A 103,532-nucleotide genomic window follows, 5' to 3' on the forward strand; every position below is an offset into this window, starting at 1 on the left:
AACACTGACCCGATTCCCCACCCTCTCAGGGTGACAGGCTTGTTCTGAGTTGAGACCTAAATGACTCTCTAGCCCTGAATGTCAGTAACAACCAGGATCTGTTTGTCTCGGGGTCATCTTGGTAAAGTTCCCGGAGCCAGGGCTGCCCTTGGTCTGTACGTCAGCTCCTCCCCATCCCTGCTTGGCCTCTGCTGTGTCTTCGAGAACATTTTCTGCCTGAGTTACAGGGTCACCTCTGACCATTTCTCTGCCCTCGACCTTCCTGAGTGTCTGTCCTGGCGTTTCTAGCCTGTGTCCTGCTGTCACATCCCACGCCCTCCAGCCCTTTGCTCCCTCAGCCGCCCCCCCCCCCCCACCATGGCCATGTCCCCTCCTCTCTGAGAGCAAACGGTTAATTGGAGCGATTCCTCTAGTTCTTTCTGATGCCCTTGGCCCCTGATTGGGTTAACTCTCCCTGATCGGGTGTTTGGCGTGTCTCCGCTCAGGCTGTGGACTTTCTTTTTCTGCCCCCCTTTCCTTCCTCTGTTTCTGGCACCCCACTTGCAGGTCACTCTGCCCCTTATCTGGGAGTGCCTCGTTTCTGGCCCCCCTGCTCTGAAGCAGTTCAGTCCCCGGGCTCCTCGGCGGCTGCCCTCCCTCCACCCTGGCCCAGGGCCCAGGGCCTCCCGGGGGACCTGCCCCAAGAGGGTGGAGCCAGAGGGGGTGCTACCTGGCCCCCCAGTCCCAGGGCCGGTGCTCAGGGCGACCAGGAGCAGAGGCCTCCCCGCCCTCTGTGCGCTGGTCTCTCTGGCCAAGGTGCTCCAGCTGCTGTGTCAGGGCCTGCGGTGACAGAGCCGGGGCGTGGCTCCCACGAAGGGGCTGAAGGGAGGCCGGCCGCTGACCACAGGGCCGAGTGGCCTCCCTGCGGCTTGTGGCTCTCACAGCACGGCCACTGGGTTCCAGAGGGACCTTCCCAGAGCCAGTGTTCCAGAAGGCCACTTGAGAGGTTCTAATAGTTTCCCTGAGGGGACTTCCCTGGTGGTGCAGCGGTTAAGACCTCATGCTCCCCAGGGAGATCAGCTCCGTGCTCTGCGACAACCTAGAGGGGTGGTGTAGGGAGGGTGGGAGGGAGGCTCAAGAGAGAGGGGATATGGGGATATACGTATGCTTATGGCTGATTCACTTTGTTGTACAACAGAAACTAACACAATATTGTGAAGCAGTTATACTCCAATAAAGATCTATAAAAAAAAATTAAAAAAAAGACTCCGTGCTCCCAATGCAGGGGGCCTGGGTTTGATCCCTGGTCAGGGAATTAGATCCCACATGCATGCCACAACTAAAAGTTTACATGCCTCAACTAAGGAGCCCACCTGCCACAACTAAGACCCAGCGCAACCAAAAAAAAAAAAAAAAATAGTTTCACTGATGTGTCATTCATCCTAACACACGATGAACTGCACACAATCACAGTGCACAATTTTAGAAGTTTGTGCAGACAATACACCCTGAAAGCATCACCCCAGGCAAGATGGCAAACATCACCCCCGCAAAGTTTCCTCCTGCCCCTCTTCATTCTCCCTATTCTCAGACAATCACTGACAGGCTGTAGATTCCTATAGATTCATTTCATGGATTTCTTATGGATTTCTATACTCTATACTTTCATATAATGGAAACACATAACGTTCTCTCTTTTTGTCTGACTTCCTGGCTCAGCATAAGTACTCTGAGGTCCATCCAAGTTGCTCATGACATTTTACGCTGGGTACCATCCCATTGTGTGGATGGAGATACCTCAGTGTGCTTGTACACTCACCCCCTGATGGACATTAGGGCTGTCTCCAGTTTGGGGGTATTACAAATAAAGCAGCTATGAAAATTTGTGTACAATGTTTGTATGGACTTATATGCACTTTTGTTTCCCTTGGTAAAAACCACTAAGAAAGTGACAAATTGTTTTCCAAAGTGGTTGTACCATTTTCATCCACTGGTAGCAGAGGAGTTTCAACTCCCACCAGCACTTGGTAGAGTCAGTCTTTTTAACTTTAGCCATTTTCATAGTGTGTAGTGGGGTCTCACTGCGGTTCTAATTTACATTTTCCTAATGACTAAAGATGTGGTGTATCTTTCACGGGCTCACTTATTTGTCATCTATGTATCTTCTTTGGTGAGGTATCTGTTCAAATGCTTTGACCATTTTTTTACAATTAAATTGTTTTCTTTTTATTGAATTTTGAAAAACATAACCCCACCAAGCTATTTCAATTTTCCTTGTTGGAAGATTTTATTTTATTTTATTTTAGTTCCTTTTTTTTTTTGGCCACACGGCACGTGGAATCTTAATTCCCCAACCAGGGATCCAACGCTCGCCCTCGGCAGTGAAAGCACAGAGTCCTAACCACTGGACCACCAGGGAATTCCCAAGGGAAGATTTTAAACTAACAGTTACATTTCTTTAATAGATATAGGGCTATTCAGGTTACCTTCTTCATTGGTGAGCTTTGGTAGTTTGTGTTTTTCAAGGAATTTGTCAAAGGTATTGGCATAGAGCTGTTCATAATATTACCTTATTATTCTTTTAATCACTATTGATTACTAATTATTCATGTTTTCTAAGTTATGCATTTAAGGCTATAAAGTTTGTCCTCTGAGACTGACTTGGGCTCTATTCCACAAGTTTTTGACCAATAGTGTTCTCTCATTATTTGTCATTTAAAATTTTTAATTTGCTCTTTTACTCAAGAGTTAGTTATCTGCAGACTCTTATTTTTTAAAATAAGACAAATCCATAATTATAGCTGGAGACTTCACCACCTCTCTCTCAATCGTTGATAGAAAATTAGACAGAAAATCACCCGGGATGTAAAAGACCTCAGCATCATCAACCAACAGGATCTAATCGGCATTGCTCGGACATTCCACCCACAACAGCAGGACACAACTTCTTTTCACAACACAGCGTACTAGCCACCCTACAATCACGATCATGGCAAGCCACCAGGAGTCACTTGGACACACATCCTGTTGAAACGCCTCAACAGATTTAAATGAGTTGAAATCACACAAATTATGTCTCTGACCACAGTGGACTCAAACTAGGAGTCTTCAACAGAAAGATAACAAGAAAATCCAAACACTTGGAAACTAAACAACACACTTCAAAATCATTAGTGAATCAAAAGAGGACATCTCAGGGGAAACTACAAAATAAGTTGAACTGAATAAAAATGAAAATACAACATATAAAAATGTGTGGGCAGCAACAAATAGGGTTTAGAGGGAAATTCATAGCATTAAATGTTTATATTAGAAAAGACTATATAAGAATGTATTTTTCATATGAAAAAAATGTAAGCTTCCACCTTATGAACTAGAAAAAGAAGAGCAAAAATAAACCGAAAGCAAGCAGAAGGAAAGGAAATTCTAAAGGCAGCAGAAATCAGTTAAAATATAAATGGACAAATAATAGAGAAAATCAATGAAACAAAAAGCATTTCTTTGAAAAGATCAATCAAATTGACAACTTCTAGAAAGACTGATAAATGGGGCCATCACTACAGATCTTGCAGACACCAAAAGGAAAGTAAGGGAATATTACAAACAACTATAAAACATAATTTGACAATTTAGATGAAATGGAACAAATCCTAGAAAAGCATAAACTACCACAACTTACCCAATTTGAAATGGATCATGGGAATAGCCCCATAACTATTATGGACATTGAACTCATAATTTTAAAAATCCCAAAGAAAGAACTCTCCAGCCCAGATGGTTTCATGGAGAATTCTACCAAACATTTAAAGAAAAATTTTACACAATCTCGTCCAGGAAATAGAAGAGGAGGAGATACTTCTAAATTCATTTTATGAAGCTAGTATTACCCAGATACCATAACCAAACAAAGACAATACAAAATAAGAAAACGAGAGACAAACACTTCTCGTGATATAGATGCAAAAAACCTACAGCTAACATTATACTTAACAATGAAAGACTGAATGCTTTCCCTGTAAATCAGAACAAGGCAAGGTTGTCCACTCTCACCACCTTTATGCAGTGTAGTACCGGAGGTTCTAGCCAGTGCATGAAGGCAAGAAAATAAAATAAAAGGCATCCATACATGAGAAGGAAGAAATAAAACTGCCCCTATTTCAGATGATATGACTATCTATGTAGGAAATCCCAAGGATGCTACAAAAGAAAAAAACAAAACAAAACAAAAAACCTCCTAGAACTAAATTTTTCTTTTTAGTGTAAAAAGAGAGTTGTTTTTTGTTTTTTTTTTAAGAATGCCATATTCTTAGAAACTAAAATGTGCACTCCCAAATAACAGCTGCTGAAGAGACAATCACAACAGAAATTATGAAAAATTTAGAATTGCCCAACAACGAAAATATGACACATCGAAAGTTGCAACACTGAAGGGAAGCTTATAGCCTTAAATGCATTTATCACAAAACTGTGTTAAAAAAAAAAAGTATCTAAGCATTCAACTTAAGCAATTAAACAAAGAACACAGTAAATCCCAGAGAGAGCAGAAGGAAGTACCAAAGATAAGAACAGAAACGAATGAAATAGAAATTGACTAACAAAAACTCAAAACTGGTACTTTAAAAAGATGTGTCAAATCATCACACCACTAACACGTCCAACAAGGACAATGAGAAAAGACACAAATCTGCAACGAGAGAAAACATACGAAAGAAATATTAGAGACTGAAATTATTAGTGAATCCTACAAACAACTTGATACCAGTACATTTGAAAGGGAAGAAGAAATGGGTAAGGCTCTAGAAAAACACAGAGGCTGAATGTACACTGGGACGATGGCTACTAGATATGCCAACAGAACTTGGCCGGCCCCAAACGGCCAGGACTTGGCCAACACCTGCCAGCTTCCCTAATTTCTGCCTCCGCTTCCAGCTCAGGACCAATCAGAGAAAGCCAAGTAGGCTCCCCTAAGCAACCACACAGGTTGCAGCACCTCCAGTTGGCCGCCCACAGCTTCCCCAAGCCCACTCGGGGTGCACCTGAGTCCCCCTTTCACTATGAAGCCGTCCCCTCCTTTGCCTGCCTTTGAGTCTCTGCCAACATACAAGTGACGGGGCTGTCTCCCTGCTAGAGCAAGCTGAGTACACAGCCCCGATTGTTCTCATTTGCGTGGTCTCCGGTTATAACCACAATATGTATTACCAAAATTCACACAGGCACACCAGATCTAGCTGGTTTCACAGGTGAATTTTTACTAAGCGTTCATGGAACAGAAAAATCGTTATCTTAAAAACTTCAAAGAAGGCTAGCATGATCTCAACTCCAAAATGAAAATGAAAAGACCAATCTAATTTCTGACCATAAATGCAGCAAGCCTAAAGAAACTGTTAATAAACTCAAGTCAGCTGTATATCAAAAATGTTAGACCTCTGATCATGCTGGGCTTAGAGCAGGATTTCAATGTCAGGAAACTGATGAATGTACTTCCCGATACAGATGAAAGGAGAAAAAAAATCCATGATCACCTCAATAGCTGCAGAAGGAGGACCTGAGACAATCTAATACTCATTTGTGATTTTTAAAAAATCGCCTAGCAACCTAGGAGTAGAAGAACAACTTCTTGATCTGATAAAGGGCATTGTCTTCAAAAGATATAGTAAAATTAAGACCCATCAATTATAGGAGGAGAGATAGACAATTGATTATATAACACATTTTGGAATTATGCATGGCAAGAGATTCTATAAAGAAATACACACACATGGGACTTCCCTGGCGGTCCAGTGGTTGAGACTTCGCGCTTCCACTGTGCCGACGTGGGTTCAATCCCTGGTAGGGGAACTGGGTTCCCGCAGGCCACATAGTGTGGCCAAAAAATACATATATACAAGAAATACACACACAAACATGCACACAACAGACCAGAGAAAACATTTGCAAAGTATACAATAAAAAGTTCCTAATATACTAATTGCTCTTACAAATTACTGTACTAAGAAAAAACCACCTGATAGGAAAATGGGCTAACATTGCAAACCCTTTCTGGGCTGTAGACCCTGCATTAATCAGGAATCTTTTGATTACATGGTACAGAAACCCAGTTCAAACCGACTTGCGCGTGAGGGAACGTATTGGCTCACCTGGGCTTCCGGCGTGGCTCAATCCAGGTGCTCCATCCATTTCTCTTTTCCTGTCTCAGTCCTGCTTTCCTCCACATGGCTTCATTCCCAAGCAGCCTCTCCTCAAATCCTGTCCACATTCTGCCAGCTTGGATTCCCCATGGAGAAGGGGACAGCGAAGACCCGGATGACCTCTCACTGCCCCCACCTCAGCCATTTGCCTGCCCGAATCAACCTCAGCTGCCAAGGACAGGATGGCCAGCCAAGCCTGGGTTTCCAGCTTCCCCCAGACTGAGTGGGGAGAGAATCCCCAAAGGGAAACCAAGATACTCTTACCAGAAAAGTGGGGAGAGACTAGAGACTGTTGTGTAGGCAAAAGAGAGTGGGCCCATCGCAACCCCGTTTAGAAATTAAAACAGCTCTGGATCCCCTTCTGCTCAGAGAATTTCTTCTTCCACCAAATGATTTGGAACATCTATTACGTGCTTTAAAACACAGAGTAGTGGGACTTCCCTGGTGGTCCAGTGGCTAAGACCCCATGCTCCCAATGCAGGGGGCCCGGGTTCGATCCCTGGTCAAGGAACTAGATCCCACATGTCGCAACTGAAGATCCTGCATGCCACAACTAAGACCCAGTGTAGCCAAATAAATTTAAAACAACAACAACAACAAAAAAACACACACAGAGTACTTGCCCTCCTGGAGCGTCCAGACCTGGATTCTAATTAACTAATTGCACAAACACCATGGAAGCAAAACAAGAAAGGAGTTCTGGGAGCCTGCCTGGGTCTGAGACCTGAAGAAAGGCGGGACGGAGGCAGGAGAGCTCCAGGTGGAGAACCGGCCGCTTGCCAAACCCCTGCGGTGGGCGGGAGCTCGGGGCCTGAGTCCCAGGATGGAAGCCTGTGGGTGGAGGGCGGAGGGCGGAGGGCGGAGGGCGGAGGGCGGAGGGCGGGCTGACAGGGCCTGGGCTATGAGGTCAGGAGCAGTTAGAGGGCCTTGATCAAGGCAATGACTGGGTCAGGTGTGGATATTAAAGGATTCCTTGGGCTGGCAGTTCATCAAACAATTAAACATAGAGTTACCGTATGACCTAGCAATTCTTCGCCTAGGTTTATTCCCAAGAGAAATGAAAATATGTGTCTACATGAAAAGCTGTACACGGGTGTTCACAGCAGCCTTACTCAGTCCCCAAAAGGTGGAAACAACCCAAATGTCCATCTGTGTATGAAGGGATAAACAAATTGTGATCCACCATTCAATGGGCTCCTACTCAGCCTTTAAAAGGAATGAGGGCCTCACACCTGCTACAACACGGATGCACCTTGAAGACATTAAGCTCAGTGAAAAGAGCCAGACACAGAAGGACAAATAATGCATGATTCCACTACCTGAGGTTCTCTAGAACAGGCAAACTCATAGAGACAGAAAGTGTATTAGCGCTTGTTTAGGGCTGGGGAGGGAGGGCTGGAGGGCTGGGGGCTAGAAGCCAGGAGGTTTTCTTTTTTTTTTTTTTTAAGTCTTTGGCTGCGCCTCGCGGCATGTGGGATCTTAGTTGCCCAACCAGGGATCAAACCCATGCCCCTTGCAGTGGAAGCGCAGAATCTTAACCACTGGACCACCAGGGAAGTCCCAGGAGGTTTCCTTTTGAAGTGATGAAATGTTCCAAAAATTAACTGTGGTCATGATTGCATGGCTATGAACATACTAAAAACCACTGAACTGTACATTTTTTTTTGGATTTTATTTTTTTTAATTAATTAATTTATTAATTTATTTATTTTTGGCCGCGTTGGGTCTTTGTTGCTGTGTGCGGGCTTTCTCTAGTTGTGGCAAGCGGGGGCTATTCTTCGTTGCGGTGCGCGGGCTTCTCACTGCAGTGGCTTCTCTTGTTGGGAGCATGGGCTCTAGGCGCGTGGTGTTCAGTAGTTGTGGCACTGAGGCTTCAGTAGTTGTGGCTCACGGGTTCTAGAGCGCAGGCTCAGTTGTTGTGGCGCGTGGGCTTAGTTGCTCCGCGGCATGTGGGATCTTCCCAGACCAGGGCTTGAACCCGTGTCCCCTGTATTGGCAGGCAGATTCTTAACCACTGCGCCACCAGGGAAGCCCTGCTCAGTTGTTTTAAATTATATGCACTGTGTCTGTGTCCCTGCTAGAAAGTCAGCCCCAAAGGGAGGAGGGCTGAGTGTTTTCTCTGGCCGCGTCCCTCCAACCATGAAGCCCGTCTGAGTCTGGCTCAGCTGAGCTCCCTGTGGTTTGCTAAATGAATGAATGAGTGAACAAATGAGTGAGCGAGTGAGAGAGGAAAGGGGTGGGAGAAGCAGCTGGGCCTGGGTGGGTCCACCAAGTAGGCCAGTTGCCAAAGGGAAAGCTGGACATTCCCCAAGTGGCCGCTGGTTGGCAGCCTGGTGACACTGACAGCCAGGAGGGCTGGGAGCCAGAGGTGCAGGCAGGCTGGGCTGGGTGAGGTGGTGACAGAAACGGGTGTGGCCCAGTGACAGGGATGCTGCCTGGCCGCCACCAGGCGGGGCTCCCCTATGCCAGGCTGCCTTCCAGGGTGAAAGGGAGCAACCAAAGGGTAAGTCGGCTGGAAAGTTTTCCAGGAACAAGAATGGTCTGGAAAGTACAAAACTCCAAAATGCCAGGGTCCAGATCCCATCTAAGCTACTTGCACAGGGTGGAACCCAGGGGCTTCAGAGAGAGGGCGGCCGGGCCCAGGTGGTAGAAGAACTCAGGCTTTGGGGCAACGTTTCCTGCATACCCGTGGCCTTCCCGGAACTCAGCCAGCCTTGGGGAAAGTGGTGTGACCCAGGTCCAGGGCCAGACGGTCCACCAGCATCGCCAGCACCCAGTGCAGGCTACTGGGCTGATGGGAGAGAGGATGCAGACACCAGAGCCTGACCCACGATGGGGGCGTGGCGGGCAGGCAGGGTGCAGGGGCAACCCAGGAGGGCTCCCGGCATGCTGTGATCGGACCTGGGATCGGGCCTGGAAGGGCCAGCTGGGTGACTGCGGGGAGAGCGCAGAGCCGTTCAGTGTGCTCTGAGAGCTCGCTGGGGAAGATGGAAGGGGGCGAGGCCAGACCCTGTGGCCAGTGTGTCCCACCAGGAGTGTCTGTTCTCATTCCTGCTGGGGACAGTAGGGATTCTGCAGCAGGGGCAGGACCCCAGCTGGTTGTGGGGCAGAGTGTAGAAAGAAGGCTCTGGCTGCCTTTGGTGAATAATTTTGGGGGTGTGATGGTGGGGTTCAGGTGGGACATGGGAAGGCTGGAAGGAGAGGGTGCTGCAGAGGGAAGCCGTTACCGCAGGCCCTGAGGGCACTGGACGCAGGGTGCAGTGGAAGGGTGCTGAGAGGGGTCTGGTCAAGTTTCCAGTGTGGCCCCCCCAGGTCTTTGCACCCTGCCCTTCAGCCTCCAGCCCCCATCTCCTGCCCTGCGGGCGACCAGGTCCTTCCTCACACAAGCCAACTGGGCCCAGCTTTATTTTCCAGACCCTATGAGGGTGACCAGGAAGCCCAGGACCCCTGTGGGGCTCCCTCTCTCCCAGCACCCAACACTGAGAGCCCCCAGTGAGGGGAATTGGAGGACCAGCCATCATTGCCCACACTGCCACCCAGGGCCACTGCAGGGGTCACGCCTGGCAGCAGTGATTAGTTCTCTAGGGACACCCTGCACCCTGGGGGGGACCACTTCCCACAACAGGTCCTGGTGTCCAGGCTCAGCCCCAGAACCCGTCACCCCTGGAGGCCTGGTCACTGTGGGCTCTGCAGGCCGTCCCCTCCAGGGGGTCCACTAGGCCCCGGTCAGGGTCAGGGTCAGGGTCAGGTTGGACCCTAAAGCATTTTGTCTTCCCATCCATTTATCCTTCCAGCCAGTTAGTTGAGTTTCCAGCGAGTCACAACCAGAAACATCTTCCCCGTTTCCAAGTATTAGAGTCGGCAGCAGCAGGAGCAGAGACAGGGCCGTGGGGCAGCGGTGAGCCTGCTTCAGGGCAACGCGCCACTTCCCCTCTGATGAGGACACACAGGGGAGCGTGCTCCCCAGGCGGTGTCTGCAAGACGCAGCGGAGGCTGAGGAAGGAGCAAGCCTGCTCGGCTGCTGTGCTCAGGCTCCCGCTTGGTGGAGCTCCTGTTCATCCGTGATTCCGCTGGTGCGGGCAGCGGTCGTGCCCCGGAATTAAACAGTGGTATGATGGGCACCACCTCCTGCATCTTAAGACTTAAAAAATTTTTCATTGCGGTAAAATACAGTAAGATATAACAAATAATATAAATAGATAGTAAATGTAATAAATTATATATAATAAAATTTACCACTTTAGGTGTACAGTTCAGTGGTATTAAGCATATTCATGTGGTTGTGCAGCCATCACCACCATCTCCAGATGACGCTTTTCATCTTCCTCAAGTGAAACTCTGTCCCCCTTAAACACTAACTCCCCATCAACCCCTTCCCCAGCCCCTGGAAACCTCCATTCCACTTTCTGTCTTTATGAATCCGACTACTCTGGGTCCCTCATACTAGTGGATCCTACAGGATTGTTCTTTAGTGACTGGCTGATTTCACTGAACATCATGTCCTCAAGGTTCATCCATGTTGCAGCAGGTATCAGAATTGCCTTTCTTTTTAAGACTGAATAATATTTCATTACCTGGATGGACCACATTTTGTTTATCCATTCATCCATCCATGGACACTTGGGTTGTTTCCACCTTTTGGCTGTTGTGAATAGAGGTGCTATGAACGTGAACGTACAAATATCTGTTCGAGCCCCTGTATTCAGTTCTTTTGGGAATATACCCAGGAGTGGACTTGCTGGATCACATGGTGATTCCATGTCTAACTTTTTGAGGCGCCTGTGTCTTAAGTCTTTAAGACTCTGGAATCCCCCACCTAACAGAGAGGCCTCATAGTACCTTGGTGTCTTGGTCTCAGGGTCAGCCCAGACCCTCATCTGCAGCGCTGGAGAGATCTGAGTGGTCTCCTCTCTCCTGAGTCCAGGATCGGTCTGGAGTGTCAGGGAGGGGTCACCCACCCTTGACCTTTTTAGGGGATAAAAGTGAAGCAATGTCATCACCGGCTACCCACCCCCACTCCCTGCGGGGGCTCCTCTAAGCTGCCCCAGGACCCTCCCCCGGCATCCACGCCCTCATGAAGTCCTCTCCCCTGAGTGCAGACTGGACTCAGTGACTTGCCTCTGACAAATAGAAGGTGACAAAGTGATGGAATGTCCCTTGTGAGATGGGAGATTAAAGACTGTGGCGGCCATCTTGCTCAGGCCCCAAGGAAGGAGCCACTGTGTCCAGCCAGCAGCCAGCAAGGACCTAAGGATGTGACAGCCATGGGGGCCTGGAAGCTCCCTCCCAGTGCTTTCTCCATCAGCTGCAGGTTCTCTTGCAAATACACCCCCTAGCCCTCCTCGTTTCCCCAGCCCCTGTCATCCCCAAACTCCCAGGAGCCATTCCAGCAGCATGTGAGGACATATTTCAGGCATCCTTGCCAGGATTTGGAAAACGCCCCATATCAATAACTCCCCCTTCCCCAGCCCAGTTCTACCCCCCACTCCAGATCCTCAATATCCACTTTCCCTTCTGCGGGGTCCTGCGGGTGCAAGCCTGCTTGGCCACAGCTCCCTGGAGAATAAGCCATCTCTGCCCATAGTCAGGTCACATGAGAGTCACCCGTCATGACTTGTCAGGGGCCTGGAGGGGAGGCGGGCAGATCTGGGAAAGGACATCTGCCTCAGGTGAGGTCTGCACAGCCCGGGCAGTGGGAGGCTGGTCTCCTCCAACCAGGTTTGTGGCCACTTCTGCTGCCAGCAGTTTCGGGGGGATCCGAGCTCTGGGGCTGGGGGCTTCCACCTGGATACCCCGTCTGGGTCATGGGGTCCACCCTCTACTGTGGACCTTGACATTGGCCCAGGAGATGGCGAAGCACAACCATCCTTTCCTTTTCCCCACCACCCCAGGATCAAGTCTCTGGCCCAACTTCCAGCAAACCTGCCCTCCAGCTTTAGGGGCTGTGACTCTACATGCTGCATGGTGGCTGTATGAGGGTCTTGGGGCTGCCACAGCGGGTACACAGCCAGGGTGGCTTAAACTACAGAGTTTTATCAACTCACAGTCCGGACGCTGGATGCCTGAGATCAAAGCGTCAGCAGGCTGGTTCCTGCTGAGGGCTCTCCTGGGTGTGTAGACGCCGCCTTCTCCCTGTGTCCTTACACGGTCGTCCCTCTGTGTGTGTCTGTGCCCTAATCTCCTCTTCTTATAAGGACACCAGTCAGATTGGATTAGCGCCCACTCTGATGGCCTCATTTTACCGTAATTACCTCTGTAAAAGCCCTATCTCTAAATACAGTCTCATCCCAAGGTGCTAGGGTTTAGGACTTCAACATACACATTTTAGGAGGGATGCAGTTCAGCTGGTAACAGGGGCCCCTGGATCTCACTGCAGCCCTGAATTGCTACTGGATGACCTGAACTTTCTTCAAGGCTTCAGGCTGGTCAGTGTCTGATCCTTACAATTTCCATTGCCCCCGTATCTCTCCAACGCTGGAAACAAAGCTTGCCTAGGCCAGTCCACTCCAGGCGAGCAGCTGTCACAACCCGATCACCAGCGGCCCTTGAGGGATGGGAATTGTGGATAAACCCCAGCTTCTTTGCCCCAGGGTTCCACCAATTCCCACTTCTCAGGGGTTGAATCCGTCACTCAGAGAAGCCATCAGATTTTTCTGCAGGAAGTCCGTGACACAGATGGGCAGGCGCAAGTGAGCTCTGGGGCCGGCTGGAGGAGTGGGTGACACAAGAACAGGGAAAAAAAAAAACAAAGAACAGGGCAAGCCAGTTGACGAAAGCCAGCCAGGCCAGCCTGTGGGCCATCTATGCATCACTGGGAGAAGACTCAGTTCTGGGGGCACGGGGGAGCCATCAAAGGTTGTAAGGACACGACATGGTGGGAAGAAGTGAGAACAACCCATATGTGCTTGTGCTTCTGGGCGAGTCCGACTCAAGCAAAATTCCAGTCTTAACTCCCTACATCCTGGCCCCCAGCCTTGAGGGAGCCCTCCCCGTCCTTCCCAGCCTCCTTGTCACAAACCCCCACCCCCTGGTCCCAACTGGCCTGGCTCATTCTGCAGGAGCCCCGGGGGCCGTGCCTCTTCCGCTCCCACCTCACCTGTGCTCCGCATCCCGCCCTGATGGCCCAGATGGGGGTCTGGGCTTGCCTGCCGCCATCATCCTGAGCTCCTGGGTCAGGGGCCGCCTGCCATGCTGCCCCTCTGTGCCCAAGCACCACCTGTCCACCTGTCCCCTGGCCTCCCCGGCAATGCTGCCCGGCCCCCAACCCCGCTGCTTTGTCGCTGACCCAAGCCTGGCCCCATCTAGGGCTGGTGGCCCTAGGGCCCCTTCCTGCTGCTGCCATCCCTCTAAGTGGCTTGATTTGATTGAGCCATGCTGGATGCCACCTAATGTGACTTTGCTCAGCCTAACAACATTGATGGTGGCTCAGGGCGAGAGGCAGCTGGCGAGACAAGAGGCCAGGACTCAGAGGGTGGGGGTCACTCGGGGAGAGAACGATGGCCATAGGGGGAGGAGGCTGCGCCCCTCAGTCCAGCCCTGCTTCGCGCGAGCCGGGACCAGGGCTCCTCCCCAGGACAAGCTCCAGGGGGCTGAAGGCCCCGGACCGGCCACTTCACCTCCAGAGCCTCGGGCTCCCCATCTATAAAATGGAAGTGGGGACCCCAGCCCTCCACAGAGACTGGTCTCCAGGCCCAGTGTCCCATTTGGTCAAGACGTGGGCTCTGGGCTTCCACCGCCCCCGCCCTCAGCTAAGGGTCCTGGGCAGGCTTGAGTTCTTCCATTTACCTTCTCTGAAAGGGGCCAGATGCCCCCTCCACTGGTTGGGAGAATTCAGAGGGCGTGTGGGTGGGGCTGGCCCGGAGCCTGATCTGCGGAGGAGCCGGGTACACACTGGCGGGTGAGCTGACGCTCCCAGGAGATGGGCAGTGAGTGGGGACAGGTCCTGGGTGCCCCAGAGGCTGTCTAGACCTGGGGATGGCTGTGGCTGGTCATGGGGGCCTGGCCTCTCCCTGTCCCCGGCTCCCCAACACCTTTGAGCATGCCACCTGCCCTCTGGGGGTGGGGTCTGGGCACGGCCCATATGCACAGTGGCCACCAGAGCCTCAGTTTATCTTGAAGACACAGATGGAGGCTGGAGGGGAGTTCGGTGGGGGGGGGTGGTCCCTGGCAGCAGGAGAGCGGCCATGGCGTCCAAGAGGCAGAGGAGGCCCGCATGGAGGCCAAAGAGAGGCAGTCTTAGCCGGATAGGGGGCTCGTGGTTGTGGGAGCGGATGCGTTTGGAGGGGGGCTCAGTAGTGACCAGCCAGGACCGTGGCAGTGGAGCCCAGGAAGGCTGCTGAGGCCTGAGAGCAGCAGGGCTAGCGAAGGCCACCTGCAGGAGTTTCTTTTGTAATAAAAATCAAGATCAGGGGAGGAGGAGTAGGCAGGTCAGGAAGGAAGGAAGGAAGGACAATGAACACCTGAGACGAGGCTCAAAGAGGAGGGACCTCGGCTCTGAGCTGCCCCAGCAGGAAGGGTCCACCCGGTTCCAGACACATTTCCACCAGCTGTGACCCAGCACCCTTTTGCTTTACTTTAAGAAAATACTGGGAGCTCCCTGGTGGCCTAGTAGTTAGGATACCGGGTTTTCACGCTGTGGCTTGGGTTCAATCCCTGGTCAGGGAACTGAGATGCCGAAAGGGTAGAGTCCTAACCACTAGACCACCAGGGAATTCCCACAGCAGAAACCCTTAAATCCTGCTGGTGGTACTAAAAAATCGGCATAATAATTTCAAATAGCAATGGGACAATATCTAGGGAAATAGCACTATGTCTATTTTAAAAATTGAATGTGTAGTTAAAAGCCTTCCTACAAAAAGACAGCTCCAGGCCCAGATGCTTCACCAGTGAATTCCACCAACATCTAAGGAAGTAATGACACCAATTCTATACAGACTTCCAGAAAACAGAAGAGGAAGGAGTACTTTCCAGCTCATTTTATGAGGCCAGTATCATCCTGATACCAAAGCCAGACAACTTTCTTATTACAAGAAAATAAAATTACACACTAAAATCCTTAAGAAACACAGATGCAAAAATCCTTAATAAAATGTTAGCAAATCTAACCCAGAAATATATAAAAAGGATAATATTTTTGAACAAGTGAAATGTATCTCAGGAATGCAAGGTTGGTAAACATTTGAAAATCAGTATAATTCAGCACAGCAATAGACTAAGAAAGACAAATCAAAAGATAATCTCATAAAAAAGAAAAGATATCTGATAAAATTCAACATCCATTCACGATTAAAAAAAAATAAAGACTCAGCAAACTAGGAGTGGATGGAAACATTCTCAAATTGATAAAGAGCAACTCTGAAAAACCTGTGAATAACATCATACTTACTGGTGGGAAATTGAATGCTTTTCCCCCAAAGATTGGGAATAAGGCAAGAATATGAGGTCTGGCCACTTATACTGAATGTTGTACTACAGGTCACGGCCCATACAATAAGTTACCGAAAAATAAATGAAAGGCACACAGATTATAAAGGAAGAAAACATCCTTTCTCACAGACTGCACAGTCATCTCCATAGAAAAACCCAAGGAATCCACACACACCAGTGGAACTAATAAGTGAGTTTAGCAAGGTCACAGGATACAAAATCAGCATACAAAAAATCAATTGTATTTCTATATACTAGCAATGAGCAACTGGAAATGGAAATTTTACAAAATCACCATTGACTATAGCATCAAAAATAATGAAATACTTCCCTAACAAAAAATATATATATAAGATCTGTGTACTGGAAATGACCAAACATTGCTGAGAGAAGTTAAAGAAGACCCAAATAAATGAAGAGATACACCTTGTTCATGGATGGGAAGATTCAGTGTTAAGATGTCCTTTCTCCCCAAATTAACGTATAGATTCAAATGAATCTCAATCAAAATCTTAGTAGGCTTTTTTGTAGCAACTGACAACCTGATTTTAATTTATTATTATTTTTTAATACTTATTTTTATTTATTTATTTATTTGACTATGCCGGGTCTTAGTTTCGGCACGCAGGATCTTTTAGTTGCAGCACGCGAACTCTTAGTTGAGGCATGTGGGATCTAGTTCCCTGACCAGGGATCGAACCCGGGCCCCCTGCATTGGGAGCACAGAGTCTTAGCCACGGGACCACCGGGGAAGTCCCGACAACCTGATTTTAATATTAAATGAAAATGCAATGAACCTGTATTACTAAAATATCTTTGAAAAAGAAAGTTGGAGAAGTCACAGTACGCAGTTTCAAGACATGCTACAAAGCTATGGAAACGAAGAGAGTGTAGTATTGACATAAACATGGACATACATATCAATGAAATAGAAAAGAGAGTCCAGAAAGAGACCCACAACAATGGTCAAGAAATTCTCCACAAAGATGCTGAGGTAACTCAGTGAAGAAAGGATACTCTTTTCAGTAAATGGTGTTGGATCAACTGGGTGTATCTGCCAAACAAATAAACAAACTCACATTGCGCCACACGCCAGATTAGCCCGTCGTAAATCATAGACCGAAGTGTAAGAGCTGAAACGACAAAACTTGAAGAGAAAACCTGGGAGAAAGTCTTAGCCACCTTGGATTAGGCAAAGATGTCGCAGATGGGGCACAAAAAGCACAAGTCCTGAAACAAAAATGTGATATTTGGATTTCATCAAAATTTAAAACTTCTGATCTCTGAAAAACTAATAAGAAAGTAGGAGAGTGACTTCCCTGGTGGTGCAGTGGTTAAGAATCTGCCTGCCAATGCAGGGGACACACGGGTTGGAGTCCTGGTCCAGGAAGATCCCACATGCCACGGAGCAACTAAGCTCGTGCACCACAACTACTGAGCCTGCGCTCTAGAGCCCATGAGCCACAACTACTGAGCCCACGTGCCACAACTGCTGAGCCCGCATGCCTAGAGCCCACGCTCCACAACAAGAGAAGCCACCGCAGTGAGAAGCCGGCGCACTGCAATGAGTAGCCCCCACTCGCCGCAACTAGAGAAAGCCCACGCACAGCAACGAAGACCCACTGCAGCCAAATATAAATAAGTAAATAAATTTATAAAATAAAAAAAAAAAGAAAGTAGGAGAGCAAGCCATTGAACGGGAGAAAATATTTACAAAACATGTATCTGGTGAAGGTCTTGTATTCGAATGTATAAGTAATTTTTTAAAAAGCCAATTTTTAATCAGCAATAGATTTGAACAGGTGATTCATAAAAGAAGACATACAGACAGCAAAGAATCACATGAAGAGATGTTGACCATCATTAGTTATTGGGGAAATGCAAACCAAAACCAAAATGAGATACCACTATATACGCAGTGGAATGGCTAAAAAATCAGAATCAACAACCCAAAATCCTGAAGATCCCGAGAGAGCCAAGGGGCCGGGGCGGGGAGGGGGGACGCAGGACGGTGCAGCCTCTCAGAACAAGAGCTTGGCAGTTTCTTATAAAGTTAGTCAAGGGCCTGGGAACCACAGTCCCCCTCCGAGGTGTTTCCTCAGGAGAAAGGAAAACACGTGTCCACACAAAGATCTGCACACAACCATTCAGAGCAGCAGAATTCACAATGCCAAAAACTGGGAACAACCCAAATGTCCACCAACTGGACGAATAACCAAACCTCGGGCCACCCATCCGGTGGAGCAGGACTCAGCAATAAACAGAAGGAACCATGATTACAAGCTGCATCATGGATGGATCTCAGAAGCTTTGCAATAAGTGAGAAGCCAGGTACAAAAGTCTACATAATCCATTTATATGTATTCTTGGAAAGGCAGATCTATAGGCAGAGAAATCAGGTGGGTGACGGCCAGGGGCCTGCGGCGGGAGGACAGGCTACAGGGGGTCCTGAGGGAATTTGGGGGCAACCAAAATGTTCTATATCTTGACTGTGGTGGTTACATGACTATATATTTGTCAAAACTCATTCAACTGTACATTTTTCAAGAGTATATCATGCCTCAATAAACCTGACTTTTAACACATGCTATGAAATTAATACATATGCGTGTTTGAAAATAAAATATGGTGTTAGTGAGTGTATGTACGGGAACTCTTAAACCCTGCTGGTGGGACCGTGAATGGGCTCATCATTTCCAAAAACAATTGGTCAATATCTAGTGAGGCTGAAGACGTGAAGATGTGCACCCCCTGACAGCACAGCAGTTCACAGCCCCCCACCCCTGGGAGAGACCCTGCCCCCTGCGTGCACCAAAGGCTTGTCCCGCAATGTTCCTTGCAGCTCTATTGCCATGGTCAAAAAAAGAAAGGAAAACAGGGACAGGGAGGAAGAAAGCCAAATGTCCTCCAACAGAAACATGAAGCAGGTGGGTTTTCCCTGGACGCTGGAATATCATGCAGTTAAATAATCAAGGAATCAGGGTGATAAGGGATAAATTTAGGAGTTTGGGATCAACAGTACTACATATAGAAAAGATACTATATATAAAAAAGATAAACAACGAGGACCTACTGTATAGCACAGGGAGCTATATTCAGTATCTTGTAATAACCTACAATGGAAAAGAATCTGAAAAAGAATACAGATATAGATATAACTGAATCACTTTGCTGTACACCTGAAACTAGCACAACATTGTAAACCAACTATACTTCAAAAAAAATATTTTTTTTAAATCAACAAACCAGAGCCACCTGGGTCAGCATAAACGCAGCCCGAAAGCATATTGCTGAGCAGAAGAGCAGATATATCAGACCTGGTGCTTTAAGAACATGCCATGGAATTGTAAATCAACTATATACTTCAATAAAAAAAGAAAAAATAAGAACATGCCATGGATATCATGAATCATTTCTATATTCGTGTAACAGAAGTATGAAAAAGTGAGAGAGAAATACCCAATTCAGGGCAGTGGGAGTTTTGGGGGGAGGGTTGGGCAAGGTCTGGGAACATCCGGGACTTTAAGAAGAAAATATCTACAGTAGCCACATTCTTCACTCACTCTATCTCCTCACCTGCTGTATTTTCTTCACAGCCCTTATCAGAACCTCACGTTGCAGTAGGAATACACCGATCTGTTGGGTTGTGTATCGTCTGCCTCCTTCTGCTAAGATGTCAGCTGCCCTCTGTCTCCCAGCATCCAGAACAGTGCCTGTCACATTGAAGGGGCTCAATCGATGTTTGAATCAGTCTTGATTTGCACTGTTCAGCATTATCCCGACTTCCTGGCACCCCAACCAGAGACGGGCCCTCCCACCTGCTTCTGACCCCTTCCGCCCCCCTTCAATCCAGAGGCATAATGATCTGCATTCACACCGTAATTGTGTAAATTTTGTTGGTGGAAGGGTCGGTGGGCAGCCTGGGGAAGGGGGGATGGGTGCTATTACTACATTTCCTTCTTTATACAGTCTCTTGGCATTTTTAGAGGGTGCCGCCCAACAGAAATATTACGCAGCACAACTGTGAACCAATGAGTCATTTCAAATATTTTGTGTCCACATTTAAAAAGGAAAGGGAGGACTTCTCTGGTGGAACAGTGGTTAAGAATCCACCTGCCAATGCAGGGGACACGAGTTTGAGCCCCGGCCCGGGAAGATCCCACATGCCGCAGAGCAGCTAAGCCCAGGCTCCACAACTACCGAGGCTGCACTCTAGAGCCCGCGAGCCACAACTACTGAGCCCATGTGCCACAACTACTGAAGCCCGTGTGCCTAGAGCCCGTGCTCCACAACAAGAGAAGCCACCGCAGTGAGAAGCCTGCACACCGCAACAAAGAGTAGCCCCTGCTCGCTGCAACTAGAGAAAGCCCGCGTGCAGCAATGAAGACCCAATGCCGCCAAAAATAAATAAATAAAATACATAAATTTTTTTTAAAAAGGAAAAGGAACAGGTGAAATTAACTTTAGTAATACCTTTTATTTAAACCAATTTGTCAGGAAGAGGATCCCTTCAACATGTGACCAGCACACACAATTCATGATACTTTATGTTCTGTTTTTGTACTAAGCCTTCAAAATCCAGTGTCTTCTTGACTGGCATGGCACCCCGCTCCATGCTGGGTGGCTCAACCTCGGAGCTTCTTAAGAAGAGCTGCGTGGGAAGTAAGAGTCCTCTGGTGTCTGGAAATGTCCTATTCTGCCCTAGCACCTGCAGCACGACTTGGAGGATGGTGGGCCTAGAGAGAGGATGTGAGGTGAGAAGTCCTGTCCCTGGGAACGTGGCTCGCTTGGCTGCTGGCGACAGGTCTTATGCCACGCTGAGCAGTGCCCTCTCCGGGAGACCTACGTTCACACTCTAGAAACTTTCCATATCTTCTCTTTATTTTGATGACTTTGAAACTTCATGATGATGCAACGTGGTGGAGTTTTTGAATCCGTTAGCTGGTTTGCTGTTTTTATTGTGCTGGTCACTTGGCGGCTTTTCCACTTCAGAGGTTCTGGGAAGAGCTTTGTATTATCTGTTCACAGTTGTCTCCTCCTCCTCTGATCTCATTTTGGAAACTCTGTCCCTCAAGTGCTAGACTTTCTGCACAGATCCTCCACCATCTCTTATCTTCTCTTTCCTAGTTTCTGTTTCTCAGATTTTTGTTCTTTCTTCTGTGAGATTTCCTCAACTCATTCTTTCAATCCTCCTATTAAATTTTTAAGTTTTTAGATTTTTTTTTTAATTTCACAAGGACTCTTTCTTGTTCTCTGCCTGTTTTCCAAAGTGCCCTGTCCTAGTCGCAGGGGTGCCTTGTCTTTTCCTATCTGAGGATGATCACCTAAAGTTTTCTTCTGGTCTCTGCATTAGCTCTTGTTTCATCCAGTGTCCTCTTTTCCATTGGTTCTCAGTCTCTCAAGAATGTCTGAGCGAGGCACCAGGATGCAGCTTAGTGCCCATTCGCTGGGGCTTTGGGTTGTTCCCTTTTCTGATTCCTATAGCCTGTGAATGGTTGAGTAAAGTCTGATAGATCCACACAATCGAATACTAAGTGCCCAAGTACCATGGTGTTGAGAAAACCTCTTATTAAGATGAGGAAATGCTTATGTTACCAGCTATGCTGGGAAAGCTGGATACAAAACTCTATCAAAAGCAACAGTAAGGGGGCTTCCCTGGTGGTGCAGTGGTTGAGAAATGCAGGGGACACGGGTTCGAGCCCTGGTCTGGGAAGATCCCACATGCCACGGAGCAACTGGGCCCGTGAGCCACAATTACTGAGCCTGTGCGTCTGGAGCCTGTGCTCCGCAACAAGAGAGGCCGCGATGGTGAGAGGCCCGCGCACCACGATGAAGAGTGGTCCCCACTTGCCGCAACTAGAGAAAGCCCTCGCACAGAAACGAAGACTCAACACAGTCATAAATAAATAAATAAATAAATAAAAGAACGTGAATTTCTTTTAAAAAAAAAAACATGTTGTTGCTTTCTATTAAAAAAAAAAAAAAAAAAAGCAACAGTAGGGGACTTCCCTGGTGGCACAGTGGTTAAGAATCTGCCTGCCGGGCTTCCCTGGTGGCGCAGTGGTTAAGAATCCACCTGCCAACGCAGGGGACACAGGTTCGAGCCTTGGTCCGGGAAGATCCCACAGGCTGCGGAGCAACTAAGCCCGTGTGCCACAACTACTGAGCCTGTGCTCTAGAGCCCGCAAGCCACAACTACTGCAGCCCGTGCGCCTAGAGCCCGTGCTCCGCAACAAGAGAAGCTACCGCAATGAGAAGCCCGTGTACCACAACAAAGAGTAGCCCCAGCTCTCAGCAACTAGAGAAAACCTGTATGCAGCAGCGAAGACCCAATGCAGCCACAAACTAAATAAATGAATAAAAAAAAAAAAAAAAGGAATCTGCCTGCCAGTGCAGGGCACACGGGTTCGAGCCCTGGTCCGGGAAGATCCCACATGCCGAGGAGCAAATAAGCCCATGCGCCACAACTACTGAGCCCGCGTGCCACAACTACTGAAGCCCTCGCACCTAGAGCCTGTGCTCCGCAACAAGAGAAGCCACCGCAATAAGAAGCCCGTGCACCACAACGAAGAGTAGCCCCCGCTCACCGCAACTTGAGAAAGCCTGCATGCAGCAACGAAGACCCAACGCAGCCAAAATTAATTAATTGATTATCTTAAAAAAGCAACGAAGACTCAACGCAGCCAAAACCAATTAATTAATTTAATTAATTTTAAAAATCAACAGTAAAGAGACCTGAAAGGAACCACCCTGCGACATTAACAGCAGCTCTGTCTGGGGGCACCATCTCTTTTCCCCCTGCATCCTTTCCTGCAGCTCCACATTTTCTGGGTCCTGATGCGCTGGGGGGGTCCCTCTGCCCTGGGTTTCTGCCCAGCACCACCCAGTCTGGCCACCTCTTTCTTGGCCACTTATCATCATCTCCCACCCAGAACTCGATGCTGGGGTGTCTTGTTCTCCCTGCCAGGCTTTGTGGGCAGTACCAGTTCATAACACTCAGCCAAATGCCTGAATTGAGGTCTGGTGGTGTACTCTCCAGAGCCCACAGCGCAGACAGACAGAACAGGACTCCTGTGGCTGTGGAGGGCAGCCCCCAAACCCAGCCTGCCCTGGCACACAGGAGCCAGCACACCTCCAGGGTGCCACCCCCATCGGGACCCTCAGGGACTCAGTGATGGACAGACCCCTTCCTCACTCCCCAGGCCTCCAATGCTCCGTGGGAAGGCCCAGCCCCCTTCATTCCCAGTTTCTGCTCTATTTATGTCTTATGAATTCAGTTATGTAAATAAAGGTGGCCCAGCCCAGGAAGGCACACCCTCCCCCTTCTCCTCCCTCTCCCTCCCTCTTCTGCTCCCCACTGTGTCCACACATTTCAGGTATGCCCCCCCCCCATTTCATACATTTATGAATAAACTCTACATTTATTCTTTCACATCTCTTCCTGCTAGAACCCAACTCGGGCCACCCAGCCCCTCCCCCAGACTGCTGGGCCTCCACCCAACCAGAATTTCCTCAGGAAAATAAGTTCCAGAGAGGGAAGGGCCTCTCTGAAGGTCACACAGCAGGGATGACCTCCCCAGCTCCTCAGATTTATCCCACCTCCAGGAAGAACCTGTAGCTTCTCCCCTGAGCCTCACAGCCGCCCAGAGTGGTGCCAGTGACCCTGCTCACAGGCAGGAACCCACCAAGATCACAAGCAAGATCCCAAGTTCACAGCTGTAGGGAGAGTAGGGGGCACCTACGCAGATCTCTGTTGCCCATACGAGTGCCCTGCCCCAAGAGAAGTGGGAGGAGAGCTGGAAGAGGGGTGCAAGGGAAGGGGAGAGGAGGATGGGGGGGTTGGGGTTTGGGGGCACCGATCTCGGAAAGCTCCCCTCCCCCAGCACCTGCATCCAGCACTTGCACATTCAGCCCTATGCAAGCAGAGCCAGACTTTCTGACCTTTGCTTCTGACCTTTGCCTTCTGGCCACTGCCTGAACCAAAACAGGCTGCTCTGGGGACAGGGTTCCAGGTGGGCTGGTAAGAATGGGGGTCTGGAGGGCACCCCCAGAAATGCCCCTCCTCCTGAGCCTTCAGACAGTGGCAGGGCAGGTGTGTGGAGGTCAGGTTACCAAGCACCAGCTACCTGTGGGTATGTCACAGGGTGCTGGGACCAGCTTCAGCTCTGCTCTGGGGACTGGAGGGAGGGGGGAGCCATGGGTAGGGGAGAACCACGGGTTCCAATGTCCCCCAAAACAGAAGTAGGGAGAAGGGCCCCAAAGACAAAGGACAGCATCTAACAAAAGAGCTGACCCAGTGGGCCAGGGAGGGCATCCCAGGGTGATGGTGGCCAGACAGTGGTTGACAGGGGAGAGGCAGCCCAGACAGATTCCAGAGAAATGCGAGAGAGAGAATCAGGATTTGGTGATGCACTGGAGACCTCAGGATCCCTGCCAGGAGTCCAGCAGGTGGGTGGGCAGAGGAAGTACATTCAGGAGACGGGAGTGGGTCAGGGGAGAGGGGTCCTGGTGGGGTCCTGGGCATCTGGCAGTGGGAACATTAGGAACTGTCCAAGGGAAAGTGGAGGGGAATGCAGAGAGAAGGAGGTGGGAACGCCAGCCTGGAAGCCAGAGCCATGGGAGAACTTTCCAGAAGGAGGGCATGACCATCAATGTCCCCAGATACTGAAAGGCCAGGAAAGATGAGGCCCCAAAGTGTCCATGGGGTTTGGTGACCCTGCGGTCACTGGGGGCTGACTGCTGGGGTGTGGGGGGGGGGCCCGGAGGGAGGGGTTGTGCTGTTGGATGAACTGTGCTGGAGGGTGCTTAAGGGAGATGGCACGGGACCCTTGGGCTTAAAGAGGCACCCCAGGGGCCGCCCTTCCCCACTCCAGTCCAGCCTGCTCTGGGCGCGGTGGGAGGGTCGCCTAGGAGCCACGGTGCGGGGTAAGTCGGGGGTCAGTCCTTCCGGCAATCAGTACCCGGGAAGGAAGCTGTGAGGGCCCGGGAACGCGGAGGAGACGAGAGGAAGGGGCGTGGAGTCACAGCCCCCACCCCCGGCCGCGCGCCCGCCACACACCGCACCTGTCTATCCACCGCTGCTGTCCCCGCGGGGAGCTGCCGTCTGCCGGTCCGGGTCGCCCGGGCGGGGGTCTGCCGAGTGAGCTCTGGGTTGGGGGTTCTGCGGGGCGGGGTCCGCGGGGAGGGCCCCGTGGGGTAGGAGTCCGCAAGGCAGGAGTCGGGCATAGGTGCGCGGGGAGGGGTCTGCGGGCAGGGGCTCCCGGGCCCGCAGTCGCTCCCCGAGGCGCGGCAGGAGGGCGGAGGCGCGGGCGGGGACCCTCGGGCAGCTCCCGCCCCCGCCTCCGCCCCCGCCCCCTCCTCCTCTCCCTCCGCCGCCGCCGCCGAGCGTAGCCGCCGGAAAGTTTGCTCGCGGCTGGCGCGGGGCGCGGGCGCGGAGCCGGCGCCGACCCTGATCTGGCAGCGCCGTGGAGACGAGCGGCGGCCGGCCCCTGACCCGTGCGCGCGGAGGACTGCGGGGATCGCGGAGCGGCCGGAGCGGCGCGCGGTGAGCACCTGGGCCAGGCTCGAGGACACGTTCCCGGCCAGGGGCCGAAGGCGGGAGCGCGGGACTGGCCGGCGCGGACCCCTATCTTAGGTGGGCGGTCTCGGGCCCCGGGTGCCGCCGTCCTCATCCCCGTCGGACACCCGGTTCCCAACCCCAGGATGCGCCCTTCCAGCTCGTACGGTCAACCTGGTTCCGCACTATCGAGAGGGTTGGGGGTCTCAGCGCTTCCCCCGTCCTCTCCTCCCTGGGGAGCGCGTCTCGGGGGGGGGGAAAAGGGTGGGGTGTCTGTGAGCGCCAGGCGCGCTGTCCTGCTGCCCCTCTCCGCTCCCGACTCCTCCCTCCAGCACCCCCGCTTCCCCGCCCCCACCCCGCCCCGCGCATACACAGAACCTCGGAGACCCCCAGAGGCGCGGGGGGCAGCCCTGCTTCCCTCCAGCGGGTCCCTGCTTCCCAAAGCTCCCCAGCAGTATCTTGGTTACCCGGGTTTCCCCGGAGGGGCCGAGGGGCGTCATCCGCGGAGCCTACACTTGTCACTTTGATCCGCAGGGAGGGCAGGTCACTGCCCTGCCTGCTCCTTCCTCTCCGGCGGCCCCCACTCACACTTCTGGGCCGCAGGATTTCTGCCCCCACCAGAAACGGACTGACTCCTGAGGTCTGGGCGCCCGCATCCTCCGAGGACCTGTCCGGGCTGTTTTCGGCCCTTCTGTGCTGGGGGATGAGGGTTGGTGGGGGAGTAGCACCCTGGCCCACATCCAGGCCCGCCCTACCCCCACGGAGTGGGAGGAGGACGCAGGAATCAGGCTTTGTCAACAACCTGTGGCCCCGATCCCGCCGTGGGGCCATGACCTTCCGCTACTTGCTCTGGTTTCACAAACACCCCCCACCCCCATACCCATCAGAGGCTGGCAGGCCTCAACCACACCCATTCAGATCCTGGGAGGAGCTGGGGTGACCAGCGCCCCACTCTCCTCCATGGAGATCCACCCATCCTGGGGGCCCCTCCCCCAGCTGCAGGTCTGGGAGTCCTGGGGCATCCCCAGGGGAAACTGGGGAAACAGCTGAGCTTTGAGCACCCAGGAGTGGTGCGTTCTACCAGGCGGGGAGACAGAACACGGGCCAGTCAGCCCGTGGTGGAAAGAGGGGGCTGGGAAAGAGAGGAGTGGGTGAGCTGGGGCCGGGGGAAAGCTGGCCCTCCTTCCCACTCCGCCAGAGTCTCTGATCCTGAGCTATCTGTGCTGGGCAGGTGCAGTCCAGGGCCAGAGAGGAAGCGAAGCCTCCCGGTCCATGAAGGGAGAAGGCTTGGTCCCTGGCCGGTAGTCCCCCGCCTCCACCGGCTCCAGTGCCGTGCCAGGAGGGTAATAAGGTGGAAAACAGCAGCCCTGACGCCAAGGCCAATGGGAGGCTTGGAGCGGCACCTCCGCGTCCCGGTCTCAGTCCTCATTCATTCAACAAATATTTATCCCTGGGGCTGGCAGGCTGCCTCTGGGGTTGCAGTGTCCCCCACGGAAGGGAGGGGGCCTGCACGTGATAATCTGTCCTTCCCTTCAAGTGGCAAATCTCATTGTCCTCCACGGTGTTGAGGAGGCAGCGACTTTTCAAGTAGGGAAACCGAGGCTCTGAGAAGTTAAATTATTTACCCTTGGTCCCGGGACCAGAACTGGGCCTTGCAATGTCACCCTCTCCTGTGGCGGCAGCCTCACACCTGGGTGCTCAGGGCAGGGACCTCAGAACCTCAGCCTTGCACAGCTGAAAGTCGTTCCACAGCCCCAGACGCTGCCCAGTCCTCATTCAGAGAAGTGTCTAGATATCTTGCCCGTACCCCCCCAACAGGCATGGGAGCCTCATCCACTTCTGCCCCTTCTTGTGTTTATATCAGAGACTTAGTGAGAGGTATCATCCTCTGCCTCTTGTATTGGTTGGGGGGGGAGGGTGCTGAGGCCCTGATCCCTAGGGACGTGGGGCCACAGGTGCTCTGAGCTGGGGTACCAGCCTGTGATCTGTAGGTGCTGAACTGTGTGGGGTGAATCTTCAAGGATTCCCAACCCCACATACCAGACCAGGGATGGGTGTAGGTGTTAGGGAAAGGCCTCCCTATTCCTCTGCTCTGGCTACCATTGGAGGGGCAGTGAAGAAGGGGCCCCAGGGCAGCCCATCCCTCTCTCCCCTCTACCCCAGGGCTCAGCTTCTCTCTGTGGTTCCCAGACTAACTGACCCCTAGCTGGAAGGCAGGCTGCCTGGGTGTGGCCCCGCTTACCCTGGGTTCTCCTAACAGCCCTAGGAGGTCAGCAAGGTGAATTCCCACTTTTCAGATGGGAAAGTTGAGGCACAGCCTGGCCACCACACCCCAGCTGGACTCTGAGGGGCTGACGCTTTGCCTTGGAGCTCCTCACTGGACTAGCCCCACAGCTTCATCCTCCCTTCACCACCGGCCGCAGGGCCTCTGGGCAGGGGGCAGTATCCTTCCTCCCCATGTTCCCTGCCTGCATCTCCACTGTCTACTCCACCCCAGCCATCCCTTGTCACTCTCCCCTTGCCCTGCCCCCAGAGCCTCTAGCCATTCAGGCTGCCTATGTCTCCCTGAGTCTTCCCAGCCACCTCCCCTCCTCCAGCAGCTGGGCACGGTGCTCCTCACCCACCTGGCTCCGTGGCCTCGGTGGGCAAGGGCAGGGCAGAAGACCGGGCTGTTTGATAAGAATCAGGAGATAAGGCCCCTTGGGCTGGGGACACCTGAATTGTCCCTTGTCCTCCACCTGCCTGGGGGCTACTCCCCTGAGAAGGCCCTCCGCTCTGGCTCCTCCACCGCAGCCCTAAGCCTTGGCTCCTCACCTGAACCAGGGCCTGGGGACCAGCGGCTACTGGGCCCTTCCTCACCAGGCCTGACCCGCGCTGTGGCCCAAGGGCCAGGGTGAGGAGCCCCACAGCAGGCTATGGTCCAGGTGCCCACCCCATGTGGTGGCATCTCAGGGTCCTGTTAGGGGTGAGGAGTGAATCACAGAGGAGCCCACGTGAGTTGGCCCCATGAGGCCCCATCTGGACTCTGATGGGAGGAGGCTGAGATTCAGGGTTGTTCAGGAGCCCTCCACCTTCAGTCACAGCCTGCATCCCTCCTGGACCCCACCTTCTCCCTGGCTTCTCCCAGGCACTGCCTTCGAGCCAGCCAGTTTCGTCCATCTGTCCATCCATCGGTCCATCACATGCTCACTCTGTGGCAGGATGCCATCCACAGCCCTAAGGGGGCTTGCATGAGTAGTTCCTAGGGGCCCCACCCCTAGGCCCCAAGGGAAGCCCCTCCTTACTGCCCTTGTGGAATCAGTGGATCAGAAGATGGACTCTGGAAGCAGTGACACGATGACTTACGGGGCTGCTGATGCCCCAAATGCAGGCTCCGGACAGGACCAGGCACCTCAGGTCCCCCCTGCAGGCACCACGAGGGCAGGGGTCCTGTGTCTGAGCCCCCGGCAGCTGGCAGTGCTAATCTCAAAGGAATGTGCTGCAGCTGCCTGCGTGCTGTGGCCCATGGGACCCAGGAAGCCCGGCTGGAGTCTTGGGCGGGGCCCAGGGGAGCACCTAGACACCCCAGTCCTGGGCAAGGGGGAATGGGTGTGACAGGGACCACCCTAAGCATATGCTTGGCACTCCTGGCCCCTGCCAAGTCTGGGAGCTGGCCCAGGGCCACCTCGATAACCATGCCCCTGGGGACCAAGTGATGGATGGTCCTGGTACCCTGCCCCAGCCTGCCATGCTGACTTTCCCAGGAGCTAAGAATAGGTGGGAAAAATAGCAAGGGCCGAAGGGAGGAGTTGGGCAGCTAGGGAGGCTGCTCCCTCCTCTGACATCTTTGGTACCAGGCAGGACTGGGGCCACTTAACCAACATGTAGGAGAGGGGCTCTGGGACTGTCTGAGCCTCCACACAGACAGCCACGGGCTGTGAGATGGAGCAGCCCCCAGGACCCTGGGAAGAACCCCCAGGCGCAGGGCCAGACCCCCAACCTGCCACTGGCAGAGTGACCACTTCTGGCATCCCCTCCCTCCCAGCTCCCACTTCGTCAGTAGGATTCGGAGACTCAGAGGGATGGTTTTAGGGGAGCAGGACACCCTGCTGGTCACAACGGAGACCAGCTGGGCCTCTTCACTCCTGGGTGTCCCTGCACAGACCCTGCTGCTCTGATACTCAGCAGCCCCCAGAGGAGAGTGCACCCACGAGGACCTCTTTGCCCCAGCTGTGCAACCCCAGACAGATGTGGGGGGCAGCTGCCCAGAGGCATGCCCCCCATCCTGCCACGCTGCCCCCACCTCCTCCTGCTTCTGCTGCTGGCCTGCCAGGTGAGCGCTGCTGCCAGTGCCCCCGTCCCACCAGCCTGCCTGCCCCTCATGCTGACGCCAGTCTGTCCCCTCTGTCTGTCCATCTGTACCCCCAGCCGCAGGCCCCCTCCGCTCAGGTGATGGACTTCCTGTTTGAGAAGTGGAAGCTCTATGGCGACCAGTGTCTCCACAACCTGAGCCTTCTGCCCCCCCCAACTGGTGAGCCCCGCCTTCGGCCTGAGTCCTGTCCCCCCAACCCCGCCCACCATTTACAGGTGAGGAAATTGAGCCATAGAGAAGCTGGTGACTAGCCCAGGGCCACAGACCAGGACATTTAAGAAATGGTAGAACTGCCCCAGAACTGGGGTGTTTCGTGACCCTCCCCTGCTGCTGGGCACCCTGCAGGCCCAGGGCCTGGACACCGTCTTTCCTCCCATGGAGCAAAGCCTCGTGGCCCAGGAGGCAGACAGTGTGTGGGGGAGGTGGACCGAGAGGGCCAGACAGAGGGCATCAGGCCTGGTGAGGGGGAAGGAGATGGGCCATTATTTGGAGGGCTCAGGCAGACTGGGGTACAGCGTTCTGGACAAGTTCTGAAGATCACTCAGGTGCAAAGAGAGAGATTGGGGCAGGAGGAGCTGCCTGGGAGGCCAAGCCATTGTTTGGGGGAGGGAGGGGGCTGGTGCTGGGCCCAGAAGGATGCCAAAAGAATTGGGGTTCAGCCTCCAGAGATGGAAGTGCTGCTAGAAGGGCACTAGGAAGACGGAAGACCCTGGGTGGAGATGTGGAGTATCTGAGGGGAGGTGGCCGGGCAGAGCTGGAGCTCAGGACCAGGCTGGACAGGGGCGTCAGGACAGGCAGGATGGTCAAGGAAACCTGGGAGGCTGCTTCCTGGGGCGCAGAGAGCGTGCAACAGGGGGCTATGCGGGCCAGGCCCTGCTGAGGAGCAACCCTGTCCCCGCCTCTGCAGAGCTGGTCTGTAATAGAACCTTTGACAAATATTCCTGCTGGCCGGACACCCCTCCCAACACCACAGCCAACATCTCCTGCCCCTGGTACCTGCCCTGGCACCATAAAGGTAACCACAGCAGGGATGTGGGGGGTTGGCAGAGGGGGCTCAGCCCAGGGGCGGGGCGCTGACCAGAGCCTGCCCCAGCAGTGCAGCACCGCCTTGTCTTCAAGAGATGTGGGCCTGATGGGCAGTGGGTACGTGGGCCGCGGGGGCAGCCATGGCGAAACGCCTCCCAGTGCCAGATGGACGACAAGGAGCTTGAGGTCCAGGTCAGCCCACGGCAGGTGCAGTGGGGGCTTGTGGGGAGGGGCGAGATGGCCCTCTCCAGCCCTGACTGGCCACTGCGATTTGCAGAAGGAGGTGGCCAAGATGTACAGCAGCTTCCAGGTGATGTACACCGTGGGCTACTCCCTGTCCCTGGGGGCCCTGCTCCTAGCCCTGGCCATCCTGCTAGGCCTCAGGTATGCCCACCGCCCTGCTCATGGGGGGCCCCAGTGGGCAGGGTGGGTGGGGACTGACTCGCTGTCCCCACAGCAAGCTGCACTGCACCCGAAACTACATCCACGTGAACCTGTTCGCGTCCTTTGTGCTCAAGGCCAGCTCTGTGCTGGTCATCGACACGCTGCTCAAGACCCGCTACAGCCAGAGGATTGGGGACGACCTCAGCGTGAGCATCTGGCTGAGTGACGGGGTGAGCTCCCAGATCCGGTCTCTTGGCCTCTGGGCCCTGGGTGGCAGGCAGCTGGGAGGCCCACACTCATGCTGCCCCCGCGGCCAGGCAGTGGCCGGCTGCCGGGTGGCCGCGGTGTTCATGCAGTACGGCGTCGTGGCCAACTACTGCTGGCTGCTGGTGGAGGGCGTGTACTTGCACAGCCTGCTGGGCTTCGCCACCATCCCTGAAAGGAGCTGCTTCCCCCTCTACCTGGGCATCGGCTGGGGTGAGTGGGCCGGTGTGCGGGGGGCCGGCGGGCTGGCCGGGGCCACGGGACCACAGCTGTTCTCCCCCACAGGTGCCCCCATGCTGTTCGTCACCCCCTGGGTGGTGGTCAAGTGTCTGTTTGAGAACATCCAGTGAGTATCTGACTGGAGGGTGGGCCAGCAGGGGGGTTCACCTCTCCTGGCTGGGAGGTGCTAGGCTGGCCCCGTGGGGAATGGCCACGTGGCTCAGAGTGTGGGAGTGGCTCAGGGGTCTCTGGCCAGAGGCAGTGGGGGGCACTAAGCAAACCTGGTTCCCTGGGGGTGGAGGTCATTGGTAATTATCTCCCTTCTTTTCCTGAGACACTAATTAGATCCCAAGGAATCAGGGGGCGGGGGGTCTGTGAGGCTGCCAGGACATGAGCAGGCCCCACCCTGCAGGTGCTGGACCAGCAATGACAACATGGGCTTCTGGTGGATCCTGCGCTTCCCCGTCTTCCTGGCCATCCTGGTGAGGAAATGAGGCACCTGCTGGCACCACAGGGAGGGCCGGGAGGCTGCTGAACTTGGCCCCCCCAGCCCCTTCCTTCCTCATCAGCCTGCAGCAGCCCGAGGAGACGGACAGCATCCTGCCTGGGTGGACAGGGAGGGAGGCCTGGCACTCACCCAGGACACTGGCTGGCGCCCACAGCCCCAGGGCCCCAGGAGCCAGGGTCTGCCTGGCTGCCAGGCCCACCTCCAGGAGGGACAGGTGGGGGCCAGGAGCTGCCCTGAGCTGTGTCCCACACACACACAGATCAACTTCTTCATCTTCATCCGCATCCTTCACCTCCTGGTGGCCAAGCTGCGAGCCCATCAGATGCGCTATACTGACTACAAATTCCGGTGGGTGTGGGCGTTGGGAGTGGGAGGGCGCCAGGCGGCTTGCGGACCTGCACACCCCCGGGGGCCAGAGGGAGTGTAGGTGGGGGTGGGGGCACCAGGGCCCCGGGGGGCATGCTGGGCCGGTGGCTCAGTCTCTGCCCCCGCAGGCTGGCCAAATCCACGCTGACCCTCATCCCCCTGTTGGGGGTCCACGAGGTGGTGTTTGCCTTTGTGACCGACGAGCATGCCCAGGGCACCCTGCGCTCCGCCAAGCTCTTCTTCGACCTCTTCCTCAGCTCCTTCCAGGTGCCTGCCCGCCCCTTAAGCAACCGCCCAACCCCCAGGCCAGCCTGGGTGCAGCCCTGACCTCCCACATCTCTCCAGGGCCTGCTGGTGGCTGTTCTCTACTGTTTCCTCAACAAGGAGGTAGGTGGGGGAGTGGGTCTGGAACCAGCCCTGGGGTTGGGGTCGGGGGAGTGTAGACACCCTGGCCCCACCCCTCAGGGGTGTGAGCCCTTCGTGTCCACCTGCACTTACTGGGCTCAGTTTCCAGGACACTGGGTGTCAGGCCTGCTGAGATGGGTCCGCCTCAGCCCGTCCTCAGGGAGTGCACCTGAGGGTGAGGGGGCCCCCAGGTGTTCCCAGACCCCAGCGTTCTGTGGTGACAGAGCCTGCCTGGCTCCACACCCAGGGCCAAGGGGTTGGGGATCCTGAGAGGGTGGCATGGGCAGGCCCTGGGACTGGCCCGACCCGCCTGCCCACCCCAGGTGCAGTCGGAGTTGCTGCGGCGCTGGCACCGCTGGCGCGAGGGCAAAGCACTGCAGGAGGAGCGCCATGTCGGCAGCCACACGGCCAGGCCCACTGGTGGCCCCCCCAGTGAGAAGCTGCTGCTCTCGAGGGGCGGTGGCAGCAACAGGACTAGCCAGGACCCCTCTGCGGAGACCCACTTGGCTGGCGGCCTCCCTGGATTGGCTGAGAACCCCTTCTGAAGCCCCCTGGAACACCAGCTGTCGCTGGACTCAGATGCCCAGAGAGGGCATCACTGGACAATCCAGAACCGATGCCCAATGGAGGCGAGAGCGTGGGAGCCAGACAGCGCCCCGCTGTCCACATGTTCCCCAGTGTGGTGGTCTGAGGGGCACCTGCTCTGTGCCGAGGGGTGGGGGAGGGGGTGTGGCGGGGAAGCTGTTCTGTGAATGCATGCCCGTGTGTCCCCGTGTGTGTCAGTTGTGTCTGAGTTAGAGAAGACATGTGTCCTCCAACAATAAAGAGCTCTGTGCTCACCCTGGGTGGAGAGCTGGGCTGGAGGAGAGGGGCCGGCTGGGCCCAGGCCCTCCCCGTGAGAAGGGAGCAGCCGTGGACGGCCCGTGCTGGCTTGCTCCTTCTAGACTTCTCCTTGTTGCCCCATCATACAGGTGAATTGGAGCTGGAACCACTGAGGGTGTGAGTGGTGGCTGGTGGTGCCCCACCAGCACATGCTGTCCCCAGCCCAGTTCAGGTGGGCTCACCCCCACCCCGGGCCAGAGTGGACGGGCCCCACTCAGTCTTGGCCCCTCAACCCCCGGAGTGTCACCATTCACCCGCAGAGGGGCATGAAGGGCGTCAATGGCCGAGGGAAGCCACCGACATCACAGTCCTTCTACCAACCCCACATGAACACCCCTGGCTCCCTGCTAGAGCCGAAGCCGGGGCTGGACTCAGGCCCAGCAAGGGCATCACTGGCTAATCCAGAACTAGATAATCCAGAACTGGATGTCCTCTACTGGCCTCTGCTTCATCCCAACTCTAGCCACCCCAGCAATCCGCAGCCCACATAGCCGACTGAAGCGGGGAGAGATGGACCCCCAAAATCGAGACCGTCCAAGTGCAGGCGCAGCACAGTTTTCCAAAGACTGCGGCACAGCCCAACACAGCCACTTCACAGAGAATCACTGCAGTCCTTGCTGCTCCAGGCGCATGCGGAAGGGCAGCTGTGCGCGAGGATGCTGCCCATTGCCTGGCGGGTGGGCACCCTGCTTGGCAGTCAGCGAGGGCTGGCACTCACGCAGGAAGAGCCAAGTGGTGCGCCCTGAGTCCACGCTGCCCCCCGGGGCGCGGTGCATCTGATGCAGAGGGTGGAGGCAAGTGCAGGAGCAGCGTGGGGACTGTAGTCACCCCTCAAGAGCGCCCCTTGTGTCCGGTGCCGTGATGCCTGGTTGGGGGTGTGCGTGGAGGGGGGGAGGAGCGGGGGCGCTGTCAAAAGAGGAAGGGGCCACAAAAGCCAAGAGCACAAGCCAAACGGGCCAGCCAGGCGGCCCTGCTCTTAGGAGCTGGTGGGGGGTGACTGCTGGGACCTGGGGGAGGGGGTGTCCACAGTCCCTGCCCAGCCACGTGGGCTGAAGCTGCTCAGGCAGAGCTGAGCTAATTGCAGCAAATGAAAGGACAGGAGGCCTCTCAGGAAAGGTAAATAGAATTACTCACCTTCCAGGCACTGGGGCCCTCCTGAGGGGGCCCTCACCTCGTGCCAGTGCCACCGGATATGGCAGGGACGGAGGGGCAGGAGGTGAGTTAAGGTAGATTGGGCTCTCCTGCGGCCCAGGTGGGAAGCGATGTTACTATGATCGGTGGGGACTGCAGGGCAGGGAGGCAGTGTGGCTGCCTGCACCTTTGAGGACCTGAGACCCCTGACCTTGAGGCTTCAGGTCACCTCTCATCCCAGGCCCCCCAGGCTCCCCAGGCCCTAGTGCTCCTTTGAGCCCCTGCCCACAGGGGCACCCCTGCCAGCCCTCCATGCCCAGAAGCCTAGCACAGGGAGGGCACAAGTTCTCCTTCACGCCAGCTGAGCTCAGGGTTGGTGACTGCCCTGCGGGTGTGCTGCTCACCTAGGGGCCTCCTGACAGCCCTCCCCATCCTGACTCCCTCTGCCCTTGTCCTCCTTCACCCTGTCCCTGTCCCCAAGGGAACTGGAGCAGGCCGGTGGAGTCAGGAGTGGAGGTGGAGGGCTGGAAGGGGCTGGGCTCATCCAGCCAATAAGCATTGGCTCCGACCAGGCCGTCCTGCAGGTGGGATGGTGGGGGAACCTGACTTTCTAACACAGGGCCCAGCACCCACACAGCATCACCCTCCATTCAGGAAGACGAACACTCCAGGCCCTCTGCCCCTTCGCCATCTCTACTTCCCTTCCCACCTCGACCCCAGTCCAAATCTCAGGCCCTTCCCCTAAAAGAATGCATGGGAACCACCCAGCACGTAGTTGTGTGTGTGTGTCTCTCCACATGCATGCTACTAAAATGAGTGTGGAGACCAAGAAAGAGGAAAACATGGACTACAATAAACACTGATCAAACCTAGGAGAGTTGAGGGGCATCCCCAGGATGGCAGCTGTGTGCCAGGCAGAGTGGGTCACTGGGGGGAGGGAGCCTCAAGCAGGGCAAAAGTACAGGAGAGACACCCTCAAGGGGATCAAAGTGACTGAACACATTGAGAGGAGATTTAGATGACCTGGTGGAGAGTTCAGGACTTAGTGTTAATACATAGAAAACTGAGCAAATGAAAAAAAAAAGGCAATTAATAACTTCAAGGAAAACAAAAAGCTGGGCAGAAAAAAAGATCACAATTTACCACAAGGCTCATCTCTAAATACACAGACATCATCATGTAAATACTCAACCCTGATGTAACCAAAGTTATGAGAGAAAAAAAAGATCTAGGGAGGATAGTGGATGGTAAGAGCACGTGTGTAGTGGGAGTGGGGGACAGAATGAAATGGGAAAACCAATAAGTAACAGTTCATGTATGCTATTTAGAAATAGAAATACAAACCAAAGAATCAGCAGAAAAGTTGAAAATGGTTGCCTCTAGGTGAGAGGGTGGGAGGAGAAGTCTGAGGGCTGCAACTAGCCGAACTCTGACTGCCTCGGCCTCCTCCTGGACACTATGGCAGCCTTCAGCCCCAGGTCCTCCCCCACCTGCCCTTTCTCTGACCTTGCTCTCAGTCCCTGGTCCTGCTTCCTCCTCCTCTCCCTGAGTGCAGTGCCCCGGGATCAGGTCCCACCCTCCTCCCTTCTTTATCAACCTTAAAAAAAAGCACCAATATTCAAATTACTCCCAAACTATATCTCCAACCTCTGTGGCCCTCTCAAATCCACTCGAGACTCAGCTTCCCTCTTGGCACCTCCACTCAGACATCCAATGGCAACTTAAATTCCACAGTCCATATCAAGCTCCTTACCTGCCCCCTCACCCAGCTTCTTCCTCCCACGATTCACTTGAGGTAGCCCTCCTGACAGGTCTCCCCGCTTCCACCCTGAACCCTGCAGCCTATTCTCAACACAGCAACCAGAGCGATCCCTTTACATCCAAAGTTTTCTCCAATGAATCCCATCAAGCATCCATATCTCACTTCAGTTTACAGAAATGCAGGGGACAAAGGAGTCTGTTAATGCTACAAAGATGCAACCAGTGAAAACCAGAGTTTGGGAAACTCCAACATCAAGTACCCAGCGGATCTTCACTCATAAATGGAGGGGAAATGTGGGAGGAGGTACTGTGACTAAGAAAGACTTCAGGGACGCATCAAGCAGATTCAGCCGATGTACTTGGCCTTCCTATTCTGAGTCTATAACCCATGTGGAATATATTATTTTAGACACTAGGGGACTATGGACTGGGTGTTAGATGACATTAGGGAATTGTTGTTCACGCTCAATATACATGAACATGCTCAGGATACATGCTCAGGAAGTACTTACTAAATTCAGATTTTGATTAACAGTAAAAGCTTAAAAATCAGATTAAGACCAGTCTCCTACAAGAGGTCACCATTTCCTCATATGTAACATCAGGGTAATAAAATCTTCCCCCCGCCCCCCGAGTTGTCAGCACTGAATGAAAGCAGACAGTGATATGAGCGCCACCAAGGGTAGAACACGATGGAGGACTGGGCACTCCTGTTCCACCAGGACGCTCCCCTCGTCTCCTCTACCTTCACTGTCTGAGGGGGAGAGAGGTGTCTCCAGCCACTCATGGTCAGCCAGGCAGCCCACTGTGCTGGTGAGGGTTCCGTCTCCAGTGCCCCCATCCGAGTTCCTCACCCCCCACCCCAGCACAGCCTGTTAACCACATTCCCACCTCCAAGGTGTTCTCGGCAAAGACTCCAGGTCCAGGGCCTCTATTCCAGAAAATCTAAGTTGGCAGGGAAAGCGGGAATGAAAATGCCTTGCGGGGTGTCCCATGGGCCCACCCACACAGGGGCAAGGAACCACTGCTAGCGGGAGGGTGGCTCTGCGCAGGGGAGACCCAGATGCTGGGGCCCAGTGTGGCCCCATTCCCACCTTCCAGCCCCACAGGAGGGAGGAATGACCTAGAGAGAGCTGGGAGCAAAGTTAAGTCAATTTTTAACCAACGCAGCAAGATATTAGACACTCCCCGGTGTGCTGCCAGGGGGCTCCAGCACCCCTTCGGAGAGAGGCCTTTGAACCACCACAGCCCATACCCTCACTTTACATGGGGAAACTGAGGTGGGACAGGAGAGTGACATGCCCCAGGGCTCACAGCAAGGCCATGACTGCAGTCGCCAGAATGCAGATGTCCAGGCCCCACTGAAGCCTTGTGGCTGAGTGCCCTGTCAAGTACATCCACAAGGTGACTAACAGTGGCAGCAGGCACTAGCACTGGGCAGCCACCCAGGAGGCAGGTGCTGACCTCCCCTTGAGGAAACTGATGCTTGGAGACTCAGCAACTTGCTCAATGCCACAAGTGCAGCAGTGGCCTGGCTAGACATCACCCCATCCTTAGTGGTCTAGGACACGCTGGGTGGAGGGCATGTGTGCCTGTGTGCCCACTCAGCCTCTGGCCACAGGTCCCTGCACCCCAGCCAGGCCACGCCCACCCCCTTCCAGCCACAGACGGGGGGCTGCTTGGGTGACCCAGCCCATCAGGCACTCAAACCCTTGGCAGGATGCCCCACAGGTCCCTGGGGAGCAAACAGGCCTGTGTGGTTACAGGAACTTGGCTCAGGGCCTGGCACCAGCCAGCACCCACTGGCAGCAAGCCATGGCTGCTGCTTATTCCATGAACAATCCTTCCTGCACCCCCATCCCTGGGGAACTCCCCCCAGGAAAAGACACCTCCCAGAGCCACCTGTGGGGCTGCTGGAGCCCCAGAATACTCTAACAGGAAAGGGTGTTCCCGAAATAAATTCCGGTTTGGCTTGTCTGCCAGGGCTATGTCCAGGTTTGAAGGTTGGGTGCACTTGGGGCTCTCTGAGCCCAGCAGCCACTCCTCCATCCGGACAGCAGAGGAGCCACTCCCCAAGGACCCAGTGCTGCAGAGGGATGTGGGATGTGTTACCTTCCAGGGCCCCCACCTCCACCTCCCACTGCCCCTCAGGAGGCCCAAGCCCCCTGGTGGAGCCCAGGGATCAGACGGAACTTCTGGGCCTGGACCATGACCTTGGATTTCCAGCCCTGTGTGGGCAGCCGAGACAGGGGTCTCACAGACCAAGTGGCCAAGCCAATGCCACCCCGCCTTTATTCACTCGTCCTCAGGTTCCAGTCAGACACTTGGATTTGGAGGGCACAGGAAGAAAAAATGGCCCTGAAGACCCTCCCAACTCACCGCACAGGGCAGGACCCACTGGGCAGCCTCACCAGCTCAGGCCAGCCCCATGCCCCTTCCCCAGGGGGGGCCAGGCCTGGCTGCCCAAGGCCCTTGGAGGGGGCACCCAGCAGTGTCCCAGGCCCAGACAGCTGGTGCCATCCTGAAGCTGACACAGAGAAGGAAGGGGCCAGGTTGGAGAGTGGGGTGAGGGGTCAGACACTCCCTGTGTCCAGGCCAGAGACACAGCAGGGGTCGGTGGGGGACCCATGCTAGGCATGGGTGGGATCACCCTTGTCCTGCCTCCTGGCCACCTCAGGAGCTAATCCAGCCCAATCCCACCAGCACAGGAGACAACAAAGGCCCCCTCGTTTCCCTCCTGATCCTGGAAGTGGCCAGGGGTAGGGGGGTGGGGGCAGGGGAAGGTGAAGGGAGTCAGGGTCAAGGCCCTGGGGGGCAGGCAGGGCCAGGCAGCTCGAAAGAGCCACCTAGGCCCACGGGAGGGCAGGGGCTGGCTGGGCCCAAGCCCCCCTAGTGTCAGGGGTAGCTTGAGATCCCCCAAGAGGAAAGGAGGGGACTCAGGGAGGAGGGGCAGGCCTCGGCCATCAATCATGTCCTGTTCCTGGGGTTTTCAGCCCACTGGGAGCAAGGCCCCCTCCCCCTCCAAGGAGGTGGGCCCACAGGAGAGGAGGAGGCCAGCAGCAGGCTGCACCCAGATCTCCCAGAGGCCAGGGGAGGGGCACCGGCGCGCCTTAGGACTTCTTGGCGTCCTGCATGTTCCGGCGTTTCAGGTCGCTCAGGTCGATGGGCTTGAAGGCTGCCAGGGGACAGAGCGGTCAGCGGTGGGCACAGGTGGAGAGGCAGGGTCTGTCCCTCGTCCTGCCCCTGCCTCTGAAAGCCCTGGGACCCAGCCCACCCTGCCAGGCTGTCTTGGAAGCAGGAAGCAGGTGGGCCTTCCTGCCCCCAGCTCAACCCCCTGGCCGGCCCCTCCCTCCCAGGCCAGCCCCACTCACTCTTCAGGCTGGGGTTAGGGACCTTCTCCACATACTCCTCCACCAGGCCCCGCTCGCTGCCCGACATCTGGCTGCGCAGGTCCCGCTCCACGCCCTGCCAGGCTGCAGGAAGCAGGGGTGGTCAGGGGCTCTAGACCCCCAGGCCTGCAGCATCAGGCAGTCCGGCCCAGTCAGTGTCCAAGCTGGAGGACACCCTCTCCTGACCTTTCCCCCCCAATCAGAGTGGCCCCGCAGGCCCCCTGCCCCCAACTCCCGCTTCACAGCTTTTGGCCCCCTGGCCTAGCCCGTTCTTGACTTGAAGTTGTCCCCAACACACCCCCATTCCCTCGGGGAGCCCTGCCCAGACCATGCCCCTTTCAGCCTCATGGTACCATGACCAGAGCTGCAGTCACAGAGGCATATGAGACCCACTGGGGTACAGCACTTCCTCCAGGCAGGCCCCCCATCTTTCCCGCCTCCTCCATCCCCCACCTCCTGGCACAAATGTTGTGCACACATGCTCACACACGCCAGCCACACCACTTGCAGGATGCCCCAGGTTCCCCAGGGTGCACTGTCTTCCACGGCCCCCCTCTCCCCGAGCAAACACCACTGGCTCCAAATACTGCCTCTTCTGGGGTGCTGCCTGTCAGGAACACCATAGCGTTGACCGCCTGCCGTGACCAGAGCTGGGTCCCCCCACCTGCCTGGGGCGGAGTGAGGGTACAGGGGCAGGCGAGGCTCAAGGGGCCTGGCTGGGGGCACCCCGTGTACCTTCGTAAATGAAGCGCACATTCTCCTCATGGGCCGGGGTGAAGATCTCGCTGCTGTTGGGGGGAGAGCGGGGGCTACTGTTCCTCTTGCCGTTGTAGACGACTCTGGAGACAGGGGAACTGGGGGAGCCCAGCCAGTGAGGAGGGGCTGGGGGCAGGCCCCTCCCACCTGGAGGCCACTCCACTGCCCAAGACCCACCTGGTCATCGCTGGGGCGTCTGGTCCTCGCACTCCGCTGCCGGATCCCCTCGGCCTCTGGAAGGGAAGCCCACGACACAGGAATGGGACGGAGACCACCCTCTCCAGAAGGGCTCCAGAGATGGGAAGGGCGTAGGGTGCATCTGCCTCCTCCCTTTAGCTGTGGCCTCCCTGCCTTCCAGGAGACAGGGTCTAGCCACAATCCAGCTGGCTAAGGGTGCGGCAGGGTCAGCCAGATGGGGCTGGGCCGGCGACATGCACGAGTCAGAGCCACATGAGCTCCGAGTGGCCCCTGCACTTGGACCACTGCTGCCTGGGAGCACCTTCCCCAGAGTCAGGCAGCTCTGTTGACATTCCCAGTTCAAGTCTCAGAACACCAATGCCAGCAGAGCGTGGGTCTGTGGGGAAGGCCTGCGGTCGTCCCAGGGCCCTCACTGCCTGCAGGGCCTAGTGTGTCATTTCTGCTGAGCCTCAGTTTCCCATCTCTAAAATGGGGATGTGCTTCCCAATGGTGAGAAGCCCAGCAGAGCTTGCCCAGCTTCCTGGTCCCCGGGGTGTGACGGAAGGGCTGGGAGAGGGCTGTGAGCCCGGAGGAAATCCCCAGGCCCAACCTAGTGACCGAGACCCTGGGGTGTGTGCTGTTTACAGCCTCTCTCTCAGCCCAAGGGACTATACAGCCCTGGATGGGGGTCTATTTTTAGGCTCACTCTCAAACTGGCCAGTTGGACAATGTGCTCTCTCTGGCTGAGGACACACACCGCAGGGTGAGGAAGCTGGTTGCACAGGGCCAGTCCTAGGCCTGGCCTTGCTCCAGAGCAGGGCAACCCCAGGTGCTGGGGGTGTGGGGGGAAGCCTGGGAAGGGCCTTTGAGCACAAGTGCCTCCCCCACCCACCCCTGGAGCCGAGGGGCCCCAGAATACTTAGAGCAGGTAGCCACAGCCCCTCCTGAAGGGCCAGGAGGATGAGACACAGTGGGTACCTCTTCTCTGGCTCCCTTGGCCTTTAAACACCCGCACAGGGGGACTTCCCTAGCAGTCCAGTGGTTAAGACACCGTGCAGGGGCCTCGGGTTCAATTCCTGGTCGGGGAACTAAGATCACACAGGCTGCACAGCGTGGCCGGAAAAAAAAAAAAAAAAAAAAAAACCTACACAGGTAAACACAGCCCACAGGTTGAGGCAGCAACAACAACAAAAAAGCATAAAGCCAGTTTCCTGGGGGGGCACGTGGAACCCTGTGCCCTCCCAGGGGAGAGGCCCAGCTCCTCACAAGGTGACTTCTTTCCTAGACTCGGGAGATCTCACTGCCCATGGGTCTCCTGCCCAGGCGCCAGCCCCACGAACACCAAAGCACAGAGGGAAAGCCCTCTCTGGCCTGAGGGTGCCGTGGGGACACTCAAAGGGCTCAAGAACGCTCAAGTCCCAAGGGGCTGTCGGCAGCAGGATGAGGTGGGAGGCTCCAATTATGCAATAGGAGGGAGGTGCCTGGAGGATCAGCCAGCCCCTGACCACTCTAGGCTGGCCCCTCCTGCCCAGGCCCCCTCAGCCCTCCTGCAGTCTGTCCTCTCGGACCTGAGTGGCCACTTCTTCAGGGTACCTGCCTTCCCAGCCTTGCCCATCCCTGGGGCCTCTCCTTCCAGGGCAGCCTCGGCCTCTTCTGGTCACAGCTTCTGGGGGCTGCCTGGCCTTTATGGGCACGTGCCTTTGGCTTAGGGCCCCCTGCTCAGTCTCAGGCCTAACTCAGGTGCCAGACCCTCACAGCTCCCATCGCCCTGCCTGCACACATGCACGTGCACACGTGGCTCTGGGGTTCTCTGGGCACCTACCTGCTCCCCTTGGTCACTGAAGTCCCGAGGCCTGTGCCCCGGACCCCTGGAGCATTCAGTCTCCACAGTGGGCACCCACCCCTCGCTGCCCCCACCGGCTGTGCTTCCTGACCAGAGGCTAGTGTCTCCCATAAACCGCGGAGCTGTGCACCTGTCACTGGGCGCCTGCCCACACAGATTTGCTACTTGAGTTACAAGGTTTCTGGTGCCCTGGACAGAGTGGCCGGGAAGCACCTTGGCCAGGTGCTGGACACCCGCAGGCTCTCACGTCCTTGGGACTTGAAGGGCGAGTAAAATGACTTTTTAAAAAGGAGTCACCGTCTGCCTCCTCTCGATGCGGGAGGTCACACCTAACCAGGTCCATCTTTAATGGCCTGTGTCCTACCAGCTGGCCTTCCTAGATGTGAGGAACCCCTGAGTCCTCCGTCTTCTCCCAGCAGCTCAGCCTCCCTCCAGGGGCCTTTCTCCTCAGAACCTTGTGCTGGCCCTGCCCTGCCCCTGCTGAGATCCTGCCACCTGGCGGGACGCAAGGACACCAAGGCTTCTCCCGAGTGTACCAGCAGCTTCCCGAGAAGCCAGGTCCCTGCTGCTCCCCTGAAGACAGAGGGACAGTAAGCTGCGCTCGCTCACCTTCATCACCTCCTGGGGCTCCTCCAGGGAGCCGGGCCCCCATGCTGACCCCAAAAGAAACTTCCATGAAAAACCTAACAAATATGCACGCCCCATGACAGCTATTCCAGTCCTAGGTGTGTATCCAAGGGAAAGGGCCACGTGGCCACTGAGAGGTGCACCGGAGTGACCAGAGAAGCAGTACTTGTCAGCGCCCAGAGGGAAGAGCCACTGAAAGGAACCCATATACACAGGGCCTGTTTCCACTACAGAAGGTGACAGCCACGGGCACGAGCCACAGCAACAGTGGGCAAATCATACGACTGATGTTAAAGACAGAAGCCTGGGGACACACGGCTGCTCCAGCAGAGAGGGCCGAGCCGCAAAGGCATGCATGGGGGAGGGAGAACAAGGTCAGTGAAGAGATGACCAAGGGGGCAGCTGGACTCAAGGAAGACCTAGACGAAGAGGTGACTGCTGGACCAGCAAGACAAAATCTCCATCGACCTAGCACAAAGGGTCTCAGTGGAGCGAGGGGAGGAAGCGGGACCATCAGTCAAGACTGCCTGTCCCTGGCTGTGAAGGGAGGTGCGAGGCCTGGGCTGACAGTGGCGTGTGGGGTGAAGTGGAGGGAAACCCAAGCACATTTACTGCCCAGGGAAAGTGCTGAGCAGGGCCACTACAGAGGCCGGTGTGGAGGGGCCAGGTGACCAGCAGGCTGGGGAGAATGGCATGCCTGGAAAAGTGCCAGGGACACCTAAAAAGGCCCAGCAGGTCACAAGAGTCCCACTGAGGTTGGAGCCTCAAGTCCATCTGGCCAGCAGCGAGGGAGCATCCACTTCCGCAAACATCTCCCTCCCTTTGTTTTCTTTCTGACTTTTGCTCACAGTGATTATCAGGCACAATTATTTCCTCAAGACTGGAGCTCAAATCCTCATCACATTTCCTATATCCCATCAACTCTGAGAAACTTTTTTCCTATTTTAATAGCTTTGAAATTGGGCTGCATCTGGCAATCGCCAGCACAAAAGTTAGCAGCATTTTTCCATTCTCAGTGGACCACGGAGGCCCAGCTCACACCACTGAGATCTTAGATCTGATGATGCAACGAGTCTCCCCTCAGCCCACAGATCCCAAGCCTCCACCCATGTGCTCTTCAGTTACTTCTTCCCATTCCCACCCACCCCTGGTCCAACATCCACCGCTCACCCTCCAACCCCTGTGTCGGAACAGTATCTTGCACTATCCTTCTCCATCACCGGTATACGTCATGCCAGCATGATCTTCCCAAGACCCACCCTGCCAAGTCACTGCCGACCCAGACACTACCAGGGTCTTCTACTGCCATCAAGCCCTCAGTCTGGCCACAATCTATCTCATCAGGTGTCACCAGCTACTGGGCCCCCCACTCAAACACAGTCTGTGCCTCAGAGCCACCTCTGCTGCTGCCGGCGCCACGGAGAACCATACACTGCCTCCCAGTGTGCTCTGCAGGCCTTGACTGTTGTCCACGGCTGACTAGCCCATAGTGGCCAGCAGGCTGCATGCTCGGCACCTGGCAGGGTCCAGAACCACTCTGTGAGTGGCGGTTGTCCATCCCTGCTCTGTTGCCCCTGGGCAAGTCTCTTCCCTCTATGGGCCTCAGAATCCCCATCTGAGCCAAAACATTCCCCAAGAATGTTCACCAGGCCTTCCTGCTCAACAGGGACCCAAGTATAGCCACATGAAGTCACCATCTCAAACAAGATCTCCGTGGCTGCTTATCCAATATGATGGTGGACAGGGCAATCACAGAAGGAATGTATTGTCCAGCTGGGCACTTCTGAGAGTAAAAGGGCTGCTGTTGATTACGAAGCGTGAGCCAGGATAGCCCTGGGCAAACCGAATGCAGAGACAGCCCACTCAGGTGTGGTGGAGACCCACAAACGTAGAGCACACTGTGAAGGGGCAGCAGCACTGCCGGCCACAGCAAACATTTGCCAAGGGCCGATTGTAGGGCGGCCACTGCACTGAGCCAGGTAGGACCCCGATAACCCCCATTTTGGAGGCTTGACAGGTGAAGCAACCTTCCACCCAGCAGAATGGGGTCTGGACCCCAAGGGCCTCCCAACCTCTGGGCCTCCAGGGCCACAGCAGTCAGGGCTAGGTCAAGATAGCTCAGCTGGCTCGAGCACCCGAGAGCCTGCCCCCACCCCTGCCTGTACTCCTGGCAGGTTCCTGACCCCTGGCACTGATGTGGTTCTGCTCAGAGACAGGGAGGGAGTCCTCCTGGATGGATCTATGTAGCACCTTGCTCTTCCATGGGAACAAAGGGCTACAGAGACCTCCTGGGAGGAGGCATGGGGGGAGGGGGCGCCAAAGCCCAGTCTCCAGGCCCCCAGTCTTGAACTCTTTCCCCACACACAACCATCTGCCTAAGGACGGGGCAAGATGACACTCTGTGGTCTGGGAAAGTGACAGTGGATATTCTGGAGTTAGAATCAATGATGCAATTGCAGCCACTCTGTGTTCCTTTAGAATTTTTGATAGGTACTCAAATTTTCTCAGACTCCACTTCCCCTTCATATTCTGTGTCTTTGGGGCTCTCAACAGCCCAGTTTCTACCAATGAGACTTCTAGAAAACGATCTACCACCCAAGCAAGTGCCAGCAGGACACTGTCATATGAGATGCCAAATGGGCCTGGCAGTCTCTTGAAGTCCCCCAGGCAAAGCCTCTAAGCACTGCACCACCCCTCCCCCACTTTCCTGGGTGTCAACAGCGGCTCCCCTCCCGAGCAACAAACCCTAGCGTGTGCACCCCCCTCCCTCCTCATGTGGAAATCTCACTAGCCCTTCCACTCACCCCAAATCAAGCCTCCTCCTTCAGGACTCAGCTCCTGCCCCCTTCCCTCCCCACCTGCACTCCTCTCTAAAAGCTCTAGACACTCCCCACTGACATCTCAGGGCCTTTGCTCAAAATGTCCTGTCTACCCAAAACTATCGCGCTGGTCCCTGGGGGCCCGGCTAACGACCACCTTCTCTGGGAAGTCTCCCTGGGACAGGTCGGGGACATGACTTGAGCGCCTCCACGTTACCCGAAGTTTCTCACAACCTGGGCTGCTTCTGTAATTGGAAATCTGATGTCTGCGGCCTCCCCGCTGCGGCTCCCGCCCACCCCGGCAGCCCCCGGGGCTCGGTGAGCTCCCGGACGGCGGGCAGCCTCTTACCCCCTTACCACCCCGTACCCGGCACCGCCCCGCCTGGCTCAGAGGCCAGGAGCTTGGGACAGGCTGGACGGCGGCGGAAGGCGAACCGCGGGAGCCCGGCCGGCCGCGCTCAGGGGTCAGGAAGCATCATCAGGGCTGCTCCCCGGACGACGGGGCGGCTGCAGCTTCACGGGCGGAAAGGGCGGCCCGCTGCCCTCTCTGAGCCCCGTGCCCGGCAGGCCCTCCCTGCCCCGCCGCGCCCCTCCCTATCCTCCGCCGCGGCGGGCCGAGAACCCCACGACCCCGCCCGGGGCCCTCCCCTCGCGGCCGCCGCGCCAGGGCGGGTCCCGGCCGCGCCCGCCCCGCCCCCGCCGCCGCCGCCCCCGCCGCCGCCGCCGCCGCCGCCGCCGCCGCCGCCGCCGCCGCCGCCGCCGCCGCCTCACCTCGCCCTCTCGGCCGCCGCCACAGCTGCCAGGGGCCCGGCCGGAAGTGACGCGCGCCGCCGCGCACGAACGAGGGCGCCAGTCACGTGACCGCCGGCGCGCAGGGTAGGGGCGGAGACTGAGGGCTGGGGACGAGGGTTTGGTGTCCGTGAGGTTTGTGGAGTTGGCGGCGCCGGGGAACGGGGGATGGCGGGGACGGGCTCTCGAGGCAGCGGGGTTCTGGGGGTCCAGGCCGGCGGGGTCAGGGTCCTGGGACAGACAGGGCCGGGGGGCAGCGGGGTCGACGAACTGCAGGGACTGGCGGTCGGGAGCCGCGGGGCTCTGGCTCCTTGCTCCGGCACTGCCGGACCCCTGGACCGGAGTGGAGGGCGGGGTCCGCTGACCACCGGAGCCGAAGGACTGGGACGGGTCGGTCCCCAGTAATCAGGCCATCACCACGGGCTTGGGAATCAGGTTTATTGAAAAAGTAGAAAGTTTCGCAATAAAAAAATTCACCTGGAGGAAAAGCCAGGCCGGGGTCGGGGGGCGAGGGTTGTGCCCAAGTATGGGGTCCTGGCCAGCCTGGGCGGCCCCCAGCCCGGCTGGTGGGGCACTCCTGGCACCTGGGGGAGGTGGGCACCTGACGTCTCCAGGGAAGGCTAGAGCCCTAGGAGGGCGGGGCTGGGCTCAGTCCATCTTAGTCCCTTTGAATAACTCCACCAAGTCCTTGAAGTCAGGGTCAATGAGATCCGAGGGCAGATCACCATCGTCGTTGGCTGCTTCTCTGTCTGCCCCCAGGGAAATGAGGTACCTGGGGTGCAAAGGGCAGCCCTGGTTGAGAAAGGGAGGTGGCCTACAGGATGCTCACCCCTGCCCCAGGGTAGCAGGCTGGGGTTCCGAGGTCCACCTGTTTTTTATTTTTCCAGGTGAGGTGAGGAGGAAGAAACCAGACCTTTTGGAAACTACGGCTGACTTTTGCAGTTTTCTCTTGGGAGGGCAACAGGGCAGAAAGGAGATTCCAGAAGCCCTTAGGGTTCTTAGCTACACCAGCAGAGCCACCTTTTGAGGGACCACATCCTGGAGGCCACCCTCTCACCTGGCTATGTCAGGGTATCCATCGCTGCAAGCGATGTGCAGGGGTGTCCAGCCTGTCTCATCTCGCTGATGAATGTCCGCGCCGTATTTGACTAGCAGCTTCACGCACTCTAGGTTTCCAGAAAGCACTGCTTCGTGAAGGGCAGCCAGACCTGGACAGGACAGGAGGGGTCAAGGCTCAGGCCTTCCCCTGCCGCCCCACAGACCCTCACTGGCCCCACAGGCACTCACCTGAGGGGTGGATGGTGTCCAGGGAGACTTTCTGAGCCCGGATGAAGCGCCCCACCTGCTCCAGGTCGCCTTGGCGGATGTGGTCCAAGAACAGGACATCGTTAGGGAAGTGCACACTGCGATCAGCCAGTAGCCTCCGGCGCCGCTGCCTCGGGCTGTAGCGGGCATAGCGGGCTGTTCTGCTGGGCATCCTGGCAGCTATGGTGTGGGCCACCCCTGTGGGGACCCTACTGCTTTGGGGAGGAAGGTGCCCAGACCAGAGTGGTTTGCAGGCTCTTCTGGCTGATGATAACCTCCAGCGCAGCCACCTCAGTGCTCTCTGTGCTCCCGCTGGCCAGGGCACCTCCTGCTTATATAGGGCCCGCAGAGCTATATAAAGCTGCGCAGTCATGCTTACACCCGAGGGGCTGAAACTGAGCCGCTCCAGCCGTGCCCTCAGGATCATGTTTAGTGGTTCATCTTTCAGCCCACCTGTCACTGTTCCTGGCCAAAGGGGTCAGATCCTTCCTGGCCACTGCTCCCTGCCCCTCAGCTGGACCTCGAAGGTGCCTGACAGAGGGCAGGAGAGGTGCTAGAAGGGCAGGGCCCATAAGGAAAGCAAACAGGTACCAAGGTCAGGGTCTCCTACAGTCCCAGGAACTTGGGGAGAAGGGCATGATGAGTGGTGAGCACAGCTGCCTCTGCCTCCTGGGAAGGCAAGGGGGCCACCCACACCTGAGGAAGCACAGGACAGGGTCCTGCTGTGGAGAAGAAGGCCCATCCCTACTCATCTCCCTGTCACTTGTCACCTTCCATCATGGCTCGTATCACTCTCAGGGCAGTTTTCCCAAAACGTGGGCTTCAGTGGCACTGCCCTTCTGCTTGGAAACCTCCCAGGTTAGAATCTAAATGCCTCAGCTCCCACTCAACCCAACCGACCTTACTTTGGGACCCCACCCCCAGCCCCCTCCACCCCCAGGCCCTCATTCCCCTCCTTCCCATTCCCCTACATTCCTCCTGGTTCCAGGTTCCTGCTGCTTCCTGCCAAGAACACATGTGCTCACACTTAACATGGTATCTAGTCTGCTACCGAAGGACCGTGACGCCATAGCTGTCACCTCCTGGGGCGGGGGTGTGCCCTCTGCACCTGACCTAGAGCATACTTACCTGTAGGAGTACAACCAGTGGAATTGTGAGATATCCCAGCAGGCTGGGCCAGCACTGGCTGCCTTCAGTGCGGGGGCCAAGGTCCGAGGTGGGGCTTAGGCTTCAGTGCGAGACAAGAGCCAATGGATGGATGCGCACAGGGGACATGCCCTGGGAGCAGAGCTGGGCCTGTGGGGTCCACACAGTCCCCGCAGCATCTGAAGCTGGCTGTATTGCTCTTCCAGGGCTGCTGTAACGAAGTACCAGACTGAGGGTCTCAAACAACAGTTCTGAAGATCAAGATCAAGGTGCTGGCAGGGCTGTTTCCTTCCCAGGGAGAATCTGCTCCAGGCCCATCTCCTGGCTTCTGGTGGCAAGTCCTTGATGTTCACTGGCCTGTAGACGTGTCACCCATCTCCACCTTCGTGTTCACATGGTGGTGTCCCTGAGTAGGTGTCTATGTCCAAATTTCCCCTTTTAATGAGGAGATCAGCCATTGGATTAGGGCCCACTCTACTCTAGCATGACCTCATCTTAAGCAGTTACATCTGCAACAACTCCACTTCCAAGTAAGGTCACACGCTGGGGTACTGGGGGTTAACACTTCGAAACATGAATATTGGGGGGTGCGGTTCAGCCCCTAACGTTGGCAAGATCCTCCGGGCAGTCACTGAAGGCCTGGATGCTGACAGAACCACGGTTAGTCAGCGCTCTGTAGGGGGGGCAGGAACTTGGGCACCAGAAGTCCTTGTATCACCAGGCTGTTCTTGCTCCAACAAAATCAAATCAACAAATGCATCAGCACCCTAGGTGCAAAGCCTTGGGCCAGATGCTGCAGAGGATAGGCCACTGTCCACGGTGGGCTCCCTGCCCTGACAGGGTTCCTCTGCCTGCCTTGTTGCCACTAATGTTCCATGGGAAACTCCACCTGCAGGGGCCCCGAGGGAGGGGTGGTTCCCAGTGCTCCTGCATTTCGGGCTGAGAGTATGGTGCTGAGTGGTCCTAACTCTTGGTCACTTGGGAGGAACTGGGTACAGTTTCTTCCGGCTTGTTTACACGAAGCCCAGAAACAAAGTCCTATCCTGTACACAGAGACAGAACTTTCCTTTGATGTGAAGATTGCCTTTTCTGATGTTGTGGAAAGTTCTGTCTGCCTGCCCTGCTCAGAGGATCAAATGAAAGAACTCCGATGAAGCTGCCACCAACAGCATGGTTTTTCCCACCAGTGACAGGCCTCAGGCCAGGCGGGGCAAACCGTCAGGGTGGGTCTATTGGTGACCCCAAGAGCGACCCTCCCGCTCTATCCTACTAGAGGCAAGCTGAGAGAGCTCAGGATCTGGGCTTTGGGGTTTCTGTTTGGATATTTGGATCAAAGAAGGGACAGATGCCTTAAAGTCATTCTGTTCAGGACACGGGCAGCACGTCCTCAAAGCCATGGACACGGCCTACAGCAACTCACTCAGAAGCCTTTCGGCAGAAGCCAGCCGTGAGCAGTCTAACCTGCTCTTCACACAACCACACCAGCACCAAACCTGTATTTACACAGCTTTGCCCCTGAGCCTCTGCCCGTGTGAACTTGTCAAGTGACCTGGTTTGCACAATTTTAAGATTCTGCCTTCTGGAGAACTAAAGCAAATGAAACATTCAGGGCAAAACTCTTACTTTGAAAAGTCCGAGGAAACTCAACTAGCAAAGCTTTGCATCCAGCAGAAAACAAGCCAGGGGCCTGGAGGGGAGTCTGTGCAGGGCCCACTCAGCTGCCTCCCGGCAGGTGCAGAAGCCAGACCTCGAGGGTCCGGTACACAGGCCCAGCGGTTGCTTTTTAGTTCCAGGCCAATAGCTTCCTACCAGCTGGACAGAGGAAGAGAGAGATTGGGACACCCCAGGCTGTTAAGCCTTGACTGCCTACCCAGTAGCCTGCAAAGTTACTTCGCTAATCCACCAGCGCTGCCGGGTTTGGGACTCCAACCACCACGTCCCAGCAAACCCAGACCCAGGAATGTGCTAATCAGCTGCCTGGGCAAAAGGGGAAAGGTATCGGTGACTCACTCCCCCTCCCAGTAGCACATGACGGCCCTGTTCCGGGCAGCGACACCTGGTCCCAAGCTTTCTATGCAGAGGGCCAGGCTCCACACAGCTGGTCTGCAGGGTCACCCACGCCTGTCACGGGGCATAGCCCACCCCTCGCAGCTGTGACTCCTGACAGCCCTGCTCTCAGCCCACCCTGGGTTCCCTCCTCTGGAAACCACACGCATACCCTGGGGAACCCACTCACGTTTAGGAGGGCAGAGCTAACATCTCCCCAGCGATCTCCCACAGAACCTCCAAGTGCCCGAGCTCACTCTTTCATGGATACACATCTCATTGTGTCAGCACAGCCGAGGCACAACACACACAGACCCTGGAGCAGCCCTGGCACAGACCACCTGAGAACCAGGGAAGGGAGTCCGGCCATGGGCTGAGCTGGGGAGCGGTACCTGGATGCCAGAGCATGTGGACAAGCCGGGGCTTGGTTGGTGCTGCCTAGGGTGCTAACACCAGGTTTTCCCTGGACACCAGCTGTATAACACACGCCCAGGTGAGAGGCAGGAGCAGTCCTGGGGTTTGTGAGGGCAAGAGGAGACACCTGGGCCTCTGGCTGGAGCATAGCTGTGGTCATGGGGGAAATGACACACCCAGCTCCCCATGGGCCAAGACCACCAAGGGAACCGCATTCACAGCAAGTTTCATGGTCACGTCTGCTGGACCTGCCCCTGCCACCTCCAAGGTCCCAGCAGCATCAGAGCTGGGGGCTGGGAATCAGGTAATGCATGCACACTTCCTACTCCAGGCAGCAAATCGGAGGGACTGATGGGAGCACGTGGAGTGACAGGCCGGGCTCCTCGGAGACCTAGCCACGTTTGGCTTTGACCTCCCAAAGTGGACTGGATCTCCACCTGTTCCCTCCAATAACGTCATCAACAGCCCTGCTGTCCTACCTGTGGCTACAGATGTGTTCACAGAGCAACAGACGGGAAGCCCCGGGCTGGGCAGGGCTGTCTTGGCCAGGTACGGATACCCACCTGAGCCCGGCTGGCCCCCTGTGGGTCTCCCACTCAGAGCTCTCCCCAAGGCCCAAGAGGTGTCACCAATCCAGGCTCAGGTGCCATCAGCCCAACACTGCAGCCAGACTGGCAGCTTTGAGTTTGTGGGGAAAAAAAATCAATCGAAATACCCTTCCCTATGTAAACTATGAGTAAGCAGAGGTTCTAGAAGTCAAATTACATTTTAAAAACTAGAGATTTGCTACCTTAACTCCAGATTCTTTTTTACATGAAGGTTTGGTGATGAGCACAGCATTCTTGAAGTCTGAACGCCCCCGATTTCTCATCAGAAGCTGCAGTGGTTCCAGGCAGTGGTGGGGAGGGGCCACTCCCCAACCTAGGGTTAAGGTTAGAGCCACGCATCCCTGACCATCATGTCCTGACATGGCACATGGGCAGAATCCATGTTGTGACCACTGGATGCCCACAGCGGGTAAAGCTGCCAAACTGCATCACAGGTAAGCCAGCCTGACGGCACAGGAACAGGGCCAAGAGGCACCCCTCACCCCCAGTCACGATGGTGACAGCCCCGCACACTGTGCCCACAGGATTTGGGCACGCTTCTGCGTCTCTGCTGCGTTCCAAGAAAGAGATGTCTCAACAAGAGCGGCCCCCACCAAGCCCACCTCCTCTCCCGAGAAACTTGGAATTCCAGCCCCACTCCCCGTGCCTGGAGACTGTAAGGCAGAGGCAACAACAGGCAGAAAATTTCAACTTTATTTGGCCAATGTGTCCAATTCCAATATTGTGGTAGAAATGCCTGAAGAACTGTCAACATGTGATTTGGCTCAAGCAAGCATCCTTGGCTGTCTCCCAGCCTGGAAACGGAGGGTCCTGGTTCTGCCTGGTGCAGGCCTCAGGCCACCCTGGATGTCACAGAGCAACGAGGACCCTGGCTTGGGGAAGGAGGGGGCTGCAGCTGCACCCTCCAGTCATGGGGGGCCCCTGTGACAGAAACCTGAAGTCACCATTTAACCAAACGATGCAGGAGCCACGCTCCACCATGGCACCACCACATGAGGTGAGGGACCTGTCCAGACCGGCCTGGTCCCGCCCCACACAGGGGACAGGAGTCCCAGGGAGGCCTGGCCAAGGTGGAACAGACACCCTGACTTCCAAAAATATCTAAAAATCCCACAGATGGAATTTTTTTTTAAAGTGATAGTATAAACCTAACAGGAATGAGACATTGCCAGCGTGAGATTCCAAAACATTTTAGCGAGCACTCTGGACAGAACCATGTACAAAAAAGTACATCACAATTTAAAAAAAAGGCCCACCAAGATGGGCTGGGCTGGCCTGGAAATAAACCCCTTTCCAAAAGTTGAAAAGCAAAGGAAGACGGGTTCAGATTTACACGTGTGTTAGAGTGAAGTGTGGCTTCAAAAAAGTTCCCTGCATTTCCGATCGACGCTCCCTCTCCGGGAGGGTCTGCGGGCGTCCGGAGGCTGCCCACTGGGAGGCGCCAGGTTTGGGTGCCCAGGTCTGGTTTTCTGTGTTACAGTTCATCTTTCACAGCTTTTTGATCATCGTCTTCCTCCAGATCAGGCTCTTCTGCTTCTTCGAGATCTTCTAGATCCTGGGACGGAGGATGAAAAAGAAGGGAAATGAGATGTCCAGGCCAAGCTGGCATGCTGAGGCCCCCACACCCATGCCAAGCACGCCAGGTACCAGCTGGCCACTTGGACACGAGCAGCCAACTTCGGTCTCCGTGAGCAGATGTGCGTATATGTGGGGTGGGCTTCCCGAGGAGAGTGAGGCATGGGGACTTCTGCCCACAAGACAGGGTGGAAGCAGAGCTGGTGCTGTGGGAGCCCAGCCCACGCCATCCAGGAGGTGAGCACAGGGGCCGCCCCAGTGTGAAGACCAAGCAGGGAACTGCTGGTGTGTAACATCCACCCCTGTAGCCCTGGAGTTTGAGAAGCCAGTGACAGCCCATCAACCACAGCAGCACAAACGGCCCTGGCACTCCTCACCTGCCCCCCCTCAGCAGGTCTGCCCCCTCGTCCCACATCCCCGCGCTTCCGGGCGGGCCCTGCGGCCTCAGCTGACCATTCCCTCCACCACCCCCACCCTGCCACACCCTCTTGGCCCGGCACTTCTGACATCCCCTCCACTACCCCCAGCTGACCCTAGCTGACGTGGACAGGCCTGAGCTCACACCCAGCAGAGCACCTCAGCTTGACAGGGAACGTGCCAGATGAGCCTGGAAGATTCCTGAGCAAACACCGGCACCTAAAAACCCTTCCAACTCCCCCGTGTAGCGCTGCCCGGCAGCACTGAGAAAGCATGTCCCATGGGCCGCGGGGTCCAGTGACCACTTACATCGTCATCCCCGGCTCCGTCCTGGCCGCCGCTCTCCAGGAACTTCTTAAAACCGTCCAGTGTCCGCTCCCCATTGTAGTCGATGACCTGTGGGGAGGGGGATGAGATGCGGGAAGCGGTCCTACCTGACAGCCCCCCGCTGCCCCTGCACACCCTTCCCACCCAGCCCTCGATGGCGGGCGCACCATCCTGTCGGCGCTGGCGGGGAAGAACTTGAGCGTGGGGAAGCTGTGCACTTTCACCGCCTCCACCTCGTTGGCTGTGGAGTCCATCTTGGCAATGACGACGTTCTCATGGTCCTTATACGTCTCTCCCAGCTTATCCCAGATGGGGGCCAGCTGCTTGCAGTGACCACACCACGGGGCGTCTGTAAAGGGAGCCGTTCTGAGTCTTGCTCGGCCGGAAAGTGCCCTGCCCCACCGAGCCCTGAGGAGCTGGAGGGCCTCACTTACAGAACTCCACAAAGACGTTCTTTTTCTCATCAAAAGCGACCTCTTCGAAGTTCTTCCCGACGAGCACTTTGACAGGCTGCTTGTCCCAGTCATCAGGCAGCTCCTGGCTCATCAGGTGGGGCTAGAGGGCAGGTAGAGCAGGGTCAGGCATGCGCGGTCACCCAGGGACCCCTCCGCTGCCTAGCTGCTTCCAAAGCCTCAGGAGGAAGTGAGCGTGTGAGGCCAGGCTGCTCCGTGCGCCACCAGGACCCTCAGCAGTATCCCTAACCCACCCCCAGACATGGCCTGTACCTTGATCTTGCCCTCCAAGAAGCGGTGGCAGAACTCGGTGATCTTCTCTGCTGTCAGCTCATCCGACTCTGGCTTGTACTTGGTCATCTCCTCCTCCAGCGTGATGAGGCGCACGGCCGGGCACTCCTCCTTCTTCAGGCCAAAGAACTCCAGGATGCGCTGGTTGTCGGCGTGGTCGCTGTCGATGAAGATAAACAGGATCTTGGGGGAGAAAAGGCACGTTGACGGCACTGCAGGACAAGGGCTCCCTCTGCCTCCCTGCTGCCCACTCCCAACAGCTGGGACCCCGAGACTAAACAGGCTGTCCTGAGGCAGGAAGAACACTCTGGACCAGCCTTCAACCTGGGGCCGAGCTGCCCGCAGGCCACCGGGAGCGCTCACCTTGCCCTTGAAGCTCTCGGCAGCTTTTTTGAAGTTGCTCAGCTTGCCCTCGTAGTCAGACACGCTCTTCGGCAGGAACAGCAGGATGTGAGTCTTGATTTCCCCTCCGAAGATCTTCGGGGCTGTCTGTGTTAGAAACGCAAGTTACTTGGTCTGAGTCACAAACCAAACTGTTGACACAGGCTACTCTCTCAATGGCCCCAATGCCACCACACGCCTGGACAACAGCAGGGGTTCTGCAAGTGGGGGTCCCCACGCCCGAACATCATGACCCCCCGAACCTCCCCCCCACCAGGGGCAGGACCAGCAGCACAGAGCCACACCTGCTCAGTGAACTCGATGACCAGGGGTAACTGGTTGTGCTTGACGAAGTCCAGAAGTTTCTCCTTGGTGACCTCCCCCTCAAAGTTGTTCTGACCTTCGTCAAACTGTGGAGAGAGAAAGGTGTGGATGCCGAGGCTCTCCACAAAGCCCCCTATGGCCCCGGCTGGCCGGACTTGGCCAGGAACGCAGTCTGCAGCATTTTCCTGTCTGGGTTTTGTGCGCAGTCGGGGGCAGGACCCACGTGCCTCCGTCCAAAGCAAAACCAGGTGACGGCTGCAGGGACATATCCTCTGGGCACCAGGCAACAGTGAGGTCACTAGGAGCGCACGCAGGCTCCCCACGAACACCGGCAGGCAGCCTCCCACGTGCCAGGATGGCAGCAGCTGACCCAGACCCTGCCCCGACATGTTCCTGACAAGCCATGAGAACCCCACGTCCTGGGTGCCAAGGGACTTCCTCATTGCCAAGTCCCTAAAACTGCAGCTCTCCAAGTGTGGGCCTCACCCCTGTGGGTCCAAGGCCCTCCCAGGGTGGACGCAAGGTCAGAGTGATTTTCACAATCATGCTCAGACGGCAGGTGCCTTGTCACCCTTTCCCCCCGGAGTGTGCAGTACGGCGTGACGTTACGTCAGACTAAAGGCAAACAGGAGAACCCAGCTGTCTTCTGTCTGGGCAGACATTAGATACCAGCAGAAATCTCAAATACCACTCTTACCCCTAAAATGTTGTTTTCTGGGAAAAATTAATTTTCACAAAAATATCTTTTTTTTTTTGGGCGCACCATCTAGCTTGTGGGATCTTAGTTCCCCAAACAGAGATTGAACCCAGGCCCTCTGCAGTAAAAGTGCGGATTCCTAACCACTAGACCGCCAGAGAATTCCCCCAAAATGTCATCTTTGATAACATGTAACATTTATTATTGTTATTTCAGAACAAGTTATTTGTTTTTTTTTTAATTTCTCAGTTCTAACTTCTAACACTTCTAACAATAAAAATGGATAGGTGTAATCCACACAAACAAAAGCTCTTTGGGACTCCAGTAACCTGTTAAGAGTTTCAAAGTCCTGGGGCCACGAAGGGCAAGGGCTGCCGCCGCAGAGCCAAGAGGTGTGGACCTGCTCTGGATGGGGATGGCGGACACAGCTCCTCGTGGAGGAAGGCTGAGCTGTGCCTTGGCCTGTCCAGCAGGTCAGGGAGCCTCCCATCACCCCTGTGAACTCAAATGGGACTGGCAGAGAAAAACCACTCACCTTCCCTTCCTGGTCATTTCCCTCTGCATTTTCCTGAAGTAACTTCCAGAAAAGCAGGTGGCCACTTCCCACTCCCACCGCACTTATGTAGAGCCTGACACGTGGCTTGACCACAACACGTGCTGCTAAGCAGGACCACACCGAGGGCCAGGCCCAGGGAGCTGAAGCCTCCTCAGCCTTCCCCACACCCACAAAGGGAAGGTACAGAGAAACAGGAAGGAAATGGAGGCGAGAGGCTGGCCTGGCCATGGCTGGGCTCCATCAGGCACAAAGTGGAGCCCCCATTAGAGGCAAATAGGCTGCCATCCCCACTCCTCCAAAACTGCCGTGCCTCTGTTGGGATGCAGTCTTCGAGGTAATATTACCATGTTACACTATGTTCGGTGTCTGCTTTGGTAAAAACCAAACAGCCAGCCCTCGTTTATGTGGGGACAGCTGCAGGAGGCCTGGGGTCCTGGGCAAAGGCCACCCCTCCAGACCACAATGAGAATGTCACAAAAAGGTCCCACACCCACTCTTAAGCCCCCAGCTTCAAAGATGAAAAACAAAGTAAACACCAAACAAAGATACAGGATGATCAGCTCTCAAACCAGTGGTCCAAGTTCCAACGACCTGGAACCCAGCTGACCTGGGACCCAAGCTGGGACTCTCGGGCTCAAGTTCTGCTGGAGCCCCACCCTCGCCATCCTCCCTCTCAAGTGGCAGCTGGCCGTTCCTGGGAGCCCCGTCCCACTCTCGAGGCTGCCCACTGGAAGACCCAGCTAACTTTAAGGAACTAGGCGAACAGCCTGAAGGAAGGGGAACAAGTAAAGGCAGATAATGGGGACCACAGGCCGGGCAGGAATCTGCATCTTCTTCCTCTCATCCGTGGAGCTGTCTGTCTGACTGCAGTTGTGACCCCTACTGACCCCCCAACACAAAGCCTGTGGGCTCTGCCAGGCTCTTGCTCACAGCTGCCCAAGGAAGCCATGCCGTTCCAGCACAGTCACTGGAAGCAAACGAGTGGAAGAGGGGAGGCCCCGCCCACTGGCACCAGACCTGACGGGGTCGGCTGTGCCCAGCCTGCGTGAACACCAAAGACTTGAGGCCAAGAACAGATGAGCTACCGTGACTACAGTCTTTGCAGAACAAGGAACAATCGTGCTAACCTTCAAGGACATATGATCACCAAAACCATCGATCCAGTGTGACAAATGCCACTCCAGATCTCAAGGATAATGGAAAAGAACGGTGTGGACCAAGCTGATGAAAGGGGATTTGCAAGCTCCACAGGCCTGAGTCTCCCAGTCCCTCACCCAGAACTGCAGGGTGAGCCCAGGACCTTCATTCCACTCAATTCCATTCAACTCGGCAGGGTTTTTTCCTAATCAGCTGTTAATTACAGTTTCCTGGGCACTTTTGGGAAGACAATTGGCTAATTTAGCCATTCTATTCCCTTTAGGGGACATCATGAGGATGTCTACTGAGAAAAGAGAGCATATATAATGCCTTGAGTTCTTTTGAAGAAGGGGCTTCAGAAAGAGCTGAAAGCAAGCTGCCCCAAAACCCTGTGCAGCTGGGAGGCCTACCCTCGCCACATGCTCCCCACCCCCAGGTGCTGGAGGCTCAGCAGTGCCCCACCGGGAGTGCACACACAGTGGGGGGGATCGGGCCCCCAAACACTGCGTCCTTTCTGACCACTCGATTTACAACTTTGCCGTAACACTACTTCTAACTACCTCCTAACCCTGGGGACAAAACAGGACAGGAGTCAAAGGCCCAGCCCCACCCGCTGAAAACATGCCTCCAGTCCCAGCCCCTCCCCCACAGCCTTCCCTCCTCCTCCACTCAGCACCCAATCCAGGGACAGCTGTGTCCCAAGAGCATGGGTGCTCAGCTGGCCCCAGGCCCACTGTCTGGTGGCTAAGATAAAAGAGAGACCCCCATCGCCCACTCGGGTAATGCCATGCACACACCAATCTCAGCTGTGTCCTAGCAAGAGCGCAGAGTGGTTAAAAGACACACGGAAGGAATAACAGACACGGGGCTGGGGGAGCCTGGAGGAGCCCGAGGGAGCCCTGGGGCCAGGCTCTACCAACAGGGTGGGAACACATGCCACTAATACTCCAGAGTGGAAACAAATAGGAGTGACAGCTGCACAACATCGCAAATGTAATTAATGCCACTGAATCCTATACTTAAAAGTGGTTAAAACGCCAAACTTTGTTACGTGTCTCACCACAGCTTTCCTTTAACAAGCTAACACACCGAAGCAGCCTGGCTTCCAATGAACGCTGCACTGGGGCCACCACAGAAGCTGGAACAAAGGGCCCACAGCTGAAGGGCTGAAGGCCACTGTCTAAGAGACTCCTACAACCTGACGTTGCAAAATGGGCCCTGATAACAGGTGGGCCTCAGTCCAGCAGCCAGCGCCGCCCGGGCAAGGTCCTCGAAGGCAACACCAGCCCTGCGGCACAGCACCGCAACTACCCACCCGGTGGGGGGGGAGGGGCTGCCCAAGGGCCACTCACCTTCTTAAAGAGGACAACCCCGTCCTTGTCCAGCTGGTATTTGGAGAACATGTCACTGTTGGACGTGATCCCGAAGGGGATGTCATCAGTGTCCTCTGCTGCCAGCAAGAACTGCTTGGCAGAGTCCGACTCCACGTCCTGGAGAGGAGAACCAGAGGTGGCCGCCGCCGTAACACCGAGAACCCCTGCCCTGGTCAGCAGCAGGGCAGACTGCGGTGCCCAGGCCACGGCAGGAGGAAGGAAGACCCGGGATGAAGTTCCAAAGCCTCTACCTTGAAGAAGCCGATGACTGCCACCTCGCTGGACTCCACCAAGGCCTGCGCGGCAGCCCCGTCAGGCAGCGTGCTGGCGGCAGGACCTGTGCGCTTCTTCAGCCAGTTCACGATATCGTCGGCTTCTCTGCCAGCTGCACCCAAACACATGCAGGGTCCACTTGAAACCAGGGGTGCGCCCACCCTCCCCGCCCATCTTTATCCGACCTCTCTGCCAAAACCAGAGCAAAACATCCTCTTGCCACAGAAAAGGCATCTTGTCTACATACCTGCCCAAATTCCAGGGCTAAAAAGGCTTTTCTGGGTATATGGGAGACTGTGGTTGTGTTTAAAAGAAGAAAAGGCAGTGATTACCTCCGGGTAATAAATTACAAGTCATTTTTTTCCCATTAATACCTTTGCATCTTGTAAATTTTCCTTGACATTTAAATTCATTAAACACACACGCACTTTCCCCGCAGTGGTCTCACACTAGGCTTCGTCTTAATCAGAGATGTGGCAGGATTGGAAGAAAGGGCTGGTTAGCAAGTCAGCCTCAAGGCCAGCTTTCCCCTGCGAAAGCAGGCTGGGCTCTACCGCCTCGCGCGCCAAGGCTAGTCAGGTGTCCTCGCCCTACATGCCTCCTGGACTGGCAAGAGAAAGAGATCAGCCCATGCACGCCACCCAAGCAGATAAAACGAAAAGGAAGAAAACTGCTCCTCCTGAGACTGAGGCTAGTTACCCTTTTTCCCCTCATAGGGTGCGACTACCTAGTCCAACCTGGAAAGGGTTGCCAAATCTCATGTTTAAAAGGACTCTGCCTTAGGGACTTCCCTGGTGGTCCAATGGGTAAGACTCCACGCTCCCAACGCAGGGGGCCCGAGTTCGACCCCGGGTCAGGGAACTAGTTCCCGCGTGCCACAATGAAGATACCGCGTGCCGCAACTAAGACCCAGCACAGCCAAAACAGATAAATATTTTGTCAAAAATAGCTTTAGGACTTCCCTGGTGGCGCAGTGGTTAAGAATCTGCCTGCCAATGCAGGGGACATGGGCTTGATCCCTGGTCCGGGAAGATCCCACATGCCGTGGAGCCACTAAGCCCACAAGCCACAACTACTAAAGACTGCGTGCCTAGAGCCCGTGCTCCGCAACAAGAGAAGCCACCACAATGAGAAGCCTGCGCACCGCAACGAAGAGTAGCCCCCGCTTGCGCAACTAGAGAAGGCCCGCACGCAGCAAAGAAGACCCAATGCAGCCACAAATAAATATTAAAAAAAATAAAAAATAAAAAAAATAAAACACTTAAGATAAATCTTTAAAAAATAGCTTTAAAAAAAAAAGCATTCTGCAGAGAGTTAGTGAAAGCTGTGCTATCAGTTACAGGTGGAATCAGGAAGAGCTGTCTCATCTACAAAGCCTTAGTGTTAGTGACGGGATCATGGTAACTCTGCATAAGGCACTTCCATTCCAAAAGGGAACATAAGTAAAAGTGGGAGCAATAAAACAGCAGCCTACTGAGAAGACCAGAGCTGCTGACATCAGAACTAACAATATGGGCTGCTCTAAAGAATTCTAGCACATAAGCCACGGAACCTGTTTTACAGACAAAGATTCTCCGCTGTCACTGGTACCGACCAGGCTACACAGGGGAGGCGGCCAAGCAGCGACTGAGGGCCTGTGCGGCAGACAAAGCTGGGCATGGATTCAAGCTCTGCCACGACCGGCACGAGCCCCAGACCGGTACCCACTGATCTCCGCTTGCCCCTCCTCTGTGAAAGGCCCTTGCACCCACCTTGGTGGCAGGCACACCAGAGAGCCAGCAAAGGCTGACGTGTTGCTCCATTTGCTCAGCCTCCCTCCCCTTACTGGTCAACCTTAGGACAAACCTCAGCCTACTAGCCACCCCCTGGGATGACCCTCTCCACCTGAGAGGTTCAGGAATGAGAGAATGTTCCTCACACAACCCTCAGAGTCTGAACTAGACCTAGAACCCAGTCCAAGAATGGGTTCTCCTCCACGCCTCTGTTATCTTCCAGAACTGCAGGCAACGAAAGGACAGTGCCGCGGTCACACCTGTGTACTCTTTGGGGGACGCCGTGTCTCCGTTCTTGAAGAACTTGATGGTAGGGTAGCCACGGACGCCATACTGCTGGGCCAAGTCAGACTCTTCAGTGGCATCCACCTTGGCCAGTCTGATCTCGGAACCTTCTGCCTTCAGCTTCCCAGCTGCTTTGGCATACTCTGGGGCCAGAGCCTTGCAGTGGCCACACCATGGGGCATCTGGGAGAGAAAGCAAGACCTTGAAGGCAGCACCGACCCACTCCACTGCCTCCCTTCCCTTCTCCTTTGGTACTTCCCTCCATAAAATCCTTATCTTTGCACCAAGATAACCCCTCTGAACGCACAGGTTGAGCTGATAGCTTGGTTCTCTTGGGCAATATCGGATAAGGGCCGTGAATGACAAACCACCAGCCCCACTCTGCTTTGTCTTCAATGATTAGTAACTTCCTACTACCTGCAGGCGATCAGGGCAGTTGAGTCCCTGGAATTTCCCTTTAGGAACCAAAGAAGTTAGGCAGCTAAAGCCACAGCAACCGTATACTCAGTGAGACTAATCATGAGTGAGACTCACATCTAACACGAGTTCTTTAGACTCTCTCTGAACTCAGGTTAGCAGCTGTGTTGGGCCTAAGATTTCCCCCTGAGATAGTCAGGGCTCAGACACTTATGGACACAAACAAAGGTTTTGGATTCTGGTTGGCAACACTGTTAATCAGAAGACAGCTGTTCCTGGTGGAAGGTGCTGTGGGCAGGGGCAGTGTTCTCTGGGAACTGGTCCAGGTGAGCAATTAGGGGACTGGACCCTGCGTGGTCCTTCGTATTCGTAGAAGCTTACACAGTCGACGCTATTTTACTTCGGCTAACAGAGACACCCTGCCATGTGGACCTCAGGCATAAAAGCACATCCAAGCTGTCTGCCCTTGGTCACCCTCAGGGTCCAGCTGGGCAGGAGGGATGCCCCCAGAACACAGGCAGTGCAGGGACGCTGACAGCGGGTCTGTGGGCTGTTTCCGCTTAAGGATGCGCCTCTCCAGGGGCTAGGAGTCAGCGCGTCCATGGGGTGGCCGGAAAGCTGACAACCCTTTAGACCCCAACCCACCTCTGGCGGGGCCGGGAGAGGGAGGGTGGGGAGGGGAGCCCAGGACCGCCGCGCCCCCCCACCCTCCAGCCCCCCTCCGTCCCTCTGTCCCCCCGGTGCTCCTGCACCCCTGGCCCCTCCTCTGTCCCCGCTCCGTCCCCACGCCGCGGTGACGGCGAGGCCCGGCCCGGACGGACGGACAAGCGGGCGGCACTCACAGAACTCCACCAGCAGGTACTTGTGGGCCGCCAGCGCCTCGTCGAAGTTGCCCTTATGGAGCACCAGGACGTGGTCCTCCTCGTCGGGGGCGCCGGCGCCCGCGCGAACTAGCGCGGCCAGGGCCAGGCAGAGCAGAGCACGGCGTAGCATGTCGGAACGAACTGGGCGCTCCTGTTAGCGCCGCCAGGACAGCAGGCCACGAGAGCGCGCGCTGTCCGCCCCGCCCTTATAACTCAGGCCGCCAAGCGCGCGCCCGCCCGCGCCCACCTCCGATTGGCCGGTGGGCTCCGGGGCCCGCCTCCGCCGCTCTTGCATTGGGCGTCCACACAGGCCACGGCCCCGGATTCGGAATCGCTACGGGCACCTCCCTCACCCTCGCCCAGGATTGGCCGAGGAGCTCGCGCTCGCGCTCTTTCCCGGCCTCTCATTGGCTCCTGTCGGCGAACTTTCTCTCCCTGGCCTTGTGACTGGTGGCTTTCTCCTACACCTTCAGCGGGTCTGGAATGGCTGCTACCTTCGGGGGCCTGGGCTCTGCGACTCCTGATTGGCCGAGACATGCGCGCACCACGCGCGATCCTTCGTCGAACGTGGCAGTGGGGCGGAGTTCCCAGCTGAGGGGCGGGGCCGCGCTTGCGCCTCCGAAACCCCTCGTGTTGCTTTCTGACTGGACCGCGTATCCCCAGTTGACACCGCCCCCCAGCTCTGCAGGCTGGAAACTGAGCTGACGCGCTTCCGGCGCGCGTGAGGCTCGTGCGGCCCCTGCAGTGGCGGCGGGGCTCCGGCACGGGCGTCGCCCTGGGGGCCTCGGCGGGCGGTCAGGGCGCTCCCGGTGGCGGCGTAGCGAGGCGCAAGAGCAGCGCGCGGGGGGCGCGGGGAGGACCGAGGCAGGACGCGATGGGGACGGCAAGACTCGGCTGGGCCCGGAATGGGGCCTCCCGCCTGGTGAGAGGGTCAGGGCCGGCACCGTCTCCTGCGGCACCTTCCCTTCCTCCCACCGGCTGCCAGTCCCACGAAGCAGCCCCTGGGTCGCTTTCAGGCGCCCGGGTAGACCCGCGCCGTCCACCAGGGGGGTCGCTAGCGGCCACCGAGCTTTAAAATGCGGCCGGGCAGCGTGACTGGGAGTGAGCGTAACACGCACCGGACGTCAAGACTGAGGACGGGTGTGAAGTGTACGATATTCCCTTGATGACTTTTTATATTGACATGTTGGGATATTTTGTATACGATGACTTAAGTAAAAGTATTAAAGCTTTTTTTTTCCCAGTTTTTTTCTTTAACGTGGCTTTAGAACATTTAAAATAACGTACGTGGCCCAAATGTTGCTCCTGTCGGGCGGCGCGGCTCTGGATGGAGCAGCTCCTTTTCCTTCACAGCTCAAAGCCTAACCCTAACCCCACCCCACCCCCGTCTCTACACTCTCTTCTTCATTTGTGTTCACTTCCTCGGTTGTGAAATGCCAACCCCACTGATTTTGACTCATCATCGATTTAATAACTTGACAGGAAAAAGGAGGACATTCCCACGTTAAATGTACACGTTGGCTATATAATAACATCCTGATTTCAGAAATGGTAAAACAGAAAAAAAGATGTTTTTGTACTTCTGAGAGTTTGCATTTATTGACACGTAGCTCCTGAGGGCCTGTCTTCTCATCTCTTTTGTGGTACTTCCTCACCTAGAATATGAATTCCTGAAGGTCAAGACCAGGTTCTCTGTGCCCCTCCCCCAGGGCCAGTAGAACAAGAGTCTGGGAGAGGTGGTTGTAGCTCCTGGGATGCCTGTCTACCTCACAGCAGGCACTGTACAGGAGCTGGGCCTCAGGCAACGAAAGGCTATGAACATGTGTCTCTGCAGCTGCAGCCTCCACCCCAGTTCAGTGGGGTCCTGGCCTGGGTGCTGGCCCGCTGAGCAGCAGGGCTTCAAAATAAGTCATCACAGGCACCCTCTGCTCTCTGGGAAAGGGTGGGAATTGCCTCATATCTCCTGCCCTATCTCCCAACATTTTCGTGATTGCCATGACCCCGATTTACAGACCACAATTTGGGTCTGAGACAAGGGACATTTGTACCGCGTCTAGATTTCAGAGGCACTCTTGAAATCAGAGTTTAGATGCCTAAATTTTTGGACTTTAGTTTTTTCATCTGATAGGGACAGAATGAAGAGATACCAAGATGTTGATTAGTTTGTGATGGTTTGGAGGCAGCTTAGCCTCACAGCATACGGTAAAGTAGTTACAAAAGATGAGAATACTGGGACCAAGGAGAGAACAGACCAGAGGCAGAACAGCAAGGATCTGAGTTGCTGGCTGTGGTTGACTCTCTCTGGTTCAGTCTGGGCCTCCATGGCCAAAGCCAAGGGTAATTGGGACACACCTTGATGCAGGTGATGACAGGCCACTGTTCTGCAGCCCAGGTGGACCCAGCCAAGTCATTGTTCTGTGAAAACCAGGGCTCTGGCCTGGGCAGGGCACGGTATTTTCATGCCTTTCCTGCATTGATGCACCTTCTCAAAGCACGTCCGCAGGGAAGTGGGGTTCCCAGAAAGCTGGAGGGAGGCCAGGTTTGGGGATGCACCAGGTCTCCAGTCTCTGGGGTTGGTCAGTAGTTGGGTGAGGTGCAGGGGTGCATCCTTCCCCCCAGGACACAGGCCAGGTTCACTGTACGCCTCTGCAGGCCTTGGCCCTGAGGGGAGGGCCAGCATCTGTCTTTTTCCTAAGGCCACTCACATGCCTTTCATGAGCAATTCTAGGAAAAGGCGATGGAGCCGTGTTCACTCTCATACCAGTGCCCTGAACTGGAGTGCACCTTTGGAGGGCAGAGCCCCAGTGGCTGTGGCTCTGTCATCTCTATGAACACAGCACAGCTGCTTCAGGATGTCCTCCAGGGGTCTCTCACGCCCAGAGAAGGTGCCCATTAAACACTGGTTGAACAACCGAGTGATAAAACATTTTGATAAAGACTACTCTCAAAAATAGAGTTCTTGGGGACTTCCCTGGTGGTGCAGTGGTTAAGAATCCGCCTGCCAATGCAGGGAACACTGGTTCGAGCCCTGGTCCAGGAAGACCCCACATGCTGCGGAGCAACTAAGCCCGTGTGCCACAACTACTGAGCCTGCGCTCTACAGCCCGCGAGCCACAACTACTGAAGCCCGTGCGCCTAGAGCCCGTGTGCTCTGCAACAAGAGGAGCCACCCAATGAGAAGCCCGCGCACTGCAATGAAGAGTAGCTGCCGCTCGCAGCAACTCAACAAAGCCTGCGCTGCAGCAACGAAGACCCAATGCAGCCAAAAAAATAAATTAATTAAACAAATTAAAAAAAAAAAAAAAAGATTCCACACTTCCACAGCAGGGGGCGCGGGTTTGATCCCTGGTCAGGGAATTAAGATCCTGCATCCCGCCTGGTGTGGCCAAAAATTAAAAGAACAAAAAAAGTTATCAGAATAAAACAACTCCCTTTCAACCCGATTGGAGGCATTGAGGGAGTTGACAGCAGGCTCCTGGACACCCAGGAAGTCCTCCTGACTGCAGGTTTCCACTGTGGAGCAGTAGCAGGGGGGCAAAGGCTGTGCTATGGGCCACACAGCCCTACACATGGGTGAGCTGGGACATAGGAAGAAGGTGCAGTGGTGAGCGTGGCCCTGGTGGACTGAAGTGGACCCTGATAGTAAAGTATGACAGTGCTGGCCATGGAGAAGATTCTAGCAAACTACAATAACTGGTGAGTAGTCACAATAAAGGCGCTGACCTGGTGTCCACTGCCACTCTCCTCAGTGGAAGAAGGGTCCATCTAGGGGATGGCTGAGGAGGCAGAAGCTTGGGGATGACTAGGGCCATGGACAGAGGGAGGGAGTGGAGAGGAAGGGAGTGGAGAGGAAGGGTCACAGGCACTGGCTCACTAGGGCGGGGAGCCCAGGCCCAGCAGCACTGAGCTGTACAGACAGGTTTGGGTTTGGGGTGGAACCAGAAGGATCAGGTTAGACTTGGGACCTGAGAGACACGTCATGCAGGTCCTGCAGGTGCCACCTCATGTAATCCTTCACCAGAGGAGGAACCAGAACAAAGTCCTGGCTGTTGGCAGCGTGTCTGTACTACTTGGCACTTGGGGTCTGAGTTCACACATCAAACCAAAGCTTGGAAAATCCAAGAGCAAAAATAGTAGGCCCTCTGGCTTGCTGGAGCCTCGGAAGGCCCTTGCCCAATAAACCAAACTGCTGCTAGCACAGGCTGACCCTAGGTTTGAAGATTTTCACTGGACCACTTCGGAGGTGGACAGGGAGAGTTAAAGCAGCTGTGGCTGGCCCTGGGGCTCCTGCAGACTGAAACTTGTAGCCACCACCTGGGAGCCTTTCCCCTCCAAAGGTAGAGCTGTTTCAGAGGTAGCTGTGTCTGAGTTTAGTGGGAAAGGCCTTGGGCCTCGGATCCCAGAGCTGTGCAGTTTCACTGCCTCCCCCTGCCTCTGACAGGCAGTCCTGGAAGAGGCTGGTTAGGGTCCTTAACCCCTGTGGATTCCAGAGCTGAGGGCTATGGCTCTTGGATTTACGTCTGGGCCAGCTGCTGCACGAAGTGGCATTTTATCCCATTACCCAGCCCAGCGCCCAGACTCCAGAATCCCACCAGGGCCCTGGTAAGGAAGGCCAGGAGATAACCAGCCCTGTGGGTGCCATCCTGCCATGACATGTGGTCACTGACCTGCGGGTGGGGGTGAAAGGGTACCTCCGAGTCCACCCCAGCTGGTGATAAGGTCCTGGGAGGGCTCACCCTACTGATAAGCACTGGGAAGAGTGGCAAGCTCTGGGAGGTGCAGCCAAGGCGGGCTCAGGGAAGCGGCTGCTTAGGTGACACATACCACTTTTCTCACCAGCTCAGAGCACAAAGGGAGATTTTGCAACCAGCATTGAGCCATAAAAAGAAGTTTCTGGAACTGACACTCTGGAGCTGGGGATTCCTAACTGCCCTTTCCTGCCTCAGGGCTGGGAAAGGGCGTCTTAGGTACTGGGTGCCCTTGCGGGTGATGCTCTGAGGCAGCACAGTCCCTGCTACCCCAAGGTCCTGAAGAGACCCTGATGGTCAGCAGGACTGGCTGTGGAGTATGCATGGCCCTTGGCAGTCCTTCAGGGCTCCCTAGGCGCTCTTTTGTACCTCCATGCAGTGAGGATCTCCATCTCTTCCTGTTCACCCCACCTCACCAATCCCACCTTTGGACCTCTGGCCCTGCCTGGCCCTACAGGGCACAGGGGCTTGGCCAGCCTTCCATGTCACCCTCCATTGGCCCTGCTGCCCATGGTGCCAACTTCTCCACCCTCCTACCTAGCTTGGAGTCCTTATCCCAGGTCCCTTGCGACCCAGTCATCCCATTTGTTCCCAAGTCTTCAGCAAGATTCCTCTTCTCTGAGACTGAAAGCATTCCCTCCCAAAGGCTCAGACAGGGCCCATGAGTGGGGTGTGGGAGCCACTCTGGACACCCCACCGGGCCCAGGGCCTGACTGTGCCCCGCCCTTTCCCTGCAGGACCCACAGAGCCGAAAGGGTAGCACTGGCCTCACGGGCTGACATGACTAAGAAAGGGCTTTAAACCCATTCTCCTTCAATAGCCACAGGAGCAGTGGCTACTGCACCTGGCCCCTGGCCGGCCTCTGGGTGCCCTGGGGTAGCAGAGGAATGGGGCCCCACTTCCCCTTTCCCACCAGGAGACGACCAGCAGACACCCTGGCTCCTTAGGGGGAGTTTATTTCCCGGTCAGAAAAGGAGAAGCAGGACAGGCTCTTGTGCGTTCTAGGCCCGGGCCTGACCGGGGAGGGGCAGGGTGGGGTGGGGGGCACAGGGGACGGCTCCAGCTGTGCAAGCTTGGTCCCACAGTTGTCCTGGCTGGGTCCTGGTTGGCCTGCTGGGGATGATGGCACCGAGCCTGGGGGCAGAGGCAGCAGGCCAGTGGGCCCAGAGGACGGCACATATGGAGGCAATAAATACTGACCGGCCAGGCACATGACTCCAGGCCGGCAGGCCCAGGTGGGACAGGTAAGGCTTGGCCACTGGTTTTGTCTGCTGAGGGCTCTCTTTTGGGCCCGTGGGCTCTAGGCACTGCCCACCGGGACAGAGAAGGCAGAGGTGTGAGGACACCCAGCCTCCCAGATGGGACTGGAGGCCGCTCAAGGTTTGGCATTTGGCTTTCCCAAGCCCCTGGAGCCGTCCCCGCAGCCCTGGCCAGGGGGAGGGGGACTGGCCAGGCCCAGGCAGACCGGGGAGCAGCAGCAGCACATCCCACACACCTTCTCGGGCCACGGGGATCACAGACGGGGCAGGGACTGGGGGAGACCACATGCTCATGCAGACACGGGGTTAGGAGATTAGTGACGCCCCCTCAGCACACGTTCCACATGTTAAGGCATCATGGTTAGACGGTTACTGACAGCGATGGATAGACTGACCGGGGAGAAGTGAAAGCTGGAGGACGACCGGCCCAACGAGGCCCCACGTGGTACACCCCACCCCCACCAGGAGGGCGTGCTAGAACACGAGGTGGGGCAACAGAGAAGGCCCAAGGGACGTGAGCCCCTCTGCAATGCCTGGCTCCCTTGCCAGGACCTCAGGTCGGGTTAGGACGGTGGGGGAACCTCAAGGGATACAGAAGGGGAGGTGTAGACCTCCCTCCCCACAGCACAGGCGGAAGCAGCAACAACACTAGACCACCGAGGAGGCTGGGGCCAGCAGGCTGGAAGGGTGGAGGAGGGACAGACAGGCCGGCCAGGAGGCAGACCAGGGGGAGTGGCGGCAGCGTGGGCGGGCCCTGTCAGCACTTTGGTCTGGGGTCGGGAGGGGTGGGGAGGGGCATGTTCGTCCTTCCGTCCGCCCGCCCTGCCCACCTCCCAGCCACAGCTCAGTCCTTCCACTCCTTCTTGATGGTGAGGTTCCACTCCCAGGACAGGTGGTCAGTCCTGTCGTCATCTGTGAAGCGGGACTTGATGTTGTAGCTGCCTCGAGCCAGCATGCCCTTGGGGGCCTCCTCCATGGGGGTCAGGAACTCGTATTCCTCTGCCCGAGGCCCATAGCTCCCCACCATGTAGTCGGTCTTGTCAACTGCGATGCAGAAAAGGCCGTCAGGAAGCAGAGCTGGGCGTTTCCTCTCTCCCTCCTGATCCCTGAGCCCCTGGGTGGCCACCTCCCTCTTGGGGGCTCGGGCCTGGCGCCCACCCTCACTCACTCTTAACGCCTTTCCTGTACGTGTGCTGGATGTACTTCATGCCGGACACGATCTCTCGGTTCACCTGCAAGGAGGCACCCCAAGCAGGGCTCAGCCAGGATCCCCAGCCCCAGCCCCTGGCACCTCCCTGAGCCTCCTCCTTACCCGGAAGGAGATTTTTATCCTGTATTCCACACCCTCCTTCAGCACAAAGGACTGCTTCTTAAAGCTCTCCAGATCACCTGCATTTGAGAGGAACGCCACACTAGGAGGTTCAGCCAGGGGCAGCCTCTGGCCCTGGTGGGGTGCTCCTTCCACCCGCCCCCCCCACATAACCCTTGGCAACCCAGACCTAGACCACACCAAAGCCAGAGCCTTTTAAGACCACTTGGCTACAGTTCTTGTGCTCCCCACAAGAGGGCGCCAGCACCCCAAGAAACTATTTTTAGGGGAAGCAGCAGGCTGCCAGGCAGCCCCAGCCAGGAACCTCAGAGATGCCACTCACCTGTCAGGTCCAGCTCCAAGGGGCCCGGGGCAGTGCTACAAACCAGGATCAGTCGGGTCACCACAACATTGGGGACGTTGGGGTCTGCAAAGTAACAGCAAGTTGGAGTTTCACCAGTGGGGGAAATAGTAACACACACCCAGAAAAGCGACAGGTGTCCACACACACCCACCAGGGCCCACTCACCGGCGGACACGGCCACACGGCCCAGCAGGGCCTCCTTGTACTTGCGCAGACTCTCGTCGTCCTTATCCAGCTCCTGGATCTCCTGGATGCTCTTCTGGGCCGGGGGCTTGTAGTTGACCGAGTGCTCATCCTCCTCGTTCTCAGCCGCAATCTGTGCCAGCTGCTCGGCTGTGGGCTCCTGCTCAGCCATACTCACCTCTAGCTAGGTCTGGGACACCTGTGGGCGGGGTAACATGGGCTGTGGCATCTCCGAGGGACCCACAGTGTTTCCCCTCCTGCCCCTCTGCAGGTCCCCCAGGTGATCTGCGTCAGATCTCTGCAGGTGGCCAAGCCCCCACCTGAGCCCAAGGAGAGGTGCACCTTCTGTAACAGGAAAGCAACGACAGCCAGAACTTTGAAAAGGGCCCAGACACTGGCTCCTGAGGCCCAGAGGGGCCACACTCACCTCCTTGCCCTGCCCACCTCAGGGGACCCCATCCCAGGTCCAGCACCCAGAGCTAAATGGAACCTGCAGCCTGCTCCTAGGGGAGACCAGGCACAGCTCCCCTGCTGCCCAGGAAGCAGCAGCACCCTGGTCCCACCAGGCAACATCAGGACGAAGTCCTGCTGCTTATTCTGAACTGCCCAGGCCCTTGCCTCAAGGGACCCCTCCTGCTGGGTCCTCTCTAACCAGAGGGTTCCTTCGGACACGTCCTAGCTGCAAACCAAAGCCTCTGTGCAAGATACGGGTCAGTTCTGTCTCACCCTTCAAACACAGGACCCTCCTAAAGCTCACATGACAGGGCCAACCTCAGTCTCACAGGTAAGTCCTAAAATGGCATGAGAGACCCTAAGTATCTGCCAACCACATCTCCAATTGTGAGGGTCTGAGACCTAGAATTTGCGAACCGCTGCAAACATGTGGTAGTCTCAGGACCCTCCTTCCGGACCCTGCCTCAGAAGAGCCCGCAGCAGTGCTGACAAAGCGAGGAGCAGCGATGGGGCAGCCACTGGGCTTCCTTCGCTAAGGATGACCGTCGCACCCCCTAGAATCCCTGAGGAGTATCTGAAACCCGCTCAGATTTGACCTGGCGGTGCAGAAGGTGGGTCAGGGCCACCAGTTACCAATAAAGATAGCCAAGACCGGGACCCGCGCGAGGATCAGATCTTACAAAGGGCCGCTAGGGACCCGGAACCGCCCGGCCGCCGCAGGCGGGGTGGGGCCGGCCCGCTTTTGCAGACCTCCCTGCTGCTTCCTCTGGAATTCCTCTAGAAGACTCACGCCCTAATGCGACTCAATCGCGGCCGCAGGCGACAAAATCCTTTAAGTGCAATGGCGCGGCCCGCACTTCCGCAGGGCCTGCAATCTGGGCCGGGCGCGGCCCGGCGCGTGGGGTGGGGCGCGTGGACCTAACCGCCCAAGGGAAGGGGAGTCCGGCCTGGCCCAGGCCCGCGAGCACCAGCGGGGAGGGGGCCCTGGGCACGAGCGGCGACCACAAAAGAGACCTGCTCAGCCCCCGGATCCCGCCCCCAGCACCCAAGCCCCCGCCTCCGGATCCCAGCGCCCCCGACCCGCACGTGGGCCCGCCCTACGCCCGGGCCACCGCCCGCTGTCAATGCCGCCCCCGCCCGGCGCAGACCCCTCCGCGGGGCTGGCGGGCGGGGCGGGCGGCGAGAACAAAGGCGCGGGCCTGGCCTCCTCCCCCGCGGCCGCCCCGCCTGCCGCGCCCACCGCGCTCGCCAGCCCCGCCGCCCGCGCTCACCGGAGGATCGTCCTCGCCGCTCTCGCGCTCCCTCCCACACAGAATGACGACCCTTGCCGCCCCGCCCGCGCGCGCCCGGCCGGCCACTTCCGGGGTCACGCGACTTCCGCTCGCGACGGGCGGGCTGCTGAGAGCGCATGCGCGCGGGGGCTGGCGTCAGCGCGCCGCCGCCATCTTGCGAGCACGGCCTCGTGGGCGCGTCCCGCGTGGGCGGTGCGACGGTGGGGACGTCTGCGGAGGCCTATCCCGCTGGGGGTTCTGCGCCCTTTGCCCCAGGCATTTTTTGGACCCGGGCATCCCCAGGGGTCAGCCCGCAAGCTGAAGGGGCGGGGCAGTGTCACAGTCTCGCTGAGCCCCACGCAGAACGTGGGCGCGGCGTGGCATTTCCGCGAGGTGCTGGAACGCGCGTCTGTCAGTCAACGGGCGCGTCTCCCTCCACGGCCACGCCTCCCTCTGTGGGTACGCAGCCGTCATTCTGCGAGGACAAGCGGGCCCGGCCGGTCCCCTCTAGGAGCCGGGGTCAGCGGATGGCCGCCGTCCAGCCCGAGGCGGCCTTCGCGCCAGTCTCCGCTGTCTGGCCTCCCGGAAGTTACCGCCGGACGTTCATCCGCGGGTGTCGGCCTAGCGCTCCCTTCCAGGAGAGGGATCGGTGCGCCTGCCGAACCTTTTGCTCCTTCCAGACCAAGTCAGCATGTGGTCGCTCTGCCCGGAGCTCCTGGCCCAGATGCCACGGCCGACCCGGGTTCTTCAGCCGCGTGGCGAGTATCGGACACTTGCCCATGCGCTCAACCCGGGAGCATTTTGCAGCTCCAGGTGGGGCCCATGATTTGTGACCAATGTGGCGGGTCTGGCGGAGCCCGTGCTGCCAGTGCCCGCCGAGCACCCCGCTTCCTCCTCCTCCTCGCGGGGTCTGAGCCCCCAAATGCTCAACACCAGAATCATCACAAACACACACCCCTAGATTGCGCGTAGGAGGGCCTTTTAGGCCATAGAACTTAATGCGAAATACTGACCTTGGTACCTTTTAGAAATGTCTTAACTTTTGAGGGGTGTTTGCGAGTTTTCTGTATCTAAGAGCCTCACTGTCCCCTTTATGTGTAGGAAGTTGAGTTGGCCAAAGACAGAGCATTCCAGTATGGTATTTATTCGGTGTGTGCTTCTGAGGCTTCCTGCCACTGAAAACCGCGATGCTAGAGCCAGCCGTCCTGCTGCACTGCTGAATCGCTGGTTGAGCAAAAGTTTGCTTTCCCATAACCCAAGTGCTTTTTGAAAAATACCGAACTTGTTATGTTAGTCACCTATTGCTGGGTAAAAACGTACCCTGGAATTTAGCAGCTTAAAACGACCAGCATTTACTATCTGCGGGGTGATTCCGTCTCCAGTCTTGTGAGGTTGTGGTCAACTGTGAGCCTGGGACCTGGTCTCAAGGATCTGCAGCGGGCTGTTGGCTGGAGGGTTTAGTTCCCCGCTGCCCACAGCTTCTGGCCTCTCTATAAGGCAGTTGGCGTCCCCCAAGTGAGGCCTCAGAAACAGAGGGACTTCCCTGGTGGTCCAGTGGGCAAGACTGCACTCCCAATGCAGGGGGCCAGGGTTCAATCCCTGGTTGGGGAACTAGATCCTGCATGCCACAACTAAGAGTCCGCATGCAGCAACGAAGATCCTGCGTGCAGCAAGAGAACGCAAGCCAGGGAAACAGCAAGTGCCAAAAACAAAGCTGCAGTGTCTCTCACAGCCTAGTGTCAGAAGTGCCATCGCTTCTGCTCTCTTCTGCTGGTCACACGGACCTTCCCCAGTACAGCACCAGAGGAGAGCACAGGAACATGAGGACAAGGAGGCGGCCCACCACATGGACCAAGGTAGAAAGAATGGGATTATGAAGCCCAGTGGACCTATCACCAGCTTCAACAGGTACCCACCAGCTCGTGTCCAATCCTGTGTCATGTGTGCCCTCATTTCCTTAACACATGCAGCAAGTTTGAAGCAAACGTCAAATGTCATAAATATTTCAGCGTGTATTTATTTCTAAGGAAAAGGATCCAGACTTCCTTGGTGGCACAGTGGTTAAGAATCTGCCTGCCAATGCAGGGAACACGGGTTCGATCCCTGATCTGGGACGATCCCACATGCTGCAGAGCAACTAAGCCCGTGCGCCACAACTACTGAGCCTGTGCTCCTAGAGCCCATGCTCTGCAACAAGAGAAGCCTACGACGCGGTGAGAAGTCCGCACACCGCGACGAAGAGTAGCCCCTGCTCGCGGCAACTAGAGAAAGCTCACGCGCGGCAACTAGAGAAAGCTCACGCGCAGCAACGAAGACCCAACGCAGCCTAAATAAATAAATAAATAAATAAATTTTAAAAAATTAAAAAAAGAAAAGGATCCTTTGGGAGTAAATAATAGCAGTACAGTCATCCCACAAACCACTCCAGGACTTCCCTGGAGGTCCAGTGGTTAAGACTTAGCACTTCCACTGCATGGGACATGGGTTCGATCCCTGGTCGGGGAACTAAGATCCCATATTTCTACATGTCGCGTGGCGCAGCCTAAAAACAAACCACTCCAAACGCAGTGGCCTGGAGCAGCGGTTTATGGTTCTCTCCTATTCTGTGGGCTGAGGGCTGGGCTTTCGTGCAGCTGTAATCAGCTCGGTCGTGCTGCAGCCACAAAGACTGGCCGTCAAGATGGCCCCATTTCAACAGCCTGGGCTGTTGGCCCGAGGACCGCCCACACAACTCCCATGGGATTTTGGCCGCTGGACTCCAAGAGCAAATGTTCCAAGAGGCCTGTCTACTGTGAAGGAAGGGCACGACCTAGCAGTAAGGGCAGGTGAGAATCAGGAATGGAGATGTAGGGAACAGTAGCCAACGTTCAATTCACAAATCACTCAGTTTATTACACACAGTTACAAAGTAGGGAAAAGGGGGTAATGAATCACTCCAAGGAGAAGTCTGAGAAGGAGGCGTCTCAGCACGAGCAGCATCTCTGGTCTGGCCACAGGTCTTGAGACAAGTGTGAGTGGGAAGTTGCCTTCTGCTCTGACAGGGCCTCTGGCAACGTTCAAAAAGCTGGAACAGCTCTCAACAACGTGGAGTCGGGTCCTTCAGGGAAGAGTCTTCAAGTCACTGGGCTTAGTGGTCTCTTCTTAAGGAGCAACAGTTACCCACCCCCTGGGGGAGGGGTCTTCACTCTGTCAGTTGTTCCTTCTCTTCCAGTGACATACGTCATCCATCAAACTTCTTATCTAAAGTAACACTCTTAGTTTATCACTTAAGATACTCGAAGTGCTACAACAGACATTTCAAAACAACTAACATGGACGTTCACGTTGGCAAGTGTGACTCCATTTTGAACTACATAACTTGTCTTAACATAGCTCAAATCCTACAAGTTTCACACAAGATGAATAGGAATCATAACAGAAAAGAAATCACATCATAACAGAGTTAGATTCCACCTCTCAACGGGAATAGAAGCAAAGGATGTGTGACCCTCTTGTGTAAAACACACTCTCTGCCTCCCAGGACCCCCAGAAGTCTCATCCCATCATGGCTTCTGGTCAAGACTCTGGTGAGGGTGAGGCTGGGGGGTGTGGCTTCTCTTAATCTGAAAACTGGGGCTGAAGACCTAGAAGACCTGCTTTGTGGCACCAGACGAAAAGATTGTCTCACTCCGTGACCTTCAGAATCTGTGACCATAGTAAAATGTGTTTGTTTCACACCACGTTTTGGAGTAATTTAAGGAGTAGTAGGTACCTGGAATACCAACCAAGAAAATATAATAAATTCTTAAATATCAAGATCTAACCAATATTTTCCTTGATTGTACTGAGTTCTTTTACTTTTTGTTAGAGCTTCATACATTGCATTAGTTGTGTTAGGGTCTTCTTTAATAGGATCATCCTCTCTGCTCTGTGCAGTGTCCTGTTGAAGGACCAGGATCACTGGTCCTTAGAGTCTCCCACAACTGGGATTGGCTGGCAACACCATACCCAGTGCTGACGTTGTGTCCCTGCCCTTCATCCTTTCCATAGGTGCAGGTTGGACCTGCAGGAGCTGGACCCCTTGGAATGTGACGTGTTTCTGCACCATCACAAGGAAGGAATGACGCTGTTTTGAACCTTTTATCAAATTAGCAAAGAACCTAAGAGATGTGACAAGCATGGCCACACCCGGAACGCCCAGCGGGGCTGGGGAGGGCTATGAAAGTACACCTTGAACCTTAACAGTGTTCTGAGGAAAGAACCATGGCTGTGTGCAAAGGTTTAGTTGCAAGGACATTTATTTCGGCACTTTTACAATATCAGACGTTTTCAAAACAGGGATCTGAAAAGCAGAGCAGATCATTGAGCAGCCCCAGAACATCTACACTGTAGTAAATATTAATATATATTAATTTAAAATCCCTGTAATTAAAACTTTTTACATTATTCAAATAAAAATATTTAATGACATAGAAAGGCAGCTTTACTGAGGTATAATTTACAAAATCCACCCATTGAAAGTTTACAATTCAAGAATTTTTTAGTAAATTTGTAGAGGTGCATAATCCTCACGCCAAGAAAGTTTCCCTTGAGCTATTTGTAGTTGATGCCCACTCTAGCCCCCCTTCCCCCCCAGACCCTGGCAACCACTGTCCTGCTTTGTGCATCTGTAAATTTGTCTTTCTTGGACATTTCTTGTAAGTGGAATCACACAATATGTAGTTTCTGATGTCTTGTGATTTCACCTAATGTTTTGCAGTCCATCTACAGCGTAGAATGCACATTTTGTCCTGTTTATTGTATAAGTATAGCATATTCTGTTTGTATTCACTTGTCAGTTGATGCACTTTTGGTTTCCTTTTTGTCTGTTGTGAACATTTGCTGTCTTTGCATGAACGTTTGTTCATTTGTCTTGGGTAGATTGCCAAGTGTGAAATTCCCCATGTTTTCCAAGGTGGGGATGTACCTTTTCACATTTCAGCAATGTGAAAAGGTTTCAGTTGGGCACACCCTGCCAACATTTGGCACTGTCTTTTTTTTTTGGCTACATTGAGTCTTCATTGCTGCACGCGGGCTTTCTCTATTTGTGGTGAGCGGCGGCTACTCTTCGTTGCGGCAGGTGGGCTTTTCATTGCAGTGGCTTCTCTTGTTGCGGAGCACGGCCTCTAGGCGTGCAGACTTCAGTAGTTGTGGCACGTGGGCTCAGTAGTTGTGGCTCACGGGCTCTAGAGCATAGGCTCAGTAGTTGTGCATGGGCTTAGTTGCTCCGCGGCATGTGGGATCTTCCCGGACCAGGGCTCGAACCTGTGTCCCCTGCATTGGCAGGCGGATTCTTAGCCACTGCGCCACCAAGGAAGTCCCTGTCTTTTTGATTAAAGCTGTCCTAGTGGATGTGACATGGTGTCTCTTTGTGGCTTTGATTTGCATTTCCCTGTTGAAGAGTCTTCTTTGGTAAAACATCTATTCAATTTTTTTTTTTTTAATTATTTATTAATTTATTTAAATATTTATGGCTGTGTTGGGTCTTCGTTTCTGTGCGAGGGCTTTCTCTAGTTGCGGCAAGTGGGGGCCACTCTTCATCGCGGTGCGCGGGCCTCTCAGTATCGCGGCCTCTCTTGTTGCGGAGCACAGGCTCCAGACGTGCAGGCTCAGTAATTGTGGCTCACGGGCCCAGTTGCTCCGCGGCATATGGGATCCTCCCAGACCAGGGCTCGAACCCGTGTCCCCTGCATTGGCAGGCAGATTCCCAACCACTGCGCCACCAGGGAAGCCTGTATTCAAGTTTTTTGTCCATTTTTAAGTTTGGTTGTTCTATTCAGTTGTAAGACTATTGATGGATCCTGGATGGTAGTCCTTTGTCAGATATATTTTCTGTGACTTTGTTTTTCTTAATGATGTCTTTTGAAGGGCAAAACCTTTTAAGTGAATTCTAACATCAATTTTTTTTTTCATGGCTCATGCTTTTGATGTTGTGTCTAAGAACTCTTTGCCTAAGCCAAAGTTGTAAAGATTTTCTCCTATATTTTCTTCTGTTATGTGTATAATTTCAGCTTCCATTTAGGTCTGCACTCCATTTTGAGTTAATTTTTGTGTATAACACGAGTCAAGAATTGAGAAGACTAATAATTTTCCCCACTGAACTGTCTTTGCACTTTTGTTGAAATTTTATTCACCATAAACTTAAGGGTTTATTTATAGACTCAGTTCTGTTCCTTAATCTATATGCCACAACCTCTTGATTGCTGTAGCTTTGTAGTAAGTTTTGAAATTTGGTAGTGTAGATTCTCCAACTTTATTATTCTTTTCAGAATTGTTTTGGCTATTCTAGGTCCTTTGAATTTCCATATAAATCTTAAAAATCTGTTCTCAATTTCTACAAAAGCGCCTATTGATAGGGATTACATTGACTCTATAGAGCAGTCTGGGGAGAATTGCCATTTTAACAATATTGAATGTTCCAACCCAAAGCATGAAATTTCTACGCACGTATCTATTTATTTTAAAAAAATTTTTGACCATGCCTTGCGGCATGCAGGATCTTAGTTCCCTGACCAGGGATTGAACCTGTGCCCCCTGCAGTGGAAGCAGGGAGTCTTAACCATTGGACCACCAGGGAAGTCCTTTAATTTTTTAATTGAAGTATAGTTGATTTACAATGTGTTTATTTCTGCTGTACAACACAGTGACTCAGTTATACACATATATACATTCTTTTTTATATACTTTTCTATTATGGTTTATCCCAGGATATTGAATATACTTCCCTGTGCTATGCAGTAGGACCTTGTTTATCCATTCTGTAACAGTTAACCCCAAACTTCCAGTCTGTCCCTCCCCCACCCCCACACATCTATTTAATCTTTAGTTTCTCTCAGCAGTATTTCATAGTTTTCAGTGTGCAGGTCTGGCACTTCTATTGTTAAATTTGTTCCTTTTTTTTTTGGCTACATGGAGTGGCATGTGGGATCTTAGTTCCCTGACCAGGGATCGAACCCATGCCTCCTGCATTGGCAGCGCAGAGTCTTAACCACTGGACCACCAGGGAAGTCCCAATTTTATTCTTTTTTGTATTGACATAAATAGAATTTTAATTTCATTTTTGAATTGTTGGTTGATTTTTGTGTATTGATGTTATATCCTTATATTCTGCAACCTTACTAAGCTCATTTACTAGTTTTTTTAAAAATTAATTAATTAATTTATGGCTGCGTTGGGTCTTCGTTGCTGCACGCAGGCTTCTCGTTGCAGTGGCTTCTTGTGTTGCAGAGCATGGGCTCTAGGCACGCGGGCTTCAGTAGCTGTGGCTTGAAGGCTCTAGAGCTCAGGCTCAGTAGTTTTTGGTTTTTTTTTTTAAATTTCTATTTATTTATTTATGGCTGTGTTGGATCCCCGTTTCTGCGCGAGGGCTTTCTCTAGTTGTGGCAAGCGGGGGCCACTCTTCATCGCGGTGCGCAGGCCTCTCACTATCGCAGCCTCTCTTGTTGTGGAGCACAGGCTCCAGAAGCGCAGGCTCAGTAATTGTGGCTCACGGGCCTAGTTGCTCCGCGGCATGTGGGATCTTCCCAGACCAGGGCTCAAACCTGTGTCTCTTGCATTGGCAGGCGGATTCTTAACCACTGCGCCACCAGGGAAGCCCTCATTTACTAGTTCTTAAAGTTTGTGTAATTCCTTAAGATTTTGTACCTGTAGGATCATGTCATCTCTATGAAAATCCCTGGATTTACCCTTTCCAAGAAAAGCTTGTGTTAATCTTTTAAAAGAACGTATCTTTGCCAATTTAATGTCCTAAAATGATGGCATCATATAGTTTTTTTTTTTTTTTTTTTTTTGGCTGCCTTTGGGTCTTCATTGCTGTGTGCAGGCTTTCTCTAGTTGCGGCGAGCGGGGGCTACTCTTCGTTGCAGTGCACGGGCTTCTTATTGAGGTGGCTTCTCTTGTTGCGGAGCAAGGGCTCTAGGCGAGCGGGCTTCAGTAGTTGCAGCACGCAGGCTCAGTAGTTTGTGGCTCTCGGGTTCTAGAGCGCAGGCTCAGTAGTTGTGACGCACAGGCTTCGTTGCTCCAGGGCATGTGGGATCTTCCTGGACCAGGGCTCAAACCATGTCCCCTGCATTGGCAGGCGGATTCTTATTAAATAATTGAATGTTGGTGATTAACTCAATCTCCAGCCCCTCTCCCCTCCCCAGAGGTCAGGGGATAGTGAGTGGGTGGGGCTGAGAGTTCCAACCCAATAATCAAGTCTTGGTCTTTCTAGTGACCAGCATCCAGCCTGAAACTATCCGGGGGCCCACCAAGAGTCATTCATTAACATAAATTGAAAGGGCCTTGTTATGAATAACAAAAGACGATCCTATCATTCAGGAAATTCCAAGGGATTTAGGAGCTCTGTCCCAGGAACCAGGGACAAAGATCAATTTACGTATTTATTGTACCACAGTCACTTTTGACTCCTTTTCTAAGCTTGTGGCACTTAGGTGGGGAGGAAGCCAGGACACCTGTGGTGAGAACTTCCCGTGGGCACTTCTGGATTTGCTAGGTGAATCCTCTAGGTGTGGTGTAGTGTGGTGTGGTCCTCTATTCCCCTTACATCTCAGGGGGGATGAGCCCCAGGTCAATTTCGGGAGGTGCTGTGGGCTTCCCAATGCTTCATCTCAGGGGACACTCTGCTGGTCCCACCTGCAGTGAGGTGCAGTAGGCTCCAGGAGCTGCCTGGCCCACCATCATCTATCACCACAGCAGCTGCTGAGGACTCTTCCCAACAGGCATCATTTTATTAGGCATCACAAAATGGTGATTTTTCTAACATTTCTGCATTTCTTAGCTGGAATTCTTTTAAAAGAACCTCCAGTCATCAGCTATTTAATCCCTTCAAATTACAGTTTGTATAGAAAAAAACAGATTAAATGTTTGTTCCTTTGCTTTTATTTGCCAATTTTTAGCATGAATTAGTGCCCAAGTAATCTCCAAAGGTGAACATTAGATTTTTTTAAGTATCATCATCAACTCTTGGATGTTTATATATTTGACAAGGACCAAAAAAACAAAAAACAAAAAAGAAAACAACCCAGAAAGAAATATTAACTCTATGAAATCATTAATGGTAACTTGAATGGCTTGTTTATGATGGCTTTGTACATTTAAAAAAACTGGAATGCTCACATTGATTTTTATATACAGATATTAATTTACAATTAATTAACGTGCTAAAACATTTTATAATTTGTTTCTACAACCCACATAGAAAACATAAAAATTAACTCTGGCCTAGCTTAGACAAGCTGATGTATTTAAAACTAATGAGAATTGGGCTTCCCTGGCGGTGCAGTGGTTAAGAATCCACCTGCCAGTGCAGGGGACATGGGTTCGAGTCCTGGTCCCGGAAGATCCCACATGCCGCGAGCAACTAAGCCCATGCGTCACAACTACTGAGCCTGCGCTCTAGAGCCCGAGAGCCACAACTACTGAGTCTGTGTGCCACAACTACTGAAGCCCGCACGCACGCCTAGAGCCCATGCTCCAACAAGAGAAGCCACGGCAAAGAGAAGCCCGCGCACGGCAACAAAGAGTAGCCCCCGCTTGCCGCAACTAGAGAAAGCCCGCGAGCAGCAACAAAGACCCAGTGCAGCCAAAAATAAATAAAATAAATAAATTTAAAAATAATATTAAATTAAAAAAATAAAACTAATGAGATTATCTCCTGGTACTTTGATGGTTTATTTTTATATTAAAATCTTTAATGATGTATATTATTTACTGCTATTTTCCCCTAAATGGTCAGTTGATCCCAGGGTGACTCATTAATAATAACAGCTAATTAATGTAAGCCATATAAACATCTATGAAAATTATACAATCATATGTAATTCCATAACAAGTAATATATGTAAATTACCAAAAAAAAAATCAACCAGGGTATGTGAGGAAGCCACAATGGAATGCAAAGTGTAACAAAAGAAACTAACTATAGTACAAATTACACAAATTACTCTGAAGGGGGTGGAAGAGAAGGACTCACATAAGCAACTTTGGAAACCAGTACTTTCACTGGATACTCTTCTATGCGTTGAGCTCAACTCACAGAAGAACCCAATTCTGTACCCTAGTTAGTAAATGCTTCTCACAGGGGTATATGTTAGAGTTCTAAAATCAGGTTAGGTGGACACTTAAAGGATTGATATCATATAAGCAAATATCATGTTGATAATGAGAGCCAGGTTTCTCACTGTCAGGGAAAGAATTTACAAATAAGGGGAGGTGAGAAGGAATCCTATGGAATTGGGTTGGAATCAGAGATATCAGTATGAACTCATGGTTTTTAAAAATGCATATATACAGTTAAATAGATACAGAAATGAATATAGATGTGTATGCATGAATTAGTATATATAGTTCCTAGCTCTGTCCTGAGAGGGCTCAGAAGCAACAACAGCTCAGTAGCAATGAGCATACCCAATATCCAGATCTTGGTTGCTAAATACCAGTCGCCATGAAAGGAGCCAGGGACTAGGTGAGCCTGGAGCCTCTCCTGGGGCCAGAAAGTCAGGAAGTGCTTTAAAAAGGACATGGCGGGGCTTCCCTGGTGCCGCAGTGGTTGAGAATCTGCCTGCCAATGCAGGGGACACGGGTTCGAGCCCTGGTCTGGGAAGATCCCACATGCCGTGGAGCAACTAGGCCCGTGAGCCACAACTACTGAGCCTGCGCATCTGGAGCCTGTGCTCCGCAGCAAGAGAGGCCGCGACAGTGAGAGGCCCGCACATCGCGATGAAGAGTGGCCCCCGCTTGCCGCAACTAGAGAAAGCACTCGCACAGAAACGAAGACCCACCACAGCCAAAAATAAATAATAAATAAATTAAAAAAAAAAAAGGACATGGTGGTCTTGCTTGGCAGTGCAGCGGTTATGACTCTGCACTTCCACTGCAAAGGGGTACGGGTTTGATCCCTGGTTGGGGAACTAAGATCCCACATGCTGCATATAACGCAGCCCCCCCCCCTCAAAAAAAAGGACATGACATGTCAAAAGGGCACAGGAGGAATCCTAACAGTCTGAGCAACAGAGTTAACAGTTACCAGATTATGACTCGTAGAATCAAATAAATATCCACAAGTCCATACTGATATATATAAGCGAATAAATGGTGAAGGGACTGCTCTTTCTTAGAAAAGAATTCCAATTAATGTTGAAAGAATGGGGGAAATGTAAAAAACTCACCATTAAGCACCATAATAATAATTATTGCATCATAGGATGCTAAAATCAGCAGGCAAAATGGGGTGAGAAACAAGTATTCATTTAGTCTCAAAGTTCTCCTCCAATAAATTTATAGATTATAAAGGGGAGAAGGATAACACTACAGTCCAGAAACCTGGCAGCTCCTCCTGAACCACACAAGCAAGGTCACAGCATAGGTAATAAGACAGATAGACCACCATGCTGTACCCCATGGGAAACCCTTTCAGTGGTATTCCTGCCTGGAATACATAACCCTGGACTAATCATAACGAAGCAAAACAATCCCCAATGAGACTGATCTTCAAAAAGTGTCAAGGTCACAAAAGACACGAAAAGGCTAAGTACTACCAGTTACAGACGACTACAGACATCTTTAGCTCAAGGCAGTGGCCCAGGCATTCCTCTTCCACGTGAACCAGGGAAAGCATTTACAACACAGGCTATTAGGTCAGCTGGCTAAACTTGAATAAGGTCTGCGGTTCAGATAACGGTATTGTTATCAAGTGTTAAGGTCTGATTATGTAAGATGATGTCCTTGTTTTTAAAGACATACACGTGGAAGGATTTAGGGGTATAGTGGCATCACGCTGTAACTTACTCTCCATCAGTTCAGAAAAAACAGAGAATGAAAAGGAACAGGGGGTGCTTCCCTGGTGGCGCAGTGGTTGAGATTCTGCCTGCCAATGCAGGGGACACGGGTTCGAGCCCTGGTCTGGGAAGATCCCACATGCCGCGGAGCAACTAGGCCCGTGAGCCACAACTACTGAGCCTGCGCGTCTGGAGCCTGTGCTCCGCAACAAGAGAGGCCGCGATACTGAGAGGCCCGCGCACCGCGATGAAGAGTGGCCCCCACTTGCCGCAACTAGAGAAAGCCCTCGCACAGAAACGAAGACCCAACACAGCAAAAATGAATAAATAAATAAAGAAACTTGGTGAAAAATGCCACCCCAACATTATTTAAAAAAAAAAAAAAAAATCACACACACACAAAAAAAGGAACGGGGTTCCATCTGGGGGTCTGGGTGAGGATCCAGGAATTCTCTGTATGATTCTCACTTCTTTTCTATAAAGCTGAATATCAAAATTACAAAATGACACTTAAGAACATGCACAGTTAAATGGAGAAATAAGCTGACTTGAATAGAAATTAGGGAAGATGCTAGCTATGTCAATTTCAAGATCACATCATTTCTGATTGAGCATTTCTACAAAATCTAAAGAATACAGGTAATATAAAGAGATCTTTGTATTCATCTTTGTAAAATTGGAGTACAGGCACTCATGATGTTCAACTAAATCAACCTTTTACGATTTTATTTTGTTGAATGTGATGAATGTTGGTGATAATAACAGGACATTCAATTCCATTTAGGCTATGAGTGTTTGCAAGGAAAGGCCTCCAAATTGTCCAGGGAGGAATGTGTTATCCATGATAACTATTATTCAATCCAGACATTTAAAAAAGAAAGATTATAGGACTCCCCTGGTGGCGCAGTGGTGAAGAACCCAACTGCCAATGCAGGGGACACGGGTTCGATCCCTGGTCCGGGAAGATCCCACATGCCATGGAGCAACTAAGCCCGTGCGCCACAACTACTGAGCCTGTGCTCTAGAGCCCACGAGCCACAACTACTGAACCCGCCCGCTGCAACTACTGAAGCCCGCGCGCCTAGAGCCCGTGCTCCGCAACAAGAGAAGCCACCGCAATGAGAAGCCCGCGCACCGCCATGAAGAGTAGCCCCTGCTCACCACAACTAGAGAAAACCCGCGCACAGCAACGAAAACCCAACACAGCCAAAAAAAAAAAAGATTATAAATATAAACTAAAGAACCTGCAAAGCAAAACCACAATGAGATCCCACTTCACACCCTATAGATGGCTAAAATAAAAAAAATAGACGGCAACTATTGGCAAGGAAGTGGGGAAATTGGAGCCCTTATCACTGCTGTCTGGAATGGAAGATGGTGCAGCTGCTGTGCAAAGATCCACGACTCCTCAAAGAGTTAAACTTAGCTGCTTTATGACCCAGCAATTCTACTCCACAGGAACTGAAAACTACCTCCACATAAAAATGTGTACATAGATGCTCACAGCAGCATTATTTCAATAGGCAAAAAGTAGATACAACCCAAATATCTATCAACTGATGAACAGATAAAACAAAATGCGAAATAACCACCATAGGATATTTGGCAAGAAAAAGGACTGGATACTATCACAGGCTATAACAAGGATGAACCCCAAAGACATTATGCTGAGTAAAAAAGCCAGACACTGAGGTCACATATTGTATAAATCCATTTGTATGAAATGTCCAGAACAGGCAAATCCAGAGAGACAGAAAGTGGACAAGTGGAGGCCAAGGGAGGGGAACTGAGGCATGACAGCTAATGGGTTTCTTTTTGGGGTAATGAGAATATTCTGGAATTTGAATGTGGTGGTGGATTGGTGACTCTGTGAATGTAGTAAAATTACTGTAAATGGGTTAATTCTATGGTATGTCAATTACATGTTAATAAAGCTCTCATTAAAAAAAAAAAAAATCCTGCAGTAACAAGGGTCTCCTCTGGACAATCCTGGGAAGGTGATTGTTTACATCATTACCCTTTTGTACTGACTGAATGTGTTATTTTTTCAGTTAAAAAACTAGTGCTCTTAAGAGTACTTCACATTCCATACACATTGAAACAAAAACACAAAAGCCCACTCCATCATCTCTGCTTTTTCAGTCATTGTCTATGGATGTCACCCACGTCAGTCTCCAAATGCTAGGCCCTGGCGGCCCCTCCCCAGGCCAGGCTGCACCTCTGGTAGATGCCCCCACAGGGCTACTTCCTTCAAAGCCCAGCACAGAAGCCAGTAGTGAGGCCCCACAACCTCTGCCCCCTCCACCCAGCCACGCTTAGGCTCTGGTTTGTCCTGGCGTTCTCACCCCAGGACCTTTGCACTTGCTCTTCTCTCTGCCAGCAAGGCTCCCCTCCAAATATCCAGGTGCTCACACCTCCACCTCATCAGCAAAGTCCTCTCCCTACTCCTTACCACCCTCTGCTCTGTTTTCCTACACAGCCTTGTCACCACCTGACATCCTGTATTTCACTCTTCCCACCTTTCCCCCATTGGAATGTACGTTCCAGCAGAACAGAAATGCTCTATGTTCTGCTTCACTTATTTCTATTGTAGTTGTTAGACTATTATAATTTCTCGTTGTTTCCTGTATTATTAGAGCCTCAGCTCCCTGCATTCAAGAACCAACCCTTGTTTAGAGAACTGTTGCTGAGCACAGACGCAGCAACGTTCCTCTTCCGGTATTTCAAACCATGTCTGAGTGTGACAACTGTTCAACGACTCTGGCACCTTGACTCCTGCTGGGTTTCACATCACCTGCCAAGGGACAGGGCTGTTCCTCCTTATCCACGTTGCTCTGTAAACCACGTGTATCTTTGCTCAATCAAGCAAACGTCAGGAACACACCCAGGAGCTGAGTGGCTCCTCTCCACCTGAGCGTCCCATCAGAGCCCAGAAGCCCCAGTCCCTGTGGGCGTGCCACCCTACCTGGCGCTGGCTTTCTTCTCAACACCTTTGAAAATCCTGAAGACTAACTGACCAGCCAAGCGAGGCATGTTGCCACTCCTGGACCAATCACTGAGCTTTCCACTCAGACCACATGGTGGGAGGCGGGCTGGGGCGCATCCCAGTGGGGGCCTGACCCAGCAAGAGGGGCAGCCCCATCCACCCGGTCTGCGAGACTGCAATCCACCGTCTGAGCAAAGAACGTGAAGGAGAAAACGTGCAAGAGCACCAAGTCTATTTCATCCTTTCACTCATTCGACCAGTATTTTGGGGGATGAAGTGCTGGCCATCGCAGGGACACCCAGCACTGCCCTCAGGTGACCAGAAGCCTGATTCGCCTTGGAGCACAGAAGCTGCCCCTGCACACTCACCAGTCCCTTCTTTCCAAGAGTATCCCTGCGTGAACAGCAAAGCACATGGTCCTCCAGCCCTTGAAGTAATGCGGTTTCCCATTTCACAAATAAGAAGATGAGGATTAAAGTGATGGGGAGGCTTCTCTCAGCTCCCTGCCAAAACACAGGCTTTTTTGACTCAGTCGCCTCCCCACCACAGGCCTCCAGCAACCATGACGTCACCCCCTCCCTACTCCTGTCACCTCCAGCTAGTGTCCCCAAGCCAACTTCCAGGTCAGAGACATCCAGCTCAAAGCAACCCTCGTTTGGGTCCACATCTGGATGCCTACCCACATCCGGTGTTTCTGCCCCCCTGGACCCACCACTGAGCACGGCCCCTGTCCTTGGCCTGCTTTCTTCCTGGAACTTTCCCTTCACTAACGACATCCTCCTCCCATGCAGCACCCCTTGGCCACTCCTCACGATGCCCCACAAGCCCCCAAATCCTGGCCATCACTAGCTCCAAACACCTGAGCCAACAGCCCACGGCTCCCCATCCCAGGGGCCACTAGTCCCACCATTTACAGCCTCTGGCCTGGGCCCAGCGCACCCCTCAATCAGGTGCTCTTCAGCTTCCAGGCGGAGCAGAGCAAGATGTCCTACCTCCTCTCCCAACATCCAGAAGGCAGTCTCCGTGCCTGGAACGTGCCTGCTTAGCCCAAGGCCACCTCCTCAGGGATGCTGCCCGGCTCTGCCCAGATGGTCCGACCTCTACCACACCCACCCCTCACGACCACAGCACCTAAAGCCGGGCCCTGGATGATCCCTTCCCGTTAGACTGGGCTCCTCTGAGGGCAGGGATGAGTCACCTCACCCATCTTTCCATTCAGTGCCTGACATGGCTCAGGCAGCTCAAGTGGCAGCCACTGGCTCTGCAGTGATAGCTCGGTAACTGACAGTTAAAGGGCCACCCCTTAACCACACACCTTCCTCGTGACTCACTCCAGCCCCATCCCGAACATGGAAGCCTGGAAGCCTCCTGAGCTGCGGGCCATGGCAGCTGCCTCCGGAAGAGCCAATGGCTGCCATAAGGCTGGGGTGACTCTGAGCTCCATACTGCAGGCCCCCACCCACCCCTCCCCACAGTCTCTATTCTCAAAAAGCTGTCACCATGTTCTAACCAACCCAGCATCAGGTGATAAAGGTTCCCCCTCCCACCCCACCCTGGAATGTACCTGTGAGCCACAGAACCAGGACCCTGTGAGTAGCTCACAGGCATGCCCTCAGGAGAGGGGGCACAAAGGGGTGTCCGTGCCCTGCATCCCACAGGGATCTCGGCGCCTCCTAAACCACAGAAACTGCATGGCAGGTCACTGGCGTTCGAGCGTGTGACGTCACTGTCCAGCTCTATTCTGTCCCAGGAGTGGTCCAGATGGGCACCTGTGTCTGCCAGCCCCTCCAGTTCTCTGCAGATCAAATTATATTCTTCCGCAGCTCCCACTAGCTACATCACCAAGTACGTAACTAAGGAAACACCCTAACACAGTGCTCCTTCCTTGATGACACAAAAGACAAGAAACACGAGGGGATTATGTTGCAAAGTCAGAACTGCTAAATCACATTTCTGAGAACCAGAGCATCAGAAGGAAAGGACAGCTCAACCCAGAAGCCATCTGAAATCTGGCAGAAACACAGGGCACCCCGCCCCTCACCTGGCAGTGCAGGCAGTGCACAGGCAGCGGACCACTGCTCCAAATCCTCCCACCTACCGGGGTTGGGGGTGGAGAGAAAGGAGTTCGGATCTGCGGGAACAGAGATGGGAGAGCGGCAGCCACCATCCTCCTGCAGGCCAAGTGCCATGTGCCTGGCAGGCCTGCCCCATTTCCTCCTCAGATCCTGTGTCCCTCCTGCCCGCCAGACCACACCAGAGTTCTGGCCCAGGTGAGGACTCCAAGAGTGAGATGAATTAAACAGTTCCAGTTCTACACACATTTCTATTTTATTATGGCAAAGGTGAAAACACCACCTTCTCCACAACAGCAACCAGTAAAATTTATCCCAAAAATAACTCAGTACAAAACAGGTCTGTTTCAGAATTAAAAAAAAAAAAAAAAGAAAAAAGAAAAAAAAAAAAAGAAACCTTTACATGAATTTTAAATCCTATTTTAAAACATAAAAGAAACAAATCCATCATTGGCCACACAGCCCCAGTCTGTCACCCCTCCCACCAGGGAGCACGGACGAGACTTCCGGGTCCTGGTCCATGCACGGATTTGCCGGTCTGTTTAACTGGTGTCCATCTGAAACAGAGAAAGAGAGGTTCTCACTCAAAATGAGGTCCTTCTCCAGTTGGTCTTTGACCGGCCCCCACCCAGTCTTCCTCTGGGACTTACTCTTGCATTATAAGCATCCAGCTGGGCGTCCAATTCCTCTGCAGAAAGCTGCTGCTTTGAACTCCTGCCGGTTCCTCTGCCTCTGCCCCGGCTGCCTCCACGGGTGCCTCTCCGGGTGCCACCGCCACCACCAAAACCTCCCGAACCACGGTTTCTAGTCATCCCGCCTCTGTTTACGCTAGCAAAAAAAGGGAACTTGCTCACGTGCCTGGAAAGGCCTGTAGGGTGAGTGGATACCCACAGGCCAGCCCCGCCCAGAGGCCCCAAACTCACCTCTGTGCAGGTCTCCGCTGTGTGTCAATCTGTGAGGTGACGAGCTGAATGTTCATGGGGCGGCCTGTGGCAGAGAACACAAGAGGGCCAGCTCCTGTTAGAGGGCTCTGAGGCCTGCTGGCGGCACACAACCTGGCCTCCACGCAAGCACTAGAAAGGGGCGCTGTGCACCTCAATGCTCCCAACAAGAGCAACAGCCTGGAGATGCTGGTGGGAGAACGAAATGTTGCCAACGACAGCCCCACCAGCGCCTCCTTGCTCCTTCTCCACCCAGTGTAGGTGGATGTCTGTCAGGTGTCTGGGGTGCTCACAAGCGGAAAAGTACCTTTGTCTTTACGACTACAGCCCCATTCTCAGAGGTGTACTATGGTGGTTCTGAGAAAGCTTCACAGAAGTGAATCTTCCGGAAGGAGCTGAAGGAGGGGAGGGATGTAGCTTCCTGGATGGGGGTTCACAAGAAGTTGGTCCAGATGTACGGGGCAGCATGAGAAGTGGCAGAATGGAAGAGAGAGACAAAGGGGCGAATGCAAAGTGTCCTCAGGTAGAGGGGGTCCTACTCCTGCAGGGCTGGGACCAGCCCCAGGCTCCACAAACTGGCTACAGTGCTGTAGCCTTTCTCGGCCAATCCCAAACGCACCATCCAAAGGGACACCGTTGTACTGTTTCATAGCTTTTAGTGCATCTGCCTTCCGCTCAAAGTGCACATCAGCTGTTCCTAAACTGCGGCCGGATCGGTCGTAGTGCACAGCCGCCTTCTTCAGAGTTCCAAATTCAGCAAAGAGTTCCTGAGAGTCAGAAAGAGCAGTTGTCAGCAAAGCAGTTTTTCTTCTGGCGCCCCAGGGACACTCCCTGGAAGTATGAACTGCTTTGGGGTATTTCCCTGGGAGGCAGACATACATGTTGGGGGCAGGGCAGTGGTAGTGGGATCTGGGGTATGGGATGGGACAGGTTGGACAACAATTTCCAAGAGCAGCTGGGCCCGAGGGCTCCTGCCCACTTGGGGACCTGACATCTGTACCACGATGCAGGTAAAGGATCACAAAGCCCACCAGTGAAGGGCACAAAGATTAAGTCGCTATCTTCTTCAACAAAGGAAAATTTACAACACACCCAAGGACTGTGCCAAGAAGCAGCAAAGGTCAAGATCACAGAGCAAGGGGCTCTATCCACTTGTGGACCAGCTCCAAGGGCCCGCTGACTGGGAGCCCTGACCCAGCCCCTCCCCCAGGGCAGATTCTGGCTCACCTTTCCCTCTCCTCCTACTCAAGCCTGCCGCAAAGCCTGAAGTCAAGCGCTGCCATGGAAACTGCCCTGACCTCAGGCAGGCTGGGAGTTGGAGAGGGAACCCAGAGTGTGGGGCTACTCCGGCCGCAGGCACACAGCGGGAAGTGGAGTTCACCAAAAGCGGTTTCCAGTGGATGCCAGAAACCACCTTAAAAAAAGTGTTGAGACACTGTGAGTGCTCACCGGCCTTGCTCTGTCCTCCCACGGTAAAGTAAAGTGGCTGGGCTCTGGGAAATTGAACTCAGGAAGGCCCAGTACCCTGACCCAGCCATCTCCTGGACTGACCCCCAAGATGTCATTATAGAAAGCAAATTTAAATGTCTTTGGGGTTCAATCAAAGGGAAAAAAAAAAAAAGAAAGAAAAAGAAAAGGAAAAGAAAAGAAAAAGGAAAAGGAGGCTTCAACCAAAGATGAGTTCGAGAATTATGCCACTAACAAAACCCAGGGGGTGAAAATAAGTGAGAATAAGACAGGGAACAAAATTCCATATAAGACATAGGCCTTAAGGCAAATGGAGCCAGAGTGACGCTGGCACCATCCTGCTTCTGTGCTTTGTCAGTTCTACAGAGAAAAGGCTTTCTCCTCGCAACAAACCGTTAAAACAGGCACAAAGTAAAGAAAGCAAATAACGTAGTTCTTTCAATAATACAGAAACGACACACATTCAACCAAGCTTCTGTTACAAAAGCTCAGGCAAAGGGCCTTCATCCACAGAACACATCTTACTAACGAAGAGCAGTGGCTCCTCAGACTAAGCTGGGGGCCTGTCTTCCAGCACAAACTGACCCACTGGTCAGACTTTCAACTCTAGCTTGACCTCTGCTTTGCATTCCTGGAGCCCCTTACAAGGGACAGTGGCTAGCCCTTGGGTGCCTGGGAGGGCTCACTGTCCTAAGGTGGGTGGGGATTCAGGACTACGTCCCAAACACCACAATCAATTCCGTGCGGGGTGACCTGCCCACCGAGAAGCTCAATTCCCTTACCTGAATATCAGCGTCAGACACTCCAAAATCCAGATTTGACACAAGCAGTTTCCCACCGGTTTCCACGCCGGCACCACCCCCAAAACCGCTATCGAAAAGGTCATGTTGCCATTTGTCAGGAAGTTGTTTCGGCTAAAGAAAAAGGAAACACAAGAACAGAAAGAGACCCGTGAGTCTCACTCCAGGGCTGACCCTCTCCCTCACGACCATAGCAAGACCCTCCCCCATCACGGCAGGGAGAAAGGCACGTAGAGGGACCCGCAGCCCCCGCTTCCCGCCCACGCCAGGCCGCAGCCGACCGCCGGGGCCACACGTCCCGCAACTTCTCGCTTCCTTCCACCTAACTTCCCGTCTCCCGGGCGGTCGCGCCAACGGCCCTTCGGCCCCCGGCGCCATGAGGCCGGGCGCCCAGCCAAGACAAAGGCCGCCGGGGTCTCCGCCTTGGAGCCCGACCGGCGCGCGACCTCCCCGTCCGCTCGGCCGGCCGGCGCCCGCGCCCCCCAGCCCGGTTGGCCGACTGGTCGCCCGCCCCTGCGCCGCGCCGCCGGCCCGTTCCCCTGCCGCGGCCCGCCGCCCGGCCTCTGCACTCACCCTGCTGTAGGGCGCCGGCCGGTTTCGGCCGCCGCCGCCCGCCGCGCCGCGGGCGATGGCCGGCCGGTTCCGAATGGGTCCGCCGCCTCGGTTCACTCGAGCGGCGGCCTGCGCCCCGCCTCCGCGGCCGCCCTGGGAGCCGGCCCGGCCGCGGCCCCTGCCTCCGCCGCGGCCGCCTCGCTGGCTCCGGTTCAGTTTAATGATGTCGTCCAGAGACATATCCATTTTGTCGGCCATGGCGGGCGCGGAATCGGCCTCGGCTGGAGCCCGCGCGTCAGCACGTCGGCGCGTCACTTCCTGCGCCGCGCGGGGTTTTCCGGTGCCGCGTCCTCGGAGCGGCCGTGGATTGGCTGTGGGTCGGTGGCGTCGGCGAGGGGCGAGGCGGCGCGTGCGCGCTGGGCCAAGGGGCTCGGCGGGTGCCGCTGAGAATTGCCGAGCCGCGGCCGCAGTCGTTTACGTACCTTCCCGCGCGGCGCCGGCGCTGACAACTGAAGGCGGGTGGGGCAGCGCGCGGTTAGGTCGGTGGGGGTGAGGCCGTTGGGGCGGGGCCTGGCGTGCCGACCCTCCCTTGCTCCTCCCTTGCCCCTCCCCCACCGCACCCAGACTCCGCACCCCAGTCCCGCGGCGGGGAGGGGGTGCGGCTCGCGCGACTTGGCCCGGGGTTGTTCCGGCGTGACCTCGTGGGGAGCGGGCGTGGGTCTCCATCTCACCTCGTCAGTTGTGTCCCCTTCAGAAGTTGCTGCACGTTTTTGCAATTGTTAACGGAATCCGACGCGCCTTTCTCTGGACGCCCGCGCACAAGTGCGGTGTTGGCAGACGCCTTGAGCGTCCGGGTCTCCCGAGGACTCGGTCCCAGCCCCAGCCCCCTTGTAGACAGCTTGTGCTGCCCTTCGGCGGCGCCTCCTGCCTGCGCTGACCCTCTGGCTCGGGGCGGCACTCCTTCTTTGGCTCCCAAGTGCTGTAGCTCTGCAGACTCAACGGAGCCTGGTGGTCTCTCTCCTCCCCGCAGGCTCCCCGCGCCATGAAGGTGAAGATCAAGTGCTGGAACGGCGTGGCCACTTGGCTCTGGGTGGCCAACGACGAGAACTGCGGCATCTGCCGGATGGCCTTCAATGGCTGTTGCCCGGACTGTGAGTGACCCCTGCCCGCTCTCTCTCGAGCTTTGCTTACCCTCCGGCCTTGGCGTGTCCCCAGAAATACCTGCACAGCGTCCCTAGGGTTTGGTTTCCTTTCCCCAAGAAAAGTTAATAGAGAAAAGCTAGGCTATTTGGGCCCATATTTGTACAAAGACTCCGTCAAAAGTTTTGTAAGAAAAAGAGCACAGCTTCCTATCCTGGTGAAAGTCGCTATGAGACACGTAGAACAAAAAGTTGTGTTAAAACCTTTTATTTGAAAATTCTCAAGCGAACAAAAAAACGTAATGTTATAAGGTCATCCCCCATCCAGCACATAGAACAATGGGTAACATGTGTCCGTATTTGTTTGTTTTTGCCCAGATGTTTTAAAGTTAATGGTAAATGTGCAGCCTCACCCCACTCACTTCAGCTGCGTCTCTAAATGTAGTGCTTTTACCCACCACTGTTGTCACATCAGATAACATGACGATAGTTCCTTACTGTTGCCCCTCATTCCTAGTCCTTGTCCAGATTTCTTTAGTTGTTTCCAAATGTCTTTTTATTATTGGGTGGTGTGAGCCAGGACCCAAGGTGTGATCACTTTGTCCCTTCGCTACTTAATCTAGAACAGTTCTGCTTCGAGTTCTCTTACCTTTTTTTAAAAAGACATCTAATTCTTTCAGAAAGTGTTGTCTTGCAGAATGCCTGTGCTCGGGTTTTATCAGATTTCTTCTTGGTGGTGTCTTGTGCATTGTTCCTTTGTCCCCACTGTGTTCTGTGAAGTGAAAGTGTTTGGTTATACATTTGGGTCAGAAGCAGATTTTTGCACCAGTGAATTTAGTTTTTAGTCAGACCCAAGTGAAAGGATCTAAGGCTTTGCCTAGGGGACAAGGGTGGTCCCAAGAGAGAAGTGGGACTTGGGGACTGCTGAGAAGTCAGTGACCAGGCCTGTCACTGTGGGGCTGTGAGCATTGGAATAATTATAGGTTTTTGCTTCTTACCATGAAATTGACATCATTGAATTTTACTGCAAATATTATTTTATCTTTCATCTTTACATCTCCTGAGAGGAAATCTCATCACCCAGGGGCTAATCTTTCCTGATTTAATCAAACAGGTGGGATGTAATCTTAGGAAATCAGTGATTGGCTCTACTTGATGGGGTTTTACATAACAGGGAAGGAAAGTAGAAGCACAAGGTCTGGCTTGGTTTAATCCATTTAAAACCACCCTCCTAAGGGTACAACACAGGCTGTGGGTAGGTACTTGCAACTTTCTCAGCAGCAGATTGTGGCCTCTGAACAGAAAAGTCCTCGAAAGCATTTATGTGGCCATGCCCCTGGCCTAATGCGGGCCAGTGAGCCTGTGTGTCAGAGATGGCACCGGGGGCCGCTTCCCAGTGTGCTGGCTGCTAGGAAGAGGGGGTTTAGAGTCTGAACTTTGGACCTGCTGGTTATGAGGTTAGAGTGGGCCAGTTGTAATGAGCAAGTGTTTGGCTAGCCCAGAACGCTTTCTATACAGATCAAGTGACGCTGGGTTTCTCTGCTGAAATGGAACTCCTATGGAGAATCCAGAGTGACTCAGGCTGTCTTAAATCTGCTCCTCGTCCCTGGGCTTTGGGAGTGAAAGTCTTGTTAAGAAGATTCCACCGGCACTGGCATGAGTCACCGTCGGCTTGCGCTTGTGCTGTCAGATGCCCCGGCGGGCTGCCTACAGGAGCCCTGCCTCAAACGGACAGGATGGCTGGGTACCCCCACCAATGGGCTGGCTGGCCCCTGCTCACCCTCTTCCAGACTCTGTTTGTAAGGACTCTAATGTTTTAGGGGTGATTCCAAGCATAGTTCTGCTGAGGTTGGAAAGACCCTGGGTGGGTGGGAACCAATATAAATCAGGTGTCACACACTGTGGGCTCCTGGCACAGAGTCCTACTCGCCCCACCCCCCTGGCCTGGGAAGCAGAGTGAGTTAGATCGTTTTGTATTTGCCAAGTAAATTATTTTCTGGTTGTTTTGTCATAAAAGTTTCAGAAAGGGTGTGGTGTTTCGTTATTGAAAGGATTTTTTTAAAAGATTGAGGAACACTGCCCCAAACAAAAGAGTAGAAAGATGGAAGTGCCCATCCCTTCTGACTCCATGGGGTGTAGGTACCACTGTGGGGCAGGGGCTGCTTGGGAATTGGGAAGGAGCTGCATGTTTTCAGCAGCCATTGAAGGATATTTAAGACCTGGCACCCATACCAGCCTCCTGGTCGGCCTGCTCCCTTCAGGCAGGGGCATCTGCCTTCGTGAGCCGTGTGGCCCTGGCCTCCTGTCTGTCAGGCGGGGTGACGGAGGCTGCGGGAGCACTGTGAGGTTGGACGAGAGCACAGGCCAGGTTCCCAGCTCCTTGTGCAGCTCGGAGCAGGTGCTACATGAGGTACTGAGAGCATTGTCATGTGGCTCAGCCCTGGTGTTATCTCTTTAACGCATTGTACAGTCAACCCTCCCTGTGTTTGGTGTCAAGAGTGAAGACCAGGACCACAGGTGACTAGACCAGCCCTGTGGTCACAGGGGTTCAGACCTGCACTTAGGAACCACTTCGTGGACAAGATGTACCCTGTTCACCCTGGCTTGTCCGGCTGGTCCACTGTGTTTATGCACTAGTGACATCTGGATACAGCTCGTGCTTGATAGGTGTGAAGGGCCCCCGGGGCAATGATTTGGGGGAATGACACCCCTAAGAGAGGGTGGCGGAAGCAAGCTGCAGCTCCTCAATGCCCGTGGGGACCTGACTCGAGGCTGGGGGAGGTCATTGTGCTCTGCTGGCACCAGCTGCGTGATGGGGTTTTCTAGATTCTTGAAAATCAGAGAGAGGCTAGTTTCTCTTGATGACAGGCAGTGTAGCATGTCCTCTCTGTGCCAGGCCCTCTCCACGGAGGTAACATTTCCAGGTGTGTGGGGTGGAGTGCCAGCAGCAGGTACCCTGGGCCTTGGAGGTAGGACCCTTTTAGGCTAGAAACGGAAAGGAAATGGAAGGTAGTGCTGTGTCACTACCAGCTGCCAACAGCCTGGGCTATAAGCACCTCAGTGTCCCCAGCCCACTCCCTGGTACTGCACTGGGTCCCTGCCGCCTAGGGAAGGAGCCGTCTAGGTCCCAAGGCCCCAGCCCACCTCACCTTGATCAAGAGGATTAGTTCACGGCTCAGAGGCGGGTCACCTCTGCGGGCTCCGTGACACACTGATGTAACTTTCTTGGCATCACAGGTGCCAGGTGATAGTGGCAGAGCTGTGGTGTGTCTGCAGATGGGCCCAGCCTCTGGGAGGCCAGCGGGCAGGGATGTGGGCCAGGCCAGAGCTCTTCCTGCCGCTGAGCTCCCTGAGCTGCTCCCCCTTGGGAGGGGAGAGTGGAAGCAGGAGCAGCCTGGGTGGGCTTTGCAGATGTTTACCTGGGGCAGCTGCACAGCAGAATCCGTGGTTTCACTCCTGAAACCTGTCCTCTCTGAGACACGAGGCCACCCTGGGTGCACATCCCCCACCTGGCTTGTCCCGAGCTCTGTGACTCACTGGTCCTCTCATCCCTCCCGCAGGCAAGGTGCCGGGTGACGACTGCCCGTTGGTGTGGGGCCAGTGCTCGCATTGCTTCCACATGCACTGCATCCTCAAGTGGCTCAACGCGCAGCAGGTGCAGCAGCACTGCCCCATGTGCCGCCAGGAGTGGAAGTTCAAGGAGTGAGGCTGCACTGCCCTACTCCCCCCTCGCCCTGAGACGGCCCCACCCCCACAGTGGCTCTGGGCGGCCATGGTCTCCAGTGGGACAGTCCCCTTTGGGCTGTGACAGGGTTGAAACGAGGACTGGAGCTGCGTTTGTTTTTTTCCATCACAACATTGACACTTTTATCCAATAAGTAAAACTCATTAAACCACCTGAGCCTCGCCGGAGGCCTCTCGTTTCTTGTTTTCTTGGTGCTGAGGCTGCCTTGGTGTGCGCCGAAATGAAAACTCTCATGAATAAACATCTGGATGGGTTTCTGCGAGGCCCTGAGTCACATCCCCTGGAGGAGAAGGAGCTTGGGATCAGCCGGAGGAGCCGGGGCAGGAGGGATGGGCTCAGGGGCTTGTAGAGCCTAGCCGTGTGGAGGCCTGGGGACCACTCTTCAGGCTGGTCGTTAGGACCCTGGCTGGACACAGCTGGTGGCCACTGCTTTGGTTCCTCCCGCCGGTGGGCCGTCCCTGAGCAGGCGCTGGTGGTGCTGAACCGGCTCTGCCAAGGCAGCTGTGATGGGTTGTCTTGATCCCTTTCTCCCCTGCTCCAACTGAAGGCCAGCTCCTTGTCAGGGCTGATGTCCTTGACATTAGGATGTGTGTCCGCAGGTGTCTGAGGGTCTCCCTAGGGAAGGACAGCCCTTGGGACATCTTTGAGCACTTCTGTTCCACCACAGCTCCCATGGGGTGGTGGCCCCTGGGGGGGCAGCGGTCCCATACCTAATGGTCTTGTGCAGCTTCTGGATGGAGACCGCTGCAGGCTGCATGTCTTAAGAGCACTGGCTCCTTCCAGTCTATTCTCGACCTCCCCCGTCGGGGCCACTGTCCTGTAGCTGGTTGCTAAGCACGTTTATACTACTCTACCTGTCCCCAGTCCCCAGGCAAGAAGACTGGGCAGTGCATGGTCACCCATGTGGTACCACGCTTCCCATCTGAACATTGTGCCCAGAGGAAAGGAAGCCCTCACAGAACCTGGAGGTCATGTGCTCCTTGCCCAGAAGCCCAACTGCCAGGGCCCTTGTGCTGGTGTCTGTCCTGGGAAAGCACGTGGCCAGGATGTTTGGAAAGTGTGAGCAGGAGGACAGACGGCGGCTGAGCAAGCCTAATGGCTGACGTCACCTGCCATGTGCCCTCCATCTTGGACCCTTGGGCTCAGCCTCCTGGGTGCTCCTATTTAGCTGCCAGGTTCTAGGCAGCAACTCTACTCTAGGGGCCTGTCTACACTGTGTCTGGCTCCAGGGTCACCAAGGAGTTCACAGACCAGTAGGAAGACCAGCCCTCACTGGGAAGTGGGCTGTGGCAACTATAGAGGATCCCACTGGGGGGTCTGGCCTACCCCCAGTCTGCCTCCCCTCCCTGGAGTTCTTCCTTCCCTGAGGAATGCTCTCCTGTGACAGGAAGTACCCACATACCTGGGGTGCCAGACCCTGAGCCCAGCCTCCAGGCTTTTTGTTTTTTTTTTTGATTTATTTATTTATTTTTGGCTGTGTTGGGTCTTCGTTTCTGTGCAAGGGCTTTCTCTAGTTGCGGTGAGTGGGGGCCACTCTTCATCGCGGTGCGCGGGCGTCTCACTGTCGTGGCCTCTCTTGTTGCGGAGCACAAGCTCCAGACGCGCAGGCTCAGTAGTTGTGGCTCACGGGCCCAGTTGCTCCGCGGCACGTGGGATCTTCCCAGACCAGGGCTCGAACCCGTGTCCCCTGCATTGGCAGGCAGATTCTCAACCACTGCGCCACCAGGGAAGCCCAGCCTCCAGGCTTTTAGCCTTCGTGCACTGGGACAGGTGCACTCACCCCAGAGGGGTCCACAGCTTGCCACAGGTCACATGGTCCTCTTGGCAGGCCACTGCCACTTCCCTGCCAGGTGGGATCCTCTCCACTCTTTCCTGGGTTCCAGCCCAGTCCTCCCAGGGCCTGCTTGGTCCTCTTGAGCTGGACACACAACTGCCTGCCAGGCCCTGCACACACCCAGAGTCCAGCCATCTGCCCCCTCCCGGGAAGCTCAGGGGCCACACCAGGTCCTCTCAGGATCCCATAACCTCAGCTCTCTCTCCGTCATGGTGGCACAGGATCACAGCACCTGCCTTTGCAAATGCTCTCCCCTGGCTTCCCCTCCTCATCTCTCCTGTGTGCCATTCTGCCTGTCCTGCCACCAGCTCTGAGGACCAGACCAGTTGTTGAAACTGACTTCTGCCCCCAGGCTCTCCCAGACTTCCCTGGCTCCTCAGGAAGCGCTTGTCCTCTGGTCGGTTCCCCTTTAGGGTGGGAACTGCTCGTTTGTCCCCTGGGCACAGTGCAGTCAGTGGCTCTCTCTCCAGCCTCATGAGCGCTGGGGACCTCCGGGGGTGACTCGGGGCTGGGGCGCCATCGGACTAGTTGAGGGTTCAGTGCAGCACTGCTGTCCCTGCTGCCACTGAGGCCAGACCCAGGAGGGACCAAGGTTGGTGGGAGTGGCCTGGGGGCCGCCTCCCAGTAAGAGCAGGCAGGGTCAGAAACGGGGAGGTGGGCCGGGGTGGGGGAGAAGGGGGCGTCTCATCACCACCAAGCTCTCGACCATCTGTTCCTCTAGCGCGCCCCTGTGCCCAAGAGACGCTGACCCCATGGGGCTTCTCCCTCTGGGATGGGGAGGCCCCTGCGTCCCAGCGTCCGCCCTCGCGCCTCGCCCCGCCCAGCCGCAGATATAAGGCGCCGGTGCTGCTGTTTCGCGCCCCGCCGCCCGCCGCCACCCGCGTCCCCATGGCCGGGCTCGCGATGCTGGTGGCCGCCGCCCTGGCGCTGTGCCTACTGCTGGCGCCCCCCGGCCTCGCGTGGTACAAGCAGGCGGCGGGGCCGGGCTACTACTCCGTGGGCCGCGCCGCGGGGCTGTTGTCCGGCTTCCGCAGGTCGCCGTACGCGCGGCGCTCCGAGCCCCCCGTGGGCACGGGACCCCCGGGACGGGCCGGCGCCTTCCCGGAGCTGCGCCCCAGCCTGCGGAGCCTCGTGAGTACTGGGCGCTGGAGAGTGCGGGGCGCGGGGCGCTGGAGGGTGCGGGCGCCCCCTCATCCTCCCCCCGCCCCCAGGCCGTGTGCGTCGAGGACGTCACCCCGAACCTGCAGAGCTGCGAGCGGCTCCCCGACGGCCGCGCCATCTTCCAGTGCAAGGCCGACGTCTTCCTGTCACTCCGCGCCGCGGACTGTCGCAGCACGTGAACCCCAACCCTGGAACGTGGACCTGGCCTGGCTCCCGCGGGCACACCCTGGGGCCCGCCCTTGCCCTGGCGCCAGATGGCACCCAGTACCGCCCACCCATCCCCATAGTAAATGGCTTAATGAATAAATGAGACTCGCAGCCTCTGGGGGGGGGGGGCGGTGAGCCCAGCAGACGGAGTGGGCAAGTACCTGTGAATCTCCAAACCCAGACTCTGGCCACCTAGGAGCACAGACAGCAACTAGGGCCCTCAGGCCAACAGGCTTCACCGAAACACCAACACAGGGGCTCCCAAACCCCACTGCTGGCAAAACGCTGCTGGGCCTCCAGCTGTATCGGCCCCATACATCTTCTGGAGCCCCACATCTGGCTCTGCAAGGCTGCTCTCCATGTCCCCCACCTCCAGCCCCTGCCCGACACCTTCCTGCCTTTGTCCACGCAGCTCCTGAATCCTCCTGGGAGGTGGTGCCTGGGTCGCCCACTAGCCATCAAGTCTATCAGGCCAGCTCAAATGTCCTGCCTTATAAAAGCTTCCCCTGAACACTCCACACCGGAAGGCCCTCCTGCCTCAAATCCTAGGTTTCTTGAGACCAAAGATCTCCCTTACCAGAGGGGCAGCTCTGGGGTCACTCTTCTTGGAGCCCCCCAAAATTCCTCAAAGTACACAGCACAGGACAATACTTGTGCCAAGTGAATTAATGAATAGGCTGGGCCCAGCAGGAGTGGGAAGGCAGCCAGATGTGCAGCTCCAGGACCAGGAGGGGCTGCACCAGGGGGTTGACAAAGCTGGGCACCACCCCAGCTGAGTCCTGAATCTGACGTCAGGCAGCTGGCTCCTCCCAGGCCTGGGAGCTCTTTGTTCAGCCCTCCCTAGACCCACAGGGAAGCAGATATCCCCAAAGCACTGGGTGCTGCCCCACCTTGAGGAGGGAGGGGCTGTGTAGGGCCAAAGCTCCTGAGCACAACTGCCTTGTGCCAGCCTCCCCCAACCTCCCCCCGCCCCACACTCAGGCTAATTCCTTAATTCACTTGTGGGGATCTTAGCAGGTTGATTTGCCCTCCTCACCCCCAATGAAGTTGACTTGAGTCCTTGGCCTGAGCCCTGGTCCCAGAGGTCTGCAGCCTGTCTCAGTGGTGTCCCCCACCCCCATGGGGCCTTGCCAGCTGAGCCTCAGGGGGCCCAAGGGAGCTGGACCCACCGGCCCTCCACTTAGGCTGGGGGTGGGACCCGCAATCCTGCTGCACCTGGGTGGACCAGTCAGTCTCTGGAGGCGCCTACCTCCTGGCCGCCCAGGCCCCGAGTCTCCTCCAACCATGGCTCACCTGGGGCTTCCTGACTGCTGCTGTGGACTGTCCCCCAGTCCTCACCTTGCGGTGCCACCCAGCAGGGGGTTCTCAGCAGGCCTAGGGCTGACTCCAGTCTCAAGAGGAACCCTCCGGCCGCTCCTGTGTCCCACCCTCACATCAGAGTCTACAGGGGACTGGCTGATCCCTGCCGCCCAGGGATCTGAGCGTGGGAAGGTCTGGCATCACCGGGCTCCTGAAATTGGGGGCCCAGGTGGGGCAGAGGTGCAGGGAGGGCCCTGTGCCTCTCACAGCTTAGTGAGCTCCCCCCACTTGAGGGAACAAAGGAAGCAGGGCAGTAGCTGCCCAGCCAGGGTGCGTGCACCGCAGTCCCCCACTGCAGCTTCCTGCACGGGTTCTAGGCTGGACCTTAAGGACCAAAAGAAAGGACAGGCCCACCTTCCAGAAGGAATGAACGCTGGCCAGG

The 103,532-nt window shown here is 54.9% G+C and overlaps 8 protein-coding genes across 14 annotated transcripts; 3 read left to right on the top strand and 5 right to left on the bottom strand.

Moving 5' to 3' along the window:
• Positions 1 to 25,110: 25,110 nt before the first annotated feature.
• On the top strand, positions 25,111 to 33,381 carry GCGR (glucagon receptor). The gene is made up of 14 exons (XM_068530483.1): positions 25,111 to 25,227; positions 29,292 to 29,461; positions 29,557 to 29,659; positions 30,408 to 30,515; positions 30,597 to 30,718; positions 30,804 to 30,910; positions 30,984 to 31,140; positions 31,228 to 31,387; positions 31,460 to 31,520; positions 31,806 to 31,875; positions 32,161 to 32,249; positions 32,396 to 32,534; positions 32,613 to 32,654; positions 32,996 to 33,381. Exons 2-14 carry the CDS (start codon positions 29,402 to 29,404, stop codon positions 33,215 to 33,217), a joined length of 1,440 nt encoding a protein of 479 aa, XP_068386584.1. The 5' UTR covers positions 25,111 to 25,227; positions 29,292 to 29,401; the 3' UTR covers positions 33,218 to 33,381.
• Positions 33,382 to 38,712: 5,331 nt separating this feature from the next.
• On the bottom strand, positions 38,713 to 46,862 carry MCRIP1 (MAPK regulated corepressor interacting protein 1). Of its 2 annotated transcripts, none has more exons than XM_068530269.1 (5): positions 46,829 to 46,862; positions 40,769 to 40,824; positions 40,571 to 40,689; positions 39,818 to 39,919; positions 38,713 to 39,621 (listed from the first exon to the last, which is right to left on the bottom strand). In XM_068530269.1, the coding sequence occupies exons 2-5, from the start codon at positions 40,774 to 40,776 to the stop codon at positions 39,557 to 39,559; spliced, it is 294 nt and encodes a 97-aa protein (XP_068386370.1). In that variant the 5' UTR covers positions 40,777 to 40,824; positions 46,829 to 46,862; the 3' UTR covers positions 38,713 to 39,556. The 2 variants fall into 2 exon arrangements, with proteins under 2 accessions (XP_068386370.1, XP_068386371.1); XM_068530270.1 differs by lacking the exon at positions 46,829 to 46,862 and adding an exon at positions 46,407 to 46,434.
• A 632-nt stretch (positions 46,863 to 47,494) lies between these two features.
• On the bottom strand, positions 47,495 to 48,578 carry PPP1R27 (protein phosphatase 1 regulatory subunit 27). Its single transcript, XM_068531600.1, has 3 exons — positions 48,134 to 48,578; positions 47,904 to 48,054; positions 47,495 to 47,618 (listed from the first exon to the last, which is right to left on the bottom strand). Exons 1-3 carry the CDS (start codon positions 48,576 to 48,578, stop codon positions 47,495 to 47,497), a joined length of 720 nt encoding a protein of 239 aa, XP_068387701.1.
• Positions 48,579 to 53,040: 4,462 nt separating this feature from the next.
• P4HB (prolyl 4-hydroxylase subunit beta) lies at positions 53,041 to 63,701 on the bottom strand. 2 transcript variants are annotated; one of them, XM_068531705.1, is made up of 11 exons: positions 63,485 to 63,701; positions 62,201 to 62,407; positions 60,147 to 60,280; positions 59,875 to 60,012; positions 56,114 to 56,218; positions 55,791 to 55,916; positions 55,410 to 55,610; positions 55,119 to 55,239; positions 54,852 to 55,033; positions 54,667 to 54,753; positions 53,041 to 53,920 (listed from the first exon to the last, which is right to left on the bottom strand). In XM_068531705.1, exons 1-11 carry the CDS (start codon positions 63,633 to 63,635, stop codon positions 53,840 to 53,842), a joined length of 1,533 nt encoding a protein of 510 aa, XP_068387806.1. In that variant the 5' UTR covers positions 63,636 to 63,701; the 3' UTR covers positions 53,041 to 53,839. The 2 variants fall into 2 exon arrangements, with proteins under 2 accessions (XP_068387806.1, XP_068387805.1); XM_068531704.1 differs by lacking the exon at positions 53,041 to 53,920 and having other exon boundaries at positions 54,543 to 54,753.
• A 5,492-nt stretch (positions 63,702 to 69,193) lies between these two features.
• On the bottom strand, positions 69,194 to 73,197 carry ARHGDIA (Rho GDP dissociation inhibitor alpha). 3 transcript variants are annotated; one of them, XM_068530666.1, is made up of 6 exons: positions 73,093 to 73,197; positions 71,351 to 71,567; positions 71,165 to 71,248; positions 70,825 to 70,901; positions 70,681 to 70,744; positions 69,194 to 70,556 (listed from the first exon to the last, which is right to left on the bottom strand). In XM_068530666.1, exons 2-6 carry the CDS (start codon positions 71,538 to 71,540, stop codon positions 70,357 to 70,359), a joined length of 615 nt encoding a protein of 204 aa, XP_068386767.1. In that variant the 5' UTR covers positions 71,541 to 71,567; positions 73,093 to 73,197; the 3' UTR covers positions 69,194 to 70,356. The 3 variants fall into 3 exon arrangements, with proteins under 3 accessions (XP_068386767.1, XP_068386768.1, XP_068386769.1); XM_068530667.1 differs by lacking the exon at positions 73,093 to 73,197 and adding an exon at positions 72,612 to 72,813; XM_068530668.1 differs by lacking the exon at positions 73,093 to 73,197 and adding an exon at positions 72,502 to 72,525.
• A 16,985-nt stretch (positions 73,198 to 90,182) lies between these two features.
• On the bottom strand, positions 90,183 to 94,103 carry ALYREF (Aly/REF export factor). The gene is made up of 6 exons (XM_068530916.1): positions 93,727 to 94,103; positions 93,136 to 93,267; positions 91,506 to 91,653; positions 90,869 to 90,932; positions 90,596 to 90,773; positions 90,183 to 90,502 (listed from the first exon to the last, which is right to left on the bottom strand). The coding sequence occupies exons 1-6, from the start codon at positions 93,961 to 93,963 to the stop codon at positions 90,488 to 90,490; spliced, it is 774 nt and encodes a 257-aa protein (XP_068387017.1). The 5' UTR covers positions 93,964 to 94,103; the 3' UTR covers positions 90,183 to 90,487.
• Positions 94,104 to 94,119: 16 nt separating this feature from the next.
• On the top strand, positions 94,120 to 98,740 carry ANAPC11 (anaphase promoting complex subunit 11). 3 transcript variants are annotated; one of them, XM_068530918.1, is made up of 3 exons: positions 94,120 to 94,224; positions 94,736 to 94,856; positions 98,405 to 98,740. In XM_068530918.1, the coding sequence occupies exons 2-3, from the start codon at positions 94,748 to 94,750 to the stop codon at positions 98,548 to 98,550; spliced, it is 255 nt and encodes an 84-aa protein (XP_068387019.1). In that variant the 5' UTR covers positions 94,120 to 94,224; positions 94,736 to 94,747; the 3' UTR covers positions 98,551 to 98,740. The 3 variants fall into 3 exon arrangements, with proteins under 3 accessions (XP_068387019.1, XP_068387018.1, XP_068387020.1); XM_068530917.1 differs by having other exon boundaries at positions 94,126 to 94,244; XM_068530919.1 differs by having other exon boundaries at positions 94,133 to 94,220.
• Positions 98,741 to 101,293: 2,553 nt separating this feature from the next.
• On the top strand, positions 101,294 to 101,891 carry NPB (neuropeptide B). The gene is made up of 2 exons (XM_068531176.1): positions 101,294 to 101,554; positions 101,635 to 101,891. Exons 1-2 carry the CDS (start codon positions 101,312 to 101,314, stop codon positions 101,761 to 101,763), a joined length of 372 nt encoding a protein of 123 aa, XP_068387277.1. The 5' UTR covers positions 101,294 to 101,311; the 3' UTR covers positions 101,764 to 101,891.
• Positions 101,892 to 103,532: the final 1,641 nt, after the last annotated feature.

Source organism: Eschrichtius robustus, chromosome 20 (genome assembly GCF_028021215.1).
Source record: "Eschrichtius robustus isolate mEscRob2 chromosome 20, mEscRob2.pri, whole genome shotgun sequence".
Classification (NCBI taxonomy): domain Eukaryota; kingdom Metazoa; phylum Chordata; class Mammalia; order Artiodactyla; family Eschrichtiidae; genus Eschrichtius; species Eschrichtius robustus.

Bases quoted from the DNA above. Each gene is read 5' to 3' on its own strand.
- GCGR (XM_068530483.1), top strand. From the start codon at position 29,402: ATGCCCCCCATCCTGCCACGCTGCCCCCACCTCCTCCTGCTTCTGCTG. The intron at 31,388-31,459 runs GTGAGTGGGCCG...TCTCCCCCACAG, and splicing joins CTACCTGGGCATCGGCTGGG to GTGCCCCCATGCTGTTCGTC. The intron at 31,876-32,160 runs GTGAGGAAATGA...ACACACACACAG, and splicing joins CCGTCTTCCTGGCCATCCTG to ATCAACTTCTTCATCTTCAT.
- MCRIP1 (XM_068530269.1), bottom strand. The intron at 39,920-40,570 runs GTACACGGGGTG...TGCTTCCTGCAG, and splicing joins TGTGCGCTTCATTTACGAAG to CCTGGCAGGGCGTGGAGCGG. The intron at 39,622-39,817 runs GTGAGTGGGGCT...GTCCCCTGGCAG, and splicing joins CCCTAACCCCAGCCTGAAGA to CCTTCAAGCCCATCGACCTG.
- PPP1R27 (XM_068531600.1), bottom strand. From the start codon at position 48,578: ATGATCCTGAGGGCACGGCTGGAGCGGCTCAGTTTCAGCCCCTCGGGT. The intron at 48,055-48,133 runs GTGAGTGCCTGT...TGTCCTGTCCAG, and splicing joins GGACACCATCCACCCCTCAG to GTCTGGCTGCCCTTCACGAA. The intron at 47,619-47,903 runs GTGAGAGGGTGG...TTTGCACCCCAG, and splicing joins GGATACCCTGACATAGCCAG to GTACCTCATTTCCCTGGGGG.
- P4HB (XM_068531704.1), bottom strand. From the start codon at position 63,635: ATGCTACGCCGTGCTCTGCTCTGCCTGGCCCTGGCCGCGCTAGTTCGC. The intron at 62,408-63,484 runs GTGAGTGCCGCC...TTTCTCTCCCAG, and splicing joins GTACCTGCTGGTGGAGTTCT to ATGCCCCATGGTGTGGCCAC. The intron at 60,013-60,146 runs GTAGAGGCTTTG...TCTCCTCTCCAG, and splicing joins CAGTCATCGGCTTCTTCAAG to GACGTGGAGTCGGACTCTGC.
- ARHGDIA (XM_068530666.1), bottom strand. From the start codon at position 71,540: ATGGCTGAGCAGGAGCCCACAGCCGAGCAGCTGGCACAGATTGCGGCT. The intron at 70,902-71,164 runs GTGAGTGGCATC...TCTCAAATGCAG, and splicing joins CTTGGAGCTGGACCTGACAG to GTGATCTGGAGAGCTTTAAG. The intron at 70,557-70,680 runs GTGAGTGAGGGT...TCTGCATCGCAG, and splicing joins GTACAGGAAAGGCGTTAAGA to TTGACAAGACCGACTACATG.
- ALYREF (XM_068530916.1), bottom strand. From the start codon at position 93,963: ATGGCCGACAAAATGGATATGTCTCTGGACGACATCATTAAACTGAAC. The intron at 91,654-93,135 runs GTAAGGGAATTG...TCTGACTCTCAG, and splicing joins TGTCTGACGCTGATATTCAG to GAACTCTTTGCTGAATTTGG. The intron at 90,774-90,868 runs GTGAGTTTGGGG...TTTTTTTGCTAG, and splicing joins CAGCGGAGACCTGCACAGAG to CGTAAACAGAGGCGGGATGA.
- ANAPC11 (XM_068530918.1), top strand. From the start codon at position 94,748: ATGAAGGTGAAGATCAAGTGCTGGAACGGCGTGGCCACTTGGCTCTGG. The intron at 94,857-98,404 runs GTGAGTGACCCC...TCCCTCCCGCAG, and splicing joins CAATGGCTGTTGCCCGGACT to GCAAGGTGCCGGGTGACGAC.
- NPB (XM_068531176.1), top strand. From the start codon at position 101,312: ATGGCCGGGCTCGCGATGCTGGTGGCCGCCGCCCTGGCGCTGTGCCTA. The intron at 101,555-101,634 runs GTGAGTACTGGG...CCCCGCCCCCAG, and splicing joins GCCCCAGCCTGCGGAGCCTC to GCCGTGTGCGTCGAGGACGT.